Source organism: Pelodiscus sinensis, chromosome 32 (assembly GCF_049634645.1).
Source record: "Pelodiscus sinensis isolate JC-2024 chromosome 32, ASM4963464v1, whole genome shotgun sequence".
Lineage (NCBI taxonomy): Eukaryota > Metazoa > Chordata > Testudines > Trionychidae > Pelodiscus > Pelodiscus sinensis.
This window is the reverse complement of record NC_134742.1, coordinates 5265599-5404238: the sequence shown is the minus strand read 5'-3', so window position 1 is coordinate 5404238 and position 138640 is coordinate 5265599. Positions and strand designations below refer to the sequence as shown.

The 138640-nt window shown below is 53.5% G+C and overlaps 3 protein-coding genes and 2 long non-coding RNA genes across 5 annotated transcripts in view; 1 reads left to right on the top strand and 4 right to left on the bottom strand.

Moving 5' to 3' along the window:
* LOC142823292 (C-type lectin domain family 2 member D-like) overlaps positions 1 to 724 on the bottom strand; it is a 9151-nt gene extending 8427 nt beyond the window's left edge. The window contains exon 1 of the mRNA XM_075914202.1: positions 359 to 724. Coding sequence (XP_075770317.1) covers positions 359 to 440 — 82 coding nt within the window. The 5' untranslated portion in view covers positions 441 to 724. The remainder of the gene's footprint in view (positions 1 to 358) is intronic.
* An 18228-nt stretch (positions 725 to 18952) lies between these two features.
* Positions 18953 to 36263, bottom strand: LOC102447620 (C-type lectin domain family 2 member D-like). Its single transcript, XM_075913448.1, has 6 exons — positions 36150 to 36263; positions 27083 to 27190; positions 26057 to 26158; positions 24533 to 24711; positions 22562 to 22665; positions 18953 to 19151 (listed from the first exon to the last, which is right to left on the bottom strand). The coding sequence occupies exons 1-6, from the start codon at positions 36169 to 36171 to the stop codon at positions 18995 to 18997; spliced, it is 672 nt and encodes a 223-aa protein (XP_075769563.1). The 5' UTR covers positions 36172 to 36263; the 3' UTR covers positions 18953 to 18994.
* Positions 36264 to 43381: 7118 nt separating this feature from the next.
* Positions 43382 to 54229, top strand: LOC142823202 (uncharacterized). Its single transcript, XR_012898499.1, has 3 exons — positions 43382 to 44611; positions 45804 to 45836; positions 52881 to 54229. It is a non-coding gene; the product is annotated as an uncharacterized LOC142823202 (long non-coding RNA).
* Positions 54230 to 67249: 13020 nt separating this feature from the next.
* On the bottom strand, positions 67250 to 69879 carry LOC142823213 (uncharacterized). The gene is made up of 3 exons (XR_012898507.1): positions 69661 to 69879; positions 67717 to 67801; positions 67250 to 67437 (listed from the first exon to the last, which is right to left on the bottom strand). It is a non-coding gene; the product is annotated as an uncharacterized LOC142823213 (long non-coding RNA).
* A 5387-nt stretch (positions 69880 to 75266) lies between these two features.
* Positions 75267 to 90178, bottom strand: LOC142823294 (killer cell lectin-like receptor subfamily B member 1B allele C). The gene is made up of 6 exons (XM_075914204.1): positions 90019 to 90178; positions 83754 to 83879; positions 81033 to 81152; positions 78805 to 78959; positions 77936 to 78048; positions 75267 to 76645 (listed from the first exon to the last, which is right to left on the bottom strand). Exons 1-6 carry the CDS (start codon positions 90089 to 90091, stop codon positions 76540 to 76542), a joined length of 693 nt encoding a protein of 230 aa, XP_075770319.1. The 5' UTR covers positions 90092 to 90178; the 3' UTR covers positions 75267 to 76539.
* Positions 90179 to 138640: the final 48462 nt, after the last annotated feature.

Here is a 138640-nt window from a genome sequence, read left to right as displayed (position 1 = left end):
CCAGCCAGGCCAGCACCAGGCCGGTGAGCTCAGGGCACAGAGATAAGGACCCACATGTTCCAGGGGCAGGCGCTTAAGCTGCCCCCACACCTGCTCCGCGCCTGTGGGGAGAAAAAGCCAGGCCAAGAGGGGCCAGGGCTGCCACAGGGGGTCTGACCCATCAGCCCAAACAGCCCCCGACCACCTCTGTGTGTGCCAGCCAGGCACTGGGAGCCAGGGATTGGGACCCGGAGAACCCCTGGGGACCCAGTCCCTGCTGCCCACCGACAGGGGTTGGGCCGTTGCTACTGAGAGCCTGGCCCCAGCTGGGTCAGTCCGTCTATCTCCAGCCAGGTCCCAGGCAGGGACGCCCCATTACCTCGCTTCCCTCTACCCTTCAGGGGTCCCGGCTCCTGCAGCAGCCGCGCTTTGCTCTCAGCAGATCCAGCTGCTGGCTTCATGGTCTCTCTTCCCTGCACTCAGGCTGAAAGCCCCAGGAGTCCTGCGGTGGCACCTTGAAAAGACAAAACAGATTTATTTGGGCATCAGCTTCCGTGGGTCAAAACCAGACACCGCTGGAGGGGCTGGGCGTGTGTAATCCAGCAGCAGCAAAGCCGAAAGCCAAGTCAGGGGCTTGGGATGATCTGGGGTTTCTCAGCCCAGCAGTTTGCAGAGCTGTTCCCTACAGGGCTGTGCGACCGAGGGACGATTTAGGTGCATCGAGCAGGCTCCGTAGCTCTGCGGAAGCCCCTGTAGCGAGCAAAACAAATTGAGAGATTTTTGAGAGATTTTTCTACCAAAGAACACATTTCCTCTGAATTTGCAACCTTAATTTGCAACCATCCAGCAAAGGTAGCAATTCCTGAGCAGTTGTACCGAATGTCATGTATGTATGACAGAAACTGTGACGGTCACAAAAACTGAGAGGTTTCACTTTTTGCCTATACACCGGCCCCCGGGGAAGACGCGTCGCTCACCGCAGCCCAGGAGCAGCCCAAGCCCCAGCAGCCGCCCTGCACTGGGCAGAGCCGGGAGCCGCCGCCAGCCCAGGGAGGAGGCGCCGCCCGCGGAAAGTCCCCCGCGGGTGGGAGGAGAAGCCGCTGGGAGAGCGGCCGCCGTGATCCCCGCCATGCTCCGGACTCTCAGCCTGCCCCGACCGGCCACCGCCCCCCCGGGGCTGCTCGGGGCGTCCGGCCCCTCCCCGCTCACCACTGGAGGAGGGCTGGGGGGAGATCAGGGCGGCACCCTTGTCCCCGGGCTAGAACTGGCTCTCCTGTCTTGCCCTGCTTCTCCCCGCAGCCCCTCTGCCGCTCTGCCCTGCTCTCTGGCCTCCTCCTTCCCCTGCTTCCTCCGGGTCCCCCCCCCCCCCCCCAGCCTCCTACTTGCCCCCCTTTGCTGTTCTTTGCAGCTTATTCTGTGGCTTCGACGGCCCCTCACCTTAGTGGGTAGGAGGGCGACCGCACATTGACAAAGCCCTCCCTCCCCACACATACACACATACACTTATACACACACACTCAGGAGGACTCTTGGGCCAGCTGAGTAACAACCCTGTTTCCCCTGAGAGAGGGAGGGGATTCCTTAGCAGAGGTGCGGACAGACACACCTGTACATCCAGAAACATGGCAGGAAAGCAAATGTGTAAGTGCACAGCCCTTCAAATTGGGGCGAAAGGAGGTCTAAGTTGGATATTAGAAAATCTATTTCCTAGGAGGGTGATGAAACACGGGGCTGGGTTCCTGAGGGAGGTGGCAGAATCTCCATCCCTAGAGGTTTTTAAGTCTGGGCTTGACAAAGGCCTGGCTGGGTCAATTAACTTGGGATTGGTCCTGCTTGGGGTAGGGGACTGGACTTGATGACCTCCTGAGGTCTCTTCCAGCTCTATGATTCTTCCAGGGATCAGCTGTGTGACAATGGGGCTGCCTCATTCCCAAGTCCTGTCATTCCCTGAGGTGGCTCCAAGTAATCCACCTGAGGTCAGCATCAGCATAATCATGCAACAAGTGCCCATTGCTGCTAAGAAATGTGCTTTCTAGAGATGAAGATAATTCATTCTCCTTCTCCATTCTGTAGTTGGCATCTCTGCTGAGCATACCAGCCAGGGTACAAATTTGTACTTGCTGTAAGTGTGATTTTGTGATGCACCTGCCCTCCACAGAGTGGTCTGAACCTAAACTGGTTTCACAGAGTCCATCAAAGGCATCAAATGATACCAAGTTTCATTCATTGCTGTTCTGGGGAAACAGATTAGAACTGGCATCAGTGAAAGGCATTGTATCATGTTTCCAATCCCCTTAGCCATCCAGATTGCTTAACAAATAAATGTTTTTGCGGAGATGCCTGTGGCTTAAAGATGAAGTAATGATATTTCTAAAGTACAATATATAAAGAATTCTTATGTTCCTCATATGGATGCTATAGCTGCTTTTAAATTTTAGTCATGTTATTCGCTTTCATGAGCCTGATCCTGCTAGGTAGCCTTTAGTTCTGTTAACTTCAGTAGACTTTAAAGGGCTTATTGCCTCTTATATTTTATGACACTTTGAGAAAAAGTACTCACAATAGAGAATTATCTATTATTTACAAATGAGGTACAGAATAGTTGATGAATGAACTTAATGATTGATGATTCAAGCATTAGAGGAACCAGTGTGCACCTTTTCTGTATGCATTTATTATACCATATAAATAAAAGTTCTCAAAGCTAAATCAAATTTATATTGCAGAAACAAATTAACAGATTATTAAGGTCCCTTCTTCAGATGTCTAGATGGTGTCAAAATAATATGAAGTATTAATTATTAGTTTAATGAAAGTATCATACATCTTGTCAAGAAGTTTTTATTTGGCTAGTTATTTTTTACTACAGAATCATAGAATCATAGAGCTGGAAGAGACCTCAGGAGGTCAAGTCCAGCCCTCTGCCTAAGGCAGGACCAATCCCAACTAAATCAACCCAGCCAGGGCTTGATCAAGCCAAGACTTAAAAACTTCTAGGGTTCGGGGTTCCACCACCTCCCTAGGTAACCCATTCCAGTATCTCACCATCTTCCTAGTGAAATGGTTTTTCCTAATATCCAACCTAGACCTCCCCCACTGTAACATTATCTGTAAGTTAATCACCAATTTTCTCTTCAGACTTAAATCATATAACTTTCCCAATTGTTGAATGTTATATATTATTGGAGCATCAGATATACACTTTACTAGATCTGTTACACCTACAATTCATCAACATGCTTGCTGTGTTGCACATCAAAGGCATTGATGAATTGTAGGTATAAGAGATACAGTACACGTATCCATACATATATTTGCCTCAAGAACTTTAGAAACAGGCACAGATAGATAAAAAACACAGTCATTGTCTTAAGTTTGCAAGTAATGCACAAAGAACTCTGGGATTCATTTTGGCAATGCACAGGGATCATAGGAACTGTAACCACTTGCAGAAAAATTCCCTGCATAGAAGTCAGTTCAGGCCACAATGCAACCCTCTGCAATTCCTCATAGCACTCAGATAGAATCCATGTTAGGACATGAGGCAAGAAGAAGGGTACTAGAGGTAGAAACCAGAGTATCTGCAGCACTAAGCGCAACTGAGATTCTTGGCAATGGCACAGCTCATAGGTTATCTGACTAAAACTGTCGTAAATTAGAGCAGATCCCACCAACCCAAAATCCAGACAGTGCAAAAGAGGTAGTGCTAAGGCTGCATCTTCTGTGCCTTGGTATTGTCCCATTGATCTGAATGTGACTTCTGCATACAGGTCAGATTCAGATAAAAATATGTGCATTTATAACACACACCTTCCCCTTCCCCACCTCTAATATCATTAACTCACTGGCATTCACCTTCCTTCTCCCTCCCCCCCCCAAATCCCCCTTCTGTTCTGTAATGTGATTTGTCCTTTTCATGTGTGTTCATTTTTTTTAAATTGTATCCTTTGGTATATATGGTTGTGACTATTTTCTTCCATTATTTGATCTGAGGAAGTGGGTCTGGCCCACGAAAGCTCATCATCTAATAAACCATCTTGTTAGTCTTTAAAGTGCTACATAGTCCTGTATCTTGAAAGTTCAGTTTCTTTGAGGTCTGCATTTGTTTTCATCTGTTTCTCATGGATTGCCATTAAAACACTGCATGGAAAATACAACAAGGTTATCATACACATATAGGCACCTATGCAGTTGAGAATTGTGAGGAAAATATTTATTTCATTTAATTGTCTAGTGTAGGTTAGCTATAGGCTTTCTACATCGTGTACAATACAGTGTAACCTTAGTCAATGGTGAAAATGACCTATCATGTTTCTCTAAAATGTACTCATGGGTTAAGTTCACACCCACACTAGGAAACAGTGTTCATCCAATCTTCAACTAAATTGAATGCTCACTAATTAACAGGCATCCCTAATTTGTAACTGAAAAATAAAACAAAGATCAGGCAAAGAGTCACTGGTGGCAAATTATTAGCAGAAATGGACTTTCTGCATTCAGCTATATTTTGGTGTGTATATTTGCCTAAAGGATGGGGGTCATTGTCAGTCTTTAAACGTTTTGCTGTATCATTTTATTTCTCTAGGATGGATCCTCGGCTGATGTAAAACTGTACCCATATTGTTTTATTTTACCCCAAAACTGAGTGGATGGAAATCAGGAGAGCTCATATACAGTGGAAGAATCTAGCACAAATATGTGCATACAAGATTGAAGTCTATTTAATTAAAAATACAATGAATATTTTAAAGAAATCAGCCTAGAGTTATTCTAAACTTTAGTGCCTGAATCTTCATTGTATTACTGGATTATTTTGCTACTCTAATTTAACTGAATAGTGTAATCTATTACTGTACTAAAACTGGAGTAATGCCAGTTGTGAATTAGGCACACTTGGTCTGATTCTTATTATTTATACTAAGGGCTCTTCTACGCAAGGAAATTGACTGTAATAGCTACCATAGAATGACTGTACTGCTGTAACTTTGTATAACCCCACATTTTCAGAGCTGGCAGTAGGCGTAAGTAGACTAAGCAATTGCTTAGGGCCCCAGGTGGCTCCAGTGGCCCCCTGTTAATTATTATTATGTGTTGTGGGAAGGGGAAAATATTCTTGCTTAGGGAATCCAATAGCCTAACACTGGCATTTCTATTTTATAATTTATTCTTCTGTAACTTTATAATGTTATTCTCAACTCTACTATCTTTACAAAACCCCTCTCTTGCACAGGAGGGGAAAATAAGCGGCAGAAGGACTCTTGCTCAAGGGGGGGGGGTTGCGCAAGAAGGAGCAGTATAGACTTCTCCTTCTTGCGCAAAAGCCTCTTGCGCAAAAATGGTGGCTCATTTAGTATGCAAATAAGGCACGGCGATATTCATTGCTGTGCCTCATTTGCATATGTTCTTGCTCAAGACTGGGCAGTGTAGACATGGCCTTGTAGTGTAGAAATAGCCTCCGAGACCCTGGAACTTCATTTGCATATCCATGATGCATCGCGCAGTGTGACCCGTGTCCCTGGTCTGCAATGTCACACAAGGCGACGCCAGAGCAGTCCAGAAAGTGGACTGATGGAGACACACTGATGTCCCTTGCGCAGCAGGACAAACTGTACAAACGATGCTCCAGGGGACAGACCAGCCCCCACAGGTGTCTCCTAAGCAGGGACCAGCCACCTAGGGCAGGTCTGCACACACTGCTGCCTTATCCCCTGTCCATGTGCCATGCCTGGGCTGCTGCAATCCGGCAGCAACTATCCCCATAGCTTCTCCTGGTCTTCCCTCGGCCGTTCAGGGTCAGGTGCAAATCACCACGTGGGTGATAGTTCACATCACAGGACCACTGGATGTCTCCACGCTAGCACTCCACAAGGCCACCTGAGCCTCGGAAGAGGTTTGGGGTCCCTAAGAGGAACAGGAAATAGAGCAAGAATGTGGCTGCAAAAAGGATGGAGATGGATGTTTCTGCCACAACATCCTCTGGCAAGGAGTTCCACAAGTTGACTTTGTGCTATGTGAAGAAATACTTCCTTTGGCTTATTTGAAATTTGCTCCCTATAAATGTCATTTGGTCTCCATCTAGTTCTCGTGTCCTGGGAAGAAGTAAATAACACTTCTTTATGATTTTTCTCCATTGATTATAGGATTGTAATTTGTTTACTTGATAGTAATTTCTCCTTTAGTCTTCCACTTGGAGAAACCTAAAATGTTTCAGCCATGGAAGTGTTTCTACTGAGAAATTGGCTGTAATACAAAACATCATATTTCCCCTTGGAAAACTTGATCTGCAACTAGAAAAAATCCAGTTTTTGACAGGAAGTGTTTACAATGACCAAACCCATTTATTTTCATTTCAAATTGAAAAGTTCATTCTGGTTTTACAAAGCAGGACTGTCGCTGCTCCCTTTGTTCGAACGACTGAACTGCCCTGACAGTAGGTCCTGCCATGGGAAAGGGATCCAGGCGACTCCCCAGACCCCCAGGCAGAGCATTGCCACTGCACTGTGCCAGCAGCGGGTGTATTGTGGGAACAGGTGAATCCCACTTCTCTAGCCACGTGTTCATGCACCTTTTGTCCTTTGATAGACACCCCTCAGATCCCGTGTTAGCTGCCTCGTCTCTAAGTTGTGCAGTGTGATACTTTTAATTGCTCCTCGTCCGGACCCACTCCATGCTCTTTGTCATCCCTGGCCCTGGCTCTGAATTTTTTCTGTTCCCCCAGGGTCCTTTACTCTAAGTCACCAGCCACTAGATCCTGAAGAACCCATGCTCAGAGGGACACTAATATGGCCCTTTCTGATTGAGCGGCATGTTTCCAGCCCTAGTTTGGGACTCAACAGACCTGGATCTACCAGTTTCCAGTGGGGTGACTTTAGGCAAAACACCGCCCCTTTCTCTGCCTCAGTTTCCCCTTCTGCAGAATGAGGATAATGAACCTTCTTTCCTTTGGAAAGTAGGGTGAGTGCTGCTGATGAGACAAGCTAGAGGCGCTTTGCCAATGTATCAACTGTCGTTAATGTGGGGGAAGGAAAAAACTACCAGGGAATTGGTCCCACCTGTGTGAAAGAGTTTCTAGCAGGAGCTGATTCCAGCTCAGGACCTACATTCAAGTCTAGGAAGAGAAGGGTCCATTATAGTATCCACGCTAGGGCTTAGACCAGTCCTGTTAACAATTCCCCCCAGCCCTCCAACTTGTTACAGTGGCCTAATGTCTCAGGTGTTGGGGGAGGGGCAACTTTTACTGAATGGGCTTGTCTGGCCTGATACTCGGCTAAGGACGGACAAGCTGGGTGGAGCTGAGGGAGCAGCCCCAGGGGCGTTACTGCCCAGCCCGCTCGGCCCCAGACCCAGCTGCCATTCAGTGGGGTCCCAGGGGAACCCCTCAAACATCCAGAGGGGCCGGCCAGGGCCAGGACACCAGCTTAGCAGGGGAGGGGTGGGTGTGGCAGTGACATCACAAAGGCCTGTGGCAGGACCTCAGCCTATTGGGGGACAGGGATGACCTCACAGAGAGACTCTGACAACAGCCAATCAGGACAGAGGCGCAAGGCCGGGGCAAGCTCAGAGATTCCCGCGGTTTGGCAGCAGCGCGGCCCCTTCCCAGGGTCTCTGCGGGGACCAGATGGAGAATTGGGACCGAGGGGCGGGGGCAGGAGGAGCCTCGTCGGCGTTTTCTACTTCCCTGCGGCCGGCAGTGTCGGACCCGGTGAGACAGTGGGAGCCTCAGAGAGGTTTGGACCCTGCTCAGTTTGGTTCCCCTTTGCCCCCTCCCCTCCCTCTGTCTCGCCTTCTTCTGCGTCTTCCCCCCTTTCCCTGCCCCACCAAGCAGGGTGGGTGGGTGTTGGGGCGGTCGGAGGCCTCACTCAGAGCTGAGCTGGCAGAGCGCTGGGAGCCGGAGGTGTCCTGGCCCGTCCTTTCGGACATCTGTTGAGCCCTCTCCCCTCCCCCTGCTGCCTCCGAGCTTCCAGTCTGCGGATTGGTCGAGTGGGTGGTTACTGACAGGGGAGACTCGCGGCCTTTTGTTCTCTTTAAAACTGTTCTCGGTGAGTCGTTATTAATAGTTCCCAGCCATGCTGGAAGGGCCTAACACGTGGGGCTCTGCAGGGGTCTGTTCTGGGACGGTTCTCTTCAATCTCCATCAGTGATTTAGATATTGGCATGGAGAGGGCGCTTATTAAGTTTGCAGATGATACAAAGCTGGGAGGGGTGGCAAGTGCTTTGGAGGAAGGGTCAGAATTCAAAGTGATCTGGACAAACTGGAAAAATGGTCTGAGGTAAATAGGATGAAGCTTAATAAAGACAAATGCAAAGTGCTCCACTTCGGAAGGGACAATCCACGTCACACACACAGAACGGGAAGTGACTGTCTAGGAAGGAGTCCTGCAGAAAGGGATCTAGGGGTCAGAGTGGACCACAAGCTAAATAGGAGTCAAAAGTGTGACACTTGCAAAAAAAAGCAACCATGATTCTGGGAGGCACTAACAGGAGTGTGGTGAGCAAGACAGGAGAAGTCGTTCTTCCGCTCTACTCTGCGCTGCTTAGGCCTCACTTGGAGTCGTGTCTCCAATTCTGGGCACCATGTTTCAGGAATGAATTAGAGAAATTGGAGAAGGCCTGGAGAAGAGCAACAAAAATGTGGAACAGTTTAGAAAACATGAGAGTGAAAGAACTGGGCTTGTTTAGTCTGGAAAGGAGAAGACTGAGAGGGGACATGAGAGCGGTTTTCACGTACCCAAAAGGGTGTCACAAGGAGGAGGGAGACAAACTGTTCTCCTTGGCCTCTGAGGACAGGACAAGGAGCAATGGGCTGAAACTGCAGCAAGGGAGGTTTAGGTTGGACATTTGGAAAATGTTTCTGCCTGTTGGGAAAACTTCCTGTCAGTGTTGTGAAACACTGGAACAAATTGCCTGGGGAGGTTGCGGAATCTCCATCACTGGGGATATTTCAGAGCAGGTTGCACAGACACCTGTCAGGGATGATCTAGACGGAGCTGGGTCCTGCCGTGAGGGCAGGGAACTGGACTTGATGGCTTCTCAATGTCCCTTCCCATTCTACTGTTCTGTGATTCCCAGACCAGACGGATCAGTCCCAGACCAGCAGGGCTTGCGGGGGAGGTGTGTGTGTGTCGGCAGGAGGGGGAGTGATCAAGCTGTTTCTCTACCTACCTATCTCTGGGCAGTTCCCGAGTCTCTCTAAGGGCCAGGGCTGCTCACACACTTGCTGGCGGTGCCCATGAGCAGTGGTTGGGCTGTGGCTGGTTGTACAGCTCTGGGCTCTGATTGTCCAAGTGTCCCAAGGTGCTGGCTGGGGGCAGGACACCAGCCGTGTGGGGGGAGGGGACGGTGATGCCACAAAGGCCTGTGGGGGGGAAGGAGCTGAGGGGGGGGGGGCTGAGCTCATGGAGATCCCCTGACATCAGCTGCAAGGCAGGGCAGCCTCAGACACCCCCCCCCCCAGCCCTTTCTGGCTGTGTGGGAGCCCCCCAAAGAGGCGGGGCTGGAATCGCTCTGAGACCGACCCCTCGGGGGTGACCTGGGCCAGCCCTTGGGACGTCCCCTGAGACCTCTCGGCCGCCCCCTCTCCCAGTCTCACTGCTGATTGGCTGAGCAGGGGGCCATGGAGAGGGAGGAGGTTTCCCAGCGGTGACCCCGGCTCCTCTTCCTTTGCAGGCTCCGCACGGCGGGGTCTGGCCTCGGGCCGGCCCTGCGGGGGGACCTGCGGGCAGAGCCCCACACGGGCGCGCAGACAGCGGGGAGGTGAGCATGGGCGAGCAGGGGGAGGCTGTTTTCCTTTAGCACTGGGGGTGGGGGATGGGAAAGGGGAGACTGGGGACCCTTGGGCAGGGCTGTGTTGGGCCCTTCCCCCTCCAGGGTCAGGGCTGGGAGTGGAAGTTGATCTCAGGGCCTGGCTGGTTCTGGGAACAAGAACCTCAAATCCCATCCCCTCCCCCTCACAACTCCCCCCTCCCCCACTATGGGATCCATCCACATTGACCTAGTCTGGAGAGACAAGGCCCTTCCCAAGAGCCAGGCCCCATGGATCCGACTCGCTCCCCTGAGCACCAGGGCCCAGCCCCGGGGATGGGGATGGGGGCTCGTTGGCACAGCCTGGGAACGGGTCGTGGGGAGGGAGGCGCCTGGCCCAGGGGGGTTGGGAGCAGGACTCTGATGGGCCCCGTCTCCTCCCTTCCATCCCAGCTCAGCACACCCCCCGTAGGGAGCTTGGGACCCAGCTGGGACGGTCCCTCGGGGGCCCAGCCAAGGACACCGGCCGGCCGGCCAGGGAGGGGCCTGACCCCTCTGCCCACTGCTGCTGGGCCAGAGGTGAGGGACCCCGCTGGGCAATGGGCTGCTAGAGCAGACACCGGCAGATGCCAGGCCGGGGGCCCTGTGGAAATGACCCGCCCAGGCTCCCACCTGCAATGGGAGTAGGGTTACCAGGTGAGTAAAAAAAATATTGGACACACTTGATCTCAGATGAGGGTGGGGGGCCGGGCCGGGAGGGAGGCAGGGCTGGCCGGGGGAGGGAGGGGGGTTGGGGCGGCCAGTGGGAAGCAGGCCTGGCCGGGGGTGGGGGGAACAGGTCGGGGGCAGCGGGACTGGACGGGGGAGATGGGGGGGAACCAGTCGACGGGAATCAGGGCTGGGTGGGTTAGGTGCAGCAGGGCTGGCTGGGGGACATCGGGGGGAGGGGGGAAGAACTGGCCGCCGGAAGCAAGGCTGGCAGGTGCAGCGGGACTGGCCGGGAAAGATCAGGAGGAGAAGTGGGGAGAACCGGCTGCCGGGAGGGTTGGGGGGAGCGAATCGGCCGGCCGGGAGCGGGACGTAGCCGGGCATGTGCAGATCCCAGGGCGCTGCCTGTTCCGCACACGGTCCTGGCACAGCGCCAGTGAGTTCTGCTGCGGCTGCACAAGGTGCTTGCCCAGCGCTCAGGAGCACAGACGGGGCTTCCCCTCCCCCCAAGGCGTCACTCCAACCAGAGGCTCCCGGCGCCGATCGCGCCCCCCTCCCAACCCCTCCCCCCCACCAGGCTTCCGTCGGGCGCCCAGCCGGAAAACCAGAAAGTCCCGACATTGCTCATGCCCGGTGAGTTCTGACTGTTCTCACCGGGCAGAGGGCACAAAAACTGGACTGTCTGGTCGAACGCTGGACACCTGGGACCTGAATGGGAGCCCTGGGGCAGCCGGATGCTGTGGGGGAACAGCTGGCATGGGGGGGGGAGGCGGTAGCAGCTCCTGCAGTGATAGGCCAGAGGGGTCTGGCCCTGGGGGCCCTAGAGAGGCGCCGCCCAGGGCCAAGCCCCCACTGCCCCCTGGGTCCCGGGCCCCGCATATGACAGGCCCTTGCTGTCTTGGGACAGGAGGAGCCCGGCCACAGGGATGCACCAGCTCCCCCACCCCCAGCTTGGCTCCAGGGCCGGTGTTGCCTGCAGGGAAGGAGCTGCCAGCGGGAGTAGGAGCATCAGTCGGAGCTTTTCCTGCTCACGCCGGGACTGGAGCCACGGACCCGACCCGGCCCTGGACCGGGCACCAGGGGAGAAGGAGGAGCTGCCCCTCCCCCCCGCGGGGGATAGAACCTCCCCTCCCCCATCTCCTGTCCCTGGACAGGGACCTGCACAGCCCAGTGAGTCAGGGCCAGCTTATGGACTGTAGCCATTGGGCTGCACAGCCCTGACTAAAGGGGCAAGGTACTGACACTGGCCATTGGGCCACACTGGTTTGACTAAAGGGGCAAGAAACTGACCTTAGCCATTGGGCCACACTGCCCTTAGAAAAGGGGTAATGTACTGACCCTGGCCATTGGGCCACACGGCCCTTAGAAAAGGGGCAATTACTGACACTGGCCATTGGGCCACACTGACCTTAGAAAAGGGGCAATTACTGACTCTGGCCATTGGGCCACACTGCCCTTAGAAAAGGGGCAAGGTACTGACTCTGGCCATTGGGCCACACTGCCCTGAGAAAAGGGGCAATTACTGACTCTGGCCATTGGGCCACACTGCCCTTAGAAAAGGGGCAATGTACTGACTCTGGCCATTGGGCCAAACTGCCCTTAGAAAAGGGGCAATGTACTGACTCTGGCCATTGGGCCACACTGCCCTGAGAAAAGGGGCAATTACTGACTCTGGCCATTGGGCCACACTGCCCTTAGAAAAGGGGCAATGTACTGACTCTGGCCATTGGGCCAAACTGCCCTTAGAAAAGGGGCAATTACTGACTCTGGCCATTGGGCCAAACTGCCCTTAGAAAAGGGGCAATTACTGACGCTGGCCATTGGGCCACACTGCCCTTAGAAAAGGGGCAAAGTTCTGACTCTGGCCATTGGGCGAAACTGCCCTGAGAAAAGGGGCCAGTACAGACTCTACCCACTAGGCCGCTCTGCCCTAAGGCAAGCTCTGCCAGAGGGAAGCTGGGAGCCTGCAGGCTTTGTGGCGGGAGAAGCTGCCGTCCCCTCGGAACCAGGCGCGGGCTGGACCCAGCGACCCGACGGAGACGCTTCCAGCCCAGGGACGGGGAGTGTCACGGCGCAGACTGAAGACTAAACAACCCGCCCAGCAGCCAGGACCAGGCGAGGTCACACACGGGACCAGGGCAGCGGAGGAGGAAACCGGCCGGCCAGGGCAGAGAGGGACCTGCTGAACCTCGGGGACCTGCTAAAGCTGGAACAGACGAAGGGGCCTCCCCATCGTGCCGCTTCCCCCAGACCCGAGTTCGGGCTGCCGGTGCCCTTCAGCCAGGATGCCGGGCACAGAAGCCCCAGCAACCGCGGCGCCTCGCAGCCCTGCCCTGGGCGTCGGAGACCTGGCCAGGCCCTTCCCAGGGAGACTCCCATCCAGTGCAGATCCCTACGGCGGGGGTGGGGAACCTCAGGCGCGGGGGCCGGATGCAGCCCCGGCTGGCGGGGATCCGGCCCCTGAAGGTCGGGGCTCCCCCCTGCACTGGGGGCCCATGCTGGGGAGGGGAGGGGGGCTGTTTCTCACTTGTGTGCAGCCCCCCATAGATTTTTCTGTGGGTCAGTGGCCCCGACCCAGCAAAGGTTCCCCACCCCTGCTCTGTGGGGGGTAAAGATCCCTGGGAACCTGACTAGGGCCCCACCCATTTCACAGCCAGGAGACGTGCAACGGGGGGAGAGGAGGGGATGGGGGGATGGCGAGGGGAGTCTGAGCTCCCCACGTGGTGAGGGGCCTGGGGCGTCAGCTGCTCCCTGACCTGGCTGGGATGGGACAGGAGTTGTCCTGCCCCAACACGGGCACTCGCGGAGGGGGCATATCAGAGCCACACTGAGGGGCAGGGAGAAGTGAGGGTGGAACGGCTCTAGCCCTGCCCCACAGGCTGCTGGGAAGTGAAATTGGCACTCTTGGGACGCCCCCACCCGCACTGCACACAATCCTAGTTTGGGCCAGGACCCAGCCCGTCAGAGAGCCGGGAAATTACCCACGGAAGCCCCCAGGAGTGTGCCAGGGAGCAGCGTGGACATGGTCTGGCTGTGAAATGGGCGAGGTTACAGGGGGACGCGATGGGGCCCTAGTTCCGGCGTATTCCCTGGAAGTTGTGGGAAAGGGTCTGCCAGAAACTCCTGGCCCTGTTGGTCTCCAGGGTCATTGGGGAATCCCCTAGTGCAGCCTTTCTCCAGCTGGGGCTCCCCACCCACAAGGGGGTCCCAGGGCCAGGGGAGGGGGCTCGCGAGCAGGGTCACTGGCCGCCTGGGTTTTCCCAGCCATGACCTCGTCTTCGGGCCTCAAATCTTCCTCTGGGCAGATGTTTGGAAATATTAAAAACTGTCGGATTTCTCCCGGCTTTCCCAGCTGAGTGGCTGGAGAGCAGCGGCTACTGTCTGGCCATCCGGTTTGGGGGCAGCCCCATTGACAGCAGCAGCACAGGAGGAAGGGAGGCCTGGTTCGGTGTTGCCACCCTTCCTTCTGCACTGCTGCTGGCTGGGGGGGCTGCCTTTCCATCTGGGTGGCTGCAGAGCAGCGACCCCTGGCAGGTCACCCAGCTCAAAAGTCAGCGCCACCACCAGCTGCAGCGCAGAGGGAAGGGGGCAGTGCTTCAGGGTGTGGGGCTGCCTTCTGAGCTGGGTGGCTGGAGATCAGTGGCTGCTGGCCAGGGGCCCAGCTTAGACGACGGCGTCCCTGCCAGCAGCAGCACAGAAGCAGGGTGGCTCCGTGTTGTGTCACTCCTACTTCTGCACCACTGCTGGCGGTGGCCCTGTCTTCTGAGCTGGGCGCCCCAGGAGCAGCCACGACTCTCTGGTCACCTGCTCGGCCGTCAGTGCTGCTCCCAAGAGCGGTGCAGCAGGAAGTGCAGGAGGGGCGGGATTGCAGCACTTCCTTCAGCACCGCGGCGGGTGTCAGCCCTGCCTCCCAAACCGGGTGACCAGAGAGTGGGTGCCACTGGCCAGGGGCTACCTCAGAGGGCAGCGCCGATACCAGCAGCAGCACAAACTAGGGGTATCAACGTGTGTAGCTGGCTACACGATTAACCAATACGTCTGGGCTTATTGGTTAATCCTGTCGCCTCCACACACCCCTCCCCCGGCTGCCTCAGGAACAGAAGCAGCAAGAGGGGGGGGAAGGTGGGAGCTGGTGTCTGCGGGGATCCAGCTATTAAGCTGCCTCCCCATGAGCACCAGATCCCATAGAGCTGCCTGGCCCGCACCATGGGCTGCTGCCTCTCATAGAGATGCAGCAACACAGAGGGTGAGGGAGTCAGGCAGGAGCTGGTGCACACGGGAAGCAGCTTTTAAGACAGCTCCCCATGTGTATCAGCTCCTATGGGACCACGTCTCACCCATCCCCTTCCACTGCTGCCTCCCTATCAGCGTGGGGGCAGGGCAGACATGAGATGAGATGTTCGGGGAACTATCTTCTAAGCCGGCTCTCCACACAGGCCAGCTCCGTGGAGCCCCCTTTCCTCCCTCGCTGTCTCACATTGAGGCGAGGGGGATGGGGGGCTGCTCGAGGGGAGCTGACTTAAAATCTAGTTCTCCGTGAGCACCAGTTCTGCGGAGCTGCCTGCTCCTGCCGCTCACACTCCAGAGGAGGCTGCTACAGAGCAGCCTCTGTCCGGGGCTGGCACAAGCTCTCGTCGCACAGAGGCTGCTGTGTGGGATGCCGGTGCAGCCTCTGTCTGCTGTGTGGGATGCCGGTGCAGCCCCTCATTGCTGACTCAGGCACCAGGGACTATCGAATAATCGTGGAATTGCTACAGTTTGATGCAGTGACATGATTGTTCAGTGACTCCCTGTCTGACATCCCCAGCAAAAAGGGAGGGCGGCCCTGGACGGTGCTCCTCTCGTCCTTCTCTGCCATCGCTGGCAACAGCGCCGCCACTCCCGCCGGGCAGCTGGACAGTCCGTGCTGTCTCCGGTAACAGTGCAGAAGGCAGGTGGGCTGCTGCAGCTTTGCCTCCCTGCCTTCTGCGCCGCTGCTGCTGGGTAAGGATGTTAAATAACGATTCCTGGACAAGTTGAGGAGTCGATGGAATTTCCATTGGCTACTCGACTAGTCGATGGGCACTTTCTGCACTTTGAACTGGACAAGGGCCCCAGTAGGGCCTCCTGTGCACTTCAAAATGGGAACTCCGTGTGCAGCCCGGGGCCAGCAGGAAGTTCCACTGACTCGGCTTTACGAGGGTCCTTCCGCTTTGAAAGGCTCAGGGTCCTGGAGGCTCTTGTGCATTTCTGAGTGGAAGCACCTGCATGGAGCCTGGAGTCAGCAGGGGACTCAGACCCCTGGCAACCCCGAGGTCCATGCGGCGCTGCTCCTTTGGAGAACCCCCTTTTCACACCTTTTCCCATGAGCAGGCAGCGCCAGCACCACCAGCAGTGCAGAAGGGAGGGCGGCCTGGTGTGGCGGTGCCTCCCTTCCCTCTGCACTGCTGCGGGTAGTGGCTCTGCCTACTAATGGGGAGGCTGAGGAAGTTATAAGGGGTCAGGTGCCCAACCTGGATGGCAACCCCACCGCCAGCAGCAACGCAGGAGGGAGGGAAGCTGGTCTGATATCGCCACCCTCCCTGCTGTGCCGCTGCTGGCCGTGCCTCTCACTGCTCAGCTGGGCAGCTAGAGAGCACAGGCACCATGTGCACAAGGCCGCCTGACCCAGCAGAGCCACCCTCCCTTCCGTGCCACTGCTGGGGGCAGCCCTGCCTGCCACACTGACGCTACGTCTAGACGACAGGCTTTTGTCCACAGAAGTTTTGTCGACAGATACTGTGGACAAAGCTTCTGTCAACAAAGAGCATCTAGACTACGTCCAGTTCTGTAGACAGAGCAAGCCGCTTTGTCAACATGACAGTGTAGACGCAAAGGGCAGTGGAGATGCAATAGCGCCTTCTGGTGACAGAACTCTCTCGACAAAAGGCGTTATTCCTCGTAGAATGAGGTTTACAGCTGTCGACAAAACAGCGGAGTTCTGACGTTGTCAACAGAACTCAGCAGCAGTGTAGACGCAGGTATAATTGTGTCGACAAAAAGTCCACTTTTGTCGACAAAACCCTGTAGTCCAGACACACCCTGAGTGGCCTGCGAGTGTCCCATGTTGGCAGGACACCCAGCTGCAAAGTCAGCGCCAGCAGCACAGGAGGAAGGGAGGCCTGGTCTGGTATCTCAGCCCTTCCTTCTGTGCCGCTGCAGGCGGTGGCGCTGCCTTTGGACCTGGGCAGCAGCAGAGCAGCGGCTGCTGTTGTGGGGCCCAGTACAGAGGGGGCCCCACTGAGCAGCGAGTGAGGGGTGGTCACTGACGGGTCCCCCAGCTCAGAAGTCAACGCCGCCCCAGCAGCAGCGCAGAGGCAGGGTGGCCTGGCATGTTGTTGCCACCGTTCCTTCCGCACTGCTGCTGGCAGGGCTGCCTTCTCCGCTGGGGACCACAGAGCAGGGGCCACAGGGGAGGTGCCCAGCTCGGAGGGCAGCTCCGCTCCCAGCAGCAGCGCAGAAGGAAGGGGGAGTGGCTGCCATTGCATCCTTCCCTCTGCCCCCTGCTGGGGGCATCGCTCCCTTCCAAGCTGGGTGGCCAGAGCGAGCGGGATCCCAGCTGTGGGGTCAGTGCCAGCAGCAGCAGCAGCGCAGGAGGAAGTGGAGGCAGCGATGCCGTTGCCACCCTTCCGTCTGCGCCGCTGCTGGCCAGGTTGGGGGCAGAGAGCAGCTGCCCCTCCAGCTGCCCAGCTGGGGAGGCCAGGAGAGATCAGGGACATTTCTTCTTATTTCCAAACTCCGCCGGGATGGGGACCTGGGGACTGAACACGAGGCCACGGCTGGGAAAGCCCAAACGTCCGGTGCCCCCGTGAGCGACCCTCCTGCCCTCGCCTTGCCGCCCCCTTCTGGGCAGGGACCCCCAGGGGGAGAAACGCTGCACTAGGGGATTCCTCTACGACCCTGAGGGCCACCACAGCCAGGAGTTCCCGGCAGCCCCTTTCCCACCACTTCCACGGAGGAGGCGGCAGGTTCTCAGGGGAGGTTTCCCCAACTCAGAGATCTGCCTGGATGGAGAGTGGAGGAGCAAAGGGAGGGCCTGGCCAGGAACGCCCAGGGCCAGGGCCAGGGCCAGGGCCAGGGCCAGGGCCAGGGCCGGGCTCATGCGGCAGCACCCACGGCAGGGAAAGCCCAGAGATTCGTGGGTACAGATGGTTGTGCAAAGAAACCTGCTGCTCAGCCAGGCACCAAACTCTGTGTCTGCCGGCTACTGGCACCAGCCAAGAGTTTTCCAGCCTCCCGCTGACTCTGGAGTCCCTGCTGCCTTCTCCTGCATTGCCTGGAAGAGCAGAAGTGATTCGTGGTGTCCGAGAGATGCTCCCTCGATGCCAAAATCTCCCCCCACCTCAGGTGCAGCAACAGCAGGAGCCAAATAAAAAAACTGTGAGATTGGTTTAAAATAAAGAGATTGAAGATTAATAAACCAATCTTTGTTTTCATGAGCTTTGCTTTCTAGGCCTTAAGCGCACGCTCCGGTTGGGTTTCATCCATTCCCTGCATACCGGAGGACTTGAAACACTTTTCCCATGGCAGCCGAGGGGGGGGGGGGGCACACTCCAGGGCCTGTGGGGACAGAGCGGTGCCAGCCGAGCCCCCTCCACTGGGATGCAGGCCACAGACACAGAAGGGGTGTTTCTGTGGCCATGACAACAACCCCTCCCCAGGCAAAACCCTCCCAGACCCCTGGCAGGAGCAGTCGTGCCTAGCAGTCAGAGCAGGAGCGGTGAGTCTGAGGCCAGGAGTCCCAGAGCAGCCGAAAGGCCGGTCACTTGGACTCAGACTTGAAGGGCTGAAGGAACCATCAAAGGCCTGGCCCTCAGCTACGTTGTAAAAGTCTTGCCCCACCACAAATAAACCCAGAGGAATTTGCAATCCCTGCCTCGGACTCTCCTCTGTCTTCTTTCCTCTAATTCTTCTGCCCATTCTCTGAGCAAAGCTCTGAGCTTTTGCTAGGCTCTCTCATCGCCCTTCCTGGGGTTGTTAGAGTCTCCACCAAACACCAGCCCCCAGGGCTTCCTGCCTGGCATCTCCCATCTCCTGCTCCACTAACTTTTTCCTCCCCAGAGGCCTGATTTAGCCCCATGACCTACCCATCACCAGGGGCAGCCGGTGCGTATAGGCCGATTTGGTCATCGCCTAGGGCGCCCAATGATGACGTCATGCCATTGAGGGCTGTGGAGGCATGGGCACCGATCACGCATTCTGCCTGGGGCACCAGTTGCCAGCAGCCCACCTCGGACCGCCCCTACCCATCAATTGACTTTATTTCCTCCACGTGCCAAGGCAAGCTAAATGTTACCCATCTCCACTGAAAGGGCCACACCCCGGTGATATCCCCATTCTAAATGCCCAGTCCTTCTCTGAATCTTGCTGAGCTCATGGCCTGAGTGACTTCATGTGGTCAGGAGTTCCATAGGATAACTAAGCTGTGTGCCAATAAAAGATTTCTTTCAATTTGTTTTAAATATGCTACCTTTGTCTTTTTTTTAGCTGTCCCCTTGATCTAATGTATTTTTGGTATTCATTTTATTTTGTTGATGGTTTTTATTTTTTACTTATTCAACTCTATCCTTGCCAATCGGTTCTCTTTTTGGTTCCTATGCCAATCCGATCGGACACAGACCCATTTTGTCTCCGTCGCACAGCTTGAGGTGCTGACACCACTGTCGTTCAGATATGCACAGTCGCCTCCTCCCCTGATTTCAAACCTACAAATCAGAAATTGTGGGGCGAGAATTAGTTGGTAGCCAAGTCTTGTCGGTCACTCAGAGAGCAACAAATCTGCAGTTTGTTAAACTAAGGGCAACCCCCTTTGTGGGTGGATATTGTTAGTCTGGTGTAAGAGCATTTTATTATGTGTTCGTTTATGCCAATTCACCAGCTGAGTGATGCTAAACCAGACTAGGCTGTTTAAACTGAAACAAGAATGTCCACACGGCCTTTTGCACTGGTTTAACTAAACCGGTTTAAAGTCGCACCTGTCTACACTATGGAGAAGAGCGACCCTCTGGAGGTCAATCTTCTGACATTTGATTTAACGGGTCTAGTATAGACTCAATTGGTGATGAGTAAGAGAAGCCAATAAGAGGATGGGCTCCTGTATGTGTAAACACTGAGGCTACATCTAGACTACATCCCTTTTTTGGAAAAGGGATGTAAATTAGACGTATCACAATTGCTAATGAAGCGGGGATTTAAATCTCCCTGCTTCATTAGCATAAAAATGGCTGCCGTGTTTTTCCGCACGGAGCTTTGCCGGAAAAAAGCGCCAGTCTAGATGCTGATCTTGCGGAAAATAAAACCTTTTCCAAAAGATCCCTTATCCCTTATTTCAAGAGGGATAAGGGATCTTTTGGAAAAGGCTTTATTTTCCAAAAGATCAGCATCTAGACTGGCGCTTTTTTCCAGCAAAGCTCTGTGCGGAAAAAAAGCAGCAGCCATTTTTATGCTAATGAAGCGGGGGAGATTTAAATCCCGCTTCATTAGCAATTGCGATATGTCTAATTTACAGCCCTTTTCCGAAAAAGGGATGTAGTCTAGACGTAGCCCGAGGCAGCTCAGCTTAAGGTCGGCCGAATCCAGCCACGCATTTTGCATACCTTAAGCCAACCTGCCTGGTCTGGTGTAGACCTGGCCTGAATTTAATGTGGATTACTCAGGCTACAGACCAGCCCCAAGAGAGGCAGTGAAACTGCCCGCACAAGGGTCCTTGAGGAAGTGTCTACTCCGTTCTTAAAATCCTCCCATGACAGGGATTTCGGTGCAGACGACTGGACTAAGTAACCTCTTTTGAGGCCCTTTCTAACCCTACATGTCCATGACTTTGATGAGTCTCTGAACTGAGGCAGGGGCATTTAGCAAATGTGTATCTGCCTCCGCCTCTGCAAAAATGACTCACAAATTTAAAGTGAACCTCCACAGGTTTGCTGGACTCCATCTATGAATGGAGTTTCTAATTCTATAAATGCTATTACACTCTTCAGCCACTAGGGGGTGCTCTGTGTCAGGTGTCTTATTCAAGCAAACTTAAATAAAAATAAATTAATGGAGATGCCTTTCTTGTAGAACTGGAAGGGAAAGGTCATTGAGTCTAGTTCCTTGCCTTTACAGCAGGACCAAGTACCATCCCTTACAGATTTCATCCCAGATCCTTAAATGGTCTCCTCAAGGATTGAACTAACAACCTTGGTTTTAGCAGGCCAAGACGCAAACCACTGAGCTATCCCTCTTCCCTTAAAAACTTCATTCTTCCTGGTGTGGGTCTTTCTATAAAGCAAATTCTGTCTCCAGTCCATATGTGGTCCCACAGTCTGGCCTGGGAGGGGCAGCCGTGCTACCCACATTGTACACAAAGCACATGACAGTATCTTGGAGACAGAGAACAGAGGGCCTATAACTGGAGGGTGAGCCTATAACAACTGCCAACCAGGGATGCAAAACTTTTAAGCAGCTGGGCAGTAAATGTGAAACAAAGCCCCAACGAGGCAGGTGGGGACCAGCTACCACCCAGGGCGTTATTTATGATTAAATCAGGCATTGCCCGAGGAACTGTAGAGAGTTGGGTTCCATTGTGCTAGGAGATGTACAGAGTCACTAAGTTTCCCTGTATCATGGTGCTGATCAACCTAGACCTGACAGACACGGGGCGGGGAAAAAGGGTGGAACACCCGGCAAGGTGAACAGAGGGACAGCAGCAAAGGTCATATTAGCACTACGATATTTATTTGGTGGCTTTATTCAGGATGGGCTTAGCTAAAAGGAAAAGAGGGGGATGAAGTCAGGGCAAAGCAGAAGAGGAGCCGGGGTGGTGTGATGTGTCTGTGAATATGTCTACACTGCAAATCAATGTGTCACTGTAACACCAGCAGGCATTCACGCACTAACCTGAGGCCACATCTTTACAAAACGGAAGATCCGATGCTTCTGTGATCGATCTTCTGGAATTTAATTTAGTGGGTCTAGTGAAGACCCACTAAATCAAACTCAGAGGGCACCCCTATCAGCATCCAGGACTTCTATTTCTCACTGTGGGGATTGCAGGGAAATGGAAAACAAAGCTACATCGATTCTAGCTACATAATCAACATAGCTGGACTTGCATATCTTGATTTGACCTTCCCTTTTAGTTTAGGCCTGGCCTCAATCTAGCCTGCATAGATAACAATGACGGTCTGGATGTTGGTTTGGATGTCAACAATCCAGATGACAGTCTGGATGTCAGTGCGGGCTAGCCTCTAGACTACTCAGCCACGCTGCCATATTTCCCCACACTATAACACCACCTTCATCTGGGACACAGAAAGACCCTGTGATAGAGCAGGGTAAACAGAGAATGTGAAGCAAACAGATGAAATCCTAGAAGCTCTGCACCAGAGAGGTAGTTAACACTGTCAGCGTGGCCATGTGGCTACAGTTTACTTTTCCATTCTAACCTAAAGACCCTGAAATACTATATTTCCAGTTGGCTCCAACACACTGGTTTTCTCTGCAACAGCTGCCCCGTGCCACAGCAGATAGCTGCAGCACTCCTCCAACGGGTAAAATCATCATCATCACTCTCGCCTGCTTCCCTTACTCATTGCAGGAGTCCTGGCTGCAGATGGGGGACGGGGTGAGCACCCTCTGAGTTTGATTTAGCTGGTATTTACTAGACCTGCTGAATCAAACTCGGATGATTGATTGCAACAGTATCAATCTTCTGTTTAGTGAATACATGGCCTAAGGTTAGCGTGATGCTACAGTGACATATTGATTTGCAGTGTTGACATACCCACGGACACATCATGCCTTCCCACCCGCACTTCTGCCTGCCCTTACTTCATCCCCTTCTTTTCCTCTTAGCGGAGACCATCTTGACTGGGCTGTTTTGGACCCAGTTCAACAAGCTACAGTGAGAAAACCTGACATCAGTTTCTGGACAGTGGGACCATGTGATCCCCCTCCCCCATAACAAATTAAACCCACAAGGGATGGAAATATTGACTTTTGGTTTTGACCTCTGTGGGTTTTGACCTCTGTGGGTTTGTTGGGTTGATCTCCATTGGCGATCCCTCTGCACTTCGCACTCTAATACCGGAGATTTAGAACTGAGAAAATACGTAGCCACAAACAGACTCACTGGCTGTCAAATTCAGTGCCATTGGGCCACCTCCATGGCTGGCTGGGCTCCCGTCGCAGGCCGATCCAATGGTAAACACTCCCTTTGTATCTCAGCAGGAACGCCTTCGAAACAAAGGAAAAAGCCTCAATCTTACTGTTTAGTACAGGTTGCACCTCTCTAATCCGGCACCCTTGTGACCTGACTGGTGCCAAACCAGAGAATTTGCTGAATCATACGAGGTCAATATTGTCTAGCAGCACTACCCACATGTCTACTGCTTGCTAGGCACTTAGAAGACATTTTGGGGTAAATTAGACCTAAATCACAGCTCAGAACACTGAGAGCCAGGACTGTTGGCTACAAACAAACTTTATGGGACTGTGGGAAACTTGGCCACTTATCATGGGTGTGGCCATCTGGCTAACGAACACCATGCCAGACTACAGAGGTTGCTGGACCAGAGAGTGCCAGACTAGGGAGGTTGTAAGTATTTCCATGGTGCACCTCCCCAGATCAGCTGTAGCAAGGGCCTCTGAGACTCACCCATCTCTGTTCAGTTCTAGCTTCAGCTGCACACAATGCTGAGAAACACACAGCCTTTAATTCTTGCCCAGAATTGAAGCTCTTCAAAAGAGCAACCAATTGAACTTTCAGAACCTGCTCCGTTCCTCTGGCTCACTGGAGGACAGACAGATGTTGCTTTAAGTTCTAATCTGTTTAGATTTGTGCTGATCGGCTGGACAATGCAGCTAAATGAAAACCTGAGACACTCCCGAAAGAATGATCAATCTCAAGGCTTTAGCCAAAGTTCCGATTCCAAGTGTTTGCAGCACTTGGGTACATTAAACTTGTCAGGGTGTGTGGCTTATGACAAATATAACAACCTTCCGCAGTATCTTTGGGGATCATCGCATTCAATGTTTCCCCTCATCTTTTCCATCCATGTGAATATTTTTTTCATCAATGAGTGGAATAAATTTGTCTAGCTGCACCAAAGCGTGTGAAAATGTGCACCACCCGTAAAAACACAAACTTAGGTGGGCACTCTGCTGATCTGCTTAGGTGGGAAACATACGCTGACGGCTGTGAGTGCTGTGCTAATCTGCTGGGCAGCATCTGACTCTCTCCTGAGCAGCCTCACAATGGCACAGCTTACAGGGAACACGGACTGTATTGCATTTATGGCTGTTTATATTTGGAGCCCTGCCCATAATGTCTATCAGACTAGACAAAATCTATAAGGTGAAAATCACCAGCAAGGGAGCATGGGAAGCATTTTAGGTCACCTTCCTCTATTGGCACAAAGCAAAATAGGGCACAAGCTCGTGTCTTTGCTTGAGAGGGGACGTATAAGGAAAAGCATGTTGCTCCGTGCAGTGGGTAGGGCGCTAGAAGGCAAAGAGAACGTTTACAATGAAGGGAAAATGCCTGCAATGTTCAATAGCAGTTTTTCATGTAAGCTGAGTGCATGGGCGGCCACCCAAGAGAGATTCAAATGCTGCCCAGTGGATTAGCACAGCACTCACAGCCGTCAGCGTACGTTTCCACCGGTGGTGCACATCCGCACCTGCCTCCGTTCACATACAATTTATTCCGCACAGGGATGGATAACGTTAAGCAGGAACGTTGGGCAAGAACTGGGCAAAATCAGGCCGTCTCTTCCTCCAGACACTCCTCCCGTCCGTCCCTCCCTCTGGAACAGCTGGCTGTGCTGGGAATGACCGTGCCCCACCGTTCCCATCTATCACCAGGGCTGGAGTTGTGTCCTCCCTGGTTCCCTGCCATGCAGAGCTCAGAGGAAGCCAGAGGAGGCTGCCAATGAGCAAATCTAATCACGCCCCACCCAGGACCCAGGAAAGCTCTTTCCCTGCCCTCCTGGCATGGGATACGCCGCCCCCCACCCCTCCTGCTGCAGGGGCTGGGCCCCGTCCCATTGGCTCACTGTCCATCGTGCCAGGATCACGCTAGTGCATTCACAACAGCTCTCACCATCTCCTGGGTGCTGTCAATCCCCGCCAGGGAGGCACCGTGGGAACTGCAGTAATTCTGGCTCGCTGTCCAATTCCTTTCTTCCTCGGAGAAGAAGTAACATTGCCCGTGGAAGCCAACCCAGCCGTCCGGGCACGAGGGGACGTCTGCGTAGTCCAAACACGGCCCCGCAGTTCTGGCTGAAACGGAGAACGTGACACAGGGTCAGAGGACAGGCCATCCCCGTCTCAGCTCAGTAGCCAAGGGGAAGAAATAGAAACGACCCCCTTACAAAGTCTCAGAGAGCCCCCTAACTGCTTGGCAGAAGTGGTGGCCGTGACAATTTCAAGAAGACATGCAGGACATGATCTCACCAGCCAAAAATGTACCAAATGAACGGGGGTGGCGAAGGCATAAGAACATAAAAACGGCCACACTGGGTTAGGCTGAAGATTCATCTAAGCCCAGAGTCCTGTCTGCTGACAGTGGCCAATGCCAGGTGCCCCAGAGGGAATGAACAAAACAGGGAATCATCAGGTGATCCTTCTCCTGTCGCCCATTCCCAGCTTCTGACAGAGACTAAGGACTAATGTTCCCTCTAAGCTAAGCTCTTGTGCGGGCACCAGGAGAAATTCAAATGCCACACAGCTAATCAGGAGAGTGTTCACAGTGCCCAGAGCCAACAGCAGGTGTTCCTACTGGTGGTACACATCTGCACTTGCCTTGGTGCACAGAACAAAAGTTATTCTGCACCTGGACAGAACCGCTTAGAGGGACTATTGCTAGGGACACCTTTCCTACCCATCCTGGCTAATAGTCATTGATGGGTGTATCCTCCATGAATTTATCTAGCTCTTTTTTGAACCCTGGTACAGTCTTGGCCTTCACATCATCTTCCAGCAAGGAGTTCCACAGGTTGACTGTGTGTTCGTGTGAAGAAATACTTCCCTTGGTTTGTTTTAAACTTGCTGCCTATTCATTTCGTTTCATGACCCATAGTTCTTACGGAAGTAAAATAACTCTTCTTTATTCACTTTCTCCATCATGATTTTATAGACATCTATCATACCCCTTCTTCTTCATTTCTTTTCTAAGCTGCAAAGTGCCAGTCTTATTAATCTCTCCCTATATGGCATCCCTTCCAGACCCTTAAGCATTTTTGTTGCCCTTTTCTAAATTTTCCAATGCCAAAATAACTGTTTTTGAGATGAGGCCACCACATCTGCACGCAGTATCAAGATGAAGGGGTACTCTGGATTTATATAGGGGCAATAAGATACTTGCTGTTTTGGCGTGGGATTCCTTTAGAGCTAAGGCCGGCCCTGGTCCAGCTCCCTTTCCATTTTTCAACCAGCATCAAAAACAAAGCATGAGGCAACAGGAGCTAAGAGCCAGGCAGCCCTTTGGCTAAGCGTTCCCTAGCGGCGGCGGCAGCTCTAGGCTGCCCCTCCCAAACCTCACAAGGATATCAGTTACAGCCCTGCACAGAAAACCAGCCAGCCCCAGAAAATGCAGAGAGGGAATCCATTAGAACAGTGCACTCACCTGCTAGGACCGCTGCCATGGCGATCAAAGCCGAGAAGAGGAGTGTGAACGGGATTGCTGCGGCGAGGATTTTAACGGTTCGTGTCTTATTGAATTTATGACCTGAAAGAGACCAACATATGAACTCTCCTGGAGCTGCTGGGGGTGGGGGAGGGAATCAGACTGATTGATTGACCACTGCCCCATGCAGAGACAGAGGGGAATTTGCACATCTCGTAGTCAAGCAAATGTAATTAGCTACAGTGCAGATCCAAATCCGTAGCTACCTTTGAATATGGGCTCGTGAATTTCCTCCAGGGCTTTTCAACAGCACTGATCACTCCACAGGTTCAACCTCTCTAGTCCGGCACTCTGTGGTCACAACCTCCGTGGTCCGGCGTGATTGTAATTCACCAGATGTCCCTTACCTTGGGTGTGGCCAAGTTTCCCACGGTCCCACAAAGTTTGTTTACAGCCACCAGCCCTGGCACTCCAGGTTCTGTGCTGTTCTTTAGCTCTAATTTGGCCCTAAATGTCTTCTCAAGAGCCCAGCAAGCAGTGGAAATGTTGATGCTGCTGCCAGACAATATTGACTTCCTGTGGTCTGGCAAACTTTCTGTTTTGGGACCCAAGGGTGCTGGACTCGAGAGGCTCAACCTGTAGTAACTCGGAGAGAGATTTAAACATTAGAGACCAGCATGGAGCAAGCCGACCTGCCTGCTACCCGGCTGCACTTTGCTGTCACGTCCCAGCCACGCAAACAGGGATAGGCAGCCCTGAACTAGAAAGGGAGAAAACGAGGGCTGCAATAAGCGGGATGCAAGTGGCAGGCCCACCAAAGGCCCCTGTACCCCATTATGCAGCCATAACCACTTGGCTGCAGGGAAAATAGTAGCAGTAGAGGCAAAGCAAGCGACGGTGCTCATAGGACACCAACAGAGTGATCAGCTCCCTGCTGCAATCACAGCCAGATGTTGTGGGAGATGAAAAGACGGATGTATTTGCATAAGCTGTGGTGTTTCTTGTGGGCAGAGGGGCTCCCCCTACCTGGCTCCCTTCCTTGTAGAGGTCCATTGCTGTTAAGGGGTGTAGACAGCTGTTCTTCCTTACAAGTCTGGGAGCCATTGCACATCCTTTGATGCTCTGTGTCATGCTCTGGGAAAATAAAAACAGTTCTGTTTGAACACACTGCCCACGGTACCAACAGATGATGTAACCAGGCAGCGAGAGGGAAAAGATTTTCTAGGGGGTGTTCCCTTGGTGCATTGTTTTTCCACTTACGTTGTTATTCGGTGTCTGCATTACAATACAGCTTTGCTGTGACGGACCGGGCCGTGTCTGGGCACAGCTGAGGGCGTCCACTCAGGGCGAATTGCTTAAATCCGGGGCTCGTTACAGCCCCCCTGACTGGTGACCTCTCCAAACAGGCCACAAAGCAGTTTCACAGAGCGCTTCAGCTGCCTGCCTGAAGCCTCCCGAGCAAAACCCCTCCGACACCCCAGCAATATCTGTGCCCCAGATGGCCCCGGGCCTATACACAGCTGGGGGGGTCCTAGCACCCAATCCCACCTACCCCGAACAAGTTCTGTCCAGTTCCAAGAAACCAGCCACAGATCCCTGGTCAATTTACCCTCTGGATCTTACCCACAAATCACGCTGGGCCAATCCTTTAGAATCTAAAACTAAAGGTTTATTATCACAAGAAAGAAAAGCCTGAGAGTAAGGTTATTAAAGTCCAGCACGTTACATGCACCGAATCTCCCAGTTCTCGATGCAGGCTCTAGCAGAGATGTACAGCTGCTGGTTTAAAAGTTCTTATTGCACATCCTACGATCAGGATGGGTTCACAGGTCTTCCGGGCTCTTCAATCCCTGCAGTGCTGCCTCTGGGATGAAGTGCTGAGCTGAGAACAAAATGGCATCGACCACATGGCCTCTTTATACCCCCTTCCTGGCCTCTTCTGGTCTCAGCTGGTCACCTGGTCCTCAGCCTCTCTCTGCTGGCAGCTCTTAGGTCTCCGCCCTCATGCTTTAGGTGTGTCTTTGGCCCATCAAGTGCCATTGTTCTACAGGGCTTCGCTACTCAGCCTGTCCATAGCAATGCTTAACCACATTCCAAGAAATATTCAGCTTCCACACAGATTACAGATTCCTACCTACACACACAGACATTATATACTCACATAAACAGTGTACACAGGATCAGAAAACAACAAGCTCCCATTCAATACCCCACATGGCTCCCTTTTATACCAATTTCTGGGGCCAACACCCCCACCTAGGGGTGCAGCAGCGATCTGGCTGCTTCCCTCCAATTCGGTAATGTGACACACGGTACCAACAGATGATGTCACCAAGCAGCAAGAGGGAAAAGATTTTCTAGGGGGTGTTCCCTTGGTGCATTGTTTTTCCACTTACGTTGTTATTCAGTGTCTGCATTACACTACAGCGTTGCGCACACATCACAAAAAGCTGTTCTCTGCCCCCAGGAGCTTACAATTTCAGGGCTGCTCTACAGGTAAAATGCTGCACCGGCGCAGCTGTGGCGTGTTAATGCTTCCAGCCAGGGATTTTCAAGCAGCGGCACATGTACCCCGGGGGGTACTCAAAGGTCTTGTAGAGTGGGCAACCAGCAGCGCATCGCGGTTCTACTAGCCTACGTTGCCCACCGCTGTCCAAAGAGGCAGGGTGCCTCAGAGTGACTTTTAATTAATTACCTTTGGTCCCACTCCACAACGGAGACCAGCAGAGCTAAGTTACTATTTTCCAGCCAGGGCGGTCGGACTCTGGGCTGAAACCGAGGGCCAAACCCTGCTGACGGGGCTGAAAACAGGTAATTTAACTTCACAGGCCCTAATTAATTAGCAAGCTGCTTCCAGCCTCTAATGCCAGCCCCGACGCTTATTCAGAATTTACTGAATGAGAGTTCACAGAGTCATAGAAGATGAGGGTCGCGTGGGGTCTCAAGAGGTGATCTCGAGCAGTGTTTCTCAACCAGTGGTACGAGTACCCTTAGGGGGACTTGAGACACGTCGGGGGTGGGGGGCGGGGTACGTCAACACAACTGAAATTTGGAGAAAACTGAATTTTTGTTTTAAGTTTTACAGCACTTTATTATTTTTGTCCTTTTTACACCCCAAAACTTCATTGCCTGCCTGGCTACAATTAAGTTGTTTAAACAAATGTGTTGCAACCGTAAGGGGAAAAGAAATGCGTGTCTGAAAACTGTAAGTACTGGGGGTACTTCTAATTTTATTTTTTTAAAGGGGTACTGTATAAAAAAAGCTTGAGAAACACTAATCTTGTCCAGTCCCCTGGAAGAGTTTAATGGACACCGTTTTCCCAAGACTTAGTGGGAGAGGCTGTCATAATCGTTTTGTTTTGAGTCCTAAGAGGTTCATTAGCAGAAAGAGGCTGAGAAACATTGCCCTAAAGCAGGGGTGGGGAATCTACGACCCGGGGGCCAAATCCAGCCCCCTGCTTGCCTGGATCTGGCCCCTGAAGCTCAGAGTTCCCCACCACCCAGCATTGGGGGGTTGGTGTTCAAGATCTGCAGGCCCCTTCCTGCCCAGACCCCAAACCCTCAAGCCGCTTCTGCACCCTAGCTCCCTCCCAGACCCAACTTCCCAGCAAGCCCTTCCCACACCCTGAACCCCTCATTTTTGGCCCCCACCCAAAACATAAGGGACTACAAAATCTACTCTCCTGGGCCACGCTAGGTTCCGGGTGCGAGAGGATTGTGTGTGTGTGTGTGTGGGGGGGGGGGTTCCTTCTTGTGTGCGGCCCTTCACTGATTTTTCAGCGGCCCCCCCCCAACCGCAAAATTTTCCCTGCCCAGTCCTAAAGCAAAAGTCAGTCTGAGATATGCAAAACGTGGCAGCTGTAATAGGCGTTACAGAACACTTTCAGTTTTACTAATGATTTGGTCCCTGCCCCCCACCGCCCTGCCTGCTAAAACCCGGCTTCTCTTCAGCCTGAAACCCACTGCAGTCCCAGAAGCAGGTTTGTTTTACAGCAGACCTGGCTCCCCCCAGTTTTTGGAGTCAGTGTGGCCTAGTGCGGGTGTGTGTGCTTACCTCTTCGCCTCCCCCCATCTGGACCCCAGTCTCTCTGCTCCTCCTCCCCCACATGGTTACATTAAATCACTTGTGGGCTTTATGACTCCAACCCCTCTCCCTAAATAACGAGTAAGTGTGAAACCCGGGCACTTGTTCCCTGCTTCCCCAGATCCCTGAGAAGTGAACTCACCGAGTCCCGAGACTGAAAGAGAAAGAGCAATTGTGAGCACGGAACTATATGTGGGAAAACTCCACCCAGTAAACACTGTAAGAGGAAGGCAAACTATTGCAAGTTGCCAGCTGCAGAGGGGAGTAGATTACATATCACGTAATTGAATCGTTGAGTAACCTCATGATTTTTTATTGGATACTCAACCATTTATATCATCCCCAGGGACAGGACCAGCAGCCAGTGGGTTCTGGCCCCACTCCTGAGGAGCCTCCTGACTGGGGGAACTGGGGAGTCTGAGCACCTAGACCCAGCACAAGCTAGAACTCAGATGGGCTGCCTGCCCCTCTGACTCCTAATACACTTTAAATGCAGGGGTAGGTCCCAGACCAAGTTTGAGCCAGGGCTGAGTCAGGCTGCTTCCTAGCCTGCTAAAAAATTTACTGGAGGGGCAAGGGGGAGAAAAAAGAATGCATATAGTATATAGCAGTAACTGATAGGCTTTTGCTTATCAATTAGTCAACCACAGTATTACATCCTCAGGCTACGTCTAGACTGGCATGATTTTCTGGAAATGCTTTTAGCAGAAAACTTTTCCGTTAAAAGCATTTTCGGAAAAGCGCGTCTAGATTGGCAGGACACTTTTCCGCAAAAGCACTTTTTCCGGAAAAGCGTCCGTGGCCAATCTAGACGCGCTTTTCCGCAAAAAAGCCCCGATCGCCATTTTCGGAAAAAGACTTTTGCCCGAACGGGAGCAGCATAGTATTTCCGGAAAAGCACTGATGATTTTACATGAGATTGTCAGTGCTTTTGCAGAAATTCAAGCGGCCAGTGTAGACAGCTGGCAAGTTTTTCCGCAAAAGCAAATGATTTTGCAGAACAACTTGCCAGTCTAGATACAGCCCTAGAGGGGAGAAAGGCATCCGTTTTATTTGGGGGCTGAAAGGGACACAACGGTGGAATGAAGCACAAAGCTGATCACTGACTGAACAGCTGGATGTGGATCCCCGCTTTCTCACAGACACTCCATGAGGATTAATGGTCCCGCTAATCTTTTCCATCCAGTTGCGGATTTTTTCCATCCATGTGCGGAATAATTTTACATGCACCAAAGTGTGTGTGAAAGTGCACCACCAGTAGACACAAAAGACCACGCAGTGGGTGCTCTGCTAATCAGCTGGACAGCAGTGGAATCTCTCCTGAGCAGCCTCACATGGGCCCAGCTTTCAGGGAACACTGCATCCATGCTCTGCCTCGAAGGGTAAATACAGATACCAACAGTGGCAGGAAAAGTACTCTAGATGGAGAAATGTGTGAGTGATCAGGATTGTGGACAAGGGAACATTGTGAGACCGATCTCATCCGTACTTCTTGGGAACAAGGGGGGGGGGGAGAAGCAATTTCCAATCCCCTTTCCTGAAAATAACAGTGCAAAGGTCAGTGCAAACCTGGAGTAAATTGAGGAGGGCTCACTGAATTAACTCAGTGCCAGAAATCAGACTCCAGCCCTGACTGCCGGGGCTACAGTGGGTTCACTTTGCATTTACACCACAGACCCTGAGATCAGAAGTCAGACCTGGCACCATCAGCTTCACACAGCTGGTTTCCCCATGCTCGATTGCTGCCCCCCAGGGAAGACGCCCTCAGCTGCATTCTAGCTGCTCCTGGGTGGCAGATGAGGGAAGCATTCAGACGCCCTTTTTGCGGCCCTGTCTCTGGCTATTGAACCCATTTTAGGGAAGCAAGGCCCAAGTCAAGCTCAGGGAAAAGGAAGGCAAGTCCTGATTCACAGTGGCAGTCAGGGCAGCGCATGGGAAAGAGCAGCTGGAGTCTATGGGTGTGTCTAGACTACAGGGTTTTGTCGACAAAGTGGACTTTTGTCGACCAAACTATACGTGCGCCTACACTACCGCCAAGTTCTGTCGACATAACGACTTAGCAGTTTTGTCAACGGCTGTAAACCTCATTCTGTGAGGAATAACGCCCTTTGTCGGCAGAGTTCTGTCGATAGACGGCATTATTGCATCTACACTGTCCTTTGCGTATACACTGTCACGTCGACAAAGCAGCTTGCTTTGTCGACAGAACTGGCTGTAGTATAGATGCTCTTTGTCAACAGAAGCTTTGTTGACTGTATCTGTGGACAAAACATTGTTGAAAAAAGCCTGTAGTCTAGACATACCCTATGATGCAGGTTGGAGGAAGGACGAGGAAGGGATGGAATTCCATCCAGCTGGCTGTTCCTGATTGGCTGGCTACAGCATAGCCAAGTCTGAGTTTCCACCCCCCTCCCACCTCAGCCTTCTGGCCTGTATTCCAGTGGAGAAACTGAAAAGAGCGAGAAAGAAGAAAGGGAAGAGGAAAGTAGGGATGTAAGCGACCATTCCAATAGCCGACTACCCCATAAGCCTAGGCTGATCAGGTAGTCAAATTTACTATTTGTATTTCCCTCTCCTCCCACTGCTGCTATATGAGAGGCAGCAAAGGGGGGGCAGGAGCCGGTGCTGGGGGAAGCCAGCTTAAAAGCCAGTTCCCCCCAGCATTGTCTCCATGATGCTGCCTTCCCCATGCTGTTGCCTTTATCAGCAGTGCTGAGCAGTGGGGCAGGGGAGGCTGGACAGATGGGGCTGCTGGACCCCGTGTGAGCCGGGACTGAGCATGCTCAATCCCAGCTCACGCCATGTCCAGGAGCTACCCCCACTGCGGCTTTGCAGTTTAAAAGTAGTAGGAGCCAGGCTACAAACTAGAAGATACTTTGCAGGGTAAGAAAGTCTCTGGTTTTTATCATTACTAGGCGGTAACTTTATAACAGCCGTACCCCGCCTGGAGCTTTAGGGCGAGTGCTTTTATCAACAGGAAACCAGCAATAACCCAGCAGGATCAGACCCACAGTCCATGTAGCTCAGTCTCCCGTCTCTGAGCACCAGCTGCTACAAAGGACAGATAACAAAATCTGGTAGTGGTCACACAAATATTTGCTCTCAGGAAAAGTCACTGCCTGACCCTTTACTGGCTTGAAGCACAGAACTTTAGAGCCCTTCTCAAACATGTCCATTTTTAGTGGTTAACAACAAAAAATTCTGAGTGTCGAACTTTGGATACTCACATTTGTCCTATAAAAGTCCAAGCCCTCTGTGATCTTGCCAAGTTCCTGGCCTCAATGGTTTCTTGTGGTAATGAGTTCCACAGACTAATGTATGCATTGTGTGTATTTCCTGTTATAGCCTCACCTGCTTTTCAGCCAAGCCTTTATGCCAGGCTGATTGTTTTAATACTGATCCAGGCTTCCTGTTTTCTCTGCAAGGTGGTTTCACCACTGCAGATCCAGCAACCGTCCTTCTCCAGCCTCAATCCCTAAGGTCAGTCCTGCAAGTGCTAGTAGTACTGTTGAATCTCTCTACTCCGGCACTCTCTGATCCAGCAACCTCCATGGTCCGGCATAATTTCAGTTAGCCAGATGTCCACTTATCATGGGTATAACCAAGTTTCTTGCCATCCCATAAAGTTTATACCCACCAGTCTTGGCTCTCAGGGTTCTGTGCTGTTCTTTAGCTCTAATTTACCCCCAAAATGTCTTCTAAGAGCCCAGTAAGAAGTGGACGTGTCAGTAATGCTGCTAGACAATATTGACCTTCCATGGTCTGGCAAATACACTGGTTCAGCACCAGTCAAGTTCCAGGGTGCCAGACTAGAGAGGTATCAGAGGGGTAGCCGTGTTAGTCTGACGAAGTGGGTCTTTGCCCACGAAAGCTTATGCTCCTACACGTCAGTCTGTAAGGTGCCACAGGACTCCTCGCCGCTTTTGCAGACTAGAGAGGTTCAACCTGTACTGCTCTCCCACAAGGAGCAGAGACTATCTTTGCTCTGTATGCGTACAGCACCTAACACAATGGGTCCATGATTAGGGCTCCTTGGTGCTATAGTGATACAAATGAATAATAAAAAGGTGGCAGAAAAATTTGATCTGATTCTCCCTGCAGGGATGTTCCAGAAAGAGCTGCTAACAGAAAAGCTGGGGAAACATCAGGCTTATAAATGTGCTAGAGAGACTGGGATGGCGCCATATCAAACAAACATAAAAGCTTCAGAGGGGGAGACAAATTAGTCTTTAACTGGAAAAACTTAAAAAACAACTAATAGTCTAGCAGCACCTTAGAGACTAACAAAACATGTAGATGGGATCCTGAACTTTCCTGGATGCAACCCACTTCTTCAGATGACTGGTATATTAAAAGTCCAGATCCAAGAATAAATAAGGGAAGGTGGGGGAGGGGAGCAGGGGAAGAAAAAATAGTGAATTAGATTGTTATTAGTCTCTTCTAACTTGAACAATCTAATTTGCTATTTTTTTCCTTTTCCCCCCTGCCTTCCCTTATTTATTCTTGGATCTGGATTTTCAATGCTCCAGTCATCTGAAGAAGTGGGCTGTGTCCATGAAAGCTCATGATCCCATCTACATGTTTTGTTAGTCTCTAAGGCACTGTTTCCCAAATGGTGTTTTGTGGAACCCTGGGGTTCTGTGAAGTGAAAATAAGGGCTCCATGAGAAAATTCCATGACAATAACATTTTATACATATTAGTTTTTTAGCTTTATTTTTTACCCATTAAATGTGATTGTTGTTTTTAAATATGTGCAGTTAAACTAACTGTGGACCTTGTTTAGCATTTGTTTATTATTCTTACTTATTTGTGGTCTATTTTTTCAGCTCCGTGTATTAGGGGTTCCAGAAAACAGTTTTGAGTTTAAAAGGGTTCCGTGGCCAAATAAAATTGGGAAACACGGATCTAAGGAAATTTATCTTAGGGCAGTAAAACCACGGAAGGAAAATATCGTCGATTTGCTCAGTGACACGGAAGGGCCACTCGGCGGCACCAGAGCCTTTGACACAGCAATGACCGACTCTGAAATCGGTGTATCCACTTTCTATTCTAGCAGAGGCATTTGTTTGGAGTGTGTTTGCGCCATGTTCCTACCTACCCCAGAGTGACTGATGCCAGAAACCAGAATGGGATGCAGCACAGGGCAGAGGTTGGGTGTGATACAGCCTACAGGAACACAGACTGCCCCCCAGGATCAGTGGGGGTCAGGGAACCCCAGAGTGTATCCTGGGATAAATGCAGCTGGGGGCCATGCACCCCAGTGACTGTGCCCCAGGATCAGTGCAATGGGGGGCAGTGACTGATCCCCATGAACAGTGGTGGGGCAGTGCTGGCTCCCATTGTTACTACCCCCTAAAGCTCTCTGTGTAACCACGTAGATACGAGCACCAGGGTTTGAAGGCTGCAATTGCTCCTCGTGTCGACACTAGACTCGCTCCCACTTGGATTGCACGGGGCCATAGCTCCCGCGTCCATTCCTCTCCCGCGTTATGGGCGGGTAACAAACAGATCGGCCTTTTCCGGGCGCGTTACTTCGCGCTCTATCACGTGTAAACAGCCCGGCTTCTGGTATTTAAGCCGCCCGTCTGCCTTTCAAAACAAGCCACTTCGGAGGGTTCCACTTTGTGTCTCCAGGCCATCCAAAGCGCCCTCCGTCCCGTTATGCACCACCAGAAATGCCCCAAGAGTCACAGACCGACAACTGCGCCCCTCCACTTCCCCTTCTCCCCCTTGTGGAGCCCCACGACAGCCCCCAGACACAGCCCAACCATGCCAATCCCCCCGTGCTGCAGCCCCTCGCAGCTCGCAGCCCCCAACCTGCAACCCCACCCCGAGGCGCTGCACCAGCAGGACTACCGGCCAGAGCACAGCTCCGGATGAGCATTAAGACCAGGCACACAAACCGCGAACTGCAGCGCACCCAGCAGCCAGTCAGGGAGAGGAAAACCGCAGGGTGCGGGCAGCTGTTGCCAGTGCCCCACACACCTAACCCCCCCCCCCCCAGTACCTAGTGTTCCAGGGAAGCCCATGGAGAAAGCGGGCAGAGAACTCCAGTCCCAGCTGATTGCCTCCAAGATTCTAAGTTCGAACGGCGAGACACTTGTTTGTAACTTCGCGCTCGAGAACGTGATTGGCTCCCGTGTGTGGGTGGGAGGCGGGGAAACACCCAGCCTGGGAGCCACAGGCACCGGGGGAAGAAAGGGGGCAACGCCAGAGTCTCCCACGCGGCAATGAGGGGGGCGCAGAGAGACCCGGTTCCGTAGAGACACAAGGGGAGAATAGGGAGCGTTGGAGACCCAGCCCCAGCCATACCCGGAACCAGTGGGGCGACGGGCAAACCCCAGCCCCACAGACAGCCGAGGGGCAAAGGGGGGGGGAGAATGGGGACGGGGAAGACCCAGCCTCGAGACACCCCCACGGAAAATGAGAGTTCGCGGAACCCTAGGGAGAGCCTGTAACCTCAATTTCTGGGTGGGTTCTGGTGGGGGGGGGTCCCAGCTCGGGGCCATGGGGTGCAAGGAGAGACGTAGCGAAGGGGGGGCAGTTGCCCCCAGGCGCCGGGCCAGGGTGAGAGCGAGAGCACGCTCACCTAGCATGGGCGGTGGGTTCTTGATGTGAGGTGAGGAGCAGAAAAGGACAAAAGAGGGAAGAAAAGAACAGAAATGCGGGCGGGACGGAGGGAAAGAGAAACCAAACAGGAGAAACCCCCACGGCCCCAGTTGTTCTAAGGGACAAAGCCCCAGGTGGGGAATAAAATTCCGACCCTTTCACCCAGTGTTCCGTGCCTAGAATCCAGTCGGGACCAGGTGGATCAGACTGAGCAGTTCCCACCCCCTCGGAGGCTCTTACCTTCTCCGCAGGGATGTCTGGGCTGTAGGCAAATCAGGAGAAGGAGGAGGAAGTTCAACAGAGGTTCCTCCAGGCGCTCACATGCAGGAACCAGGAAGCTCTGAGTCCTCAGAGAGACATCGCGAGACAGAGACTTGCCTTAGAAAATGCCACAGGGGTCTGCGAGGTCATCACGGCCTTGCCCCCTCCTGTGCCTGGCTGATGTCAGCATCTCTCAGTGAGGTCACCACCTCCCCACCATCTTTGCCTAATATGGGGAGGGCCTGCAAAAGGCCTGTGTGATGTCACGGCCACCCCCTCCCCCCACGCTGCAGGAGAAGTGTCCTGCCTCTGGCCACCCCTTGGGAAGTTTCAACCATTCCTGTGCTCCCCCCTCTCAATACCAGTTCCTCCTAGGAAGTCAGCCGGCTGCACAGTCGCACCTCAGAAGTGTCACGTTATTGGATTTTGAGGGGAGCAGCCGGGTCACTGTTGCACCCATGGGCGGGTGTTTGCCCCAAAAGTGGTACAAAGGGGGCCATATGAGAGGGCAAACAAAAGCTTGCTTTCTTCTGATTCTGTATCTGCTCTTCATATATCTGTATAATGTCTGTGGTTGTGTCTAAACTGGCACCTTTTTCCGGAAAAGGGATGCAGATGAGACAAGTCGGAATTGCAAATGCAGCGGGGATTTAAATTTTCCCCGCTCCATTTGCATGAACATGGCTGCCGCTTTTTTCCAGCTCAGGGCTTTGCCGGAAAAAAGCGCCAGTCTAGGCAGGGATCTTTTGGAAAATAAAGCCTTTTCCAGAAGATCCCTTATTCCTCTTAAAATCAGGAATAAGGGATCTCCCGGAAAAAGCTTTATTTTCCGAAAGATCCCTGCGTAGACTGGCGCTTTTTTCTTGCAAAGCCTTCAGCCGGAAAAAAGCGGCAGCCATGTTCATGCAAATGGAGCGGGGAAAATTTAAATCCCCGCTGCATTTGCAATTCCGACTTGTCTCATCTGCATCCCTGTTCCAGAAAAGAGTGCCAGTGTAGACGTAGCCTGTGTGTTTAGTTAGGAATCTGTAATCTGTATGGAGACTGGAAGTCTCTCTGAATGTGGTTGAGCATTTGGCAGAGCTCGGCCTATGGACATGCTGATTAGTGAGGCCCTGTGGGACAATAGCACTCAATGGGCCAAGGACACGACTTGGGAATGGTGACCGACACCTAAGGGCTGCCAGCAGGGAACACAGTGATAGGCCACTGGCCAGGTGACCTGTTGCAGCCAAGAAGAGACCAGGAAGGATGTATAAAAAGGCCATGTGGTGGACTCCATTTTGGTACTCAGCTCAGCACTTCATCCCAGAGGCAGCAGTGCAGGGATCGAAGAACTGGAAAGAACTGAGGACCCGTCTTAACCTAGGATGTACAACAAGGACTTCCAAGCCAGCAGCTATAACATCTCTGCTAGAGCCTGCATTGAGAGCTGGGAGATGCAATGCATGTAGCGTGTGATACTTTAGCACCCTTACTCTCATGCTTTTCTTTCTGGTAGCAATAAATCTTTAGATGTTAGATGCTAAAGGATTGGCTCAGTGTGATTTGTGGGTAAGGTCCAGACGGTAAATTGACCAGGGATCTGTGGCTGGTTTCTTGGAACCGGACAGAACTTTTTTGGGGTAGGTGAAATTGGGTTCTAGTACCACTCACCTGAATATGAGGCCCAGGGCCATCTGGCGCACGGATATTGCGGGGGTGTTGGAGGGGTTTTGCTCGTGAGGCTTCAGGCAAGCAGCTGAAGCGCTCTGTGGGACTGGTTTGTAGCCTGTTTGGGAAGGTCTCCAGTCTGGGGTCTGTAAGGAGCCCCAAAGTTGAGGAATTTGCCCTGAGTGGACACCTTCAACTGTGTCCAGGCTGGTCCAGTATGTCACACCCCTCTTCCTGAGACATCTGTCCGTTCTCAAGCTCCTGCTGCACCTGAATTCCCTCCCAGAGTTTACATCTCTCATCCCTTCCCACACCCAAATCCCCCATACCCACCTCAGAGCCCGCACCTCCTGTCTCAACCCAGGGAGAGTGCGTAAGGGCCGGGGACAGCAAGTGATGGAGAGGAGGGGAATGGAGAGGATGGGGCCTCAGGGAATGGATGGGTGCTTGGGGAAGGTGGTGGGTGCTTGGGGTAGATCTTGGCTTGCCCTGACATAGAAGAAGGGATCTTGGGTGTATAAAGGTTGGAGAGAACTGATAACGAAACTGAGAGGCTCATTGAATCCCTTGACTCTGGGAGCTGGGGCTGAAAAGCAAATGACAAAGTTCACAGGATGCATGAGAAAAAGATGACAAATGGCCACACAGTGTGCAGGGGGCCAATGCGAGAAGTAAATGCTCCTGTTCCAGTCACAGGCCTCAGGAGGCAGAAGGTGATTCCAACAACACCTAGAATAGCTGAAATTCAAAGCTGGTTCCGGGAAGAATTTCATGTTGAAAAAAGGCCGTTTTTTTCCCAGCCGGGTCTCCTCCTGCCCACCCCAGGAAAGCCAAGTTCAGACACTGGGGCGATGTGTTTAGTAGCTGAGAAGCTGTTTAATGGGCTGTGATGCTTCAGGTGCAGGAGCAGTGATCTACTGTCCCCCCCAACTCCTCAGCCAGTTTTCATCTCTGTCCGTGTCAGGTGGTGGGTGCCAGGTAAATGCTGCGGCTGCTTTGTCCAGTGCCAATGGGATTTTTTCACTCGGACATCATCAGTGGTGCCAGGGGAGGAGAATCACTTACACAGGGCTAGAGCTGTGTCCACACTGGGGGGTTTCCACTGCCCCAGCAACACTTCCTGGTGCGGACCAGGCTGAGGGTGCTGCCTTGGCCCCCACTACCATAGTGATCACCTCCTGGGCATCGCTGTATTGACCCTCTCACCTGCCTGTGAGGCAGGGCAGTGCGATTAGCCCCGTGCTACAGGTGGGGGAACCGAAGCATGACACGACTATGGGATTCACAGAGCTGTGTAGGTGCCTGACACTGACTGACCTTAAGGGGAGTTGGGTTGGGAATCCCAGCCCAGTGACTTACCCCGAGGGTCCCAGGAACCAGGCCAGAGCAGGGAGCTGAACCCAGCTCAGTTCTCTAACCACTGAACCAGCCTTCCTCTGTCACCTGTGTCATGAATCATGGGTAGTGTGAATGGTTAGCACGAGTGCATGAGTGAATCAACAGTAAGTGAGCTGAAGAGAGGCCATGCTGAGGTCCAGGCAAGCGCCCCAGAGAATTATGGACTTGTTTGTTCTGGACAAAACCCCCGGAGGATTATGGACGTGTTTACAACTTTAAGAAGAAGGACCGTGGGAAATAAAAGAACTCTGTGTATGTGGCTGAGGCAGCGTTTCCAGCATTGCCAGATAAGAAAAGTAACAAGAGAAGAGTCTAACCAAGGACAGACCGTTGTTTCTCACTAGTGGTGAGGCAAGTGGTGCAAAAACTGGATATTTCTGGATCGGTCGTAGACACACCAGTAAGAAGAAGGGGGTGTCACTAACGGACATCACCCCCTCTGGACTGTGTGCAGCCTGTGGATGGCATCCCACTGGCCTGGCCCCTGCCGAGGGGATATATACCACACCATTTCCCCCCACAAGCTGGAGTCCATCGATTCGGCATATTGGGGGGATGTGCACATTGGACTTCCACCTCAACCAAATTAACCAACATTCCCTGGGGTCTGGCCAGCCCCAGAGGGTGAGTGTGTGTGAGGGTATGTCTACACTGAAAAGTTAGTTCGAACTAACGGACGTTAGTTCGAACTAACTTTCCCAGGCGCTACACTAGGCATCATTAGAATGATGGACAAAATTATCCAACCTTTGCACAGACATACCCTTTCAAAGCCCACAACTCACAATAGTCATCACTCACTGCACCTCAAACAATTGCAACTTTCCCTGAGCACCATCAATGTCCACTAAGCAGCAATAACAACCTTCCATGCACCAGTGGATGAAACTACAGTGTTCACACATCCAATAACTAAGTGATTTCTAAAAGACCTACAGGTCTTATACCCAGACATTGCCGGCCCTTTAGAACCATGGGACCTGCACATGGTACTAACAATGCTGACAAAACCACCATTTGAACCGATGGCCACATGTTGGTTATGCCATCTAACCTTAAAGACAGCTTTCCTAGTGGCAATAATATCAGCACGTAGAGTGGGTGAAGTCGGTGGATGTGATATATCTGGACTTCACCAAAGCTTTTGGTAGGGTCTCCCACAATATTCTTGCCAGCAAGTTAAGGAAATATGGATTGGATAAATGGACTATAAGGTGGATAGAAAGCTGGCTAGACTATCCGGCCTAATGGGTAGTGATCAATGGCTCGATGTTAGGCTTGCAGTCGATTTCAAGCTGAGTGCCCCAAAGATCAGTTCTAAGACCAGTTTTATTCAACACCACTTTAATGACCAGGATGAAGAGATGGGTTGCACCCTCAGCAAGTTTGCGGATGACACCAAGCTAGGATATGTCTACACTACAGAGTTAATTCGAACTAACGGACGTTAGTTCGAATTAACTTTGATAGGCGCTACACTAGTGATCCACTAGTTCGAACTTAATTCGAACTAGCGGAGCGCTTAGTTCGAACTAGGTAAACCTCATTCTACGAGGACTAAGCCTAGTTCGAACTTACTAGTTCGAATTAAGGGCTGTGTTCGAACTAGTGGGAGGCTAGCCCTCCCCAGCTTGCCCTGGTGGCCACTCTGGGCACCACCAGGGAAACTCGTCTGCCCCCCTCCCAGCCCCGGACCCCTTAAAGGGGCACAGGCTGGCTACGGTGCCCGTGCCAGGTGCAAGCCTGCCAGCACCCAGCCAGCAGACCCTGCACCTGGCACGGCTTGAGCCAGCCATCCGATGCCCCCCAGCCCTCTTCCTATTCCCGGGACCAAACTGGCGGCTCCCAGGAGCCTGCCCAGGACTGCAAGAGGCGGGCACCCGCCTGCTCCAGTGTAGACATCGTGGACCTCGTCCACGACCTCTGCACTAGGCACAGGAGCAGGTGTGCATGAAAATCAAGGTGGTCCACTGAGACCCCCGACCCTGAGCCCTGAGCTTATAATGGCTGTACTGGGTCAGACCAAAGGTCCATCTAGCCCAGTAGCCTGTCTGCCGACAGCAGCCAACACTAGGGACCCTGGAGGGGATGGACCAATGACAGTGACCAAGCCATTTGTCTCGTGCCATCCCTCTCCAGCCTTCCACAAACTTTGGGCAGGGACACCACTCCTACCCCCTGGCTAATACCACTCTATTGACCCAACCTCCATGACTTGATCTAACTTCTCTTTAAACTCTGTTCTAGTTGTAGCCTTCACAGCCTCCTGCAGCAAGGAGTTCCACAGGTTGACTCTTTGCTTTGTGAAGAACTTTCTGTTACTAGTTTGAAGCCTGCTACCCATTCCTTTCCTTTGGTGTCCTCTAGTCCTTTTATTATGGAAACTAATGAAGAACTTTTCTGTATGCACCCTCTCCACATCACTCATGCTTTTATAGACCTCGATCAAATCCCCCCTCAGTCTCCTCTTTTCTAAGCTGAAAAGTCCCAGTCTCTTTAGCCTCTCTTCATATGGGACCTGTTCCAAACCCCTGATCATTTTAGTTGCCCTCCCCTCTCCCAGCCTCTCTCTTCCCCTCTCCCACCTCCTTTTCCCAGTCTACCCCAGTTTTGTTCAATAAAGAGAGATTCTATTTTTGCACACACGTTTTCTTTATTTTGTACATCAGGAAGGGGGCTAGGGAAGGGTAAGTGGAAGGAGGTGAGGGAGGAATGGGGCACGAGCCCCCGATGGGGAGGACTGGGCTGGCTCTGTGGGCTTCTGGGTGTGGAAGCTCTCCTGCAGCCCCCCAATTGCCCCCTCTCCCCGGATGGCAGCCTGCGGCAAGTGCAGCTGGTCTCATGGCCGAGTGTTGTGATGTGCCAAGTGTGGGTACTCCAGGCACTCCAAGCCAGAACTGCTTTGCAAGCGGGGAACCCCTGAGAACTGTGTGTCCGGGGTGGGGGTTGGGACCCTTTAAGCACAGCCCTCAGCTAGCCTGAGACAGCAGCTCCACGCTCTAAGTCCTCCTCTGATGCCCTGCCGGCACTGCTTCCGGCTATCCTTAACCTCTGTTCAGGGTCCACTCTGTGTGGACATGCTAGTTCGAATTAGCAAAACGCTAATTCAAACTAGTTTTTAGTTCTAGACGCGTTAGTTCAAATTTGCTTAGTTCGAATTAACTAATTTGAACTAAATTAGGTCGAATTAGCGCTGTAGTTTAGACATACCCCTAGAGGGTGAGGTAGATATGCTGGAGGGCAGGAATAGAGTCCAGCGTGACCTAGACAAATTGGAGGATTTGGCCAAATGAAATCTGATGAGGTTCAACAAGTCCTGGCCTTGGGATGGAAGAATCCCAAACATTGTTACAGGCTGGGGACCGACTGGCTAAATAGGAGTTCTGCAGAAAAGGACCTGGGGGCAGTGGATAAGAAGCTGGATATGAGACAACAGTGTGCCCTTGTAGCCAAGAAGGTTAATGGCATATTAGGGTGCATTAGGAGAAGGGTTGCCAGCAGATCCAGAGAAAAGATTATTCCCCTTTATTCAGCTCTGGTGAGGTCACATCTGGAGTATTGTGTCCCGTTTTGGGCCCCCCACTATAGAAAGGATGTGGACGCATTGGAGAGGGTCTAGCGGAGAGCAACCAAAATGATGAGGGGGCTGGAGCACATGACTGATGAGGAGAGGCTGAAGGATTTGTATTTGTATAGTCAGCAGAAGCAAAGAGGGAGGAGGGATTTAATAGCAGCCTTCAAGTACCTGAAGGGAGGTTCCAAAGCAGCTGGAGAGAGGCTGTTCTCAGTGGTGATGGATGGCAGAACAAGGAGCAGTGGTCTCAAGTTGCAGTGAGGGAGATCTAGATTGGATATTAGGAAAAACTATTTCTCCAGGAGTGTGGTAACACACTGGGATGGATTCCCTGGGGAGGGGGTGGAATCTCCATCCCTAGAGGTGTTTAAGTCTCAGCTTCACAAAGCCCTGGCTGGGTTGACGTAGTTGGGGTTGGTCCTTCTTTGGGCAGGGGGCTGGACTCGATGACTCCTGAGGTCTCTGCTGGCCCTGGGATTCGATGATGTTCTGGAAGGGCACAAGCTACCACCAGCCTTCACTTTGTATTAGAGCTTTGGGCCCTGCCTGCCAGCCCTGACACAGACCCACGGCGCAGGCAAGAGAAGGGGGAAATTCTTGTCTTGGTGGGACACATCATAGTCTCCCTCATTCTAAACATTCTAGGGCAGCGTAAAGACTGTGCCTGTGACATGCTGGGAAGGGCACGGGGGCTCTGGCTCACAGCCACTCTGCTACGCGGGCACTGAGTGGTACAGGGGGTTTCGCATTAGCCCTGCCCAGCACTGGCCAATTTCAGCCATCGTGTGTCTAGCCTTTGGCAGTGGGATTTCCAACACTGCGTAAGTGATGTAGGGACATTGGGACTCCTGCACCCTAGTCACTTAGGCAGTGTTGGAAACCCCACCCTCATGCAGATCCTGGAAAGACAAACCCCCCCACTCATCACTGATTAATTTCTCCTTGTTTTCTAGAGAACCAGGCAGCAGAACTCAGTAAGTGTCATTCTCCTTCTCCCTCCGTGTAAACCCTGTTGTGCTAAGGTGTGTCCTCACCACGGGGCTGTGTTGCTGATGGGTTTGGGTTTTTGTCATTTTTATAATATAACTTTACAAATTAAGAATGGTCTCAGAGTAAGCATGAGAATTCTCACGCCAAAAGGTCACTTGAGAGAGGATGCCAAGCTACTACAATGTGCTGCTATTTGAATAGAAGTTGAGCCTTAACCTTAGTTCTAAAAATGTAATGAAATAACATGATGCAAACCATCCTTTGGTCAAGATGAACGAACAGTATGACTAGTAATCGAAGAAACAGCAAGTGCCCAAAGACTCTTGTAAGAAACCCTCCCCCCCATACTTGTACATTTTTAGAATAACCCCTGTAGCTACAGGATTCAGCAGCAGGCATCATTGATTTCCACAAAAGCAGAAACTTGCTTTAAATAGGTTTTCTTGGCTCGTTTATAAGTGTAAGATGTTTGCAAGTAAAGTTTGATTGTAACTTAGTAGGACTCATTCCACAGGCAGCCTCCGCAACCCAGCCGCAAGGCTCATGCAGTGTGTGTGCAGCTCTGGGTTTTTTTCTCATTTATTCGACATTTCTAGTAGAATTTGTAACTTCCATCTTCTGCACCGTGTCACTCTGTACAATGTTGAATCCTGTGTACGTAGCAGGAGTGGGCAGATTTTTCGGCTTGCGGCCACATCAACATACAGAAATTGTCGGGAGGGCCAGGCAAGGAAGGAAACAGCCAGGCATGGCTCAGGCCTAGCCCCATCTGACCCCTGTTCTTCAGCTCCTTACTGCCCCCGTAGGACTGTCTACCCCAATCCAACCCCCACTGCTCCTTGCCCAGGCCACCCCACCCCCGGACGCCTGTCCTCTGTCCAACTCCCCCTCCCTCCGCTCTCTGCCCCATGACTGCACCACCTAGAACACGAGGTTTGGTGTCACCACAGCTGGGCTGCCTGGACACAGTTTCTGTCACCCTGTCAGGAGCCCAGGTAGGTGGCATAAAGAGCGGGGACTGTGGGGGAAGGGAAATAAGCGATGGGGCCGAGGACGCAGCTCAGGGCCAGATAAAAAGGCCAGCAGGGCAGGTGGGGCCCACGGGCCGTGGTTTGCTCTCTGAGATTGAGTGTGTGCTCCCATCACTCTCAGCTGGGTTTCTCTGCTTGGTTTCAGGCTGGAGAAGATCTATATTCCCTACAGAAGAAGGTAATTGACGTTCATGGTTTGTCAGTGTTCAGATGTCCCCTCCCATGTGACAATGCGGCTCCTTTGCCATCACCGTGGGAGCAGGCTGGGGCCTGAGATTTCAGGGCATCAGCACCAGCAGCTGCAGTTCAAAGATGCCGTCAGGTCACGGCTCTTCTGCCAGGTGGTGTCGGTGGCAACCATGGGCAGGTTCAATGTCCAGAGTCCCCTTTTAACAACACCGCACAGAGCTGGTTTGAGCCCCAACCCAGTAACCTGGGAAAATGATGCCCCCCCACAGCCTAAGCCCTGGGTACGTCTACACTACAGCGCTAGTTCGAACTAACTTAGTTCGAATTAGTTAATTCGAACTAAGCTAGTTCGAACTAACGCGTCTAGAACTAAAAACTAGTTCGAACTAGCGTTTTGCTAGTTCGAACTAGTAAGTCCACATTGAGTGGACTCTGAACAGGGCTTAAGGATGGCCGGAAGCAGTGCCGGCAGGGCATAAAAGGAGGACTTAGAGCATGGAGATGCTGTCTCAGGCTAGCCGAGGGCTGCGCTTAAAGGGTCCCGACCCCCACCCCGGACACACAGTTCTCAGGGGTGCCCCGCTTCCAAAGAAGTTCTGGCTTGGAGTGCCCACACTGGGCACATCACACCACTCGGCCATCAGCCCGGCTGCACTTGCCGCAGGCTGCCATCTGGGGAGAGGGAGTAATTGGGGGGCTGCAGGAGAGCTTCCACCCCCAGAAGCCCGCAGAGCCAGCCCAGTCCTCCCCATCGGGGGCTCGTACCCCATTCCTCCCTCACCTCCTTCCACTTACCCTTCCCTAGCCCCTCTTCTTATTGATGTACAAAATAAAGATAACGTTTCTTCCAACATTGACTCTGTCTTTATTGAAAAAAACTGGGGGACACTGGGAAAAGGAGGTGGGAGAGGGGAAGAGAAAGGCTGGGAGAGGGGAGGGCAACTAACATGATCAGGGGTTGGGAACAGGTCCCAGATGAAGAAAGGCTACAGAGACTGGGACTGTTCAGCTTAGAAAAGAGGAGATGGAGGGGGGACAGGATAGAGGTCTCTAAAAGCAGGGGTTGGGTGGAGAGGGTGCATTCAGAAAAGTTCTTCCTGAGTTCCCATAAAGAAGGACTAGAGGACACCAAAGGAAAGGAATGGGTAGCAGGCTTGAAACTAGTAAGAGAAAGTTGTTGTTCTTGACAAAGCAAATAGTTAACCTGTGGAACTCCTTGCTGCAGGAGGCTGTGAAGGCTACAACTAGAACAGAGTTTAAAGGGAAGTGAGATAAAGTGATGGAGGTTGGGTCCATGGAGTCCTATTAGCCAGAGGGTAGGAGTGGTGTCCCTGCCCAAAGTTTGTGGAAGGCTGGAGAGGGATGGCACGAGACAAATGGCTTGGTCATTGTCTTCAGTCCATCCCCTCCAGGGTCCCTAGGGTTGGCCGCTGTTGGCAGACAGGCTACTGGGCTAGATGGACCTTTGGTCTGACCCAGGACGGCCATTGTAAGCTCAGGGCTCAGTGTCGGGGGTCTCAGTGGACCCCCTTGATTTTCATGCACACCTGGTCCTGGGTGGCCAGGCTGGCAGCTCTCCTGCCCTAGACAGCCACTTTCCTGTGCCTAGTGCGGAGATCGTGGACGAGGTCCACGATGTCCGCACTAGCCCAGGAAGGTGCCCGCCTCTTGCGGTCCAGGGCAAGCTCCCGGGAGCCGCCAGCCTGGTCCCGGCAAGAGGGGGTGGGCTGGGGGGCATCGGGTGGGTGGCTCTGTGCCGTGCCAGGTGCAGGGTCTGCTAGCTGGGTGCTGGCAGGCTTGCACCTGGCACGGGCACCGTAGCCAGCCCGTGCCCCTTTAAGGGGTCCGGGGCCGGGAGGGGGGCATAGAGTTTCCCTGGTGTTGGCCAGAGTGGCCACCAGGGAAACCTGGGGAGGGCTAGCCTCCCACTAGTTCGAACTAAAGGGCTACACAGCCCTTAGTTCGAACTAGCTAGTTCGAACTAGGCGTTAGTCCTCGTAAAATGAGGATTACCTAGTTCGAACTAAGCGCTCCGCTAGTTCGATTCAAATTCGAACTAGCGGAGCGCTAGTGTAGCACCTATTAAAGTTAGTTCGAACTAACGTCCGTTAGTTCGAACTAACTTTGTAGTGTAGACATACCCCCTGTGAGCCAGTGTGGGTTGGCCTGGGGCAGCGGCGGGTTTCTCTGGGCTGGGCTGCTCTGCCCTAGGAGGCAGCACGTCCCCCGGCACAAGCCCTGGGTCTGAGCATAACAAAAGACACTTCTGAAAAGGGAAGAGGAACCGAGCAGTAACCTGGGGAAACCATTGCGCAGTTGCAGCCCCCACCCCCGGTTCCTGGCTGTGTCCTCGGCCTCAGCCTTGGCAGCACCAAACCAGAGTTACTTCCCCATGGGTGCCCCCCACCCCTGAGAGGGAGAAAAGGGTAGTTGGTGACATTTCTGCTGCTGCCTGCCCCTGCCACCCACCCCCGTCTTCTGCCCCCTGCTGCTGCCCCCCTGCCGCTGTCCTCTCCCCTGAGACCCGCCCCCTGCTGCTGTCCTCTGCCCCTGCCACCCTCCCCCTGCCGCTGTCCTCTTCCTTTGCTCCCCAGGCTTCCTCCTGCTCAGAGCTGCCTCTGCAACGCCCTGGCCCAAGATCACATAAGAACATAGACCAGCCAGACTGGGCCAGACCAAAGGTCCATCTAGCCCAGTGTCCTGTCTGCCAATAGAGGCCAGTGCCAGATGCCCCAGAGAGAGAAAATCACAATAGGTAATCATCACGTGTTCCCTCCTCTGTCACCCACCTCCAGAAACACAGAGACTAGGGACACCATCCTAGCTAATAGCAATTGATGGACCTCACCTCCATGAATCTATCTAGCTCTTTTTTGAACCCTGTTAAAGTTCTAGCCTTCACCGCATCCTCTGGCAAGGAGTTCCACAGGTTGACTGTGCACTGAGTGAAAAAAACCTTCCTTTTATTTGTTTTAAACCTGCTGCCTTTTCATTTCATTTGGAGACCCCTAATTCTTATATTGCGGGAACAACTAAATAACTTCCTCTTATTCACTTTTTCCACACCCATCATGATTTTATAGACCTCTATCATATCCCTCCTTAATCTCCTCATTTCTAATCTGAACAGTCCCAGTCTTTTTCATTTCTCTTCATGTGGGCCCAGTTCCAAATCCTGAATAATTTTTGTTGCCCTTCTCTGAACCTTTTCTGATGATAATATATCTTTTTTGAGATGAGGCAACCAGATCTGCACACAGTATTCAAGATGTGGGCGTACCATGTTTTTAGACAGAGGCAATATGATATTCTCTGTCTTATTCTCTATCCCTTTTCGAATGATTCCTAACATTCTGTTTGCTTTTTCGGCTGCCGCTGCGCACTGCATGGTCCTCTTCAGAGAACTATCCACTGTGACTCCAAGATCTCTTTCCTGATTAGTTGTAGCTAAATTAGCCCCCATCATATGGTATGTACAGTTGGGATAATTTTCTTCCAGTGTGCATTACTTAACAGATATCAACATAACATTTAATTTGCCATTTTGTTGCCCAATCACGCTGGCTTGTCTAGACTGGCCAGTTTTTCCAGAAAATCAGCCGCTTTTCCGGAAAAACTTGCCAGCTGTCTACACTGGCCGCTTGAATTTCCACAAAAGCACTGACTTCCTACTGTAAGAAATCGGTGCTTTTTGCGGAAATACTATGCTGCTCCTGTTCGGGCCAGAGTAGACTGAGATTTGTTTTGCGCAAAAAAGTACCGATTGCGAAAATGGTGATCGGGGCTTTTTTGCACAAAAGCGCGTCTAGATTGGCCACGGACGCTTTTCTGCAAAAAGTGCTTTTGTGGAAAAGTGTCTGTGCCAATCTAGACACTTGTTTCCGAAAATGCTTTTAATGGAAAACTGTTCCGTTAAAAGCATTTCTGGAAAATCTTGCCTGTCTAGACGGAGCCATAGTGTTGTGAGATCTTCACAGTCTGCTTTGGTCTTAACTATCTTGAGCAGTCTGGTATCACCTGCAAATTTTGCTACCTCACTATTTACCCCTTTCTCCAGATCATTTATAAATAAGTTAAATAGGATTGGTTCCAGGACAGACCCTTGAGGGACCCACTAGTTACCTCTCCCCACTCCGAAAAGTTACCATTTATTCCTACCTTTTGTTTTCTGTCTTTTAGCTAGTTATTAATCCACGGAAGGACCTTCCCTCTTATCCCATGACAACTTACTTTCCTTAAGAGCCTTTGGTGGGGGACCTTGTCAAAGGCTTTCTGGAAATCTAAGCACACTGTATCCACTGGATCCCCTTGTCCACATGTTTGCTGACCCCTTCAAAGAACTCCAGTAGCTTAGTAAGGCAGGATCTCCCTTTACAGAAATCACATTGAGTTTTCCCCAACAAATTATGTTCATCCAAGTGTCTGACAATTTCCCCACCAGCCTCTAGTGATTTCCCTGGGTCGCAGGGACCCTCGCTGCTCAGGCAGCCTCTGCCCTGCCCCTCCCTGCAGCGCGGTGCCCAGGCCAGCTCGGAGGCTTAGCCCCTCGGCCTGCTTGTGAGTGATTCAGCTTTGCCAGCCCGGGAGCAGGAAGGCTGGGCCCCAGGGAATCTCGTCAGCTGAGTGGGAGCCCTGGTGGGGGAAGAGCCCGCATAGCCCAGCCCCCACCGACTCCTGTCCCTCCCTGGGATTGACCCCCCTTCCCCCTGCTTAGCCAGGGAGCCTCAGACCAAGGGAGCTCCCCTCCCTCAGGGCCTGCTCCGTCCCGCTCTGCGCCCTTTCCCCACAAAGAGCGTAAAAACATTGCAGGGCCCCATCACGTGGGCAGTGTCGGCCCAGCCAGTGTGTCAATGTGCACGATGTGCAGGGCGGGAAACATCTCGGAGTGAGGCTCAGATCAGCCACAGCCACAGAGTTTGTGTCAAACGTCAATGGTGCAGGATCAGCAATAGCCCAAAGGGAGGGGAATCCACGTCACGATGCCGTTCAGATATTGGCATCCAAGTATTTGGGTGCATCACTCATGCAGCGTTCCCCAGAGGGCCGTGCAAATCAAACACCCCCGAGTGGAGAGTGTCCCCCAGTGCCTGAGAGCGGGGGCAAGGGGCCATTAGAAAACACAGACCAGGGGGAGTCCTGGAGTTACTTTCCCGGCTGCGCTTCTCACCGGGCTCACTGCAGTGCCTGGCAACCCAGCCCAGAACTGAGCGCTGGGCCAAGCCCCTCCAGCCCTGGGCATCTCGGCAGGCGGGGGGGTCTGTGCCAATATGGTCTGCACCTGAAGTCTGCCCCAGCCCAGATGGTAACAGGCATCAGGGGAGGATTCACTCAGACCCTGCTCACAAGGAGAAGACGATTCCGGGGCTGTGTCCCACCAACACGCAATGGATGCAGGTGTTGCTGGATCTGCTGCTCCTGCCTCTCAGACCCAGGCCTCTGACAGATAAAACAGAGAGGAAGTTGATGAACCCAACTAAGCCTCTTAGGACCTGTTCCCAGGCTGGCAGCATTCAGCATCAGGGGAGGCCCTTTACAGCTGCCTGTGCCTGTGCGTCCCCTTCCTCCTGCTCCACTGCCCTTGCCCCAGCCATGTAACCTTCCCCATGGTCTCCTTTTCCATCCCATCCAATGTGGTTCTGAGCACCATCTCTCCCCCTCTCCCCTCCAGGACAGCTCCCTTGTCCCTCCCTCCTGGCTGTGTGTCTTTCTCCAGCATGCTTGGCCTGGCCTGGCCTCCTTGGCAGCTCTTGGCTTTGGGATCCCCTTGTTCCCTGGCTTGGAGGGGGGGTTCAAGAGGGGAGTTTTTCTTCCCCCCAGTGACTGAGGGGCTGTGCCCAGCATGGACTCTGGGGCACTCGGGGACATTGCTCTTTCTCCTGCCCCCGGCAGAGGACCCAAGAGTCCATGGGAGGGTCCCTGCTCTGCCGGGGGAAGACCCCAGAGCACCAGGGCCCGGGGCACAGACAGGGGCAGTCCTGGGCCCATAGCAGGCAGCTGAGGAGCTGCTGAGAGCAGAGCTCTGGTCCTGTTCCCCTTTTCCTCTCCCCCCGCGTGAGCTCAGCTTCTCTCTCCCTCCGCCCAGCCCCTGCTGGGACCCCCCTCAGCTCCCTGGGGCCCCTCTTCCTTCTGTCACCCCTGAGTCAGCCTCTTGCCATGGCTGGGACAGAGACACCCCCGTTCCCTCCGCACGGCGCCTGGGCACCCCCAGTGCAGGACTCGCCTTGTTCAGCCTCTTCCTGCCCAGCCCAGCTGGGGCCGGTCCCTGCCCCTCCCTGCTGGGAAGTTGTTGTGTTAGTCTGTTTGCAAAGACAACAAGGGGTTCTGTGGCACCTTTGAGACTAACAGAAGTGTTAGGACATCCGCTTTCGTGGGTGTAAACTCCACTACGATCCATCTGATGAAGTGGGTTTTAGGGGTGGGGGTATCTCTATAACACAACAAATGAAATCAGGTCCAAGCACCCTCTCTCTTTTCTTGGAGAGCAGAGTGCGCCGGGGTCACTTGTTCCATCTCTCCCTCCTGCTGCTGTTGAATGGGGCACTGCTGCTACGGGTCCCCTCCCCCGTGCTGCTATTCCCCTAGGGCTGCCTCAGTGGGGGGAAGAGGCAGGGCAGGGACAGAGCAGGGAGGGGGCAGAGCAGTGGCAGGGGGAGGCGCAGCCTGTGCTGGAGGGGGGTTGTCGCAGCCCTTCTCTGGGCTGGGGGGGGGGGGTCATGTGGCTGGTGGCCTCCCCGTCCCCCCCTCACCAGTTGCCTCTGCAGGGCCCCTGATCCCCACCCAGGGACAGATGGTGCTTGAGGGGAAAGATTGAGTCTCAGGTTGGGGTCAGTAAATCTCTGGGCTCTGTCACTGGCCAGTGGGATGAACCTCAGGGGCTGGGCCGACACCTCAGGGCTGCTCCCCACTCAGAGCCGGGCGCCCCTGGAGGCAGGAGAGTCCCTGAGTCACTGCCCAGCTGGGGCAGATTCTGTCCCTGACGCCGTCGACCTCCCCAGGGCCAAGCTCTGCCCCTCACGCTCTGATTCTCCCCCAGCCAACGTGACTCTGGAAGCAGACATGGCGCATCCCTGGCTCATCCTGTCGGAGGATGGGAAACGTGTGAGATGGAGATGCACACAGCAGCCACTGCCCAACACCCCGGAGAGATTTGACAATTGGTTCTGTGTGCTGGGCCGCAAGGGTTTCATCTCGGGGAGACATTACTGGGAGGTGGAGGTGGAGGTGGGGGATGGGCAATATTGGGCTGTGGGGGTGGCCAGAGAGTCTGTAAGAAGGAAGGGATTGAGCACCCCAAGCCCCAAGGACGGGATCTGGGCTGTGCGGCGGTGGGGGGATGAGTTCTGGGCTCTTACTGACCCTCACACCCCCTTATCCCTGAGCCCCCCCAGCCGGATCCGGGTTTGCCTGGACTGTGATGGGAGGCAAGTGACATTTATTGATGCTGGAACCGAGGCCTCGATCTTCACTTTCCCCCCAGGCTCCCTCCCTGGGGAGAGAATCCGACCCTGGCTGGGGATGCATTGGGACACAGACACCGAGTTCCGACTGGCTCCCTGACACCAACCCCTCTGGCCTCACACACCCCAGCCTCTGTGACCCTGGAGGACTCCCCTGTACCCAGCCCCTATGACCCCAGAATCTCTTCCCCCTCCCTTGCAGATCCAGAGAAGGGAGGTGGAAGAAACCTACTGCAGCCCCAGGGAGCAGACAGGCCCTGAAGGGCAGAGGTGGGGGCTGAGCAGGGGCAGAACTAACAGCCGGGCTGGGGACAGGCGGAGGCGGGGGCTAGGGCTGGACAGGGGACCGGCAGAAAACAATATCTGGGGGTTCCCTTTCAACAACGCAACACAGACCTGTCAGGGCCGGGCATGGCGGCTCTGAAAAAGGAAAAATGCATCTGGTGAAAGTGAGGATCAAAAGAAAACCTCTTGTCTAACCTTTGAAAAGTGCCTGCCTGACATGTGCTTAAATGACATGTTATTGTCATACTAATGGATAAATAGGGAAAGAAAGTTTGAATAAGTGGGACAATTTGGGGGACACTTGAGGACACTTGAGGACTCTTCACATCTGGATGCATCTCTGTCCCCACCGGCAGATGACAGACTGGCCATTGGAAGCCTGCCTGGTGTCCCTTGAGAGCCACACTCAACATCAGTAACTATCGAGGGTTTTATTGACCTTTTGCGGACGTGTGTAAGTGCTTAAGACTAAGTAAAGTTTAGCTGTAAGTGAAAGCGTCTTGTGTTGTCCTGTTTGTACCATCCCTCTATCGGTAGGATGACCGGGTCTCCCCAGAATTATTTCCTGACACCACCTTGCAGAGAGTAAAAATTACCGAGAGGTTTGGGCTGAAAGACCCCCGGGTAACACCTCGCCACCATCCCAGGGCTCTGGCATCCCAGCCCCCTCTTCGTGGGCGACCCTCTCTCTCAGGGCGGCTTAGCACAGTTGTGCTGCCCTTTGCCTATCCAGTAAAGCAACACCCCTGCCAAGAACTTGTAACTCCCCCTGCACTCAGTACTATGGTGATTTGTACCCAGCACCAGCTCAGGTGGATCCCTCAGACAGCACAGCTGTGCGGTACCACGGCAGGGGGTGTGTGTGCAAATACAGCCTGGGCCTGAAGCCTTTCCCCTCCCCAGCTGGCTATCGGGGCAGAGCTCGCTTAGACCCTGCAAACCCACTGAAACAGCCTGGAGCATGACACCTCCCTGCATGTCAGCGGCTCAGAAACCCACCATGGGTGCTTGTGCCCTGCTCTCATTTCTCGCTGTTTCCCGCCCCCTCTCCCCTTTCGGCCCTTCCCTGCCCAGCAGCCCTGCTGCGCCCACCCTGACTCCTGCGGGCGGTCGCCCAGACACAGGGCAGGGGATGTGGACAGACCTTCCAGCAGAAGCAGTCTGTGTGTTACACAGCGTGTGTGACCCCACGGGGCTGTGCTTCTCCGACAAAGCTCGGGGCCCGCTGGGCTGTAAGACGCTCGCGTTTGGGCAGCGCGGATGGAACAATCCCGTTTGGAAGCACAATAAAGTTCTGTGTCCGCGTGTGTGGCTGTGTCTGTGCTGGCGAGCGGGAGGCCGGGGATGAGATGCTGCCGAGATTTCCTGCCCCCACCAGGGACAGAAGGGAGCACACGTGCGGGGGATGGGCCCCTACCCAGGGCTGCAGAGGGAAGGGAGGGGAGGTCTTGGACTCCTCACAGGGATGGTTTGGCCCAAATTTCTGCACCAAGTCCCCCCTCCACTGAGCGTTTCTCTGCCCCGAGAACTTCCAGGCCTGCGCTGCGTCTCGGGAGCTAGAGCAGCTTGAGTATTAGGTCACGCCCAGCCTGGCCTGTGAGCTCGCTGGCAGGGCCCAGGAACCGCCAGGCCATGCCGGCCCGTCTCTGCGACAGCCTCGTGCTCCGGGGTCTCAGCTTTCGCGGGGTGTTCACCTGCGACTCCAGCCGCCCTGTCTGTGACGAAAACCTGAAAGCGGTGGCCACATGGGGAGGGGCGCAGGGAGCTGTGAGACCTGTCCCTGTCCCTCAGGGAGGGGGAGCTCAGGGCCCGGGGACGGGCATTTAAATAGCAATTGTTAACGATTCTGTTCCCCACGCGAGCGCAGAGGGAGAGACAGCCCAGCCCCACTCCCTGCCCCCCGCCGCCGCCACCCCCTGCTACAGGCGGGTGCTGGGGGGGAGATGCCGCCCCAGTGAAGAGGAGCCCGGCCCAGAGAGCCCAGGGGTGTGTCCTCATCCCCCACATGGAGCCCCTTGGAGCCCGCCGGCAACACCAGCCTGGTCCCAACATGCACCGTCCCCTGGGACAGGCCCTGCTGTATCCTCTTGGTGACTCACACGGGTGGAGCTTCCAAGAGTCCTGACACCCTCTGCCCTCTGAGGGGAGCAATGGAGGAGGGGGGGAATTTGGGCTCCTGTGGGGGAGGGGACCGGAACGGGAGCCATGGGCCACCCAGGCCCAGCACTGGCAGGGGAGCCTTTCCCGTGTTTGGGGACCAGCAGCCTCCAGAGCCCTGCCCCAGCCGGCCACTGTCTGACGGGTGCACGGCCCCGGGCACGACGGCCGGTGTCCCCTTTGGGCCCCACTCCCAGGCAGAGTCGGAAGCCACGAGGGCGGGGTCAGTGTCTGGGGGCTCCCCTGCTGCTGGGCCCCAGGACAGGCCTCCCTCCCCAGCCACGGCAGGGCCGGTCCTGGGCTGGGTTGGGCCGGGGGAGGGGAGTCACCACAGGTGTGAGCAGACCAACCATGGCTGGGTTCAAACCAGGTACGGGGGTCTGCCCGAGCTTGTCTGGGCCTGGGGGCTCAGGCTGGGAAGGGGTGACCGGACCATGGCAGGTCTCAGCTACAGCAGGATTGGGACCAGGGGCTGAGGGAAGTGGCATGTCCAGGCACCCACAGGTCCAAGTGCCCTGGCTGCAGCTGGCAGCTGGCCCCCAAGCCCTTCCTCTCTCCTCTCGCTCTGCCCAGCCAGGGGAGGGAAGAGACGCTCCCCTTGGAGCCAGAGTCCAGCCAGCCCCCGAGGGTCACTAGCTCAGCGCCTGCTACAGCTCTCGCTCTGCCGGCCGGGCTATGGAGGGGCCTGCGGGGGCTGCCACTGAGCAGGCAGCTCAGGTTTAATCCTCAAGCCCCAGCACAAACCCTGCAGCCAGGTCCGGTCGCCCACCTCTGCACACGCTCAAAGGGGAGGGGGGAGCCCTGTTAACTCAGGGCGGGGGGAGGACACAGGAGGCCCCATCTCTCCCATCCTGGCTCTTTTCTTCTGTCACGGGCTGTGGGGGAGTCACCGGCCTGCACCCCCATCCACAGCCAGACGTGACTCTCACTGGCAAGTAGAACGGAAAGTTTATTGGTTCACAGGACACAGCGCAGCGCGGAATCCTTGTTAACACAGGGACCAGGAGCAGGCAGGACCATTCCTCTGGGAAAAGGGCTCTGGGCCCGACTCCCCCCTTCCTGCTCAATCCCCCTCCCTCATTCTAACCCAGCCGAGACTGATCCTTCCCCTCAGGCCATAGTCACCAGCCTGGAATCAGCTCCGCCTGCTCCTTTGTTCCCCTTCCTGGCCAAAGGTCTTGTCTGCAGCCCCTTGGTCCTCAGGACAGGAGACTCAGGACAGGAGAGATGCATTCACCTCCACAGTGGGTAATGTCCAGCCTTCCCCTTCCTCAACCAAGCCGTGTTGCAGTGCCCAGGGAAACTGAGGCACACACACACAGGCTGTGTCTACACTGGCCAGTTATTCCGGAAAATCAGCCACTTTTCCAGAATAACTTGCCAGCTATCTACACTGGCCGCTTGAATTTCCGGAAAAGCACTGACGATCTAATGTAAAATCACCAGTGCTTTTCCGGAAAAACTATGCTGCTCCTATTCGGGCAAAAGTCTTTTTCTGGAAAACTGTTCCGGAAAAGGGCCAGTGTAGACAGCAGAGATTTCTTTTCCGCAAAAAAGCCCCGATCATGAAAATGATGATCGGGGATTTTTTGCGGAAAAGAGCGTCTAGATTGGCACGGATGCTTTTCTGCAAAAAGTGCTTTTCCAGAAAAGCATCCTGCCAATCTAGACGCGCTTTTTCCGAAAATACTTTTAACGGAAAACTTTTCCATTAAAAGCATTTCTGGAAAATCATTCCAGTGTAGATGTAGCCACAGTGTTATTATAGAACAGCACAAGACAGTAGAATCACATACAGCACCACCAGGCAAACAGTGAACACAGACCCCGCGACGTCACAACTTCCCTGCAGGCATCACAGGTGGACATGGCAAGAATCCGCACTGAGCCCAAGGCTGGGAACCACATTCCCTGGAGGGAGGGGGGATCTAGAAAGTTCTCAGTGGTGCAGGGGGGTAAACAGGCCAACACTGTGACATGTTAGGATGGGCTAAATCATCCTGCATTGGGCAGGGCAGGGACAGGGGCATCCAGAGCCCCTCAAACTATGGCTGGAGGCAGGAAAACCCCACAAAAAGTCTCTGCCTCGCAGTATATTTTGCAAAGAGACAGCGAACAGCCTGGCAGAGGAGGGGAGGCAGGAACTCAGGCTGGGGGGGAGAAGGGACTGAACAATGAGAGGGGAGGGAGAGATGATGTGTGGGGTGGGGGCAGGGCTGAGGTTTCCATGCCCGTGAGCAGGACACCAGAGATTTCTCCCTGCCCGCTCCTCTTGGGAATGTCGGGGGGTTTTTCACTGGGGATCGAGGTACCGGGAATTTCCCAGCCCCTCTGAGTGCAGCAGCTCCCCACGACCATGGCCCCCGACCCCACTTACTGTCCATGTTCTCCTGGGTGCTGGGGGGCTGCAGGAAGCGTCTGACCCCCCCCCCCCCCAGCTTAGCTCCAGCTCAGGGCGGGAGGACTCCAGCCGGGTGCGGCTCCCCCTCGGCCTGCGGCTGGACAGGACACAGCAGGGAGCGGTGACCCCGTCGCCCATCACAGCCTGGCCCTGAGAGCCGGGCCCGACGCGGGAGGGTGCAGGGGGAGCCTCTCAGCAGCCAGGCAGGAGGGCAAATTGACCATGAGCCCCGCTCACCCTGTTTCACCGGGTCTGGCAGAGCAGGGCTCTGTGTGGGGCACAGACTGGCAATTAGTCAGGAATGTGGGTTAGGAGGTAGAAAGGGGGCTCTATGTGTGGGGCACAGACTGGCAGTCAGGGATGTGGGGTAGAGGCTGGCAGAGGGGGCCTCTGTCTGTGGGGCACAGACTGGCAGTTAGGGACGTGGGGGAGGGGCTGTTAGAGGGGGCTCTGTGGAAACTGACAGGTAGTTAGGGACGTGGGGCAGTGGGGGGCTGGTATTCAGATACGTGGGGAGGGGCTGGCAGGGGGGTTCTGTCCTTTGGGGCACAGACTGGCAGTTAGTCAGGTACATAGCGCCTCTGTGGGGAATGACGGGCAGTTAGTCAGGGACTGACCCCGTGTCTGGGGGTGGGAAGGGCTTGTCAAGGGGTCAGATGTGCAGAGCCCGTGGGGGTTGGCTGGGTGCGGCTGCCTCCCTCTGCAGAGTCCCAGGCTGGGGTCAAGTCGTGTCAATGGGGGATTCTCCATCCCTTGCCGTCGCTGAGCCGAGACGTGGGGGCCTCAGTAACAGCCAGGGAGAGTGGGGCTGGGGCCGGAGGGGTGGGAGAGGTTCTGGGGCCTGCAAGGTGCAGGGGGTCAGACCAGATGCTCATGATGGTTCCTTTGGCCCTTCAAGTCTGAGACCAGGAGACCGACCTTTGGGCTGCTCTGGGACTCCTGACCCCAGCTCTGACCCACAGCCCCTGCTCTGACTGCTAGGCATGACTGCTCCAGCCAGGAGTCTGGGAGGGCTTTGCCTGGGGAGGGGGCTGTGCCTGTGGGCTGCATCCCAGTGAGGGGCTCTGCTGGCACCGCTCTTTCCCCACAGGCCCTGGGGTGTAGCCGCCCCCTCGGCTGTCATGGGAAAAGTGTTTCAAGTCCTCTGATTTTCAGGGAATGGCTGAGACCGACCCGCGCGTGCAGAAAGCAAAGCTCATAAAATCAATGGTCGGTTTCTTTCTCTTCACTCTCTTTATTTTAAACCAATCTCACAATTTTTTTACTTGGCTCCTGCTGTTGCTGCACCTGAGGTGGGTGGAGACTTTTGCATCGAGGGAGCATCTCTTCGATCCTGAGAATCACTTCTCCTCTTCCCGGCAATGCAGGAGAAGGCAGCAGGGATTCCAGAGTCAGCGGGAGGCTGGATACATCTGGGCTGGCCCCAGTGGCCGGCAGACACAGAGTTTTGGGCCTGGCTGAGCAGCAGGTTTCTTTACACACCTGTCTGTTCCCAGGAGTCTCTGACCACTCCCTGCCATGGGTGCTGCCGTGTGAGCCCTGCCGTGGCCCTGGGCGTTCCTGGCCAGGCCCTCCCTTTGCTCCTCCACTCTCCATCCAGGCAGATCTCTGAGTTGGGGAAACCTCCCCTGAGAACCTGCCGCCTCCTCCGTGGAAGTGGTGGGAAAGGGGCTGCCGGGAACTCCTGGCCGTGGTGGCCCTCGGGGTCGTAGAGGAATCCCCTAGTGCAGCGTTTCTCCCCCTGGGGGTCCCTGCCCAGAAGGGGGCGGCAAGGCGAGGGCAGGAGGGTCGCTCACGGGGGCACCGGACGTTTGGGCTTTCCCAGCCGTGGCCTCGTCTTCAGTCCCCAGGTCCCCATCCCGGCGGAGTTTGGAAATAAGAAGAAATGTCCCTGATCTCTCCTGGCCTCCCCAGCTGGGCGGCTGGAGGGGCAGCTGCTCTCTGCCCCTAACCTGGCCAGCAGCGGTGCAGACGGAAGGGTGGCAACGGCATCGCTGCCTCCACTTCCTCCTGCGCTGCTGCTGCTGCTGGCACTGACCCCACAGCTGGGATCCCGCTCGCTCTGGCCACCCAGCTTGGAAGGGAGCGATGCCCCCAGCAGGGGGCAGAGGGAAGGATGCAATGGCAGCCACACCCCCTCCTTCTGCGCTGCTGCTGGGAGCGGAGCTGCCCTCCGAGCTGGGCACCTCCCCTGTGGCCCCTGCTCTGTGGTCCCCAGCGGAGAAGGCAGCCCTGCCAGCAGCAGTGCGGAAGGAACGGTGGCAACAACATGCCAGGCCACCCTGCCTCTGCGCTGCTGCTGGGGCGGCGTTGACTTCTGAGCTGGGGGACCCGTCAGTGACCACCCCTCACTCGCTGCTCAGTGGGGCCCCCTCCGATCTGGGCCCCACAACAGCAGCCGCTGCTCTGCTGCCGCCCAGGTCCAAAGGCAGCGCCACCGCCTGCAGCGGCACAGAAGGAAGGGCTGAGATACCAGACCAGGACTCCCCTCCTCCTGTGCTGCTGCTGGCGCTGACTTTGCAGCTGGGTGTCCTGCCAGCATGGGCCACTCGCAGGCTACTCCATGTGGCAGGCCAGGCTGCCCTCAGCAGCGGCACAGGAGGGAGGGCGGCGGTCGCAGACCTTCTGTGCTCTCCTAGGGGCAGGCGGCCTTGTGCACATGGTGCCTGCGCTCTCTAGCTGCCCAGCTGAGAAGTGAGAGGCACGGCCAGCAGCGGCACAGCAGGGAGGGTGGCGATACCAGACCAGCTCCCCTCCCTCCTGCGCTGCTGCTGGCGGTGGGGTTGCCATCCAGGTTGGGCACCTGGCCCCTTGTAACTGCCCCCAGCCTCCCCATTAGTAGGCAGTGCCATGACCAGGAGCAGTGCAGAGGGAAGGGAGGCACCCGCACACCAGGCCACCCTCCCTTCTGCGCTGCTGCTGGTGCTGGCGCTGCCTGCTCAGGTAGGCACCTGGCCAGTGGCCCGTCTCTGGCCACACACCCAGCTGCAGCACAGGAGGGAAAGTGACAACAACAGATCTCACCTCCTGCCTTCTGCGCTGCTGCTGGCAGCCGTGTGGCCTTCCGAGCTGGGTGTCCTGCCAGCAGCCACCGCTCTCCAGCCCCTGGCGCGGAACGTCGGGCTGCCCCAGCCGTGGCAATGAAGGAGGGCGGCAGTCACAGAGCAGGCCACGTTCCTTCTGTGCTGCTGCTGGAGCCGGAGTTGCTGCCCTGGCCACGTGCCCGACCCATTGCATTGTTTCCCAGCCACCCTCCCCTTAAAATGCAGCGCCCCCACCAGCAGGGGTGCACAAGGAAGGGAGGCAAAACCACGCCAGGCCTCCTCCCTGTGCACTGCTGCTGGGGGTGGTGCTGCCTTTCCACCCGCCCACATGGGCAGAGGGAGCTGCCACCAACGGGCGCAGAAGTCAGGGCAGCGACGCCATCGAATGCCGCCCTGTGTTCTGCGCTGCTGCTGGTGACCCTGCTGCCTTCCGAGCCAGGTGCCTGGCCAGGGGCTGCCGCCCTGCAGTGAGAGTGTTAAGGACTAGCTGACCAGCTGACAAGCAAATGCTTATTGGATAGTCACGTCGACTCGGCAGTTCCCCCCTTACTGCCTCTATCAGGTAGAGGTGGCAAAGGGGAGGGAACAGACGGGACTTCAAAGCGGCAGCGCCACATGGAACCCGGAGTCAGCTGGGGGATCCCAAGCAGACCCCAGACTCCGAGTGGGGCTGCTGCTCGGAAATGCCAAGCGGTGACTGGGATTAGCAGTCCCCAGCTGACCTCGTTTCCATGCAGCATTACCCCGGAACCCGTCATCAGCTGGGGGCTCCCCCACTGATCGGGAGGGTCCCCAGCTTATCCTGGGTTCTGGGGAAATGCAGTGCGGAGCCGCTGACCCCGGGCTCTGCCTGGCATTTGGAAACTTCAGGGCCGCATGGAGCACGGGGTCTATGGGGGGCTCTGATCCCCCGCGGACCCCAGGCTCCATGAAGGCTCTTCTGTTTGAAACGCAGAAGAGCCTCCGGATGTCCCTGGCTGTGCATGTTCCAACCCCCCTGGGGCCCTTGTACATTTCAAAGTGCCCATCAATTAGTCACGTTGTCGCACCAGGCTCACCCTCCCCTCTGCGCGGCTACCAGCCACGGCGCTGACTGTCCAGCTGCCCGGCGGGAGAGGTGGCACCGTCGCCAGCTGTGGCAGAGAAGGATGAGGAGTAGCACCGTCCAGGGCCGCCCTCCCTTCTCCACTAGGGATGTCAGACAGGGAGTCATTGAATAATCGGGGCACTGCATCAAGCCGTAGCAATTCCATGGTTATTCGAGAGTTGCCGGGCCAGTGCGCTTCTGCCCCAATCCCGGGGAGCCCCTGACCACGCCATGCCGCTGCCTCTGATAACGAGGCAGCAGTGCGGGGTGGAAGCAGCCCCTGTCCACAGGGCATCCGAGCTCCCTGCAGACGGAGGCTGTACCTGCATCCCACGCAGCAGCCTCTGTGTGCCGAGAGCTTGGGACAGTCCCGGACAGAGGCTGCTCTGCAGCGTGAGGGGCAGGAGCAGGCGGCTTTAAAGAGCTGGTGCTCATGGGGAACCAACTCTTAAGCCAGCTACCCCGGAGCCCCAGCTCCTGCCTGTGCCCATCCCCCCCTTGCCTCTGTGGGAGGCAGCAAGGGGGAAAAGGGGGCTTCTGCAGAGGTGGCATGGGTGGAGAACCTGCTTAAAAGGTGGCTCCCCGCACATACCAGCTCCTGTCTGCCCCCGCCACATACTGCTACCTCTGATAGCGAGGCAGCAGTGGGATGGGGGGGGGGGGGCCGAGAAGTGGCTCCATGGGAATTGATACACATGGGGAGCTGTCTTAAAAGCCGCTTCCCGCGTGCACCAGCTCCCGCCAGCCCCCCCTCACCCTCCGTGTTGCTGCACCTCGATCAGCAGCCGCACAGGGGTAGGAGGCCAGGCAGCTCTGTGGCATCTGGTGCTTATGGGGAGGCAGCTTAAAATCCGGCTCCCCCAGACACCAGCTCCCAACTCCCACCCCTTGCTGCCTCTGATAATGAGGCAGCCGGGGGAGGGGTGCGTGGAGTCGACAGGATTAACCACTAAGCCCAGGCGTATCGGTTAATCGTGTAGCCGACGACACACGTTGACACCCCTAGTTAGTGCAGCCGCTGGCGCCGGTGCTGTCCTCTGAGGTAGCCCCTGGCCAGTGGCACCCACTCTCTGGTCACCCCGTTTGGGAGGCAGGGCTGACACCCGCCGCGGTGCTGAAGGAAGTGCTGCAATCCCGCCACTCCTGCACCTCCTGCTGCACCGCTCTTGGGGCAGCACTGACGGCCGAGCGAGTGACCAGAGTCGTGGCTGCTCCTGGGGTGCCAAGCTCGGAAGACAGGGCCACCGCCAGCAGTGGTGCAGAAGTAGGAGTGACACCACACGGAGCCACCCTGCTTCTGTGCTGCTGCTGGCAGGGACGCCGTCCTCTGATCTGGGCCCCTGGCCAGCAGTCACCACTCCCTGGCCACCCAGCTCAAAAGCCAGCCCCACACCCTGCAGAAGGGGACGAGCCAAGACTGTACCTGGGCTGCGGCTGGGCGTGGCGCTGATTTCTGAGCTGGGTGACCTGCCAGGGGCCACCGCTCTGCTGCCACCCAGATCGAAAGGCAGCCCCCCCGCCAGCAGCGGTGCAGAAGGAAGGATGGCAACAACGGACCAGGCCTCCCTTCCCCCTGTGCTGCTGCTGGCAGTGGCCCTGCCATCCGAACCGGGTACCCAGACAGCGGCTGCTGCTCTCCAGCCACTCAGCTGGGAAAGCCGGGAGAAATCCGACAGTTTTTAATATTTCCAAACATCTGCCCAGAGGAAGATTTGAAGCCCAAAGACGAGGTCATGGCTGGGAAAACCCAGGCGGCCAGTGACCCTGCTCGCGAGCCCCCTCCCCTGGCCCTGGGACCCCCTTTTGGGTGGGGAGCCCCAGCTGGAGAAAGGCTGCACTAGGGAATTCCCCAATGACCCTGGAGACCAACAGGGCCAGGAGTTTCTGGCAGACCCTTTCCCACAACTTCCAGGGAATACGCCGGAACTAGGGCCCCATCACGTCCCCCTGCAACCTCGCCCATTTCACAACCAGACCGTGTCTGCTGCTCCCTGGCACGCTCCCGGGGGCTTCCCTGGGAAATTTCCCGGCTCTCTGACCGGTGGGGTCCTGGCCCAAACTAGGATTGTGTGCAATGGGGGTGGGGGCATCCCAAGAGTGCCAATTTCACTTCCCAGCAGCCTGCGGGGCAGGGCTAGAGCCGTTCCACCCTCACTTCTCCCTGCCCCGCAGGGTGGCTCTGATCTGCCCCCTCCGCGAGTGCCCGTGTCGGGGCAGGACAACTCCTGTCCCATCCCGGCCAAGTCAGGCGAGCAGCTGGTGCCCCAGACCCCTCGCCACGTGGGGAGCTCAGACTCCCCTCGCCATTCCCCCATCCCCTCCTCTCCCCCCGTTGCACGTCTCCTGGCTGTGAAATGGGTGGGGCCCTAGTCAGGTTCCCAGGGACCTTTACCCCCCGCAGAGCAGGGGTGGGGAACCTTTGCTGGGTCGGGGCCACTGACCCACAGAAAAATCTATGGGGGGCTGCACACAAGTGAGAAACAGCCCCCCTCCCCTCCCCAGCGTGGGCCCCCAATGCAGGGGGGAGCCTCGACCTTCAGGGGCTGGATCCCCGCCAGCCGGGGCTGCATCCAGCCCCCGCGCCTGAGGTTCCCCACCCCCGCCGTAGGGATCTGCACTGGATGGGAGTCTCCCTGGGAAGGGCCTGTCCAGGCCTCCGACGCCCAGGGCAGGGCTGCGAGGCGCCGGGTTCGCGGTGGCTTCTGTGCCCGGCGTCCTGGCTGAAGGGCACCGAGCTCGTCTTCTGGGAGAAGCGGGGCAACGGGGAGGCCCCTTCATCTGATCCAGGCTTCAGCAGGTCCCGAGGTGCAGCCCCCGTCTGGCCTCTCTCCCCTGGCCGATCGGTTTCCTCCTCCGCTGCCCTGGTCCCGTGTGTGACCTCGCCTGGTCCTGGCCTCTGGGCTGGTTCTTCAGCCTTCAGTCTGTGCCACGACACGCCCCGTCCCTGGGCTGGAATCGTCACCATCCGGCCCCTGGGTCCAACTCGCGCCTGGTGCCGAGGGGACGGCAGCTTCTCTGGCCACAAAGCCTGCAGGCTCCCAGCTTCCCTCTGGCAGAGCCCGGCATAGGGCAGGGCAGCCTAGTGGGTGGAGTCTGTAACTGCAGTGTGGCCCGATGGCCAGTCAGTACCTTGCCCCTTTCCTCTGGGCAGTGTGGCCCAATGGCCAGTCAGTACCTTGCCCCTTTCCTCTGGGCAGTGTGGCCCAATGGCCAGTGTCAGTACCTTGCTCCTTTTCTAAGGGCAGTGTGGCCCAATGGCCAGTGTCAGTACCTTGCCCCTTTTCTAAGGGCAGTATGGCCCAATGGCCAGTGTCAGTACCTTGCCCCTTTTCTAAGGGCAGTGTGGCCCAATGGCCAGTGTCAGTACCTTGCCCCTTTCCTCTGGGCAGTGTGGCCCAATGGCCAGTGTCAGTAATTGCCCCTTTTCTAAGGGCAGTGTGGCCCAATGGCCAGTGTTTTGCCCCTTTAGTCAGGCAGTTCAGCTGTAGTCCATAAACTGGCCTTGACTCACGAGGCTGTGCAGGTCCCTGTCCAGAGACAGGAGATGGGTGGATGGTTCTATCCCCAGCGGCGGGGGGGGGGGAGGAGAAGCCCCTCCCTCTCCCCGGTGCCCGGCCGCGGCTGCGGCTCCACTCCCAGCGTGAGCAGGGAAAGCGAGGTGCTGATATCGCAGGCGGCTCCCTCCCCAGCTGTCGGCACCTGCCCTGGGGCAGCCCCTGCCGAGCTGCAGGCACCTGGGGCCAGGGTCAGACCAGGGGAGCAGGCGTGTCCCCGTGGCCGGGCTCCTCCTGTCCCAAGAGAGCAAGGGCCTGTCAGACGCGGTGCCTGGGAACCAGGGGGCAGGGGGAGCTGGGCCCTGGGATGGGCGTAGCACCTCTCTAGTGCCCCCAGGGCCAGACCCCTCCCGGGCTATCAGTGCAGGAGCTGGTGATGCCTCTCTCCCCCGAGCTGTTCCCCTGCAGTGTCCAGCTGCCCTAGGGCCCTGGCTGGGGCTGGGTTCCCAGCGGGCTGCATCCCTGGCCTCACAAAGAGCAGGTGCCTTGGGTCCTGGGGAGGGGCTGGTCCTACATGGAGTGTGGGGGAGGGGAGAGAGACAGACTCACCCTCCCGTGGGGCTGGTCCCAGAGGGTCTGGTGTGTAGCAACCAGGCTCCCATTCCCGGGGGGGGGCGGGATCGGGGGGCGACACTTCAGCAGGGCCCCCGGCCTGGCGTCTGTCGGTGTCAGTGCTTGGGGGCCCGTTGCCCAGCGGGGTCCCTTACCTCTGGTGCAGCAGCAGTGGGCACAGGGGTCAGGACCCTCCCTGGCCGGCCGGCCGGTGTCCTCGGCTGGGCCCCTGAGGGACAGTCCCAGCTGGGCCCCAAGCTCCCTAGTGGGGGCTGTGCTGAGCTGGGATGGAAGGGAGGAGACGGGGCCCATCAGTGTCCTGCAGCCGGCTAGGGATGGCAGGTGTCCGGTTTTCTACTGGAGAGTCTGGTTTTTGGCAGTCCTGCTGCCAGCTCCCAACCCCCCTGGGCCAGGCACCTCCCTCCCCACATCCCTCCGCTGAAGCCACTGGGGAGAGGAGCTAACGAGACCCCCAGCTCCTGGGGCAAAGAGCGGTGGGCAAGGCCCTCCAGGGGGACTTGCACCCCCAGATGCTCCAGGGGACAAGGAGGGACCCAGGTCGGGGCAGGAGTCTGGCTGGAACATGGGCCCTTAACGTCCTAGGGTCTCCCCTGAACTGGGCCTAAGTCTGGCTCAGGCCTGGGGTTGCCAGATGGTCTCAACAAAACTACTGGACACACTTGACATGACATCACAATCGACATTCCGTCTCCCCAGGGAAATCCCGGCCATTCCCATTGTCTCATTTCTATTGTCTCCATTTCTTTCCCACACAGAAACCTCAGATTCTGGCCTGTCTGGTTCCAAACCGGACACTGGCCACCTTGCTCAGGCCCGGCTCGGATTTGGCCCTCCCCAGGGGTTGCTGCCACCCCGCAGCCCTACCGCTGCCGGCCCTGCGGGAGCCGCCTGCCCACCCCAGGGTCCGGGGCCGGCTCAGAGGTCACTCACCTCCCATGCGGGAAATGGGGGGGGGGTTACAACCGGCTCTGTTGTTCCCTGGGCCTTGGCTCTCCCCTAGGACACCGTGGACGTGATGCAGGAGCTGACGCGCTGCGGGGGAGAGAGGTAGAGCCGGGTCAATAGACCAGTGCCCAGGCTGTGCCAACAAGCCCCCCCCCCCCCCCCCCCCCGCCAGGTGTATGGGATTTGAAGGTCCCTATCCCAAAGCCAGCCAGGCCCTGACTTCAATTTCCATCCCCTTCACCTGTCCCGGATGGAGAAAAGGCCCAACACAGCCCTGTCCTGCCGGCCCTGCCCCAGGGTCCCCATGCCCCCCTACCCCAGTGCTAAGGGAAAACTGCCCCCACACCCCTGCTCATGCTCACCTACCAGCTCTCCTGGCACCTGTGTGGGGCTGTGCCTGCCGGTCCCCCTGCAGGGCCAGCTGGAGGCCTGGACCCCGGCCGTGCAGAGCCTGCAAAGGAAGGGCAGGGGGGTCACACCCGGGAAACCTCCTCCCTGTCCGTGGCCCCCGGCTCAGCCAATCAGCAGCGAGATTGGGAGAGGGGGCGGGCGAGAGGTCTCCGGGGACGTCCCAAGGGCTGGCCCAGGTCACCCCCAGCAGGGTCGGTCTCAGAGCGATTCCAGCCCCGCCTCTTTGGGGGGCTCCTCACACAGCCAGAAAGGGCTGGGGGGTGTCTCTGAGGCTGCCCTGCCGTGCAGCTGTCAGGGGATCTCCATGAGCTCAGCCCTTCCCTAGCCCCTCCCCTCCATAGGCCTTTGTGGTGTCATTGCCCCCCCAACCTCAGTCAGGCTGATGTCCTGCCCCCAAGCACCCTCTTAGGACACACAAAGGCCTTCCAACCGGCCACAGGGCCTTCCAACCAGCCACAGCCCAGCCACCACCAATGGGCACCAGCCATCAGGGATCATTGGGTCCAGCCCCCTGCCTTTCTGGCAGGACCAAGCACCATTAGACCATCCCTGACAGGTGTCTGCTCTGAAATATCTCCCGTGTGTAACCTCCCTCACAGATGTCCAGCCTAAACCTCCTTTGCTGCAGTTAAGCCCATTGCTTCTTGTCCTCTCCTCGGAGGCCAAGGAGAACAATTTGTCTCTTCCTCCCTATAACCCAATTTTAGGTACTTGAAAAGTGCTCTCGTGTCCCCTCTTAGGTCTTGTGTATACTGCTGTATCCCAGAAACATGCCCCCCCCCCCCCACACACACACCTGCCCATCCCCACCCCCGCTACATCCAGGGAACACGTTTGCTCAGCTGGAAGTGGAAACCTACTCTTTTGGAAGCCCAGTCTTCCTCCTCCCATCAGGAAGAAGGGAGCTTCCGAAAGAGGGCTTTTTGTGACATTTGGCCCCAGAAATACCTCTTCAAAAAACAAAACAAAAACAAAACCCTGCCCTGGAAGAAAGGTATTCAAATTACGGTTCACAATTTCCTTTTTTTTTCCCGGAAGTAGAACACACTCTCTTGAAATGCAGTGCCCAGAACTGCTCACAAAACTCCAACATCGGCCTAATCAGCAGCGAGACTCCAACTGAGGATTAATCAGCGCACAGTAGAGCAGAAGAATGACTTCTCGAATCTTGCTCACAACACTCCTGTTAATGCCTCCCAGAATCATGTTTGCTTTTCTTGCAACAGTGTCACACTGTTGACTCCTGTTTCGCTTGTGGTCCACTATAACCCCTAGATCCCTTCCTGCAGGACTCCTTCCTAGCCAGTCGCTTCCCATTCAGCCAATGGGTGGTTCCTTTCTAAGTGGAGCGCTTTGCATTTCTCCTCATTAAACTTCATCCTGTTTACCTCAGCCCATGTCCTCCAAAGCACTTGTCACCCCTCCCAGCTTGGGGTCATCTGCAAACTTAATAAGCGCCCTCTGTATGCCCTTAGCTAAATGGCTGATGAAGAATGGGAAGAGTCCCAAAACAGACCCCTGTGGAACCCCAGGTGTTAGGAACTTCCCGCATGGCTAGGAACTGTTAATAATGACTCCCCGAGATCGGTTTGAAAGAGAACAAAAGGCTGCAAGTGTCCTCCGTCAGTAACCACCCGCTTGGCCATTCGGGAGCGAGACTCTGGGAGCTAGGAGGTGGGGGGTGGGTCTCAGCACACGTCCAAATGGAGGGCCCAGGTCACCTGCTCCGAGAACTCTGCCAGCTTGAGTTCTGTGTGAGGCTTCCCACTGTCCCAACTCCCCAACACCTCCTCCTGCTTGGTGGGGCAGGGAAAGGGGAAAAGACGCAGGAGAAGGCGAGACAGAGAGAGGGAAGGGGGCAAAGGGGAACCAGACTCCAAACCTTTCCGAGGCTCCTACCTTGTCACCGGGGCCGACAGGACCAGCCGCAGGGAAGGAGAAAATGTCGACGAGGCTCCTGCCCCCGCCCCTCAGTCCCACTTCTCCATCTGGCCCCTGCAGAGACCCTGAGAAGGGGCCATGCTGCTGCCAAGCCGCAGGAAACTCGGCGTTTGCCCCGGCCTTGCACCTCTGTTCTGAGTGCTTGTTGCCAGAGACTCTTTGTGAGGTCATCACTGTCCCCCAATAGGCTGTGGTCATACAATAGGCCCTTTGTGATGTCACTGCCACCCCCCCTCCACCCATCCTCTGCTAAGCTGGTGTCCTGGCCCTGGCCAGCACCTCTGGATGTTTCAGGGGTTCCCCTGGAGCCCCACTGAATGGCAGCTGGGTCTGGAGCCGAGTGGGCTGGGCAGTGACGCCCCCGAGGCTGCTCCCCATCCAGCTTCTCAGTCGTTAGCAAAGTGTAAGGACGGGGAGAGGGGCCCATTAGAGCATCAGATCTGCCCCCTGCACATCCTAGCCCCCTGTATCTCCTCACAGTTGCTATGTTCTGACCCCCGCACACACGAGAAAGGCAGCTCATCTGCATTGGAGACACCAAACAAGGGGGCATCCCTCGCTGGATTTGGCTGTTTGTGCCAATGGTGCATCAGCCTCCCCGGGAAATATTTGGGCCTCCTTTCTCCCATGGGCTTGCCTGTTTGCCCCTTCCAGCCACCAGCCTTGTTCTGCCTTTTCTGCAACATCAACCAGGCCTTTCATCCATGATAGTTTTGCTCCCGGAAACATTTGGCCACGTCCGTGAAGTCCCCTCTCAGCGTCCTTTGGCAGACACTAAACAGGTGTTTTTCTTCAGCCCTCAGAACATGGGGCTCTTTGCTGCCCCAGCTTCTATTTTCCAACATCTGTTTCCTGGAGGCAGCCACAGCCTCCAATCTCCATCTCCCAGATGCTGTGTCCCTTCCCAACCCTGCTTACCCCTTTGCCTATGTGCCTAATGACGGCTAAAGCTGCATTCCCCACAGCAGCGTCCTGTGGCTGCCCGTTGAGCATCTTGTCCTACGTGTCCCCGAAATCGTTCTCACGGTTCCTGCCTGTCAGGGACAGCACCTCACTCTAGGGGTGGGGCCTGCCTGCTCTGGGATGGGACAGGGCCTTGCCTTTGGCTCTGGGAAAACCTGGTTTTCTGGCCTGGGTCCAGCTTCCCAAGGGATCCAGATGGCTCCATAGCACTGCCCCGGACTCCGCCTGATTTGACCCTACTCGGTTTTGGTCCCTGCCCATGTTGGCGGGACTGGTTGGCCCTGAGGGACTCATCCGACGTCACACAGTGAGGCAGTAGAAGAGCCGGGTATCCCAAATCTCAGCCTGGTACCTTAAGCACCTTGCATGGAGAATTGAAATGCAGCAGCTAGTGCAACAATGGCAGGCACCAAGCACTCGCAGACAGGGCCCCTGTGTCCCTCCAATGCAGATGCCAGCTCATTTAGCCTCTCCTCGTGCTTTGCATGGAACAAAAGGGGAACCAGGCGGCAGCCCACCCTACAGGCATTGCCAGCCTGTGCTCAGGGGCCTTGTCTTTGACCCCCAGAAGGCCCCCCAAGGGAAGCCAGTCTTGCTAGAGCAGACCTGGGTAAAAAATGGCCCGAGGGCCGAATCCGGCCTGCCAAGCCACCAGATCCGACCTGCGGAGGCAGCAGGGAGCCCCAGGCAGGTCCCCAGCTCACCACACAACCCTGCCCACCATGCAGCTACAGGGCTCCCTTTGCTTTGAAACTGGAGGGGAGGGGGGATGTTTTAGGAGTTGTCACACCCCTAGCACATTCTCATTAGCTGGTTTTTGGCAGGATCCAGCCAATAGGAGCCGTTTGTTGGACTAACAGGCAGCCAAGGATAATCACACCCCCTCTCTTTGGCTGAGTGGTTCCTGAAGCACATGGCCAAGCAGGCTGGCTGGGAAACATTTCAAGCTCTGCAAACACCAGATCTAAAGGATTGGCCCAGCGTGATCCTGTGGGTACGATTCAAAGTGTAAATTGATTGGGATTTGTGGCGGGTCTTTTGGGACTTGGAGAACCCGTTCGGGGGTAGGCGAGATTGGGTTCTAGAGCCCCTCACCTGTGTGCAGACCCGGGGCTGATCGGGGCACAGGGAGAGCCGGGGTGTCTGAAGGGTTTTGCTCATGAGGCTTCCTGCTGGCCAGACTGGCAGCCGAAGCGGCGGGTGTGACTGGGGTGTGGTCTGTTTGGAAAGGGTCCCTAATCAGGGGCTGTAAGGAGCCCCGAGTTTGAGCAATTGGCCCTGAGTGGATGCCCTCGGCCGTGCCCAGACCTGGCCCGTCTGTCACAGAGGGGGTTAGCAGCTGAGCTGGGGGAGTTAGCGGCTGGGGGGTGAAAAGCTGAGGTGCGGGATTAGAGATGAGGGGGGTTAGTGAAGGGAGTGGTCAGCGGCTGAGGCGGTGAATGGCTGGATGGGGTTCGTGCCAGAGGAGTTAATGGCTAAGGAAGGGGGATACGCACCAGGAGGGTTAATAGCTGAGGTAAGGGGCTCAGTGGCTGGAGCAGTTAATGGCTGGGGAGGGGGGGGAGAGTTCAGGGCCACGGGGCTTAGCTCCCAGGGGTGGGGATACTAATGGCTGAGATGGGGAGTTACAGGCCAGGAGTGGTTTAGTGGCTGGGTGACGTTCATGGCTGGGGGAGTTAATGGCGGGGGATAGGGAGTTAGTGGGGGGGGGCATTAATGTCTGGGTGGGGTTCATGGCTGGGGGGTTAATGGCGGAGGATAGGGAGTTAGTGGGGGGGCATTAACGTCTGGGTGGGGTTCATGGCCAGGGGAGTTAATGGCGGAGGATAGGGAGTTAGTGGGGGGGCATTAATGGCTGGGTGGGGTTCATAGCCGGGGGGTTAATGGCAGAGGATAGGGAGTTAGTGGGGGGGTATTAATGAGTGGGTGGGGTTCATGGCCGGGGGGTTAATGGCGGAGGATAGGGAGTTAGTGGGGGGGCATTGACGGCTGGGTGGGATTCATGGCCAGGGGGAATTAATGGCGGGGGATAGGAAGTTAGTGGGGGGGAGCAATGAATGGCTGGGTGGGGTTCATGGCCGGGGGGTTCATGGCTGATTTGGGGGAGTGATGGGACAGTGGTGTTAGCTGCTGGAGATCGGGGGTTTATTGGCTAAGTTGGGGAAGGGGGTTACAGGCCAGGAAGGTTAGTGGTTGAGGTGGGGGGTTTGAGTCCAGGGAGGGTTGATAACTGGGTTGGGGGGTGGTAGCAGAGGGGGAGCTAAAGGCTGAGGTGGGCGGTAGCAGCCTGGGCGGTGAGTGGCTGAGGTTTGTGTGTGGAGAATGCTTCAGGCCCGGAGGGTTAACAGCTGAGGGTGGGGGGGAGGGGGGGGTTAGTGCCTGGGGCAGTTAATAATTGTTGAGGGGTTCGTGGCTGAGGTGGGGGAGTTAGTGGCTGGGGCAGTTAATAGCCAGGGGAGTTAAAGGCTGAGGAAGGAGGTTACAGGCTAGAAGGATTAATGTCTGAGGTGGGGGTTTAGTGACTGGAGAGGTAAATGGCTGAGATGAGGGGTTAGTGGCTAGGGAAGTTGATGGCTGGGTGGGGTTCATGGCTGGGGAGTTAATGGCTGAGAAGAGGGAGTTAGTGGAGGGGCAAGTATGGATTCGGCATATTGGGGTGACGTGTACGTCGGACTGCCACTTCAACCAAATGGGCAAGTGTGTGTGTGTGTTAAATTGGATTAAGAATGAGGCTGCTAAATTGGGTTAAGGATTAGATGTAGATTGTTAATTATTCCATTTAAATATTGATTTTAATGCCTTTTAATGCTTGTGATGCCTTTTAATATCTTTTAATGCTGTTTTAATTGCTTAGTACTAAATACACACATATATACATATAGTGCTTTGTAAACTGTTCCTGAATTGTGTGCAATAAAACTTGTTAAAGGGATGTTTAAGATACTGTGAAAGACATTTTGTTCTGTGAATGCTGAACTAAATGGCTGCGTCTAGACTGGCAAGCTGTCTACACTGGCCACTTGAATTTGCGCAAGAACACTAACGATCTAATGTAAGATTGTCAGTGTTCTTGCGCAAATACTATGCTGCTCCCGTTTGGGAAAAAGCCCTCTTGCGCAAATGTATTTGTGCAAGAGGGCCAGTGTAGACAGCTAAAAAGTGTTTTGCGCAAAAAAGCCACGATGGTGAAACTGGCGATCGGGGCTTTCTTGCACAAAACCGTGTCTAGATTGGCACGGATGCTTTTCCGCAAAAAGTGCTTTTGTGGAAAAGCATCCATGCCAATCTAGACGCTCTTTTCCGCAAATGCTTTTAATGGAAAAACTTTTTCGTTAAAAGCATTTCCGGAAAATCATGCCAGTCCAGACGTAGCCAATGGGTAGTGTGATACGGCTTGATTAACCGGATCACAGTGCCCTGTTGTGACAGTGGGAGGGTTGGGAGGCCCTAGGAAGGGAGGCAGGAGGGATGGGAGGCCCTAGGGAGGGTAGGAGCAGATTTAGGAGGAATCTGGTGCCTGCCGCTTCCCCCACGCCCTTCCTGCTCAGCAGGCGTCTGGAGCACACAGGTGGTATCTGCTTAAACGAAGCACACGAGATCTTTTATAGGGGAAAAGGCAGTATGCCGCATTTATTGAGAATACAGCAGTTGCATATGCTTTTCAATCACTCACACACACATCATATCATGCATACACAGTCCCGCCAGACGATGTCATAGTTACCTGTCCAGACTCTGTATCCATCTAGTGGCCAATTAGATCGATCACAGAGGGAGAGCGGGGTCTTTCTCGGTCGCGATCCGATACTCTTCTGGAATTGGTGGCAAGACAAACCCAAAGTTCCATAGCAAAGCACCCTGCTTTTTATAATCCTTTTCTCTGTTGACATCCATGGATTCCGCTGTCAGCTTGTGACCGGAACGTTATCTTTTTGATGTGAGTGTTGCCAAAACATTTTCCAAGGCTCATCCTGTAATCAATCGTCTTTCTGGGATGCTCACTTCGCTTTAAGGCCGTCAATCTGCCAATATCCAATCATCTTGTGAGTAGGGGTACGCATTGATGTTATAGATAGCTTCTCTGACGCCAGGTCGTCTAGTTTTCACCCACGCTCAACCTTCTTCTTTGGCCATCTGGTTTTGAGCAATAACTTTTGTATCTTATCTCGACACATTCATAACCCTCTCACACACGGTTACAAGGACTCTCAAATTTACACAACGACACAACATTAGAAGAGCAAAAGGCATTGTAAATCAAGCAATCTTTAAGGCCTCTCTGCCCTCAATGTTGTCTCAATCTTATTAGCACAGACACAATACCAAAACTATCTTTTCTGCTTAGGCCCATTTACTAAACTCACTCAACTTTAGGGCAAGAAATAAACATATAACTAACAAAAACTTAATTTAATAAAATATTATATATATATATATGTTAATATATACCTTATATTGCTATATTATTAAACTACATTGCTATACTACTAAACCTAAAATACAAATATAGGAAGAATAAAACTTTCAATTCCAACACAGGCTGTGGGGTGCACCCATGGGGCCTGAACTCTACCCACCCCTTCTGACCCCAGACTGGTATCTGTTAGCCCAGACGCATCCCCAGCCTGCATTGAGGCCCCCACTCCTCCCAGCCCCACCCCACAAGGCACAGCCCCTCACTCTTTGGCCCCAGTGCTAACCCAGGGACCGAGGACGTTCCAGCAAGAGGGGGGCACGGCCAGGCTGACAGACACCAAGGTGGTGCATGGATTTCCCACTGTAGATTTGGGGGGCTCCAGTCCTGATGTGGCTGGGCCTGCGTACCCGGGTGACACCCATGGCATGAGGGCTTGGTGCTTGCCACGTTCTGTGAGCAGGGCCTGCCTCTTGCCCACGACCTGACATTGTTTCACAGCCCCAAAGTTTTGACTGTTTGAGCTCAGGCCTCATGCCTCATACTAGGCCTCAGCTGCACGGGCTTGTGTTTCAAGCCCTCTTGTTACTCCGGGATGCACTGTATCCCCTAATCCTGCTCTGAGCCAGTTTGTGAGCATGGTGTTTAAAAAACCCTGGCAGCCCCAGGCTGGGGGCAGGGCTCCCAACCTTGCTGCTGTCTGTGGCACTGACCTGGGTTTGGGGAGCCATGACAGAGCCTAAAAGGGAACTGCTTGGAGTCCAGAGCCCATCATAAATCTTAGGCTACATCTCGACGGCAGGCTGCTGTCGGAAGAAGCTTTGCTGGAAGAAATCTTCCGAAAAACTACTTCCGAAAGAGAACGTCCACACTGCCAAAGCGCATCGAAAAAACAATCTGCTTTTTTCAACAGAGAGCGTCCACACCGAAGGGGCACTCTCTCACATGTAAGCTGTGATTGCTTTGGACGGAGTGGCCCCGGGACGTCTGTGCTTTTTCCTCCTCTTTTGAAAGAACTCCCTCTTCCCTGTCCACACGTGCCTTTTCCCGAAAGAGCTCTTTTGGAAAAAGGCTTCTTCCTTGTAGAAAGAGGTTTACCGATGTCGGAAAAAACCCTCTGTTCTTTCAATTTTTTTTCAAAAGAACGTGATTGCAGTGTGGACATAACAACTCGGCAGTGTAGAGGGAAAGAAAGAATCAGGGGGACAGAGCAGTGCATGAAAACACACAGCCAGAGCAGTGAATTGACCCTCAGGGGGCGGTGTCAGCATCAGCGGCATCCCTGTCTTGTGTAAACGGGCCCCCGGCTCCGCCAACGAGGCCACACCAATTGACGCCAGGGAAGACTCTGGCTCCAGGTGTGCCATACTCTAGAACAAAGTTTACATTGCCCGTTTGGACCAGGATGGCAGGCCTCTTCTCGGCCAGTTCTACCGACATCAGAGCCGGGACGGCCTGGCCTAGATGAGGAGGGCGTCTTTCTGGCAAATCCATTTTAATTCCGCGCTGCAGGTGTCCAATGCAATCTGGTTTCTTTTCAACACCCCACAGTCCCTCACGCCGTGGCTCCCTACACCACGGAACCTGCAGGATCAGAGACACAGTCACGGCCCATGTGTCGGATTTTGCAGTGAATTAGATCCATAGCGGCACCATGGGGTGGGAAGCTGAGGCTCTCTTTCTCCTTTATCTCAAAGGGAAGGCTGGCCTGACTTTTAATAAACTAGGCTGGGCCCTAGGAGATCAGTATCAGATTCTAGGCTCTGACACAGATTTCCCTGCAGGGCCTTGGTCAAGTCACTCACACTTAGATCCTCAAAGGTAGCTCAGTGCCAAATGCCCATTGATTTCAATGGAGGGCAGGACCCTAATCCCTTCTACTTAAATACTTGAATCTATGGGAATGGGGAGCCTAGATATTGGCCTAAACTAGGGACTTACATCGGAATAGCTGTATCTCATAGGGATGTGAACAATACACACACACACACACACCCAGAGCTGTCGCAATCATGATAGAACTCCTGATGTAGTCAGCGCTAGGTTGAGAAAACAATTCTTTCAATTTGCTGACCACCTGTCTGGGAGGTGGATTAACTATGCCAATGGGAGAACCCCTCCTGTCAGCCTAGGTAGTGACAATCCTGAAGTGAAGTAACCATGCCGTTGTAGTGTTTTCAGTGTAGATGTACCCACAGGAATAAAAGTGCATATATTGGCACAGCTATTTCTGTATGGGAATGAGCTGGACTGGATTAAGGCCCCTATTATATCAGTGTACCTGTGTCAGAGTACATTTTATGGTGTAGTTATATCAGTCAACATTCATCCCTCCTAATAACTGTTGTGATTTTTACTTATACAATTTTCAAGTGCATGCCAGGCCTCGTTAGCTGCCCACAGACACCCATGCTTGGTCACTTGGGAAGGGACATCTTTCAGGTCCAGATGACCATGGATTTAATTTAAAGTCCAAGAATCCACAAGTGTGGTTCAAACCAAACTGTTTTGAAATAGACGGACCTTTGGTCTGATCCAGTAGAACCATTCTTATTATGGGAGCATCCTAGCTTGCCTTTAGAAACACAATATTTCTACCCCTCTTGCTGGGTGAAAACATGACCCCAAAACTAGAAGGCCCAAGACAAAGAATGTGAAATGCATTAAAAAAAAACCCCTCATGATTTTAAAGCAAATCTCACCGTTTTGGGGCCTGACTCGAATGTTTGGGTTTTTCCACACTGTCATAAACTCAAAGGAGGTGAAATATGCCATGTTATGGGGCTTCTTAATCCACAAATGAGGCAATAAGATTGTTTTGCAAAACATACATGGTACAAACATTAGGAAACTCACAGGTCTTCATTAACGAGGGAACCGTCTACCCAACTCCAAGACCTCTCGGGAGATTTCAAGTTTAATCCAATCCAAATAGAGTTTTGCTCGTTTATCATAGTCTGTATGTAATCCTGGCAAGTGTGGGACAGAGGCGCCTGAGTGAGTAAATGGTGCTGACTCTCTGAAGTCTGCGTCAGTGTTGACAGCATCTTATTCAATGCCACAGTGGGGAAAATCACAGAGGCAATAAAGAAAAACAACACAACATACTGCAAGGGTGGCCAGATGCCCAGTTTTCTATAGGAAAGTCCTGTCAAAAAGGGGACCCGACAGTGTCCAGTCAAATCTACTGACCGGACATGCAATGTCCGGTTACTGCAAACAGGGGAGGCATTGGGTCATCCACCCCATATCAGTTTTACTATGTGGGGCTGCCTCCTATCTTCCTGGGATGGTTGCAGCTCCCAGCCCTGGCTCCACAGACAAGTCTTCCTGGCCCAATTGTGGAGGAGTGGGAGGGAGAAAAGAAGCCAGCAATGGGGAAAGAGGAGTGGATGGGGGGCGGGGCCTCAGGGGCAGAGGCGGGACAGAGTCTGAGGAGAAAAGGCGGAGCAGGGGTAGAGCCTATAGGAAGAGGTGGGGTAGGGGCGGAGCTTCGGGGAAAATGACGGGCAGGGGAGGTTCCAGCATGCCTGCTGGAGTGTCAGGTTTTTAAATATTACCTTGTTGACAACCCTATGTATGGCACCTGAGATCTTAGCAATCCAAGCTGTTGACCTTCAAACAAAATACTTGCTGGCTTACGGGTGGGGTTGGAACTACATTTTCACACATTAGTGGTTTATCCCCGAGCCAGTGCTCTGACCTCTACCAAGAAAGAACTTTACCATCTCCTCCTGGTCCTGGGTCACCAGTAAATGGGAGCTCTTCGTTATGCAGTCGGCCTGGCTGCTTTTCCACATTTTCATTTCTTTAGACACCCAATAACATTTCCTCTTGTACGGCAGCCAGTCCCGGGGGCAAAGCACGCACGAGGAGCCCTCTGGAGGGGGAATTGGATAGTGCAATAGTTAGTGCATTAGTTGTATTTCTGTCGCACCTACTCTAGGGCTACGTCTAGACTACAGGCTCCTTTCGGAAGAAGCTTTTCCGGAGGAGATCTTCTGGAAAAGCTTATTTTGAAAGAGAGCGTCCACACAGCAAAACCACAACGAAAAAGCGGTGTGCTTTTTTGAAAGAGAGTGTCCACATTGATTGGCTGCTCTCTTGCATTTCAGTTGAGATTAGTGTGGATGGAATGGCCATCAGGGCACCCGTGTTTTTTTCTGGAGGTCTCTTCTTTCGGAAGAACTCCCTCTCCTGCGTCCACACACACCTTTTTCTGAAAAAGGCTTCTTCCTCATAGAATGAGGTTTACTGATGTCAGGAAAACCGCTCCGCTCTTTCGACTTTCTGTCGAAAGAACTCAATGGTACTGTGGACGCAAGTATTGTTTTTCCAGAAAAATGGCTGGGCAAAGGCGGACTCTTGGGGAAATGGGTGGAGTTGGGGGTGGGACTTCGGGACAGAGTGGGGCGGAGCTCCCTCTGAGAAAACTAGACATTGGTACCAATGATGCTAGGCATTGTATTCAAACATAGGCAAGGTAGGGGGAGCATCAGCAGACTTTTGGGGGAGAGGTGAGGCCAGATCTGGATTAGCAAGGAGCCGTGAGTCAGAATTGAGAGGCACTATAAAAATTAATGTGGGAGAGGAGTCCAGGCCTGGCAGTTTTCTATTTTAAAATACAATTTTGTGGGAATTAAAAACATTTTTCAGATGTGTGTCAGGGGAAAAGTTATACCATTTTCTTTTGTCTTCATCAGTTTGATTAATTTTGTTTTGACATCTAGCTTACATTAAAAGATTCTTTTTCTGATACCATGTGATTTAGCCTTTTTTGTTATCTTACACTGTGGCTACGTCTACACTGAGGGTTTTTTGTGGAAGAGGAAATGCAAATGGAGCGCTAATTTGCATATCTCGTGCTCTCATTTGCATATCTTCTTCTGATTCTTTTTGCGGAAGAGGTTTTTGCGATAAAAAGCCCTGTTTAGACGGGTCCATTTGCCGGGGAAAAAACCCCTTTTGTGCAAGATCCCTTATTCCTCAAAAAATGAGGTTTACAGGCTCTTGCGCATAGGGTTTGATGCTATCAAACCAACATATTTAGAGCCTCCGCGGATACAAAATGTGCACCTGCATTTTTATGCACAAAAATGAGTCGTGGATAGCCACACTGACCACTTCAAGTAAGAATACCTGGGGATATAAAGCAGATATCTGCAAATTTGCAGGGTTATAGTTACAAAGTTTGTAACCACAGCCACATCCCCAAAAATGAACCGCAGATATCCACATCTGTGCATGCAGATAGATACGGATGGAAAGCAGATATCTGTGGATTTGCAGGGTTCTTAAATATTGCAATGTTCCTGGACCAAAACTGTTTGGAATTTCCCCCCCCCCCAAAAAAAAAATGTCAAGAATTCAGCTATTTGGTCTGAGTTGGATGAACAAAAAAAACCAAAACAAAAAACCCCCCAAACACACACGCACACGCACCAACCAACCAACCAAACAAAATTCAAACAGTTTGAATTTCCCACAAAACAGAAATTTAATTTCCTGCCAAGTTCTAACACCAGCACAGTGGCTTTGGGGCTGGTAGCAAACAGTGTGGAGGAAAGCAGGTTAATTAACAAACCACCGAAGATGCACCTACCTAAAAATGAAAGTCAGCACCTATGATCAAAGCCGGATTAAGGTCTGCGTAGGCACTAGTCACGCTCATAATCGTAGGCCTTTTAATTAGATTATATAGAAACATATAAGGGGAAAATGCCTAATTGCCTATATGCCTGATAAGTAATTGTAGGTTATACCCGAATGTTGTTTGTTGACTAAAGAGAGCTAATTATGAAGTTTGATGTTGCAGTTTTCCATTTTTATTTTCAAGTCAGTTATTCATTTTTGTAGGCCCTACATTTTTGAGGGGCCCCTAAACTTATTCAAAGGCCGTAGGTACTGTGCCTATTGGGCCTAATGGATAATCAGGCCTTGCCTAGGATTTTACCTGCTGAGCTGCACAGATGCCTTTTCAAGCGAGATAATGTCTCCTGGATGGCGACGCATTTACTTTCATTTCTGGGGCTTTCGGAGACAGTCAGTTCATTCCCCGAGGAACCCTGAAAAACTTTAGCACAAAATCCGTGTGATGGAGTGTTGATGGTTGTGAGTTAGGAACTCAGCCATGGCCAGGAGCAGAGCCAGGCTGGCAGGCCAGTGTCTGGGAGGTCGGCCACAGCTGGGAGCCAAGCCAGGACGGCTGCAGGCGTGACTTGAGTGAACCGTGGGGTTAGCAGTGAGGAGGAGGGCCTGGCCGGGAAGCTGGCTTCAGAAGGGCCTGCATTGACCTTCCCTAGTCCAGCAAACTCCCTCATTCAGGACTGGTCAGGTCCTGAGGATGCCAGACCAGGGAGGTCCAACCTGTACTTGTATAAAAAAACCCACATTGGACATGCAAACCAGCCACCACAAACCCTTAGAACTTCCCCAAATCAAAGTTTTAAGGAACTACAGAAAGGAATGTTGGGGAGCTGCATGTTCCATGCCTAGAACTTTCAATTGTCTACCCCAAATTATGAAGGAGAGTAGGATGGAATTCAGAATTTCTTTTTCATGGCGGTATGATGACGTTTTCATTCTAAAACTGTTCAGCACACAAAGAAGATACCTCACAATTTTCTGTGGCGTGGAAATTATTTATAAAAAAAATCATTTAGAAAAAAAAAATCAAAACAATTGTGTTGGAAAATTTCTCAACAAAATGCGGAAATATTTCAAAAATTTGACCTCAAGTGTTTATTTTTATTTTTATTTTTATTTTTCATTCTTATTGCATTCTTACATTTTAAGCAGATATTAAAAATGACTGCTGCTGAAAGAATTAGGCTTGTTTAATTTAGAAAAGTGAAGACCAAAAGGGGGACTTGATAGCAGTTTTCAAGTATCTAAAAGGGTGTCACAAGAAGGAGTGAGAAAATTGTTCTCCTTGGCTTTTGAGGATAGGACAAGAAACAATGGGCTTAAATTGTAGCCAGGGAGGTTTAGTTTGGACATTAGGAAAAGCTTCCTACCTGTCACGGTGGTTAAACACTGGAATAAATTGCCTAGGGAGGTTGTGGAATCTTCATCACTGGAGATGTTTAAACAAAAGACAAGACTGTGCAGCACTTTAAAGACTAACAAGATGGTTTATTAGATGATGAGCTTTTGTGGGCCAGATCCACTTCCTCAGATCAAATTGTGGAAGAAAATCGGCATTACCATATATACCAAAGGGATACAATCAAAAGAAGTGAACACATAAAAAACCGACAAATCAGATTTTAGAACGGGTGGGGTGGGGGTGGGCCACACAGCTACATCTCTATTACTATTGGAGATATTTAAAAGCAGGTTGGATAGATACCTATTGGGGATGATCTAGATGGTGCCTGGTCCTGCCGTGAGGGCAGGGGACTGGACTCAATGACCTCTCAAAGTCCCTTCCGGTTCTAGTTTTCTATGACTCCATGATTTTGTTTTCCCACTTTTAATTTTATTTTTAAAATTATTCAAAGCAGCTGCTAGTAGTTATCTTAAACATCCTGCATGCTTATCTTATTTCCTTGTTGGTAATATCTCTCCTTTGATGTTATGAAACCATTCAACATACCGAGCGAGAAAATCAGAGGACTCCAGAGTCCTAACGACAATCACAAATTCTTTTCAATGCCTTGTGTTAGCCTGAAATCCTCTTTGTAGGCCATTAAAAACGACTGCTGCTTAGAATAGTAGCCCTTTGTACCAACTCTTGGTATTGGAAAAAATGTTCAGAAAAGGGCACCAAAATGACTAGGGATATGGAACAACTGACATACAAGGAGAGATTAAAAAGACTGGGATTTATCAGCTTAAAAAAAATGAAACTAAGGGGAGATTTGATAGAGGTTTATATAATCGTGACTGATATGAAGAAAGTAAATAAGGAAAAGTTATTTACTTCTTCCCATAATGTAAGAACCAGGGGTCATCAAATGAAATTAATAAGTAGCAGGTTTAAAACAAACAAAAGGAAGTATTCACATAATGCACAGTCAACCTGTGGAACTCCTTGCCAGGGGATGTTCTGAAGACAGGACTTTAACAGGGACCAAAAAAAGAGCCAGATAAATTCATGGAGGCTAGATCCATCAATGGCTTTTAGCTAGGATGGGCAGGAATGGTGTCCCTAGCCTCTGTTTGTCAGAGGCTGGGAATGGGCAACAGGGGAGGAAGGGATCACTTGAGGATTCCCTGTTCTGTTCACTCCCTCTGGGACACCTGGCGTTGGCCACTGTCGGCAGACAGGACACTGACCTAGATAGACCTTTGGTCTGACCCAGTGTGGCTGTTCTTATGTTTAATTTTAAACATGAAACATAAATTACAGAATAATACAATTCCTCAGTTCTGGGCTGTACAATTCCCCAGGGAGCTTGTTCTCTGGTTCTTCAATTAATTTCTACAGCAAATTCCCCCCCTCATTTGTCATAGATGTTCCAACAAAAAGTCACAAACATATTTCTCCTTCCCCACGTTCGTCAGACCCAAGAATGTCTGAGTTACTTTTGCTCAAACATCCCAAAAAAAATATGGCTAAGAACAGATGGGAAAAGTTAGCCCCAAATGTGAAAATCGGGGAAATTGTAACAACTGAAAAATGCCCCTTGTCGTACAAATGCCATAACCATTGGCGCGTGAATCAACTTACCCCGCACGCTCAGCACCGTGACTGCCACCAGCAGGACAACAGACCCCGCTGCTCCGATTCTTAAGACGACATGATGCCAATGTGGACACGGACGGAAATCTGCCCAGTTCAATGTTTGGAGACAGTCTAATGAACAAAGGAAATGCTGTAGTTACTAGAAGATTTGCGTTCTCTTTTAAGGCTTGGCCAGAATCCCCCACAAAAGGACTGGGAACCTATCCATAGCGCATCAGTAAAGACACTTCTTCAATGACTCCCGGCGGTCCTGTGTAGTGAAGAAGTCCTGGAGCCTTACAGCTGGGAACTCAAGGCCAGAGAGATGCAGTAGTTTGCCCCAGATCACACAGGAAGTCAACGGCACAGCTGAAACTACAGCTCAGATCTTCAGAGTCACGGCCTAGTGTCCTGGCCATTAGCCCACCCCATTTTGACTTGTTGACCAACAAATAAACCATGCATGATTAATTTGCAGATGGTACCAAGCCAAGAGGGGCTGCAAGTGCTTTGGAGGATAGGGTCATAATTCAAAGTATTCTGGACACAATGAAGAAATAGGCTCAGGTATATGGGATGAAGTTTAATAAAGACAAATGCAAAGTGCTCCATGTAGGAAAGAACAATCCGTGTCACACACACAGAATGGGAAGCGACTGTTTAGGAAGGAGTATGGCAAAAAGGGGTCTAAGGGTCATAGTGGACCACAAACTAAATATGAGTCAACAGTGTGATGCTGTTGCAAAAAAAGCAAACGTGATTCTGGGAGGCATTCACAAGAATGTTGTGAGCAAGACATGAGAAGTCATTCTTCCACTCTGCTCTGCGCTGACTAGGCCTCAGCTGGAGTATTGTGTCCAGTTCTGGGCACCACATTTCAAGAAATATGTGGAGAAATTGAGCAAGGTCCAGAGAAGAGTAACAAAAATGAAGAAAGGCCTAGAGAACATGAACTATGAGGGAATACTGAGAGAACTGGGCTTGTTTAGTTTAGAAAAGAGAAGAATGTGGCTATGTCTCCAGTACGAGTTTTCTCCGCAAAAAATATGCTAATGAGAGACTCATTTACATGAGTCGTGATCTCATTTGCATATTTTTTGCCGATCTGTGTTTGCGCTAGGGTTTTTTGCACAAAACCAAACAGTGTGAACATTTTCTTTTTGCGCAAAAATCCCTTTTCCATAAGATTTTCCATAAGAAAAAAGGGGGTTTTGCACAAAACGAAAATGTCCACACTGCTTGATTTTGAGCAAAAACCCCTAGCACAAAAATGGCTCAGCAGAAAATATGCAAATGAGATCATGACTCATTTACATGAGTCCCTCATTAGCTTATTTTTTGCCAAGAAAACTTGTAGTGTAACTGGAGCCTGAGAGGGCTCATGAGAGCAATTTTCAAGTATCTAAAAGGGTGTTACAAGGAGGAGGGAGAAAACTTGTTTTCCTTGCCATCTGAGGGTAGGACAAGAAGCAATGGGCTTAAACTGCAGCAAGGGAAGTTTAGATCGGCCATTAGGAAAATGTTCCTACTTGTCAGGGTGGTGAAAATCTGGAATAAATTGCCTAGGGAGGTTGTGGAGTCTCCATCACTGGAGATATTTAAGAGCAGGTTAGACAGACATCTATCAGGGATGATCTAGATGGTGCTTGGTCCTGCCGTGAGGGCAGGAGACTGGACTTGATGACCTCTTGAGGTCCCTTCCAGTTCCAGTGTTCTATGATTCAATGATTCTGGAGCTACAATACAGCTGTCAGTCAGTGGCATATCCGTTGGATGAGCACCCCTGAACCTGCCCAAGTAAGATTATGCACTCCCCCTCCCAATATCATGAAGTAGTACAACGATAGAAAATATTTTGCCGTGGATTGTGGGAGAAGTAATTCTTCAACTCTGTGTTGATTAAGCCTCAGTTGGAGTATTGTGTCTAGTTCTGGGCACCACATTTCAAGAAAGATGTGGAGAAACTCGAGAAGGTCCAGAGAAGAGCAACAAAAACGAGGAAAGGGCTAGAGAACAGGAACTGTGAGGGAAGACTGAGAGAACTGGGTTTGCTTAGTTTGGAGAGGAGAAGACTGGGCAGGGACATGGGATCAGCAGCAGGACTGAGGGGGGCAAAGGGGCACAGCAGGGAGAGGACCGTGAGTGGGGGCCGAGCATGTAAAGGGCCTTTGGGTGGGCAGCAGAGGCAACACGTAACCGGCAGCTGCCCACGCTCATGACCCGCTGCAGCTCACAGCTAGTGCTGGCCAGAAACAGGATGTGGGGGCGGGCCCCTCTTGGCCAAGAGCCCATACGCAGCTGGGCCGGCACCGACAGACTAGAGGGGGGGGTATTTGGCCCCATGCGCTGCATCCTGCCCCCCCCCCCAAACCTTGTATGCCCCCTCCAATCGCTGGCCATTGAAACCCTCACTTCACTCACCACAGGTTGGGTAGCTGGTGATCCAGCTGGTGGCAGGACCTGCTGATACTGATGAGGAAAGAGGGAGATGGAAAATACGAGGCCCATTTAAAAAAAAAAATCGGGACACCTGTGGTCTTCAATATAGGACTGTCCCTTTAAAAACAGGACATCTGTAACCCTATCTGGAGGTCCCTTGCTGCCCTGTGATTCTGTGCGGAAGTACTGAACTGGGATCGGGTGGGGACCAATCCTATCCGTTCTCAAAAAGGAAAATATTTGGCAGCCCCCTTGGGTTGTCCTGTCTGCCCCTTTGTCTAAAGGAAGAGCGGACCTTCTCCATTAGCAAAGTGAGGACACCCATGGGACTTTGTTAGGGAAGTAAGCGAGCTTTGGCCTCACATTTGTACCGATACAGAAACAAATGTCTGTATCATGTCTAGGGCACGGCTCATGGGCCTTGACACCACCGACATTCGGTTTGCTTTAAACCTGCTACCTATTAATTTCATCTAGTTCTTATGGGAACAAATGAATAACTTTTCCTTATTCACTTTTCCACACCAGTCATGATTTTATAGACCTCTGTCATATCCCCCCTCAGTCTCCTCTTTTAGTCTTTTGATCTCTTTTAATCTCTTTTCATATGGGATCTGTTCCAAACCCCTAATCATTTTTGTTGCCCCTTTCTGAACCTTTTCTAATGCCAATAGATCTTTTTTGAGATGAGGTGACCACACCTGTAGGTAGCATTCAAGATGTGGCTGTCCCATGGTTTTATAAGATAAGATATTTTCTGTCTTATTCTCTATCCCTTTTTAAATGATTCCTAACATTCTGTTTGCTTTTTTAGCTGCCGCTGCGCATGGTGTAGATGTTTTCAGAGAATGATCCACAATGACTCCACTTTCTCTCTCTCTGGCGTGGTTATAGCTAAATTTGTCCCCATCATTATGTATGTATAGTTGGGATTATTTTTTCCAATGTGCATTGCTTGTCATTGATCAACATGAAAATTAATTTTCCATTTTGTTGCCCAGTCACTTAGTTCGGTGAGTAAGGAAGATACATTTCAAGCCAGCGATTGAAACTTAGGTGGAGAGCTTTCTGCCTGGTCAGGACCTTACACCCCATTTCTCTGTTGTTTATCTTTCTGGTTCTTTCATCGCCTCTGGCTCCTGTATAGTTAATTTTGCTGAGTGGAAACCAAGTAAGTTCTCTGTTCATGTGAAAGGACCAGGGAAGCAGGAGGGTGAGGGATAAGCCCTCTAATACCACTGGCTTCATGTCCATTCCAGAATCTAGAATTAACCACATTCTGTCTCAAGATGTCATGGTCCAGGTTTCCTCTCCCCTCTTTCTCTCTTCAGAGCCTGCATCCTCTGCTCCCGGTCAATACACTGGAGTTCTTTCTCTCCCGCCCCCCATCATTGTGTACCTCAAAACAGTGACTATGTTCCCTGTGAGGAACAGCTCCCATGACTTCTCGCACCTAAATTAATTTCTACCTGAAGGATTCAGCGCTAGATTCTGAGCTCAGTGACTTCGGCATCAATCTGGAGTGACTCCACTACAGTCAACGGAGTCCAGGTTGGATTCTGATCACAGTGACTTTAGTGTCAATCCAGAGTGATTCCACTGACTCCAAAAGGAATTAGTCTGGGTTTACACTGGTTTAAATGAGAGCAGACTCTTGGATCTGCTTTCTGAAGTAATACATTTAAGTCCTACTCTCTGAGCATCCCAATTCTCCATACTCATTCTCACTCCTTCTTCCCTGGATTTAACCATGGAAGTAGGAAACATTAGTAATATTTTCATGATTTCTGTGTGTGCCTTAGTTTTCCTCTGAACTTTGCATTTCCGTGTGTGTGTGTGTGTGTCACCTCACTGCCTGGATGGAATGACTCAGGTCCTCAATGCACTGGTTAAAACCAAACCAGATCAACAGAGGTTTGGGAGAGAAGTCCCGAAGACTTCAACCATTGACGCCTAAAAGCAGGAAAGTCCATCAGGCTGGACGTGTGAACTGAACTGGAGAACAAAGGAGAAAACGGTGCCGGGGGGCTGGAATAGGGGTTTCCCTCCAGACCAGTGGTTCTTAACCCTGGGGTGCCCGCACTCTCTGGGGGTGTGAGACATGCCAGATTTTTATGATATATCGTAGGTTTAAAGAACTGACCTACTTCAACGATTTTTAATAAGGGGTGCAAGGACGTATTTTAAGAACTGAAGGGGTGCAGGCCACTGCTCTAGACAGACTAAGAAACTCTCACCTGGGAGGGACAAAAGGACAGAGAGAGAGCTGGAGAGGAAGCCCGTTTCAGCCTGACCAATTCATGGCCATGATGGATGGTGGCGTTAAGTTTTGTGTCTTTACCAAGGACATTTGGAGTCTATAGCCAAGTGGCTAATAAATAGTTACCCTGTTCTGAAAAGGCTGAAATACCCTCTGAGGGCTTGCGCCCTGGAAGGATACAGAACAAGCCAGATGCAGGGGCTGGATGGATTTGGGGCAGGGAGGAAGCCACAGAACTCCGGAACCCGAAAACCCAGTCTTTGGACTGCTGTGGAACTATGTGAACACTAAAGGAGTCATTCCCTAGAGATTGGTTACGCCTGGAGCACAGAGATGACTGTGACTCCACAACAGCCTTCTCCAACCCACTGGTTTCTACAGACACTCTGCAGGCAGTGGATTTTTTTTTTGTTAAAAAAAAAAAAGGTGCCAGTACTTCAGGGGAAGTACTGACTAGAGGTGCCAGTTCTGAGTACTGGGCAGTACCGTCACAAAAAAAGCAGTCGGCAGGCCACATTGTCACTGACAGCGGTATCTTGTTTCCACCCCAAGTCTCCGAATAATAAACTCAAATGCACGTTAAAGTTTGCTCTGAAAAAGTTTCAGAGGGGAGGCCCTGTTGGTCTGTAACTTAAAAAAAACCTGTGTAGATTGTGGTATCAGTATGCTTCCTCTCTAATTGCTAATTAATGGTCCTTATCTGCTCTTTTTAACTATGCAGTTTTTAGGTGCTTGTAAACAATCAGCTTTGCCTGTTACATACCAACTCGGTTTTCCCTTTGATACTTATATACCCACTGCTTCCTTTTGTCTCCCCCCTCCTCCCCTCCATTCTCCTCCACCTCTTTTGCCCTATTTATTTTGATTCTGGACATACAACATTCTGGTCATCTGAAGAAGTGGGATGTGCCCACAAAAGCTCATGATCTCATCTACATGTTTTGTTAGTCTATAAAGTGCTACCACACTATTTGTTGTAAAAAAAGTGGTTCTGTAGCACCCGAGTGACTAACAAAAGATAGACAGATAGATAGATAGTATCTTGAGTTTTCATGGGCACAACCCACTTCTTCAGATGAATGGCAGCTTAAGTTATACACTACTTGTATTTTTGTTCTTGGACTAAAACTTGTTAGGAAGCGGCCAGAGAGACATTTACATCCATATCAACCAATAAATAGTCATTTACGAGAACAAAGACCACTATTGGGTCATGTCCAGCATGGGAGATAGACCACATGGCCTATCAGGGTCCCATTCTATTCATACAGGTTTATAACTCCGTATTACACAAATCCGTGTCCCAATTCTGGACAAAAGTCAGGCATAGTCCTGCGGCACCGTAAAGACGAATAGATTTATTCGGGCATACGCTTTTGTGGGCAAATGGAGATGGACCACATGGCCCGTCAAGGTCCCTTCTACTCCTACAGGTCTATAACTCCGTATTACACAAATTTGGGTAAATGGCCACTCCATCAGATGTTGGGCTCTCTCTCTGGTTAGAAAGCAGGAGATTCAACTGGAAACCCACAAGATTGGCACAAAATGAGGCAGTTTGTTCATACTTACTGCGGGGCTGAGATGAAGGAGGCAAGCGGGCTCCAGGGATGTCTAAATCAGCATAGATTATATCCCCAGCCATGGCAAAGAGGTTGTACCAGCGAGCGGGGCTCTCAATTAAAAGAACCACCTGTTACGCCTTAAGCAAAAGGAGCAACACCTCCCAAGCCAGGAAGTGTTCTCTATCAGAAGCTGCTGAATTTCTTTCTTCTCACTGCACTGTGGTTGCCCTTTCAGGCAAAGGACCGAACCGATCGCTGGTTCTTAATCGAGGCAATTGCATTGGTAACGCTGGGCGGCATCACACGAATTTGGCTTCCAGACGCCCCCATGTTTTCCTGTCAGCGGCAGCTCTGCAAGCTGCAGTGGGCCAAAATCTTCTGCTGCATACAAAGTGAGAAAGAGTGTGGACGCTAAATTACAACGGGTCTTTCCCAAGCCTCCTGCGAGCAGCCCAATCCAGGCCTGCCTCCCTCCCCTCCCTTTGCAATAGTTCTGGGAGAGAAAAGCTTTTGTTCAGTTGCTTCCTGTGAAAAGAGGTAGCATTGGGAAGATGGTTAATTTCCTCTTTTCTGTCCCTGTGCCAGAGGCCGCTATCCTGCGTTTTGCTAGGGGGAAGTTTAACGTGGGAGTTACGGATCTGTACACAAACTCCATAGAGTTCCCACTGCACAGGAACCAGGCTAGTGGACTGAGAATTGGAGGGGAGTGGGTCATACATAGGCTATCTCACATAAGCTCTAATAACTTTAAAGAGCAAGGGTGCTCTTGTAGGCAAGTCCCAGTTCCGTGGCACTGACTCACTGTGTAACCTTGGTCAAGTCACTTAGAATCGCTGAGCCTCAAGCCTTTGTTTCTCCTATCCATTCAGATCAGACGCTCTTTGAGGCATGGGCTGGCTCTTACTATTCATTTGTTACAGTGCACAGCTACAACAGAGCCCTGATTTCAGCTGTGTTCCATAGCTGCTACCAACATGCATGTTGATTTGCTGGTTGTTTATAGATAGATACATAGATATGCATGCTGCGGAAGCTGAATTTCTGTTCCATTGCCACAAACTCAGCCCCCATCTCTGCTCGGCTGCTACCCAGATAGCTGCGGCTTTGACCTAAGCATGTATTAAACCTATATGGAAAATAACTCGACCCAACCTCCGCAGCGGTCAGACACAAAAAATAGTATTAATATTTTGTCGCTTCTCTTGCTCAAGCCATTGTATCTCCCAAATGCCAGACAGGGGTTAAAAAGCACAAATACGTAATCTGCCAAATGCCAATTGTAATGTCCTTTTCAAAGTGTTTTCCATTTTTTATGCAGTGGGGAGTTTTTTTGGTCTTGGAAGCATTTGGAGCTGGAGCAACAGTAGCAATAGATCACTTTTAATCAAAGCATTTATTTCATAACAGAGTTTTGCAGACTATTTTAAGGGAAACTAAATATTATTTTCAAGGGGAGTGTGTCCACTGTCACAGCACGACAAACGCAACCATAACACAACACATCATGATCTGACAAAACACAAAGATAAGGACATATAGCCAGAAGCCCACCACCGGAAGCATTATAAGAAGAAGAAAGAAATTAGGGACTACAGGCATGGTGGAAAAGAGATTGTTTGAAGGTATTTAAAATATGAACCCATAGATATTACAATTTTTCAAACACAGAGAGCAAAACCTATGCTTTTAAGCTAACATTTTACATAGAAGTATTCAGCAAATGTCTCCCCTCTCTCTCCAGAAAAAAATATGGGTGAAAAGAAGACATTTTTAATCTTCATTGATATTTTTCTTAAGTTTGTATATATGCGTGAGTGTGTGTGTGTGTGTGTGTGTGTGTGTGTGTGTGTGTGTGTGTGTGTGTGTGTGTTTGGCAGAAGATGGGGAAAAATTTAATATTATACATCCTTCTGATAGGACAGCTAATACATAGGTTACACAACTATAGAGCAAAACAAACAGAAGTTTGGACCTAAATGCAAGATAAAAGACTTTAACTGACGCTAGCAACTGAAAAGACAGAAGAAGAAAACGAATAGAAACGCATCAACCACAACATACGATCAAGATCACAAAAGCTGAGGAAAGTAAATGGCATCAGATTTTGTCAATCCAAGTTAAAGACATCCATACATCAATTTCTAATTGTGCTTATGTGTATAATATGAAGCATCTCTATTTAAGTTGCGAAACACCTTTTATAAGACTTTTATTATAACAGAATGAATCTGTTAATAAGAACAAGTACAGACACATTTGGTAATACATTTGAATTTGTTAATAAAAACAAAGACATCTGACAAAAACATATTTTGGGGTTTTAAACAGAATTTTAAATTTGTTTTTCACGAAATTTCAGTTTGAATTAAAATTATTTTTGACAGAATATTTCTGGTTTTCATATACTCTATTTTTCCATTGGAAAATGTAACATTTTAGGTAGAAAAGTTATGTGCAACGCAGGTTAATCTAGTGTGATTTCTCACTAGGGCTGAACCAGATTTCGATGTTTATTAGTCTGCGACTTCCTCTGGGTGAACAAAGCAGCCCGTTAGATCAGGGAGCTGAAGTTCAGTGCTAGTCAATTCAAGTTTACTCTTACCAGTCCTAGCACTCCTCCAGACAGCCATGCTAGGACTTCAGAATTGACAGAATTGATAGACTCTCCAATAATGGTTTAATTAATACAGCCTAGCGTAGTAACCTCTATTCTTGCTTGATAGTCTCTTCTTTATCCATCCAAGGATGTATTTCATCCTCTCAGCCACAGTGTCACACGAAGAGTTGGTGGAAAGTTGATTTCCATCACAACTGCTATGGCTGTCTTAGGGAATGTCTAGACTTGCTTTCGATTTTGAAAGAAGATATGCAAATTCAGCACGATGATTGCTTCTTTGAAAGAGGTTTTTTCAAAAAAGCAAGTGGTCTCGACACGGTTCTTTTAAAACAAAACAAACAAAAAAAAAAACCCTAACCCCTTTTTCAAAAGAATGCTGTAAACCTCAGTTTTTGAGAAAGAAGGGTTCTTTTGAAAGTTTTTTTCTCTCAAAAGAACCGCATCTAGACTATTTTCTATTTCGAAAGAATCTCTTTAGAAAAAGTGATCAGAAGAAGATATGCAAATTTGCAATGAATTTGCATATCTTCTTTTGAAACCCCCTCCCCCCCATAGTCTAGACGTGCTCTTAGTGTTACTATTTTGGTCTGAAATACAGCTGGGGCGTAGGCTATGCCAAATGGTATCCTTACAGAGTTGAACACCGTGCCAGATTTCTCTGCTCCCAATTAGTTCTTTAATATCTCCTCCAAAGCAGAGTCATAGGTCACCTTTTCCCTGTGGGGAAACTATCAGAATTGTTTTCCCATCCAGTCTACCATTACTGTTGTTTCTCTTCTAACGAAAGCAATATCAGGCTTACACAAACAGCTGTCTTTCTTCCTTCATTGTGGTTCCACTATCACTTTCCATCTTCATGCCCTGATTTTATCAATAACTGCAGCTACTACCCGGTTATGTCTTTTTATCCAAACATCTTTCGTGTTAAAACATTGCCTGGATATGTGTGAGACTGTTTTCATAACCTTCCCACACCATCTACACACAGCCTGCATTTCATTTCTCCCTCTAGCAAGTGTTGCTCTGGTAGGGAAAACATTCACTCTTAATTGTAATGCAGTCATAAAGGGAGCGAAATTAGCCATCTACGGTCTAATCAAACAAGAATGCCAATTGGGTAATTTTAAAAATACTTAATCCCAATTCCTTGCCACTTTAAGGGGCACCACCTTTCAAATTCCACCCTCCTACACTTTTTCGACTTTGCGGTAACCATATTATATAGCATAATGTTATCAACTACGCTTTCCCCTGTATAAATATACCATAAATCTATCCGATCATCTCGTGAAACCATATGTCTTCTCGACTTCCGAATTAGTCGAAGTTATTCCTGATTCATCGTGTAAAGTAAAAAGAATGCCCACTTTCTTTTTCTGACTTCCGTTAACTGAATGTTGGTTGTGTTTTTTGTTTTTTTCTTAATTTCCAGGAAGAACCTTGTTACATGTATTATGAAATATGCAGATCAAGTGGGAGATTTGAGATTCGAATACTAAATTTAGTCAATGCAAGTCTCCCAGCTCTTCCTGTAGTATAAAATAGTTGTGCCCCGATGAGAGGGACATAAAAACTTCTTAGCAACTTTCCTCAGTAAAACACCAAAAACATAAAAGGAGGCACAATTAAAAGCAAATTATAACATGACTTGGGTAAAGTATACATCTGGAACATCATCAGTTTTGGGGCAGGTTTCAATGGTGCTTCACATAATTTATTACGCCATTCAGTCAATTTCCCCTGGAGTGACAGACCATCCTCCCCTGTCCAAGGGTCTATCTTTACACCCAAATATTTTTCAAATGTCCGGGCTGCACATAATCTATCTTCTCTTTACCCCATATCCAATTATCCTTAGGATTAACCACATAAATCATGCATTTCACCATCCCGTGAAACACATTTGTTTTCCTAACATTTTCCTTCCAGCTAGTATTGCCGCAGAAACACTCTGAAGTCTGAAGGTTCCTAATCATCCCTTGATATGCCCCATTAAAAATAGCCACCTCATCTACAAAAGTTAATGCAGTCATATTTTTCCCCAGAACACTGAACCCCAAGCCCTCAGCCTCCAACTTAACCAGTTGTCAAAGTCAGACAGGACTCACAGATTTGGCAGACTGCTCTGTTTATTTCAGCAAAGCTTTGCTAAAATGCATGGAGAAAATGTGAGTACCCTACAAGGTTCAAACCCCTTGATTTTATACAGTCAAAAGGAAGCCAAAATTAACAGGATTAAAAGGGGGGCAAAACTTCACATAATTAGTGTGAGGCTACTCAAGTACTCTTCATTTCAATATTAAGCACACAGCAATCTCCTGGCTATATCTCCCTGATTATCTGGAATTGTTTCCTAACACTTAATGTTTCTTTTCCTGTTAAACTCAGGCCCAAATTGGCTAGCACCTTGATCTGCATACCTACAATCAACATTAACATACTTTTCTTCTTCCTCTTAAAAGACAAACAGAATTCCTTTAACTTATTCAATTATTACAGCACAATTCATCTTTTTCTTACAGTATAATTCTTTCTACTTTCACAATCCCTCCTTTTGGTCAAGCTTCGCCTATGACCAACAATTACTGGGTTTCTTGCATTAACCGTTCTTTGTCTCTCTGTTCATCAGTGATATTTAAAATCATCAGATTAGCACTCTGGTGAGGGGTAGCTAGCTGTGTGATATATTTTGCACAGTTTTGGATACAACAGGAGATTAACTGAAAACATACAAAAATCATTAAGATCCCAAATAGGATAGTCAGGGCTCCCTGAAACAACCAGTTTCCTATGCCAGTGAAATTGAACAAGTTACTCAGCCATTTCCACAGGGAACTTGGCTCTTCGTGAGGAAGATATGCAATCTTTTCTAAGTAGCTAGCGCGATCTATTACATAATTGGTGTTGTCTGGTATATATACACAACATTCTTTGCCAATGAGAGCACAGGTCCCTCCTTTTGCTGCCAGCACTATATTCAATGCCTGACGGTTTTGGAGGACCACTTGTCTGATCGCTTCTGTTTCTTTGGCCAGGGCCCTTAAACTTTCTCCAGTTTCATTTGCCATGATTTCAACTACTGCTTGTAACCTCAGAAGCCTTTTTGCATGATGTATTACTCCCCCAAATGGGATAAAGGAACCACCAATAGCCTCTTCCCAAGTTAAAGGGCTTATGTGATTCACATACCATTTGGCATCCGACAAGTCCCTTCTTTTTCGCCTAAAATTACGGAGGCGTTCTCGTGGGAAGGACTCTAACACTCGGAATTGTGGGAAGAGTTGGGCGGGATAACAGATACCTGACCAGTTAACTGGTAATGTGGTATAGGCCTTTGTTCCACAGACCCAATGATGCCCTATCAAAGCCGGGAAGGGTCGGTTGCACCCCTTTGCCATATAGATGTCTATAAAGGAGGAGTAATATCCCCCGAAGGGCACAAGGTGATTCTCCTTACGGGGAGTAGTGTTATTTGCATGGCATTAAAGATTGTACTGATGTTACAATATGCTGGAGACAACTGCTTCTCCCCAGATTTAGCCCCGTTCCATTACACACCAAACACCAGTGACCTTTTCCCTCCACCACGCTTATCCATTTAGATACATTTATTCCTACTGCTTCCCAAGTGTCATTACTGTTCCATGTCTTGTTAAATGGATGAGGTCCTCCGGTGAGGCCTGGGGAATTAAGTGGGATTGCCAAGACAGGAACCAGCTTGTGAGTGGGCTGGGATGTGGCTGCAGACCCAGCAATTAGAGATATTAAGGGTCTGAGCGATCCATACTTGCTGGTGGATAAAAGAATTGTCATTGTCATTGTGGATTCCCCAGACCTTAAGACACCAGTAGCCGAGGAACAGGCCCCACCAGAGGCACATGCTGGAGGCAAGACCCTTTTTGGTTCTGACAACCTCAGCTGAGGGAACCGCAGTCACGGTTTTATGTCCACCAGGCAGCAGGCGCTAGGCTCACTGCTGCTTCTTCTTGGGCCTTGCTTTTGGTTGTCGTCTGCTTCAGGCAACCCTTACGTGAATGTAGGTTGTAAGGTATTGCAGGCTATTCCTCTACGTCTTCTTCTGGAGTCAAAATTGACTCTGCGTGGTCCTGAGGCGATGACTGGTCTGCTGGGGGTGGTGCCTTCTTACACTGAGAAGCATGTATCCATGCTGCTATGCCGGATAGCTTAACAGCCGTCTGGGTAGTGAGCAGCACCTGATGTGGGCCCTTCCACCGGGGTTCCAAGGCGTGTTTTCGTTGGTGGTGTCGTATGTAGACCCAATCACCTGTCTCGAGGGTGTGGCAGGCGTCAGAGGTGGGTTCGGTTGGCCAGGCGGCTCAAACCTGTGAATGGAAGTGACTTACAGCTTGCATTAGTCCCTTGCAGTACTGAAGGAGTATACTGCGAGTCAAGTTCAAGTCTGAGACTGGAGTAATGGTAGTCATTGTTCGCATAGGGCGCCCCATAACAATTTCAAAAGGACTTAATTTATGTCTTTGGGATGGGGTGGATCGAATTTCCATAAGGGCCAATGGTAAGGCTGCTGGCCAGCTTAACCCTGTAGAGTCACAAATTTTTGCAAGCTTATTTTTTTTTAGCATGCCATTTCGTCTTTCAACTGCACCTGCACTCTGTGGGTGGTAGGGACAGTGCAGCAAGTGCGTGACATGTAATACACGATCCAGGTGCTGAACAAGTTGTCCAGTAAAATGTGTACCCCGGTCACTGGACAGAGTGGCAGCAGTTTCTTTTGCAGGCATAATATGATTTAACAAACATTTGGCAACAGACAGCGAATCAGCTTTGCGACAAGGAAAGGCTTCAATCCAACCCGAAAATAAGCATACCATAACCAAAATGAATTCATATAGTTGACACACAGGCATTTGTACAAAATCAAGCTGCCAATGCAAGAACAGTGCTTAGGGCAGGCCCCAGAACCCGTGAGCTACCTTTACAGGTTTGCCAACATTGTAGCTTTGGCAAGTGGTACAGGCGGCACAGTGGTGAGCTGCAAAAGAGCTGAAATGTGGGGCCCACCATCCTGCCTTAGTTACAGCAGAGATCATACCCTCCTTTCCGACATGCGAAACGCCGTGTAGCAGGGCGGCTAGAGCTGGGTAGAGCGAAAAGAGGGCCACAAAGGCACCAATAAGGGGGCGCCAAAGGGAATCAGGGTGTAGAGAGCAACCCTGGGCGACCCAGGAGTCTTTTTCTGTTTCTGAGGCAGAGTCTTGGAGCAGGGTGACTTTAGAAAGGGACTGCGGTGGTACAGAAACAGAAAGGGAACCGAGAAACGCACCTGGGGAAGATTTTATGGCAGCATTACCCTTAGCAACATTAGTATCTGCTGTGGAGTGACCAGGGCACTTAACAATAGCTAATGCAGATGGGAGTGCATACAGGAGAGCAGCAATGTAGGGGCCATTCTTGATAGGGGTACCAGCAGAGGTAAGGAAACCCCGAGCTTGCCAGAGGGTGCCAAAGTCATGTACAACCCCAAAAGCGTAACGAGAATCAGTATAAATGGTGGCGGAGCGTCCCTCAGCCAGAAAGCAAGCGCGGGTTAGGGCAACTAGTTCAGCGACTTGTGCTGAAGTCACAGAAGGTAACGGCGCAGCTTCTAGGGTTTCAGAGAGTGATACCTCAGCATATCCTGCGAGGAGACGACCTTGGCTATCTCTAAAGCAGGAACCGTCAGTGAATAACACAAGGTCGGAGTTAGAGAGAGGGACATCAGAAAGGTCGGGGCATGGGACGGTGACAGCAGAGACACTTGCAAGGCAGTCGTGGGGTTCACCGTCATTAGACAGAGGAAGGAGAGTGGCAGGGTTCAACTGAGAACAGCACTTTATGGTGATATGCGAAGCCGAAAGCAGTAAAAGTGAGGCGGGCGGAGGAAAGGTGAGCTGTATTACCTTGTAGCAGGAGAGTATCTATAGAGTGAGGGACCATGAGAGAAACAGGAGAGCGGAGGACAAGGGACTCAGACATTTTAATTAGGCGTGCCGCGGCAGCCACAGCCCGCAGATGGGGGTAGACCTTGGGCAACAGGATCCAAGGTGGCAAAGAAATAAGCTACTGGACGATTTTTTTTTTTGCCACCATGCTCCTGAGTAAAAACCCCAAGTGCACAACCAGATTGCTCGTGGCAGAAAAGGGTAAAGGGCTTACAGTAGACAGGTAACCCTAAGGTGGGGGGGGGGGGCAGTGAGAAGCACTAAAGAGTCAGTTTCTGAGACAGATAATGAAGGGGAACAGAGGAGTAGATCATTTACACATTGGACCAATGTGGACCCAGAGGGGAAGACCAGGTTAACAAGGTCTTTGGCTAATGCTTGGGAAAAGTAAGACGGGCTTTCTGTGTACCCCTTGGGAAGCATACTGCTGCTCCTTGTAAGAAAAGGCAAAAAGATACTGGAACTTAGGGTGAACCGGGACAGAAAAGAAAGCAGAACACAGATCAACATCAGTAAAATGAGTTGCATCTGGCAGGATAGAAGCCAGATTAGTTGCTGGGTTAGGGATTACAGGAAAGGTGGGTACAACAATGCAGTTAATAGCTTGAAGATCCTGAACAAACCGCCATGATTTCCCATCAGCCTTTCGAACTGGGAGGAGGATAGGGGTGTTACAGGGGCTGGAACAGGGGACAATAATGCCTTGTTCCCACAGGGTGGATATGACCGGAGCTGAAACCTCTAAATCCCAAAAACCCGATGCCACGACCCCTTCTCTGACCTTATCCCCATTCTTGGTACCCTCCCCATTCCCGGTACTGTCTGCCCTGCCCTGAATAATGCTGTATTTGCAGAGCTATCAACCTTTGTGAGGACTGCTTCTCTTTCCTTTTAGAGTGCAGTGGCAATGCTCTGCCACTGCTTGCAATTTGTCCATGGTCTTGGCCTCCCATCCAACACTTATTTGCTTTAACATACTGCTAATAGCAGATAAGAGGCTATTAACAAACGCATGCGCCAGGGCGCCCTGTCCATTTTTACCTGGTTGCTGTACCCCCAAAAAATCCAAAAAAAACAACCAAACAAACAAAAACCATCAGTCAGTCTGTGTGATAGTTGCCCGGGTTTTTTTTCTTTGTTGCTGTTTACGGGGTTATAAGTAGCTTACACAGTTGCAGGAGGTCTGCTTCAGAGGGTTCATAGGCATTGCACACTAGCAAAATTCCTCTGCAAATTTGGTAGGGTTTTCCTGGGGCTTTGGAAAACCTTTTAAAATCGAGTGGAGCTCCGTGTGGGTCCAGGGTTTATAGCTTCAAGTGGGACCGGTCTGAGTTTTCTTGGAGGACGGGGTAAAGGGAAGCGCTTGGTCTGGTGGTGGGAGAGGAGGTTTCCAATAAAGCTTTTTTTCTTATAATTAGAATTTTTAAGGGAGGCGAGCTTCGATTCAGTTCATTTAAGATTTGCCTCGTCCCACCACTGCATGAAGCAATCTACCTCTCCTCTAGCCAATTTAGTTTTTGGGAAGGCCAAGTTTGTCTTTTAAGACATCCACTTGGTCTTTGTTCCAAGATCCTAACAGTGGCCACTGAGTTTTGGGATCCCCCCAGAGTTAATCTAGATCATTTTTCCAGAAATTTACAGGAGTCCGGACCCTTTCTAAAATATATAAACTGAGCCAGGGTCCCTTTAGGGAACTATCCCTGCTTAGACGTCTGCTTACCCATACAGGAGGACTTCATACACCAATCACACCAGGAGGAAATTCGGGTTCGTCAGAGCGGTGCCCAGTGCAACACACAAAAGAAGCCCACAGGCTACTGCCTCAATCGCCCTTGCGTTCACTCCAAGGATTTTATCCAAGGTGCGGTGCGGCTGCGATTGTGCAGATTCCAGTCACACAGACCGCGGGGACAGGAGCCCCTTGGTCGGCCAGTCCCTGGACAGGGATGGCTCCCAGACTCACTCACACCACAGGGAAGACGGATAGACACAGAGACAAGACAGTCCTCAGTCCGGACAAAATAATTACCTGACCAGAGTCCTGATGTTAGATCCCGGGATCCCTACCAGAACAGAGCAGGAACCAACAGGTTCGATGGCGTAGACTTCGCTGTGGCTGTGCACCTTTCCGTTCTGGCGGAGGACCGCTCGGGCTAAATGCCCAGGTGCCGGCTGCCACGGTCATCCTGCAAGACAGTCAGGGATCTCACAGCCTCAGCGAAGACGGTTGCCATCTCAGTAGAACCTCCAAATTGTCAAAGTCAGACAGGACTCACAGATTTGGCAGACTGCTCTGTTTATTTCAGCAAAGCTTTGCTAAAATGCATGGAGAAAATGTGAGTACCCTACAAGGTTCAAACCCCTTGATTTTATACAGTCAAAAGGAAGCCAAAATTAACAGGATTAAAAGGGGGGCAAAACTTCACATAATTAGTGTGAGGCTACTCAAGTACTCTTCATTTCAATATTAAGCACACAGCAATCTCCTGGCTATATCTCCCTGATTATCTGGAATTGTTTCCTAACACTTAATGTTTCTTTTCCTGTTAAACTCAGGCCCAAATTGGCTAGCACCTTGATCTGCATACCTACAATCAACATTAACATACTTTTCTTCTTCCTCTTAAAAGACAAACAGAATTCCTTTAACTTATTCAATTATTACAGCACAATTCATCTTTTTCTTACAGTATAATTCTTTCTACTTTCACACAGTGAAGGACTCTCCTAAATAATGTAGACTCCCTTTACTACAGGAACGTCTGACTTTTACCTGGGAGGGTCCATTGTGCTGCAGTTCAGCCCTAGAAACTACAACTCCCATGATGCCTTGGGGGTAAAATGGAGGGAAACTGTTGGTCTTTTCCAGGCAGTGCAGGGAGAGAGGCTCCATTTTGGAGAGAGGAGCTGGTGGGGAGTCTTTTCCAGGCCTGGAACTGCTGCTGGAAGCTGGAGCGGCTTGGATTGAGCCGGCTGCTTCAGGGGCTGTTGGGGATTGTTCCTGGAGGGGAGAGCCCCTGGCTGCACCCATGGCTGAGAAGGGCCTGCATAACCCTACACAGGAGGTAACTGACAGTAACTGTGGCTCTTTGGGAAAGTGCTGCTGGAGATGGAGCCCTGAAGACAAGCTGACTCTGGGTGCAAAGAGAGGCTGAGTGATCTGTCCATGGAACCTGGTGTTTGGTGGGGCCTGCTCCAGCGGCAGAGGAATTTTGCAGTTGGCTGCCTGCTTAGACTGACCCACAATCTGTCCGGGGCTGTCTCCCCTCCAGCTGCAGAGCTGCAAGCATGCCCACGCCAGCAAGCATCTGGGACTCTGAGATCCAGAGGAGGTCATCCATAGAATCATTGAACCATAGAGCTGGAAGAGACCTTAGAAGGTCATCAAGTCCAGCCCCCTGCTCTAGGCAAGACCAATCCCAACTAAATCAACCCAGCCAGGGCTTTGTCTAGCCGAGACTTAAACACCTCTAGGCATGGAGACTCCACTACTTCCCTAGGGAACCCATTCCAGTGCTTAAATTCCCAGTGGGGTGGGATACACAGTGGCAGGGGAAATGCCAGTTAGACGAGTTTCCTTTACATCTGTGCCCTTTGTTAATTGATTTTATTCCCTTTTAGTCTGTTCAACCCTGTTTCTTTAAGTGGCTAAGTAACTATGGAGGCAGGAAAAGGGAAGAAGGGAATTTGTGTGCAGCCATCTTGGTCTTGTTAACAAGAGAGCAAGAGTCAGGCTAAGTCTGTGGCCTGACAACGCGAGATCTGTAATAAGACGCTGCCTTTGCCTCTCGCCTCCATACGGAGATAAGGATAGAATGCTGACTATGGCAAGGACCTTGAGATAAGGAGCATCTGAATGGAACTAAAATAACTGTTAGCCATTGGTGTTTGTAATGGGAAGGAGACTAATTGTTATTGTTATTATATCTAATGGACAGTATATAAACTGCTTCATAATTGCTTGTATTCGAAGATCTGCCTTGGAGGGGGGGCTTCCCCCCCTGTCCGAACCAGATTTTCCCTTGCTGCAGCTCGTCATAAAACTGCCTTTGGCTACTTGTTGCTTACAAATGCAGCATGAGGACAATGTTTTCTTCCTCATAACGGTGGGATAGTTCTAATTCAATCCATTAGCTGTCTCTTGTTTACAATGGTTGTTTTGGAATTCGATCCAGATTATTGCTGGAATAAATTTATTCCTGGAGGCTCCGAGAGCATACCATTAAACATGTTCAGGGCCAGCCAGGTGGAGGCACCGCCATTGTATGTTCTTTTAGGAACAAGGGACTGCAGCGGGGAGTAGATAGGGGATCCCCAACTATCCAACCACCACTAGGGTACTCAGGATCTCCTTGTATGTTAAAACCATCCAGCGTCCAGGCACATAGGTGATGGTGGCCTGCTCCCGAGCAACCCTGGAATGGAAAGAAGGGGTTACAATAATATTGGAGATAAGGGGGTCTCCTTCCTTGACCCCACTCCTTTCTGTTAATGGACTCCAGGAACTTTTCACCCGCCCTCTCCCTAGTGATGGAATCACCATAAAGATTCCTGCCAATATCTATACATCCCTCAACAATCCCAAACCTCACAGGAGCCGACTCGGCTCCATGCGGGTTTCTCCACTTGAATTCTGGTGGAGGAATCTTCAATTTCCTTTCTCCACCATCTTCCTCCTCTATGAAGTCCCCAGTCCTAGGTGAAAAATGCTCTGGCTCAGGGATGGCCAACCCATTACAGACAAAGAGCCAAAATAGTGGTGGATACAGTACAAAGAGTCGAAGGAAATACGTTGTTGAGCCTAAAAAAAAAAAAAAAAAAAAGCTGCCCCTTTAACAGCCACATGTGGCAGGCTTCCATTGGCTGCCGTGTCAGATCTTGCTGCCCCAGATGGTGACCTGACCAGACAAGGGAAAAAGGTCAGAGCAGGGGAACGCAGAACAGCCGCGGATGCGGAGCCGCAATTTTTCTTTTGAAGAGCCACATGCAGCTTGCAAGCTGCCGAAAAGCTACCCCTGTTCTGGCTGCTTCAGCACCAAAGTACGGCTCAGTTTCTAATTAAGTCCCGTTACATCCAACACTAATTAGCGAGTGTGTTGCTAACTCATCCGAGGGGTTGAGGACCAGCTGCTAAGGGCATTTGTACTGTCGGAAAATAACCAGACCTTACAGAGAAAACTCTCATAATTCTGCACCCCTCCCTTCCTGCTCTGAGGGGAAACTTGCCCTCGGCTTTGCCAGAACGGCGCACTATTTCTGTGGCTCGAGGCCTGTCGCCTTTACTGGAAAGTCTCTGCTTCTGAAGCCTCAACAGCATGACAAGCCATGGCCTGAGTCGGCAGCCGACGTTTAGTCTCTCTTTCCTGTGCGATCTCGTCATTCTGCTGCTCGCACAAGGTGTCAAAAGCGCTCCCACAACAGAGGCGGCCTAGGAAGAACTCCGACGTGTGACAGCCACCTGATAGACAGACTCAGGCAGGTGTGAGCTGAGGTGATTGCTATTGTTGTGTGTGTGTGTGAGGAGGGAGTATGTGATTACACTGGGTCTTGGCTTGAGGGTTGGCTGAAAGGTTTAGGGGTCCTCTGGGGAAGGGGAGACCAGTGTGGAGGAAACCTCCGGAACCCTCCCATCTCTTTCCCCCATCTTGACGGCTCTGGGTAGGGTTCTTCACACAACAAAGTGCAGCGGCAGTCCAAAAAGCAAACCGAGTGTTAGGAATCATTAAAAAAGGGATGGAGAATAAGACCAAGAATATCTTATTGTCTCTGTATAAATCCATGCGATGCCCACATCTCGAATACTGAATACTGCGAACAGATGCGGTTGGTTTCTCTCCAAAAAAAAAGTTATCCTAGCATTGGAACAAAGTTCAGAAAAAAAGACTAAAAAATGATGAGCGATTTGCACCCGCTGCCTTATGAAGGGAGGGAATCCCAAAACTGCCCATGAGGGGCTGGGTTCATGCTCTCTTCTCTGAAACTCTACCCAGCCTGACCAGTGAGTGGAGCTGCAGTGTTCAAAATTCGGAGCAGTGTTTCTTAAACTGTGTTCCACACCACACCGGTGTGCTGCGAGGCAGTCGGAGGTTTACCACAGAGAACAGGGTTCAAAATGGCTGTCCTTAAAGGGGCAGGTGACTCTTTTTTTTTTTTTTTTTTTTTGCTCAATAACTGTCCCCCCAACTTTTTTTTTTTCAATAACTTTTCCCCAGCCTCTTTTCTTTTCTCAACAAAAAATCCTTGGTGTTCCTCATTAAAAAAATATTGTTTGGTGTTCCTCCATCTTAAATTTAAGAATCACTGATTTGGAAGGTCCCACCTTCCTTTACCGCTGTGCACCTCCCTCTGCAACCGGAGCCAGGAGTCAGGCCATGGGTGGGTTATGTGGTGATAATGGGGTGGAAGCAGGATGTGGGTGTGGGCCAGGAGCCAGATTATATATATGTATAGGAGCTAACCTGGCTGGCTACTAGGTGTCACTGCTGCTCCTCACACCCCATGCAAAGATGGTGTGAGGTGGAGCAGGGCTGCAGGTCCCCAAGGCAGAGTAGCTCTGGAGGGGGCTGGTGGCCCATGTGGGCCCGGCTGCAAGACAGGACTGGTGTAGGAGGAGCGCTGAGCAATGCACGGCAGCAGCTGAGGAGCTAGGCAGGGGCACGGCACGGGCACGGGAGGCGCTGGAGGTACCTGCCGTTCTGCCGTGGGACTGGGACTCGCACGGATTCTGTCTCAGGTGAGGAAGGACGCCTGTGGGGCTGCTGCTTGGTCTTCTCTGCCCTGACTCCCCGTCCACAGGGGTAGTTGGGGGGGTCCCGTCTGTCCGTTGTGAGAGCCGCCCTGGAAAACTTCCCACACGGCATCTGTGTGAACTAGGGTCAGAGAACTGACTTCCCTTATCGCAGGTCTGAGAAACCACTAAGAACATGAAGCCCAGCTCGCCCCTTGGAGAAAGACACTGAACTGTGAAAAGTGCAGAGGCAAAGTCTATTCTGTTCCTGTTTACATGCAAATGTGAAATTAGTGGGTCTGTTTTTCCATCTCCCTCTCCTTTACTTGTTGTCATCTCTTAGCACCTTCACTTTTCTCCCGTCTGCTCTTGGCTATTTCCAGCTAGCCCTGTAATGTTTCACTGTACGTTATTTTCTCTGGGCTCCCCAGCCAATTTGCCTGTACCTCATTCATTTCTTCCTTTGATGTCGGCATCTTTGCTTTTGTTCTCAGCAGAGTGGGTCCAAAAAGCCCAGATGGAACACTGTGGGGAAATGCAGTGTCATCCAAATTGAAATATGTTGCGGGAATTTGTCGCTTTCACTGAAATTTCAGATGAGGAAAAAGTCCAAAGGTATCATTTTGACAGGTTCTGTTTAAAACATGTTCAATATGGTAAAACACACTTGGTTATGACTTTATCATTTTGACTTGTATATTGCAGTGAATATTAATATTTGATATTTGATAGTGAATATTCCTTGTTCTAGATCTCTAATTTTATGTTGCCTTATAATGTTTATTGATTTTTTGACATGGCTTGCGCAAAACTTCACAAAATTAAATGGTTTGTTTTTCCAAAAGTTTGACATTATATGTCAAACCATAATTTTAGTTTCAAACCTTTATTTTGCTTTTTCCTGTTTATTATTGTGACAATGTGCCATGGCATGTTCATAGCAGTGGTGTGTATTTGGCACATCAGGTACAGTCATGTAATCATAGAATCATAGAACCATAGAACTGGAAGAGACCTCAGAAGGTCATCAAGTCCAGCCCCCTGCTCTAGGCGGGACCAATCCCAACTAAATCTTAAGCCGAGACTTAAACACCTCTAGGGATGGAGACTCCACTACTTCCCTAGGGAACCCATCCCAGTGCTTCACCACCCTCCTAGGGAAATAGTTTTTCCTAATATCCAACCTGGACCTCTCCCACCGCAACTTGAGACCTTTGCTCCTTGTTCTACCACCTGCCACCACTGAGAACAGCCTCTCTCCATCCTCTTTGGAACCTCCCTTCAGGAAGTTGAAGGCTACTATCAAATCCCAAACAGGCTTGTAGGAGTGCCAGAACCTTCTCTGCCCTGCCTTTTCCCCCAAAGCCCCGCCCCTGCCCTGTCTCTTCCCCCAAAGCTCTGCTCCTGCCCTGTCTCTTCCCCCAAAGCTCTGCTCCTGCCCCGCCTCTTCCCCCAAAGCCAAGCCCCGCCCCTGCCCTGCCTCTTCCCCAAAGTCCCGCCCCTGCCCTGCCTCTCCCCTAAAGCCCCCATCTCTGCCACGCCTCTTCTACCAAAGCCCCACCTGTGACAGGATACAATCACAGATGACCCCTCGGGGGTTCCTCTTGGGGTGCTAACACAGCCACTGCCACTCACCTTCCCACTCTCTGGGGCTTCTCACTGCCCAGTCCTGCTGGGCCAGCTCCGCCAGTCTCCCCCAGCCAAGGCCCCGAGCTGAGGTCCCTGCCCCCACCGAGAAGCAGCCCAGACACTGAACCGCCTCAGGTGCGAGGAGAGGGCCGTTTAGGGCCCAGCCTCCTGAGATCCTACTCCCCAGATGGGATCAGACCCCAAGGAATTAGCTAAGTACCCCCTTTAGCAATGAAAGGGGGAACGTGCCCACTGGCTGCCCTCCCAGGTAACAATCACTTACACTGAGTCTGATGGAAAGTAAAACTGATTTTATGACGTGGAAGCCCTGGGAGCTGAGTGCTGATAAGTGAGAACAGGCCGAGCAAAGCAGGTTTCAAATCAAAAGAAACAAAACCGCTGGGCTAATTCTACGCTGAAGCCTCAGCACAAACTTACTCACACTCCCCCTAAAACCTCTCTTCCAGCTGCCCCTCCAAACCAGGGCTGTCTCCCCTCCCTGGGGTCTCCGGCTCCTTCCTTCAGGTGCAGCCCAGCCAAAAGACCCAGGCCCCTGCTTTCTTATTTGTTTTGTCAAGGACTTGTGGCCACGGCCTACCAACCCCGGCTCAGACTGAAGGACAAAAGAGATTGTTTCACAGTTGAGGGTAACACCCTCCATGTCTCTCATTCACACATTTGGAACCCACAAAGTGTTCCCCACTCCATGTGTCTGCTTTCACACACACACACACACACACACACACACACACACACACACACACATGATACGTACAACACAGTAAGATAAACAGACCCAGCAGATCATGACATGAAGATTGATGGGTTACAAAGCACTTTCAGTGATCTCTATTCATGTCTATAAATCCATTTCTTAAAGCATGAAGGGGGTCCCATCACACCACCTCTTCCCCCTAAGTCCTGCCCCTGCCATGCCTCTTCCCCAAAGCCCCGCCCCTGCTCTGCCTCTCCCCTAAAGCCCCAGCCCCTACCCCGCCTCTTCCCCAAAGCCCCGCCCCTGCCCCGCCTCTTCCGCAAAGCCCCGCCCCTGCCCTGCCTATCCCCTAAAGCCCCCGCCCCTTCCCCGCCTCTTCTCCAAAGCCCCGTCCCTTCTCTGCCTCTCCCCTAAAGCCCCAGCCCCTACCCCGCCTCTTCCCCAAAGCCCCGCTCCTGCCCCGCCTCTTCCCCAAAGCCCCGCCCCTGCCCCACCTCTTCCCCAAAGCCCCGACTCTGCCCTGTCTCTCCCCTAAAGCCCCACCTCTGCCATGCCTCTTCCCCAAAGCCCCGCCTCTGCCCTGTCTCTCCCCTAAAGCCCCACCCTTGCCCCGCCTCTTCCCCAAAGCCCCACCTCTGTCCTGTCTCTCCCCTAAAGCCCCGCCCCTGCCACGCCTCTTCCCCAAAGCCCCGCCTCTGTCCTGTCTCTCCCCTAAAGCTCCTGCCCCCACCCCGCCTCTTCCCCCGAAGTCCTTCCCCTGCCCCACCTCTCCCCCTAAAGCTCCGCCCTTGCCTCATCTCTCCCCCAAAACCCCACTCCTGCCCCACCTCTCCTCCTAAAGCCCCTTCCCTGCCTCATCTCTCCCCCAAAGCCATATCCCCTCCCCTGAAGCCCTACCCCTGATCTTCCCCCCATTTATTCCTCTTCCCCCATCTCCCTGCCCGATGCTGCTTTTCCTTTCTTCCCCCACCTTGGCTTTGGCTGGGAGGGGCTTGCCTGCAGGGCCGGGTCTGGGAGCTGCAACCGCCTGGCGCAGGCTGGACGCCACCTTGGCAGAGGGATGGAGTGTGAGGTGAACCGGCACCGCTCTGCCTTCCCCACCAACAAACACCTTGGGTGTCTGGTCAGTTGCGCTGATGGGCACTGGCAGGTCTCCTGTTTGACCTGGCTTTCCTGTTGAAAACCAGCCACCCTATTGTGCCACCCTCCACCCCAGTGTTTCTTAAACTTTTTAAGTCTGAGGAACACCAAACAAAAAAAGGTCGGGGGGAGCCAGGGGAAAGTTATTGAGAAAAAAAAAGTTGCCTGCCCCTTTAAGGGTGGCCATTTTGAATTGTGTTGTTCTCCACGGCACACCTCCAACTGTCTCATGGCACATGGGTGTGTCATGGAACGCAGTTTAAGAAACACTGCTCTACTCTGTCTGTGTCCGGGACTCCTTGCAGCCCTGCCCCCCATGCCAGGATCTCTGTGCCCCCTATTCCCTCCCCCCTGTCCTAGGTGCATCCCCGTCTTCTGCCAAGGGGTGTCTGGGTCACACTCACACAGGGACTCTGTTCACTTCATTCCCTCCTGTCCCTCCTGCCATGGGCCGTGTGTGGCCCCTGTTCTCCTGCCCACGACTGGGGATCTGCCTGCCACCCCATGTCAGGAGCTTTGTGTGCCCTTCAATTCCCCCTCCCCCACAGTGGAGCCCCAATTCTTCTCCCCTGCACCCCCACAAGGGATCTTGGCCTCCCTTTCTCCCACCACCGTGATTTCTTGGCCCACCGTCACCAGTCAGCCTGCAGGTCATTGAGCCTGCATGAGGCTAGAAGTGGGGAACCTGGGAGCCAAACAGCCCAGAGACCCCCAAATTGATTTTCTTTTTGTCTTCAATGCCACTGAAACCAGCTAAGCCCCCGCAGCGTCGGCATCTGTTCCAGCCCATGAAAGTGGGAAATACATAATTAAGGACCTGGCGGATCATAGCTTGCCCAGGTCACAAAGAAGTTGCTGTTACCAAATGTAGAGAAATGCCTGTGGCTTTGCAATACCCTTAACTCTGACCTCTGCAGGGGGGCGGGGCCTCAGGTGTAAGGGGCGGGGTTAGGGCCCTCTGTGCTGCACACCACTCCAGCAGTGATTTAAAGGGCTCTGGGCCTTGGGGCAACTGCCCCCTTTGCCTTCTCCATCCCCCCCCCCCCCGCCGATACTGATAGGCCTGAATGTCTGGATTTGTATTTGTGTGATCTCTCTTTCTGTCTCTCATCTTCATTTCAGCAGAACAGACACGGCACAAGCTTGGCCAGACGGACGCTAGGGTTGCTGCTGCTGAGCCTCTGAGAGACAAGAGATGGGTACAACCCGACCGACGGGGAGCACAAGGAAACAATCCCACGCTCGCTCGCGGTGATCGTGACTGGCCATGGTTACCACACTCTCTCTCTCTCTCACACACACTCTCTGTCTTTCTTTCACACTCCCTCTCTTTCATACGGGGATGGGGATGGCTGACTGGCCTGACCCACCCCTCCCTGCCCTGTGCTCTCTGCCCTCCATGCCTGGCTGGGCCCCTAGGACGGACTCTCCTCTCCTGGTACCCAGTCCCCTGGAGGCAGTGGATGGAGAGTACTTGGGGTCACAGGCCCCACCTCCAGTTTTCGGAGGGGGTTCACACCAGAAGGGGACCAGCAGCAGCCTTTGGCACTGGGCAGAAGGGAAGGGACGGGAGCTTCTTTCTGCCAGGAGGTGGGGGGACTGGACGGTAGGGAAGACTTGACCTGGGTCTTTGCAGGGATCGTCTCTTCCTCCCCTGCGGACGGAGGCCGCTTCTCCATTCCTGCCCGAGGAAAGGCAGCGAACTCCTCCAGGCTGCTGCTGGCCAGCGACACAACCCAGCTGCCTCCTACGTGGGCAGGGAGGGGCCCTGAGGCTGCCTTGTGCACCAGAGTCCGGGGGCCCTGAGTGCTGAGGTCGTCCATGGGACCCCCACCACTGAGCCCCCTCAGAGAGCCAGCCAGAGAGGTGGCGGCACTGGGGAGGGTGCCTGGGGCACAGAGCAGCCCTGCACTGCCTGGGGGCAGGGCATAGGGCGGGGGGGTGAGTGTGTAAAGAGGCTGCCAAGCCACTGGTGGGGGGCTGCTGCGATGCTTTCAGGGTTGTGACACAACCAGGCTGGAAATGCTTCCTCCTGGCGCTTTGCGGCGGTGTGGAGAATCTCCCTGGTGCCAGCGCTGCGCGGGGGCTTTGACACATGCAGGGCTTGGCTTTTCCTTTCCAGTGACCTTGCCTAGAGCTTGAGCTTCTCCAGTGCAGCCAGAGGCAGGGAGGTGGGGGAGGAAGGGGTCTGCTGGCGAGGATGTGGGTGAACTGAGGGCTCCAACCAAGTCCGGGTCCCCGCACAGCGCCGGGAGCAAAACGCACCCTGCTGGGGGAGGGGCTGTGGAGGAGCAGCAGGACTGCGGGGGAGAAGGGGCACAGCCAGGAGAGGACAGCGGGGCGGGGAGGGGAGAAGATGGTTGAGCCACAGGGTGACGTATCCGGCCATCGCAGGGAGCAGCCCATGCAGGCTGGAAACGGGCCGGGGGCGAGGGGGCTGCTGGCCAAGAGGAAGCACCGTGGCAGGGACAGTGCCCACAGACCAGCAGGGGGAGCGGCCGCCCCTGCACCCTGCAGATTCATCCGACTCCAGCCTTTCTCCCCCACCCCCATCGCCAGCCACGGGACCTGCCCCCCCACATTGCTGGGGGGCGGGCGAACCGGGATCTGGCAGCCGCAGGACCAGTCCTGGTGGGAGGAGGGAGACAGAAAACACAGGACAGTTTGAGGCTTTTTTAAAGAAAATGTTGCAGCACCTGCGGAACGTACAGGCCTCGACACGGGGCTGCCTCTTCGAAAACAGAACCACAAAGCAGCCGCCTACCTTAGAAATGGTGAGTAAATGACTAAGCGTGTCCCAAAGCTGAGTCACACGGAGAGAGATTCTGACACACACAGCAGCGCACAACTCAACATTGCCCTCCTGTGCCCTGGTCCGGCCCCCTCCTCTAACCGCCCCCAGCCACCGAGTTACGTCTTATTCTTGTATTAGACCCGGCAGTTCTCAGCCTGCGGGTCGCAACCAGGACTAGGCGGTGGTATGTCTGGGTCTTGTGGCTGCAGGGGGCTCAGGTGAGCAGTGTGTGTGTGTGTAGGGGGGGAGAGTGGGGACTAAGGCAGCTCCCTGCCTGTCCTAGAACCTCAGGCTGTGCTGCCCCCCAGAAACGGCCGGCAGCAGGCCCAGCTCCTAGGTGGGGGGAGCGCCCAGGGCTCCATGCCCTGCCCCTGCCTTGAGCTCTCGCTCCGCACTCCCCTGGGCTGGGAACCTGCTGCTGGCTACTTCTGGGGGCAGCCTGGTCTGTGGTGCCCCCTCCCCCCTGCACTGCTGCCTGGGAGCTGCTGGAGATAAGCCCCTCCTGTCCCAACTCTGCCCCCCCCCAAGCCTGAGCTCCCTCCTACACCCCAAAGCTCCCCTCCTCAGCCCGCCCTGCAGCCCGCACCCCAGTCCCGTTGGGTCGGGTGGCGGCATCAGTCGTTGTCTTCACCTGGGTCATGAGAAAAAAAGTCTGAAACCCGCTGTGTCAGGAGCAGGATTCGCCTGGCTCTGTGTTTGCCCAGCCCGGCACAAGGGGGCAGAGAGGGGCCAGCTCCAGGAGTGCCCCAGGGCTCACATGCCTGGGGGAGGGCAGGTGCAATGGAGGGGAATCAGGGGACGGGCGATGGAGCGAGGCTGGAAGCAAGGATGTGGAATATTAACTGGTTAACTGGCCCTCCCAGCCAGACTGATTGACACCCCCCAAGGCATCCATCTGTCCCCTGCCCCACCTCTCGCCGGCCAGCCCCACCCTGCACCTGGCCAGCCAGAACAATACTGCCCCTCCCCCGTTAATTTGTTATCGGTTTAAACAATTGTTTTGTAAAAATAATTGAAACAGTTGACTGTTTAAATGGGATTTACATTTAACACCATTAAACCTAACAGGAAGAGGTGGACCCTGGCAGGGCCTCAGAGAAAGGGGCAGAGAAGGGTTGGAGATTTGGGGTGGAGCGAGGCTGGAGCATCCACCAGGACAAACAAACTCAATGCACATGCTACAGATGACTGTGCACCCAGTGGCGGATACCGAAGACAGTTGCTCTGTTCCCTGGTATCCTCCCCCCGTCTGCCTGCACCCACCCGTTGTCTCTCGTCATACACAAGTTGGACCTCCCTGGTCCGGCACCTGAGCCATCCTGGATTAGGGAGTTTGCCGGATCAGGGGAGGTCAATGCTCCCCTGCCAGCTCCTCTGGCTGCCCCGCTGGCTGCCCCGCTGGCTGCCCCGCTGCCAGCTCCTCTCCCTGGGGTTCTCAAGGCCGGGGCTCCCCACCCTGCTGTGGCCTGGCTAGTGCTGGTCCAGCCAAGACTCCTTTCCCTGCTGCCCACTGCTAACCAGGTTTCTCAGGGGCTCCCCACTCAGGGCTGATGCCAGCCCCACTGTGCCACTGCCCTGCACGCCACAGACCCTGCACTCTCCAGCTGGTTCCCGCTCTAGGGGCTCTTTGGTCCAGCCCCATTCATCACCTTGCTGGACCACAGATGATGTTCTGTGCGTGACCTGCACCGAGCTCCAGGGGGTTCTGGGCCTGGCTGTGACTCCTAGTAGCTTCTGCAACTGGCACACTAACAAAGACACCGTCGGGGGGGGGGGGAGCTGGGCTGCATGGAGAAAAGGAACTGGAAACATGCGGCTGCTGGCACTTATCAGAGTGCGAGTGGCAGATTCCAGTTTGACTGATTTCAGCTAAACCAGAATGAATTAATTCCTTCACCCACTTGGAATTGGGGAATATGACTTGCGGCCACATGATTTGTGGTCACCTGATAATAAGCTGGCCCTCGATTTGTTGAGTATCTGAGTATTAAATATGCAAGAAAGTCTGATGTCATTAGAAAGGGATTATAAAAGCAGTTTGGGGTTTTCTCCCTTTAACATGTAAACAACAGCAAAAGAGACGGGAGAGGGGTGGCATGTGACTCTCTTCTTCCAATTGTACTTGTGTCCAAACACAGCATTGAATGCCAGAAAGCGTTTACACTCTAAGGCTACGTCTAGAATGCAAGCCTCTTTCGAAAGAGGCTTTTTCGAAAGTATCTTTCGAAAAAGCCTCTTTCGAAAAAGAGCGTCTAGACTGCAAGCAGTACTTTTGAAAAAGCAAGCCACTTTTTCGAAAGAGAGCACCCAGGCAGTCTGGATGCTCTCTTTCGAAAAAGCCCTGTTTGCATTCAAGAACGCCTTTTTTCGAAAGAGCACTTTCGAAAACAGGCGTTCTTCCTCGTGAAATGAGGAGTACCGCCGTCGAAGGAAAAGCCGCGTTCTTTTGATTTAATTTTGAAAGAACGCGGCTGTAGTCTAGACGCAGGTGAAGTTTTTTTAAAAAAAGGCTACTTTTTTTGAAAAAACCCTGCAATCTAGACACAGCCCAAATCGACTAGGAAGCAGCAGGTTGGGGCAGGTGAATATCGATTTCGCTATAGACCCATAAACTGGGAAAAAATTCTATTGTGGTAAGAGTTAGTATTAGTAGCGAGGCAAAATGAGAAAAATGCAGCTTAAGAACTTCCTAGTTTCACTTTATAGATGCTGTTTGCAGCATTGTTTGTAGTGTGTAGGAGGGGGAGGGTCCAGTGAAGCCAGCCTTACTTCTGCTGTCGATAGCCCTGATCCCACCGCATTGGCCCCCAGATCCTGCCCTGTAGCCAGACAGGAACCCCCCTTGTAACATCCATTTTTGCTTGCCTGGAGCATGCAGGGCACACAGAACAGAAGGCCCAGGCTGCTGTGACCGTGAATGGCTGTAAACAGAGATATGCCAATTGCTGACCAAGAGGCTGCCGAGGAGTGCCCTTGACTCAAACCCATATTGATACGAACACACATCCATCCGCGGGGGGAGGAATCTCCCGCCCAGTAAAAAAAAAAGTCTAGTACTCACAATTTAGTTATCTCTCTTGCAAGTGTAAATTAACTTGAAACTTGCTTGTAAGAACTGGCGCCACAAAACGGACCAGTACAATTTGGCATCTTAGATAAGAAAGAGGATACGGGCCCCCAGGGGTATAAAGATGGGTCCAGCAGCACATTTACTCTGAGCGGCAATCTACCATCTATCTGCTGGTCGGGTTTGGTGTTTGACCTCCCGAGGTTCCACGGGGACGCCCACCTCGTATTCGTCTTTCCTAGGAATTGAGGGACCGGCCCTGGCTTGACCCGCTGGAGTCGAGAAGCACAGAAAGGGGTAAAAATTGTACCTGGAAGTGGTCCTTTGTCTTAAGTGTATACATAGACTTAGAGCTCTTTAAAGATTAAGCTGTCACTTGGTACCATTATTTCTATTTTCTATCTTTATTTCCTTTGTAACCATTTTTAAGATCTGTATTTGCTAACAGTTAAGAAAGAGAGCAATAGCCATTGTAACCATATGCTTTTATAAGTTTTTTTTTAATAAACCTGTAACTGTTTAAGTTTTAATCTGACTCCTTCAGTTGCTGTAACAGAACCAAGCACAATTTAAAAGAACTTCAGTTGGTCATAAGGGACAGATATAGAAAGAGCTTGGGTGTTTGGATCGTGCCACTCCCAGGTGACAGATCCGTTGGGGCATCTCTCAGTCTTTCCCAGACTGCCTGCTGCGAAGGGATTTTGTATCCTAGCAGCTAAAATCTGAGGTGTAATAAGCGTCTGTTGGCTTGCTGGCTACCCTCTGCAAAGGGACTCCGGTCCTAGCAGTAAAGACACGGACGTTAAACCTTTTCTCAGCATACACACACACACTGCCCTGACTGTCGGCTGACATGCCCCCCCCCCAGACACACTGATTGACGCCCCCCACAAGGCATCCATCTGTCCCCTGCCCCACCTCCTGCCGGCCAGCCCCAGCCTGCAGCTGGCCAGCCAGAATGACCTCGCCCCTCCCTCTTTAAGTGGTTAACCGTTTAAACTATACATTTTATCATTGAAACTGCTGACAGTTTAAATCGCGTTTACGTTTAATACCATTAAACACAACAGGAAGAGGTGGAAGCTGCAGGGCCTCCGAAGAAAAGGCAGAGGGGTGGGGATCTGGGATGGAGCGAGGGTGGAGCACCCACCGGGACAAACAAAATCAGCGCACATTCTACAGATGACTGTGCACCCAGTGGCAGATACCGAAGACAGTCGCTCTATTCCCTGGTATCCTCCCCCCGTCTGCCCGCACCCACCCGTTGTCTCTCGTCATACACAGGTTGGACCTCCCTGGTCCGGCACCTGAGCCATCCTGGATTAGGGAGTTTGCCAGATCAGGGGAGGTCAATGCTCCCCTGCTGGCTGCCCCGCTGCCGGCTCCTCTCCCTGGGGCTCTCAAGGCCGGGGCTCCCCACCCTGCTGTGGCCTGGCTAGTGCTGGCCGAGCCGAGACTCCCTGCCCTACTGCCCACTGCTAACCAGGCTTCCCAGGGGCTCAGTGCTGCTCCACTACTGGCAGCCCCACTGAGCCGCTGTCCTGCTCTGCTACCGCTGGGGTTCCCTAGTCGGGGCTGCCAAGCCTGCCCCGCTGCCATGGGAGATTCCCCGGCTGCGGCCAACCACCACTGGCCCTCTGAGGTTTCCTGGGGTTCCCCTGCTGGGGATGCCTGGCTGCAGCCAGAGGCTCTCCAGCCGGCCTCACCCCACTGGCCCCCACGCTGCCTGGCCCCACTGACGCCAGGATTCTCCCTGCCCAGCGGCTGCTGACCCAGCTGGGACTCCACAGACCCTGCGCTCTCCCAGCTGGCTCCCGCTCTGGTGGCTCTTTGGTCCAGCAACATCCCTGGCCTTGCCGGACCATGGATGTTGCCAGAGCAGAGTCCTGGATTCGGGAGGTTCAGCCTGCACTTGGATTAGATGCCCGGATCCAATTTGTTCTGTGCGTGTCCAGCACTGAGCACCAAGGGGCTCTGGGCCTGGCTGTGACTCCTAGTAGCTTCTGTAACGGGAAATTAGAACCGAAATCACGTTATAAGTCACTCCAGTTTCACTGGTTGCTGGCGCTTTTCAGAATGCGAGTGGCAGATTTCAGTGTGACTCAGTTTAGTGAAACCAGAATGAATTAACTTGGGATTCAAAAAATGAATGTCGATGAGCACAGGGAAGGTGTTCTCCAAATGAGTTTAGAAAGTGACTTAACAGAGTTGCAGGTTTGGGTTTGTTTACACTAGAGAGTTAGGCGGCTGGAGCTATGTTGCTCAGAGATGTGAAAAATTCACACCCCAAGGTCCAGTGAAGCCAGACTTACTTCTGCTGTCGATAGCCCAAGGCCAATGGCAGAACACTTCCCTCAAACCTAGCGACCACCTCTCGGAGAGGTGGACTATGGACAGCCATGGAAGAACTGTTTCCCTTGCTATGGTGTCTACAGTACAGCTGCTGCTCAGTTGTAGTGTTACTCGTGAGGACGCGCCCTTCCCTCCATGAGGAAGTGTGTAGCTCATTCAGCCTCCTGAGCTGAGGTGGGGCTACGTTTGGCTAATGTTCTTGCAGGACAGAATCACTACATTCAGGATCTCCACTGCTGTTGGTGGTGGGGTTTCTGCACGCTGCTGCTGTGTCTCCAGGAACCCTTGTTACATTTGGTGGCTGGTGGGTTTCTATATTGACGCTACCGTGTGACACCAATTTGGCAGGTCTGTGAGCTTTGTGGCTGTTCCTGTTTGTGCTACACACACGCAGAGACTGTCCCGCTGGGCTTGGATACCTGTTTGGGGCGGTTGCCGTACACCAGTCACCATCTAGGCTCAGAGAAGCCAGAGAGCTGCTGGCTCAGTGACCGTTTGGCTTGTTTGAACCCTAAACTGGGCCTGTCCTGGGGCCCACTCCCTGCCAAGGCGCCTCCTCCTGGTTGCTCTGGGAATTCGCTCTGTCCAGGACCCAGGTTCCCGTCTGCCTCTCGCTGAGCATCTCGCTGCCTCGCTCCCTCTTGCTCTGAGCTGCCCGGCGCTCGCCGTGCCTGCCCAGCCCCCCAGCCAGGTCACTGCTGGCGCCCTGCAGCTCAGCTGGATGGAAACCCGATGAGGGATTTTCTCCTTTCTCTGCGGCATTTCGGTTTGACAGGAGCCAGGTTAGCAGCCTCCTTTGGACCGCTCAGACTGGAAATAATGACTCCCTGAACCAAAGGGCAGGGATTAGCTACATGTCTGCAGACACTTCTGATCCTAAGGCATCAGATTTAAGCGAGGGGTTGATATTAGAATCATAGAAAGGTGGGGCAGGATGGGACCTTGAGCGGTCGTCCAGTGCAACTCCCAGCACTGAGGCAAGGCTGAGTAAATCTAAACCTGGCATTTGTCCAGCCTGTTCTTAAACACCACTGGGGACGGGGGACCCCACAACCTCCCTTGGTAACCTGCCCCAGTGCTCAGCTACCTGTGGAGTCAGGAGGCTTCTCCTAATGCAGGTTGAACCTCTCTAGTCCGGCACTCTCTGGTCCAGCAACCTCTCTAGTCCAGCGTGATTGTAGGTAGCTGTATGTGCACATATCCTGGGTGTGACCAAGTTTCCCGCAGTCCCATAAAGTTTGTTTGCAGCCACCAGACTTGACTTTGTATTGTGTGCTGTTCTTTAGCTCTAATTTACCCTGCAATGTCTTCTCACAGCCCAGCAAGCAGTGGACGTGTTGGTGATGCTGCTAGACAATATTGACCTCCCGTGGTTGGGCAAATTCTCTGGTTCAGCACCTGTGGGGTCCTGAGGGTGCCGGATTAGAGAGGTTCAACTTGTACCTCACCTGAATCTCCCTTACTGCAGATTTAGCCCATTGTGCAAAGAGGTCCCAGTAAAGCCAGTTGAAAGTCTCAGTTGAAATGACATTCCAAGTTCTACAAAAGATTGAAACCCGTCCCTCCCCTTGTGTGCTTGAGTTGATTCTCGAGCAGCAGAGAGATTGTGGCAGGTGGCTGGCCAGCTGCAGAGAGGCGGGGCTGTTATATTTTTAGCACTAAATGAGTGTCAGGGTGAGACTATTTTCCTGAAAATAAACACTCCTATGTAACTCGGATGACACTGGCTGTGGTGAGAAAGGGAGGGGAGGGGCTTGGAGGGAACAGTCCCTGTGCAGGGGAGAGACGTGGCATTTTTCAGTATCACCAGCCCTTGCCGGTTTTCTTTCCTCTCCGCAAGTGGAGGGATTTCAGCGGGGGCTGGAGCCCGTCTGGCAAAGCTCAGAGTTTCCTCACAAGACAGATGGGGGGAAGCAGAGAGAGCGTCGCATCTCAGGGCACTGCTGCATCTCCCCCGTCCCTCTGTGCGGGGCACCGGGTGTCATAGGCAGGGGAAGGGGTTGCCTTCCCAAACCACCAACCTAGCCCCACCCATTCTCCACCCCCACAGCACCTATTGCAGGTGAACGGGGGGCGGAGTCTTGCTGTCCCTTAGCGTCTGCCCTCTCTGTGCTCCAGAGCTGGGGAGCCAGGGTCCCTGCACTTATCCACCCTCCCTGTGATACTGGGAGTGAAGTGGGGGCAGCTTGGCTCCTGAGGGGGCCTGGGCAGAAGGGGGCGGGGTTGAGGGCTTGCCTTCCCCAGCTCTACCTTCACCCACCGCCCATCATCTGTACTGACTACCCCCTTTCCCTGTGCAACACCTTGTCTGGGGTCAAGGATGGGCACCCTGTTGCAGCCCCTCTCCCCATCTCCCTGTGTGGATGTCAAGGGCTCCACAAGGTCGGGATGGCACCGATGTTGGTCCTCCCAAGCCAGTCGCTACAGTAGGACTGCGGTTGTATGTGATGAAGAAGCAATATAGTGTCTGGTGCGATCTCTTATTCCTTCACCCACTTGGAATTGGGGAATATGACTCATGGCCACATGATTAGTGGTTACCTGATAATAAGCCAGCCCTCGATTTGTTGAGTATCTGAGTATTAAATATGCAAGAAAGTCTGATGTCATTAGAAAGGGATTATAAAAGCAGTTTGGGGTTTTCTCCCTTTAACACGTAAACAACAGCAAAAGAGACCAAGGAGGAGAGGGGCATGTGACCCTCTTCTTCCAATTGTACTTGTGTCCGAACACAGCATTAAATAAGACTGTTTCTGCCGGAAATTGTTTACACTCTAAATCGACTAGAAAGCAGCAGGTTGGGACAGGTGAATATCAATTTCACTATACACCCTTAAACCGGGAAAAAATTTCATTGTGTTAAGAGTTAGTATTAGTAGCGAGGCAAAATGAGAAAAATGCAGCTTAAGAACTTCCTAGTTTCACTTTATAGATACTGTTTGCAGCGTTCTTTGTAGTCGTGTCTGCCCCACAGAGACAAGGACGGGGAGGTAACATCTTCTGTTGGACCACACTTCGTTGGGGAAAAGGACAAGTTTTCGGGATGAGCTCTGAGGAAGCTCCCAACCTTCTCTCTTTTACCAGCATCAGCAAGTCCATTAAAAGAACTTACTTCACCCCTCTTGTTTTTATATAGTTCGGCAGGTGATGTTGACAATTTGTATTTTAAAAGTAACAGGCCTTTAACTCTGGAGATACATCATCATGAACTCCTGTGTGACTCCCCCCAACCTCTGTAACTTCCCACCACTGTACTAATCTAAATGGATAGTGACAGAAAACGACACTTCACACCGGGACTGGGAAATGATTCAAAAAAGGGACCACGGTGACCCGAGAGATTACTAGGGAGGGATGAATGGGGGTGGGGGGAGTTGAACACACTGGCCAGGGGTGGGAGTAAGCGGTGTGGGGGTCAGGTCAGGGGGCGACCAGCCCGTCTTAGTGAGTCTGTCTCTTCTGTCCCAGCCTCCCCTGATGCGGGGTCACGAGGAGGCATCCGCCCCTTGGATGTGAGAGGGGCCAGCAGCCAGGCACCCCCCGCAGCACCAGTCTCCTTATCTCTCGACCTGCCTCTCGTGTAGGCGTCTCCACTCCCCCTGCCCCTCCCTCCTGTTGGCAGAGTGGGGGTTCACCCTGCCTCCCCCCCCCAGCGCTGAGCAGCCAGCAGGGCCCTTCCGGTCGGTGTGGGGGGTGGAGGGGCAGGGGCTCCGTGCCTGCCTGGGCGGGGGGGTCATTTCCTGGGCAGCCCGAGCGCACCCCCTATCCCAAGTGAGCGCACAGTGCGCCCACCGGGCAGGGCCGGCTGCAGGGTGCAGCATGGGCAGGGAGCCCAGCCCTAGACCCACCCCCCCAGAGCTGCTCAGCTTGGGCTGGCTGCTGAACAACTCGGTGTCTCACATTTCCAAGTGTGAACATGGACAGTAGAGCCTCGCCCACAGCTGTGCTGCCCCCAGTGCCTCCTTCCCTGCCCCCCACCACGGCCAGCCTGCCCTCCTACCCCACTCCTTGTCCCTCACACCCTGCCTGCCCTGCTCCCACTGTCCCCTCCTGTTCCCCTGCCCCCAACCTCCCTGCTGTCCCTGTTCCCTGTCATCTTGCAATCTTCACTGTCCTTCTGTTCCCTCCCTCCGCCCTGCTGCCCCTCCCACGCACGGCCTGCCCTGCTCCTCTTGTTTCCCTGCCTCCCCTCTTCCCACTCTCCTCCTATTCTCCTCCCCCAACCTCCCCCCGTCTCCTTCCCTTGGCATCCCTCAACCCCCACCATCCTCTTGTTCCCATTTCTCCTCCCTGCTCCCCTCCCCGTCTCACCTTCCCCCAACTACCCTCCTGTTCCCCTGCCCCCCATTACCCTGACATACTTCCTCCCTCCCCCCCCCCCACTGCCCTCCTGTCCCCCTTCTCTCCTCCCCCTCCAGTGGCTAGATTGGGGAAAGGGGGGAGACCAGCCAACCCCCCCCCCCGCACACACACACACACTACTCAAGCCCCACAAGACCTCACTTCACTGTTGCCTTATGATGGTACATGGCAATGGGTCGGCTTCACCTTTGCAAAGTGGTGGGGTCTGGAGCAAAGGGGTGGGGCTGCGTGTGGTTGAAGGCATCAAAAAGGGGCCTGGTGGGTCTAGACTACATTCAGTTCTGTCGACAAAGCAAGCTGCTTTGTCGACATGGTAGTGTAGACGTAAAGGACAGTTTACATGCAATAACACCTTCTGTCGACAGAACTCTGTCGACAGAAGGCGTTATGCCTCGTAAAATGAGGTTTACCAGCATAGACAAAACTGCTGAGTTCTGTCGACGTTATGTCGACAGAACTCAGCGGTAGTGTAGACACAGGTTTAGTTTTGTCGTCAAAAGTGGACTTTTGTCGACAAAACCCTGTAGTCTAGACACACCCTTAGGCTGTGTCTAGACTACATGCCTTTGTCGTCAGAGGCATGTAGATTAGACACATAGGCAAAGGCAAATGAAGCCGTGATTTAAATGATCACGGCTTCATTTACATTTACATGGCTGCCGCGCTGAGCCGACAAACAGCTGATCAGCTGTTTGTCGGCTCGCGCGCTAGTCTGGACATTCCCCTGCCGACATCAAAGCCCTTTGTCGGCAGCCCCGTTATTCCTCGTGGAATGAGGTTTACCGGAGCTGCCAACAAAGGGCTTTGATGTCGGCAGGGGAGCGTCCAGACTAGCGCGCTGAGCCGACAAACAGCTGATCAGCTGTTTGTCAGCTCAGCGCGGCAGCCATGTAAATGTAAATGAAGCCGCGATCATTTAAATCGCGGCTTCATTTGCCTTTGCCAAAACAACAAATCTACATGCCTCCATCGATGGAGGCATGTAGTCTAGACACACCCTAAGAGTCCACATTTTGGACAGAGCAGGCTACTGAGCACCTCACAGGTGCTATGGGAACCCACTCAGGCCCCGCTGTGGCTGGGGTGTTCCATGCTGGGCTCCAACCTGTCATGGCCACAGGAGGGGTCCAAACCCAGCCCCAGTCTCTTGTGGCCAGAAGGCCCCCACCCTCACCCCAATTTTGCTGCGGCTCAAACACAGCCATGACTGGGGTGCCCCTCCCCCAGCTACAACTCTGCTGCAGGTGGGGTACCCCAGCCCAAACCCAGCTGGAGTGCCTAGACCTGAGGAGGGGGGTGGCTGGAGGTGCCACAGGCCTCCACCCCTGGTCCCCGTCCTACTGTGGCTCAGACCAATTGCAGCCAGGGCACCTCTCCCTGACCTGAACCTAGCCCAGGACTAGACCTGCCAGGGCTGCGGCGCCCCATCCACTTTGAACCCAGCCACGGACAATCTTGCCAGACCTGCCATGCTGCCCCCCTTCCTACCAGTGAGGTACCCCCCTCCCCAGCCCACAACCAGATCTGCTGAAGCACCCTTTGCCTGGCCTGTACCCGGCTCCTGCCCAGAGATGCTGGGAGAGGGAGCAGGAGAAGCCTGTAGCCACAGTAAGCCAACCCTTGTGGCTTACAGCCACACGAGGATTTGCACGGAGACAACAGATGGGAACAAACCCCCTTGAGTTCCTTCAGTAACACAGGGGCTGCATCTAGACTGGCAAGATTTTGCACAAAAGCAGCCGCTTTTGCGAAAAAACTTGCCAGCTGTCTACACTGGCTGATTGAATTTGCGCAAGAGCACTGACTTTGTAATGTACAAAATCAGTACTTCTTGCGCAAATACTTTCACGCTCCCGCTCAGGCATAAGCCCTCTTGTGCAAGAATACTTGCTCAAGAGGGCCAGTGTAGACAGCGAAGAACTGTTTTGCGCAAAAAAGCCCTGATGGCTAAAACGGTGATCGGGGCTTTCTTGCACAAAATCGCGTCTAGACTGGCCATGGATGCTTTTGTGCAAAAGCATCCATGCCAATCTAGATGTGCTTTTACGGAAATACTTTTAACGGAAAAACTTTTCAGTTAAAAGTATTTCTGCAAAACCATGCCAGTCTAGATGTAGCCAGGGTGTGCAGAAGAGCCTCGGCTTGGCTGTGTCTTGATGCGTTTCTAACCACCTGCCTGGGACCAGTTGGGCTCCACAGGCTCCCTGGGTTAAGGTCATAGGCAGCTGGTGATGAGGCCTGGAAATGGCAGCAGCCCCTCAATCAGCAAGAACCCATGAGTGGCAGGGTGTTTTCATGGGCAGGTCAGCTGTGGGACTTTGCAGTCCAAGGAACCAGCCCCCCCCCTTTCAACACACCCAGCTCAGCACTGGAAGGAACATTTTTAGGTTTAAACTTTGTGAAACTTCAGAGACAGAAGGGAAAGTAACAACCCGACCCATCCGCCCCTCTCCCCCTCAGACCTCCAATTCCAGCAGCCCCAGGGTGCGTCTACATGGCAGGGTTTTTCTAGAAAAACAACACTTACATCCATATTGCAATTGCATTCTTGGGACAGGAAGGCGAAAGACCGGAGGGGTTTCTCTGACAGCAGTAAACCTCATTCTACAGGGGAAACGCCTTTTTCAGAAAAAGACGTGTGTGGACAAGGAAGAGGGAGTTTTTTCGAAAGAAGAGGCCTTCAGGAAAAAGCACAGGTGCCTTGGTGGCCACCCCATCCACAGTAATCCCAACTGAAATGCGAGAGTGTCCAATCAGTGTGGAAGCTCTCTCTCAAAAAAGCAGCTGGCTGTTTCAATGCGCTTTGGCCATGTGGACGTGCTTTTTTGTAAGAACACATTTGCTGCCGTAGGTCTAGATCAGTGTTTCTTAAACTTTTTAAGACCAAGAAACACCAAACAATATTTTTTTTTAAATCAGGAACACCTAGGATTATGTTTTGAGCAAAAAAAAAAAAAAAAAAGTTGGGGGAAAGTGATTGAGAAAGAAAATTTCGCCTGCCATGGAACATAGTTTAAGAAACTACCCTAGTACAAAAACAGATCTGCAGAAACTAACTTTATCCGCTTAAACCCCCGCTCCCTCTGTGCTGTTGGTTTGTATTGTGGGAACAGGTCAATCCCACTTCTCTCGCCAAGTGTTTCTGCATCTTTCGTCCTTTGATAGACACCCCTCAGATCCCTTGGTAGCTGCCTCGTCTCTAAGCTGGGCAGCCTGATGCTTTTAGTTACTCCACATACGGACCCATGGCATGGTCTGTATCATCCCTGGCCCCTGGCTCTGAATGTTTTCCAGTTCCTCCAGGGCCCTTTACTCTAAGTCACCAGTCTCTAGATCCTGAAGAACCCATGCTCAGAGGGTCACTAATATGGCCTTTCATGACTGAGGGATGTGTGTCCAGCCCTGGATTGGGACTCAACAGACCTGGGTCTACCACTTTTCAGTGGGGTGACTTTGGGCAAGACACTGCCCCTTTCCATGCCTCAGTTTCCCCATCTGCAGAATGGGGATAATGAACCTTCTCTCCTCTGGAAAGTAGGTTGAGCGCTGCAGATGAGACAAGCTAGAGGCGCTTTACCAATGTATCAACTGTCGCTAATGTGGGGGAAGGAAAAAACTACCAGGAAGTCGGTCCCACCTGTGTGAAAGAGTTTCTAGCAGGAGCTGATTCCAGCTCAGGGCCTACATTACAGTCTAGGAAGAGAAGGGTCCTTTACAGTGTCCACGCCAGGGCTTAGACCAGTCCCATTAACAATCCCTCTTCCCCCCCCCCCCCCCCGCAACATGTTACAGTGGCCTAATGTCTCAGGTGTTAGGGGAGGGGCAACTTTTATTGATCCATGAATAGTCTTGTCTGGCCTGACACTCTGCTGAGGACTGACAAGCTGGGTGGGGCCGAAGGAGCAGCCCCTGGGGCGTTACTGCCCAGCCCGCTCGGCCCCAGACCCAGCTGCCATTCAGTGGGGCCCAGGGGAACCCCTCAAGCATCCAGAGGGGCCGGCCAGGGCCAGGACACCAGCCTTGCAGAGGAGGAGTGGCTGTGGCAGTGACATCACAAAGGCCTGTGGCAGGACCTCAGCCTATTGGGGGACAGGGATGACCTCACAGAGAGACTCTGACAACAGCCAATCAGGACAGAGGCGCAAGACCGGGGCAAGCTCAGAGATTCCCGCGGTTTGGCAGCAGCGCGGCTCCTTCCCAGGGTCTCTGCGGGGCCAGGATGGAGAATTGGGACCGAGGGGCGGGGGCAGGAGGAGCCTCGTCGGCGTTTTCTACTTCCCTGCGGCCGGCAGTGTCGGACCCGGTGAGACGGTTGGAGCTCAGAGAGGTTTGGAGCCTGCTCAGTTTGGTTCCCCTTTGCCCCCTCCCCTCCCTCTGTCTCGCCTTCTTCTGCGTCTTCCCCCCTTTCCCTGCTCCACCAAGCAGGGTGGGTGGGTGTTGGGGCGGTCGGAGGCCTCACTCAGAGCTGAGCTGGCAGAGCGCTGGGAGCTGGAGGTGACCTGGCCCGTCCTTTCGGACATCTGTTGAGCCCTCTCCCCTCCCCCTGCTGCCTCCGAGCTTCCAGTCTCGCTGCGGATTGGTCGAGTGGGTGGTTACTGACGGGGAGACTCGCGGCCTTTTGTTCTCTTTAAAACTGTTCTCGGTGAGTCGTTATTAATAGTTCCCAGCCATGCTGGAAGGGCCTAACACGTGGGGCTCTGCAGGGGTCTGTTCTGGGACGGTTCTCTTCAATCTCCATCAGTGATTTAGATATTGGCATAGAGAGGGCGCTTATTAAGTTTGCAGATGATACGAAGCTGGGCGGGGTGGCAAGTGCTTTGGAGGAAGGGTCAGAATTCAAAGTGATCTGGACAAACTGGAAAAATTATCTGAGGTAAATAGGATGAAGTTTAATAAAGACAAATGCAAAGTGCGCCACTTCGGAAGGGACAATCCACTTCACACACAGAATGGGAAGTGACTCTCTAGGAAGGAGTCCTGCAGAAAGGGATCTAGGGGTCAGAGTGGACCACAAGCTAAATAGGAGTCAAAAGTGTGACACTTGCAAAAAAAAAAGCAACTATGATTCTGGGAGGCACTAACAGGAGTGTGGTGAGCAAGACAGGAGAAGTCATTCTTCCGCTCTGCTCTGCTCTGCACTGATTAGGCCTCACTTGGAGTCGTGTCTCCAATTCTGGGTACCATGTTTCAGGAATGAATTGGAGAAATTGGAGAAGGCCTGGAGAAGAGCAACAAAAATGTGGAACAGTTTAGAAAACATGAGAGTGAAAGAACTGGGCTTGTTTAGTCTGGAAAGGAGAAGACTGAGAGGGGACATGAGAGCGGTTTTCAAGTATCTAAAAGGGTGTCACAAGGAGGGAGACAAACTGTTCTCCTTGGCCTCTGAGGACAGGACAAGGAGCAATGGGCTGAAACTGCAGCAAGGGAGGTTTAGGTTGGACATTTGGAAAATGTTTCTGCCTGTTGGGAAAACTTCCTGTCAGTGTTGTGAAACACTGGAACAAATTGCCTGGGGAGGTTGCGGAATCTCCATCACTGGGGATATTTCAGAGCAGGTTGCACAGACACCTGTCAGGGATGATCTAGACGGAGCTGGGTCCTGCCGTGAGGGCAGGGAACTGGACTCGATGGCTTCTCAATGTCCCTTCCCATTCTACTGTTCTGTGATTCACAGACCAGACGGATCAGTCCCAGACCAGCAGGGCTTGTGGGGGAGGTGTGTGTGTGTCGGCAGGAGGGGGAGTGATCAAGCTGTTTCTCTACCTACCTATCTCTGGGTAGTTCCCGAGTCTCTCTAAGGGGCAGGGCTGCTCACACACTTGCTGGCGGTGCCCATGAGCAGTGGTTGGGCTGTGGCTGGTTGTACAGCTCTGGGCTCTGATTGTCCAAGTGTCCCAAGGTGCTGGCTGGGGGCAGGACACCAGCCATGTGGGGGGAGGGGACGGTAATGCCACAAAGGCCTGTGGGGGGAAGGAGCTGCGGGGGGCGGGGGGGGCTGAGCTCATGGAGATCCCCTGACATCAGCTGCAAGGCAGGGCAGCCTCAGACACCCCCCCCCCCAGCCCTTTCTGGCTGTGTGGGAGCCCCCCAAAGAGGCGGGGCTGGAATCGCTCTGAGACCCACCCCTCGGGGGTGACCTGGCCCAGCCCTTGGGACATCCCCTGAGACCTCTCGGCCGCCCCCTCTCCCAGTCTCACTACTGATTGGCTGAGCAGGGGGCCATGGCGAGGGAGGAGGTTTCCCAGCGGTGACCCCGGCTCCTCTTCCTTTGCAGGCTCCGCACGGCGGGGTCTGGCCTCGGGCCGGCCCTGCGGGGGGACCTGCGGGCAGAGCCCCACACGGGCGCGCAGACAGCGGGGAGGTGAGCATGGGCGAGCAGGGGGAGGCTGTTTTCCTTTAGCACTGGGGGGTTGGGGGGGCGGGGAAGGGGAGACTGGGGACCCTTGGTCAGGGCTGTGTTGGGCCCTTCCCCCTCCAGGGTCAGGGCTGGGAGTGGAAGTTGATCTCAGGGCCTGGCTGGTTCTGGTAACAAGAACCTCAAATCCCATCCCCTCCCCCTCACAACTCCCCCCCACCCCCACTATGGGATCCATCCACATTGCCCTAGTCTGGAGAGACAAGGCCCTTCCCAAGAGCCAGGCCCCATGGATCCGACTCGCTCCCCTAAGCACCAGGGCCCAGCCCCGGGGATGGGGATGGGGGCTCGTTGGCACAGCCTGGGCACGGGTCGTGAGGAGGGAAGCGCCTGGCCCAGGGTGGTTGGGAGCAGGACTCTGATGGGCCCCGTCTCCTCCCTTCCATCCCAGCTCAGCACACCCCCAGTAGGGAGCTCGGGGCCCAGCTGGGACGGTCCCTCGGGGGCCCAGCCAAGGACACCGGCCGGCCGGCCAGGGAGGGGGCTGACCCCTCTGCCCACTGCTGCTGGGCCAGAGGTGAGGGACCCCGCTGGGCAATGGGCTGCTAGAGCAGACACCGGCAGATGCCAGGCCGGGGGCCCTGTGGAAATGACCCGCCCAGGCTCCCACCTGCAATGGGAGTAGGGTTACCAGGTGAGTAAAAAAAATATTGGACACACTTGATCTCAGATGAGGATGGGGGGCTGGGACAGGAGGGAGGCAGGGCTGGCCGGGGGAGGCAGGGGGGTCGGGGCGGCCAGTGGGAAGCAGGCCTGACGGGGGGGGAGAGGGGAACAGGTGAGGGGCAGCGGGACTGGACGGGGAAGATGGGGGGGAACCAGTCGACGGGAATCAGGGCTGGGGGTTAGGTGCAGCGGGGCTGGCCGGGGGACATCGGGGGGAGGGGGGAAGAACTGGCCGCCGGAAGCAAGGCTGGCGGGGGCAGCGGGACTGGCCCGGCATGTGCAGATCCCAGGGCGCTGCCTGTTCCGCACACGGTCCTGGCGCAGCGCCAGTGAGTTCTGCTGCGGCTGCACAAGGCGCTTGCCCAGCGCTCAGGAGCACAGACGGGGCTTCCCCTCCCCCCAAGGCGTCACTCCAACCAGAGGCTCCCAGCGCCGATCGCACCCCCCTCCCAGCCCCTCCCCCCCACCAGGCTTCCGTCGGGCGCCCAGCCGGAAAACCAGAAAGTCCCGACATTGCTCATGCCCGGTGAGTTCTGACTGTTCTCACCGGGCAGAGGGCACAAAAACTGGACTGTCTGGTCGGACACTGGACACCTGGGACCCTGAATGGGAGCCCTGGGGCAGCCGGATGCTGTGGGGGAACAGCTGGCATGGGGGGGGGGAGGCGGTAGCAGCTCCTGCAGTGATAGGCCAGAAGGGTCTGGCCCTGGGGGCCCTAGAGAGGCGCCGCCCAGGGCCAAGCCCCCACTGCCCCCTGGGTCCCGGGCCCCACATATGACAGGCCCTTGCTGTCTTGGGACAGGAGGAGCCCGGCCACGGGGATGCACCAGCTCCCCCACCCCCAGCTTGGCTCCAGGGCCGGTGTTGCCTGCAGGGAAGGAGCTGCCAGCGGGAGTAGGAGCATCAGTCGGAGCTTTTCCTGCTCACGCCGGGACTGGAGCCACGGATCCGACCCGGCCCTGGACCGGGCACCAGGGGAGAAGGAGGAGCTGCCCCTCCCCCCCGCGGGGGATAGAACCTCCCCTCCCCCATCTCCTGTCCCTGGACAGGGACCTGCACAGCCCAGTGAGTCAGGGCCAGCTTATGGACTGTAGCCATTGGGCTGCACAGCCCTGACTAAAGGGGCAAGGTACCGACACTGGCCATTGGGCCACACTGGTTGGAATAAAGGGGCAAGAAACTGACCTTGGCCATTGGGCCAAACTTCCCTTAGAAAAGGGGCAAGGTACTGACTCTGGCCATTGGGCCACACTGCCCTTCGAAAAGGGGCAATGTACTGACACTGGCCATTGGGCCACACTGCCCTTAGAAAAGGGGCAATGTACTGACACTGGCCATTGGGCCATACTGCCCTTAGAAAAGGGGCAAGGTACTGACACTGGCCATTGGGCCACACTGCCCTTAGAAAAAGGGCAATGTACTGACTCTGGCCACTGGGCCACACTGTCCTTAGAAAAGGGGCAATTACTGACTCTGGCCATTGGGCCACACTGCCCTTAGAAAAGGGTCAATGTACTGACTCTGGCCATTGGGCCACACTGCCCTTAGAAAAGGGGCAATTACTGACTCTGGCCATTGGGCCACACTGCCCTTAGAAAAGGGTCAATGTACTGACGCTGGCCATTGGGCCACACTGCCCTTAGAAAAGGGGCAATTACTGACTCTGGCCATTGGGCCACACTGCCCTTAGAAAAGGGGCAATGTACTGACACTGGCCATTGGGCCACACTGCCCTTAGAAAAGGGGCAAAGTTCTGACTCTGGCCATTGGGCCAAACTGCCCTGAGAAAAGGGGCCAGTACAGACTCCACCCACTAGGCCGCTCTGCCCTAAGGCAAGCTCTGCCAGAGGGAAGCTGGGAGCCTGCAGGCTTTGTGGTGGGAGAAGCTGCCGTCCCCTCGGAACCAGACGCGGGCTGGACCCAGCGACCCGACGGAGACGATTCCAGCCCAGAGACGGGGAGTGTCACGGCGCAGACTGAAGACTAAACAACCCGCCCAGCAGCCAGGACCAGGCGAGATCACACACGGGACCAGGGCAGCGGAGGAGGAAACTGGCCGGCCAGGACAGAGAGGGACCTGCTGAACCTCGGGGACCTGCTGAAGCTGGAACAGACGAAGGGGCCTCCCCGTCGCGCCGCTTCCCCCAGACCCGAGCTCGGGCTGCCGGTGCCCTTCAGCCAGGACGCCGGGCACAGAAGCCCCAGCAACCGCGGCGCCTCGCAGCCCTGCCCTGGGCATCGGAGGCCTGGCCAGGCCCTTCCCAGGGAGACTCCCATCCAGTGCAGATCCCTACGGCGGGGGTGGGGAACCTCAGGCGTGGGGGCCGGATGCAGCCCCGGCTGGCGGGGATCCGGCCCCTGAAGGTCGGGGCTCCCCCCTGCACTGGGGGCCCATGCTGGGGAGGGGAGGGGGGCTGTTTCTCACTTGTGTGCAGCCCCCCATAGATTTTTCTGTGGGTCAGTGGCCCCGACCCAGCAAAGGTTCCCCACCCCTGCTCTGTGGGGGGTAAAGGTCCCTGGGAACCTGACTAGGGCCCCACCCATTTCACAGCCAGGAGACGTGCAACGGGGGGAGAGGAGGGGATGGGGGAATGGCGAGGGGAGTCTGAGCTCCCCACGTGGTGAGGGGCCTGGGGCGTCAGCTGCTCCCTGACCTGGCTGGGATGGGACAGGAGTTATCCTGCCCCAACATGGGCACTCGCGGAGGGGGCAGATCAGAGCCACCCTGAGGGGCAGGGAGAAGTGAGGGTGGAACGGCTCTAGCTCTGCCCCACAGGCTGCTGGGAAGTGAAATTGGCACTCTTGGGACGCCCCCACCCCCATTGCACACAATCCTAGTTTGGGCCAGGACCCCACCAGTCAGAGAGCCAGGAAATTTCCCACGGAAGCCCCCGGGACTGTGCCAGGGAGCAGTGTGGACACGCTCTGGCTGTGAAATGGGCGAGGTTGCAGGGGGACGCGATGGGGCCCTAGTTCCGGCGTATTCCCTGGAAGTTGTGGGAAAGGGTCTGCCAGAAACTCCTGGCCCTGTTGGTCTCCAGGGTCATTGGGGAATCCCCTAGTGCAGCCTTTCTCCAGCTGGGGCTCCCCACCCACAAGGGGGTCCCAGGGCCAGGGGAGGGGGCTCGCGAGCAGGGTCACTGGCCGCCTGGGTTTTCCCAGCCATGACCTCGTCTTCAGGCCACAAATCTTCCTCTCGGCAGATGTTTGGAAATATTAAAAACTGTCGGATTTCTCCCGGCTTTCCCAGCTGAGTGGCTGGAGAGCAGCAGCTACTGTCTGGCCATCCGGTTTGGGGGCAGCCCCATTGACAGCAGCAGCACAGGAGGAAGGGAGGCCAGGTCCGGTGTTGCCACCCTTCCTTCTGCACTGCTGCTGGCGGGGGGGCTGCCTTTCCATCTGGGTGGCTGCAGAGCAGCGGCCCCTGGCAGGTCACCCAGCTCAGAAGTCAGCGCCACCACCAGCTGCAGCGCAGAGGGAAGGGGGCAGTGCTGCAGGGTGTGGGGCTGCCTTCTGAGCTGGGTGGCTGGAGAGCAGTGGCTGTTGGCCAGGGGCCCAGCTTAGACGACGGCGTCCCTGCCAGCAGCAGCACAGAAGCAGGGTGGCTCCGTGTGGTGTCACTCCTACTTCTGCACCACTGCTGGCGGTGGCCCTGTCCTCCGAGCTGGGCGCCGCAGGAGCAGCCACGACTCTCTGGTCACCCGCTCGGCCGTCAGTGCTGCTCCCAAGAGCGGTGCAGCAGGAAATGCAGGAGGGGCGGGATTGCAGCACTTCCTTCAGCACCGCGGCGGGTGTCAGCCCTGCCTCCCAAACCGGGTGACCAGAGAGCGGGTGCCACTGGCCAGGGGCTACCTCAGAGGGCAGCGCCGATACCAGCAGCAGCACAAACTAGGGGTGTCAACGTGTGTAGCTGGCTACACGATTAACCGATACGTCTGGGCTTATTGGTTAATCCTGTCGCCTCCACACACCCCTCCCCCGGCTGCCTCAGGAACAGAAGCAGCAAGAGGAGGGGAAGGTGGGAGCTGGTGTCTGCGGGGATCCAGCTATTAAGCTGCCTCCCCCTGAGCACCAGATCCCATGGAGCTGCCTGGCCCGCACCATGGGCTGCTGCCTCTCATAGAGATGCAGCAACACGGAGGGTGAGGGAGTCAGGCAGGAGCTGGTGCACACGGGAAGCAGCTTTTAAGACAGCTCCCCATGTGTATCAGCTCCTATGGAACCACGTCTCACCCATCCCCCACCACTGCTGCCTCCCTATCAGCATGGGGGCAGGGCAGACATGAGATGAGATGTTCGGGGAACTATCTTCTAAGCCGGCTCTCCACACAGGCCAGCTCCATGGAGTCCCCTTTCCTCCCTCGCTGTCTCACATAGAGGCGAGGGGGATGGGGGGTTGCTCGAGGGGAGCTGACTTAAAATCTAGTTCTCCGTGAGCACCAGTTCTGCGGAGCTGCCTGCTCCTGCCTCTCACACTCCAGAGGAGGCTGCTGCAGAGCAGCCTCTGTCCGGGGCTGGCACAAGCTCTCGTCGCACAGAGGCTGCTGTGTGGGATGCCGGCGCAGCCCCTCATTGCTGACTCAGGCACCAGGGACTATCGAATAATCGTGGAATTGCTACAGTTTGATGCAGTGACATGATTGTTCAGTGACTCCCTGTCTGACATCCCTAGCAAAAAGGGAGGGCGGCCCTGGACGGTGCTCCCCTCGTCCTTCTCTGCCGTCACTGGCAACAGCGCCGCCACTCCCGCCGGGCAGCTGGACAGTCCGTGCTGTCTCCGGTAACAGTGCAGAAGGCAGGTGGGCTGCTGCAGCTTTGCCTCCCTGCCTTCCGCGCCGCTGCTGCTGGGTAAGGATGTTAAATAACGATTCATGGACAAGTTGAGGAATCGATGGAATTTCCATTGGCTACTGGACTAGTCGATGGGCACTTTCTGCACTTTGAACTGGACAAGGGCCCCAGCAGGGCCTCCTGTGCACTTCAAAACGGGAACTCCGTGTGCAGCCCGGGGCCAGCAGGAAGTTCCACTGACTCGGCTTTACAAGGGTCCTTCTGCTTTGAAAGGCTCAGGATCCTGGAGGCTCTTGTGCATTTCAGAGTGGAAGCACCTGCATGGAGCCTGGAGTCAGCAGGGGACTCAGACCCCTGGCAACCCCGAGGTCCATGCGGCGCTGCTCCTTTGGAGAACCCCCTTTTCACACCTTTTCCCATGAGCAGGCAGCGGCAGCACCACCAGCAGCGCAGAAGGGAGGGCGGCCTCGTGTGGCGGTGCCTCCCTTCCCTCTGCACTGCTGCGGGCAGAGGCTCTGCCTATTAATGGGGAGGCTGAGGAAGTTATAAGGGGTCAGGTGCCCAACCTGGATGGCAACCCCACCGCCAGCAGCAACGCAGGAGGGAGGGAAGCTGGTCTGGTATCGCCACCCTCCCTGCTGTGCTGCTGCTGGCCGTGCCTCTCACTGCTCAGCTGGGCAGCTAGAGAGCGCAGGCACCATGTGCACAAGGCCGCCTGACCCAGCAGAGCCACCCTCCCTTCCGTGCCCCTGCTGGGGGCAGCCCTGCCTGCCACACTGATGCTATGTCTAGACGACAGGCTTTTGTGCACAGAAGTTTGTCGACAGATACTGTCGACAAAGCTTCTGTCAACAAAGAGCATCTAGACTACGTCCAGTTCTGTAGACAGAGCAAGCCACTTTGTCAACATGACAGTGTAGACGCAAAGGGCAGTGGAGATGCAATAGCGCCTTCTGGCGACAGAACTCTCTCGACAAAAGGCGTTATTCCTCGTACAATGAGGTTTACAGCTGTTGACAAAACAGCGGAGTTCTGACGTTGTCAACAGAACTCAGCAGCAGTGTAGACGCAGGTATAATTGTGTCGACAAAAGTCCACTTTTGTCGACAAAACCCTGTAGTCTAGACACACCCTGAGTGGCCTGCGAGTGGCCCATGCTGGCAGGACACCCAGCTGCAAAGTCAGCGCCAGCAGCAGCGCAGGAGGAAGGGAGGCCTGGTCTGGTATCTCAGCCCTTCCTTCTGTGCCGCTGCAGGCGGTGGCGCTGCCTTTGGACCTGGGCGGCAGCAGGGCAGCGGCTGCTGTTGTGGGGCCCAGATCGGAGGGGGCCCCACTAGCAGCGAGTGAGGGGTGGTCACTGACGGGTCCCCCAGCTCAGAAGTCAACGCCGCCCCAGCAGCAGCGCAGAGGCAGGGTGGCCTGGCATGTTGTTGCCACCGTTCCTTCCGCACTGCTGCTGGCAGGGCTGCCTTCTCCGCTGGGGGACCACAGAGCAGGGGCCACAGGGGAGGTGCCCAGCTCGGAGGGCAGCTCCGCTCCCAGCAGCAGCGCAGAAGGAAGGGGGAGTGGCTGCCATTGCATCCTTCCCTCTGCCCCCCTGCTGGGGGCATCGCTCCCTTCCAAGCTGGGTGGCCAGAGCGAGCGGGATCCCAGCTGTGGGGTCAGTGCCAGCAGCAGCAGCAGCGCAGGAGAAGTGGAGGCAGCGATGCCGTTGCCACCCTTCCGTCTGCGCCGCTGCTGGCCAGGTTGGGGGCAGAGAGCAGCTGCCCCTCCAGCCGCCCAGCTGGGGAGGCCAGGAGAGATCAGGGACATTTCTTCTTATTTCCAAACTCCGCCGGGATGGGGACCTGGGGACTGAACACGAGGCCACGGCTGGGAAAGCCCAAACGTCCGGTGCCCCCGTGAGCGACCCTCCTGCCCTCGCCTTGCCGCCCCCTTCTGGGCAGGGACCCCCAGGGGGAGAAACGCTGCACTAGGGGATTCCTCTACGACCCTGAGGGCCACCACGGCCAGGAGTTCCCGGCAGCCCCTTTCCCACCACTTCCACGGAGGAGGCGGCAGGTTCTCAGGGGAGGTTTCCCCAACTCAGAGATCTGCCTGGATGGAGAGTGGAGGAGCAAAGGGAGGGCCTGGCCAGGAACGCCCAGGGCCAGGGCAGGGCTCACACGGCAGCACCCACGGCAGGGAGTGGCCAGAGACTCCTGGGAACCGACGGGTGTGAAAAGAAACCTGCTGCTCAGCCAGGCCCAAAACTCTGTGTCTGCCGGCCACTGGGGCCAGCCCAGACGTATCCAGCCTCCCGCTGACTCTGGAGTCCCTGCTGCCTTCTCCTGCATTGCCGGGAAGAGCAGAAGTGATTCATGGTGTCCGAGAGATGCTCCTTCAACGCCAAAATCTCCACCCACCTCGGGGGTAGCAACAGCAGGAGCCAAGTAAAAAAATTGTGAGACTGGTTTAAAATAAAAAGATTGAAGAGAAATCAACCAATAATGGATTGTATGAGCTTTGATTTCTGGGCCTTAAGCGCACGCGCGGGTGGGTCTCAGCCATTCCCTGCAAACCGAAGGACTTGAAACACTTTTCCTATGACAGCCGAGGGGGCGGCTACACCCCAGGGCCTGTGGGGACAGAGCGGTGCCAGCAGAGCCCCTCACTGGGATGCAGCCCACAGGTACAGCCCCCTCCCCAGGCAAAGCTCTCCCAGACTCCTGGCTGGAGCAGTCATGCCTAGGAGTCAGAGCAGGGGCTGTGGGTCAGAGCTAGGGTCAGGAGTCCCAGAGCAGCCCAAAGGCCGGTCTCATGGGCTCAGACTTGAACGGCCGAAGGAACCATCATGAGCATCTGGTCTGACCCCCTGCACCTTGCAGGCCTCAAAACCTCCCCCACCCTCCGGCCCCAACCCCACTTGCCCCCCAGCCCCACTTGCCCTGGCTGTTACTGACGCCCTCACGTCACGGCTCAGTGATGGCAAGGGATGGAGAATCCCCCATTGCACGACTTGGTCTCTGCAGAGGGAAGCAGCCGCATCCACCCAACCCCCACGGGCTCTGCACATCTGACCCCTTGACAAGCCCTTCCCCCCCCAACACGGGGTCAGTCAGAGCAGGCGTGTTCTGGCCGGAGCCCCCAGCCACACGGCGGGGAAAGAATTGTCTGGAGCAGCTCAGCACTGGGGAGCCCACGTTTCCCTCTGCAGAGCGCGGGGCAGCCGGTCCAATTCCTCCCACCCATGTCAGTCCAAGGGCCGCCGATGGGAGCTGGCAGCACAAACGCTCCCATTCCCGCCCAGTCGCCTGAGCCCCCGTGTCCCTGGGCCCAAGCCCTGGGCCCTGCTGGCCGAGGAGCAGGGACTCCGACAGCCACACGCTGAGCCCCCAGGAACAATCCCCGCCCTGGGCCCCTTCCTAGCAGCCCTGGCGTCTCTCCCCTCACGCGGCCTGTGGGCACGGCCCGTCCGAGGGCCTCCCTGGCCACGGCTGCTGCTGGAGGCTCCTGCCCCCTCGGCTCCCCTGGGCCCGGAGCTCCCTGCGCATCCTCCTCCTCCTGCAGTCGGCCCGGCCTGAGCGGCTCCAGAGGCTTTTCTACTCCGCTCCCTCGGGGGGCAGGCCCAGCAGGACGGGGGGGCTGATTCTCAGAGCAGGGTTGATGCACCCCCAGCCCCCGGTCATCTGAAGCAGGGGGCTGAGCCCGACAAAGCTCATGATCCCACCTGCATGTTTTATTGGTCTGTAAAGTGCTACCAGGCCATTTGTTGTGTGACCAGAGCGAGGGCTGAGGAGGAAGGTCCGGCCTGGGGCTCACAGCCGGTTGTACTGGGGGTGGGTGAGGCAGAGGATGCAGGCCAGGCAGAGGCCTAAGAGGGTCTGTCCATGGCCAGAGAGGGGATCCCAAGGAGCGACTGTCTCGAGTTGCAGCTGGGGAGCTCTGGGGTGGGTATTAGGGGAAACGATTTCACTGAGGCTGGTGAAACGCTGGAGCGGGAGGCCTGGGGAAGGGGGGAATCTCTGTCCTGAGAGGATTTTAAGGCCAGACCTGACAAAGGCCTGGCTGGGGTGAGTGAGTTGGGCTGGGCCCTGCTCTGAGCAGGAACAGGACGAGCTGACTCCTCAGGGCCCTTCCAGCCCAGTGATTCTAGGACTCTGCACAGGGGCAGAGAGGGGGGTCCCAGGAGAGGTTCCCAGCAGCACCAGGCCTAGAGGCTAGAAGAGGGATGTGGGGGGTGCACTGGGCACTGGAACTAGGACGTGGTTTCTCCTGGGCGTGTGTGTTGCTTTTGCTCACACTCAGCTGAACGGCAACATTTCCTCCACCATCATCATCAGACTAGTGAACACAACAGCCCCGACCTGCTCCCGGGGGGATGCTCAAAGGAAGCACCAGAAACTACGTCAGCTGGTCCAGCTGCCCCTGAAACACAGGCCAGGGGTGAAGATTTTCTACCCGTTAACTCTGCATCCTGTATCATCAGTGCACACACAGCCCAGCACTGCCTGTGCCCCCCGTCCAAACCCCACCCCCCATCTCCCGCAGCCTAGAAACTTCCCCACCCAGACACCCCCACGAGACCAGCTAGTCTCCTATTATCAGTCATCAACCCCCCATGTACCTGAAAAACTGCCAGTCTGTGCCCCACACACACAGCCCCCTCTGCCAGCCACTGCCCCACATCCCTGACTACCTGCCAGTCTGAGCCCCACAGACAGAGCCCCCCCTGCCAGCCCTTCCCCCATGTCCTTAACTAACTGCCAGTCTGTCCCCACAAACAGCCCCTCTCTGCCAGCCTCTGCCCTATGTCCCTGACTATCTGTAAGTTTGTGCCCCACAGACAGAGCCCCCCCTGCCAGACCCGGTGATACAGGGTGTACAAGGCTCATGGCTAATTTGCCCTCCCCCCTGGCTTCTCTCCATGGCTGGTGAGGGGCTCCCCCTGCACCCTCCCACATCAGACCCGGCTCCCAGGGCCAGGCTGTGACGGGAGACGGGGTCACCGCTCCCTGCTGTGTCCTGTCCAGCCGCAGGCCGAGGGGGAGCCACACCCGGCTGGAGTCCTCCCGCCCTGAGCCGGAGCTGAGCCGGGGGGTCAGACGCTCCCTGAAGCACCCAGGAGAACATGGACGGTAAGTGGAGTCGGGGGCCGTGGTCGTGGGGAGCTGCCGCACTTAGGGGGTCTTGGGAATTCCCGGAACCTCGACCCCCAGCGAAATCTCCCCCGACATTCCCAAGAGGAGGGGGCAGGGAGAAATCTCTGCTGTCCTGATCACGGGCATGGAAACCTCAGCCCTGCCCCCGCAGACACACACACAGCGGGAACCCAGAAATCATCTCTCCCTCCCCTCTCAGTGTTCAGTCCCTTCTCCCCCCCAGCCTGAGTTCCTGCCTCCCCGCCTCTGCCAG

Excerpts from the sequence above, each read along its gene's own strand:
- LOC102447620 (XM_075913448.1), bottom strand. The coding sequence starts at position 36,171 with ATGGGCTTCCCTGGAACACTAG. Across the intron at positions 27,191-36,149 it reads GGGCTTCCCTGGAACACTAG|AGCATGACACAGAGCATCAA; the intron begins GTACTGGGGGGG and ends TTATTTTCCCAG. Across the intron at positions 26,159-27,082 it reads TCTACAAGGAAGGGAGCCAG|GTCATAAATTCAATAAGACA; the intron begins GTAGGGGGAGCC and ends GGTCTCTTTCAG.
- LOC142823294 (XM_075914204.1), bottom strand. The coding sequence starts at position 90,091 with ATGGCTGGGGATATAATCTATGCTGATTTAGACATCCCTGGAGCCCGC. Across the intron at positions 83,880-90,018 it reads TCCTTCATCTCAGCCCCGCA|ACTGTCTCCAAACATTGAAC; the intron begins GTAAGTATGAAC and ends TTTGTTCATTAG. Across the intron at positions 78,960-81,032 it reads GCATCTGTGCAGCTCAGCAG|AGGGCTCCTCGTGCGTGCTT; the intron begins GTAAAATCCTAG and ends TTCCCCCTCCAG.